At 35.9% G+C, this 144,179-nt stretch overlaps 1 protein-coding gene across 3 annotated transcripts; it reads right to left on the bottom strand.

Annotated features, from left to right (window-relative positions):
- Nucleotides 1–59,819: 59,819 nt before the first annotated feature.
- LOC132153205 (fidgetin-like) lies at nucleotides 59,820–121,964 on the bottom strand. 3 transcript variants are annotated; one of them, XM_059562546.1, is made up of 3 exons: nucleotides 121,786–121,964; nucleotides 120,961–121,113; nucleotides 59,820–63,655 (listed from the first exon to the last, which is right to left on the bottom strand). In XM_059562546.1, the coding sequence occupies exons 2-3, from the start codon at nucleotides 120,983–120,985 to the stop codon at nucleotides 61,434–61,436; spliced, it is 2,247 nt and encodes a 748-aa protein (XP_059418529.1). In that variant the 5' UTR covers nucleotides 120,986–121,113; nucleotides 121,786–121,964; the 3' UTR covers nucleotides 59,820–61,433. The 3 variants fall into 3 exon arrangements, with proteins under 3 accessions (XP_059418529.1, XP_059418530.1, XP_059418531.1); XM_059562547.1 differs by having other exon boundaries at nucleotides 120,961–121,072; XM_059562548.1 differs by lacking the exon at nucleotides 120,961–121,113.
- Nucleotides 121,965–144,179: the final 22,215 nt, after the last annotated feature.

Here is a 144,179-nt window from a genome sequence, read left to right as displayed (position 1 = left end):
ATTGTATTTATTCAAAATAAATATTACATTTATAAAATTCATTTATGACAGTAAAAACAAATTGTGTAGTCAAAATAAAATAAAAAAGGCTTTTGTTGCCATCATAATCACTTATTTTTAGATTATTTAGTAATAGATGGATGTATGGGAAAGTGGGTAGGTAGGTAGATAGCTAGCATTTGGCATGTATAAGTCTATGAGCTATATGTGTTTTTAGTAGGATATGTATTCTTGTATGTATTCTTGATATGTTCCTTATATGCATTTTCTATCAGTGAAGGTATTATGTATACATATATACATTAAGAGATGATGATGTCTATATGTAGCATAGTACACTACATTACAGTATGTTAATAATGAGAGTAGGCTAATATAAGCATGTGACATGTTAATTGTTACAGTTTGTCTGTAGTAATGCACGTCTGTAGTATGTAGACAAACTTATGTTTCCATTCCGGGTGTTCATCAGGAAGCGTTGTTCAAATGAACCGCAAACGAACGGTGTACAATGCAACAGAGAATATAGACGTGTACACAGAGAGTGACATGGTGGCAGTGCTTCATGCTATACAATTTAGTTAATGCGTTTTCTCTTGCTCGCGCATTCAAATGTGCCAGCATAATCTCTATGACAGAAGTCATTAATTATGGTCGTCAGACGATCCTTGTTTCCTCTCAACATCTCTGATTAAAATTTCACACTTTGCAATGATGTGTGAGGGAGCCACTAGCTGTGAAATTTCCCAACGCCGTCAATGAGCTTCACTCTGTATCCTTCAGAGATTCATCAAGCAGAAAAAAATAAAAAAAAAGAAATAAAAAAAGATGACTTACGGCATGCCACAGTCAAATCAAAGCCTTAAGTGCTTGAGGAAAAGCTTTATTTACATGAAAATGGTTATATATCTGGAGTTTGTGTTCATTAAAATATTGTGTAAATGAGGGAACAATAAAGCAATAACTTTTCTTCTTATTCATGGGTTCAAATTTCGTATTTGGGAAGTTTAATTAAGCAATAGATTATGTTCTGAAGGGAACGCTGGACCTAATGAATCCCACGAGACAGCCGATAAACACGGCAATAGTATCAAAGCATCCTTCTCTTTAATAGATGGGTAAATTAGGGATGTAAATGCTCTTGGGTGCTTCTTTGCATTGCTCGTGGGAATGTTTACCAGATAAAGATGACACTTACATAACCTGCATTATGCCAAGCTTCTTTATTTATTTAACTGTTTGTTTTGAGGTCGTGAATGCTATTTTTGGTATGTTAATGAAGGACAAGGACAAATGACACAGAGTTTTGCCATCTTTTCTATATGTCTTTTAATAAGAATGGATGTGGGGAAGTGGCAAAATATGTTAAAGAAACTTTCCAAAGGTGGGTTGTATCTGTCATCATTCGATAGTGGCTGTGCTTAGCACAGTGTACAGTATGTGTATATGCAACTGACTTTTTTTTTTTATTTGCCATAAAGCAAATGCATAAAAGAAGCACACTTTAGCATGCTTTTAAAAAAAGAGTCCTTATTTTGGAAATAATATATTTTAAAATAACATAAACAACAGTTACCCCCAAATTAAAAATGGCTGAAAATGTCCTCACACATTCATATTAAATACAATTAGTTGAACTTAAGATTTTTTTTACCCACATGAACAAGATTTAAGTACATCATATAAATTCTTAATTACCTCTATTGTCTTTAAAATATATTAGACTGAATACACTGACAAGTTCAAAGCATCAAAACAAGTGTCAAAATACTTCATTAAAGCACGTCAAACAATTATTATTACAATGATTTAAAAGGAATGAAGAATGTTTAATTTGACATTATTACTAAGTGCACTTTTTAAAAGTGTAATTAATTAGTTTCTTTCTTTTTAAAGTACACTTAAGTAGCCTTTTATTTAATTAATATTATATTATCAGCATGCATTTTTTTTTAAATATGGAAGTACAGTACAAGTGCACATTTAATATAATTATCCACACTTCTTTTAAACAAGGGTATGCACAGAACATACCTATGCATATTAACTTATTACAGGCAGGTAGTTTATACCATGTTTTAGAAGAACATTTTAGAAGAACCAGGCCTGAGGGTTGCAGGAATCTGGCTTTCTAGCTCCACTTTTACCAGCCGGCAGAACAATGAAGTCCACACCTCTGTTTGAATCCATCCTGCAATTTCTGAAACAGTGGAGTCAGTGAACCCTCTGCTAGACCGTGTGATGGAACTGTGCGATACGTGCCTTTGGTGTGGAGCTCTCATATGTGAGCATTGTTTATCTCTGTAAGGCCCAGTTGATTGCATGGCTCCCTGAGACTCGGCAGCCCCCGCTGCGCTCAGCGGTGTGAAGACATCTGGGCCAGTTGAGTGGTGGTCAGTAGCTGTCAATCACAATGCTAGGGATCAGGTAGTTGCCATCATTCTGAAGCCCTGTGTCAGATTTGAGGCTCTCCTCTCTCATCTGGTGTTTGAGACGGTACGGAACGGAAACTGGTCCTGATGGATTTGGCTGATGGGTTGATTTTTCACTACACTTACTCCGATGTTTGGATTGTAGTGTGTTTCCACATTCCACATGCAGTCAAATTCAAATATTTGGAATACAAGGCTCTGTTCTAACATAGAAAGTATTTTTTGTATTTTTGCCTACATGAAAATTGAAAAGTATATGTACACACACACATGTACGCGCGCATGCACACACACACACATACATGTGTGTGTGTGTGTGTAGATAGATAGATAGATTCTGTAGATAGAAGCTTTCATACTATGAACACTATTAATATATAATATATAAAACATATTTATAATAATGTATGTTTACATTGATAAATATTAAGTTTTATACGTTACTGCAAATTCCTTGCATATAATATATTATAAATATAAAGTAAAATTGTTTATATACAATTTCAAAACAATATGAAAAAAATAAATATTTTTATACTATATGGACTATAAATATATACAATTTAAATGATAATACAGATTCACTTTTATAAATATTAAATGTTTTATTCTTTATTGTAAATACTGTACAAATAAAATATGAATTATGTACAATTACATATGTTTGTAATTTTATGTAATTTAGATTTGTAGTATTTTATATATTGTAAAATTAGATAATAATATATTTACATTTAAAAATAAATACTATAAATAGAAGATGCTATAAACAAATTACATTATATATTAAACATAAAAATAATGTGTGCGTCTGTATATATATATATATATATATATATATATATATATATATATATATATATATATATATATGTATATATATGTATATGTATATGTATATGTATATATATATATATATATATATGTATATATATATATATATATATATATATATATATATATATATATATATATATATATATATATATATATATATATATGTATATATATGTATATATATGTATATGTATATATATATATGTATATATATATATATATATATATATATATATATATATATATATATATATATGCATAATTACTTAATATAATAATAATAATAATAATAATAATAATAATAATGATACAAACATTTAAGGACTTTAGTTTATTCATGAAAAAAATAACAATACATTCTAGTTAAAAATGCATATATTGTACATGTAACAGTATTTCTGTGTTCTTTGTATTTTGGTAATTATTAGAGCATCATGACATTAGCTTAGCAGGATACTAATGGCTAATATTATTGTCGAGTCAACACCAGTGATGTCAGCAAGATGGCTCACTAGGTTCAGCAATGCTGTGCAACTTTTGAGAGTCAAGTCAATAAAAGGAGGCATATGTTTGTTCGGTTGATGATGACAGGTTGTTTTTCTCTTTGTGGGTGTGTGAGGCGTCTGTGTTCCTGAAGAAGTGAGGCAATCTATTCTTTACCTGCTGTGGCCTCGCAACCGGACACAATGAGCTGGTGCAAACTCCCAAACAGGCACACATCATGGAAAAACACGCTCCCAGCCCTAATACGAACACATTGGTTATTTAATCTATATGGTGCTGGAAGCCTAAGATAGTGTTTTCTTGATATAAAGTAAACAGAGCGTCTGACAGTAGCGTCGTCCTCTGTGTTTCATTTGTGCCGTGGCCTTTCTGATGCCATTCCTGACCTCGTCCCTCATCTAATATCCCCCATCACATTCAGATCAGACGGCCAGCGGTCAGCCTGATTAGGGCCAATGTTTTAAATCACCTCTCGCATGGCTCTTCGCCGGCCTGCGCCCCATCTCTCCTGAATCATCAGCATTTAAATTTGGCTCCTGTTATTGCAGTTGCAGGTGGTAATACATTAAAGGGACTGAGGTGGTTGGCTGCGCCGGGCTGAAAGGATTTTTTCCTATTTGCGCTAAGTTTGCCTGTGCATTCTCAGGCATGTAGCCTCCTAATTAGGCCGCTAGTTTCAGTTGTTGTCATATTCAGCTGGGGCAATTTGTGCTGTGTTCTACAACTCGCTGATTCTATATCACAACAACCTATCTATAGGTATAAGATGGTGAGCTGCTAAATTATGTCACGGGCTGTGGGAATTTCAAGGAGACCCGCTGCCTTAATACCAGCAGGAATAAGGGCACAGTTCATTTTAAGCTTTACACTGAGAATTTCCATACTGATCCACATTTAATGCAGTGGTTTTTAGGATATATTTATACATTTTGAGTCTATCAAATCTTATAAACATTTTAATGTATAGTTGTTTAAATCATGTAAATGTAAATCTATATTACTAATAGTACTGTCACACAATTAATCGCATCCAAAATAAAAAAAAAAATGTTTACATAATAAATGTGTATACTGTGTATATTTATTATGTATATATAAATACAAACACATGCATGTCTCATATACTGTAGTTATATGTGAATATTTTTTTTATTAAAATATACTGTATGTGTGTATTTATATATACACATAATACATATACAAAGTACACATATGTAAACAAACATTTTGTTTTGGATGTGATTAATTGCGATTAATCGTTTGTCAGCACTAATTAATAATAATAAAATATAGAAATTAATATATAATTTACAATTTATTAATGAACTAATCTATCTATCTGAAGGCAGGTACATACCAAGCTGATTGTCAGCATTCTGCAAGCATCTGTTGGGCTCTTTTTCTTTGGTGTGTTCAACACGTCTACTATCGTAGGGCTAACTTTTCTCTCTCTATATGCTGAGAATTACTGCTCTAATATTAACATCCTAATGTCCCTGAATGGACGTGCACAAAGGTGCATTTTTCTGCAGTAACTTTAGAAAACAGTCACACGTTTTCACAAATCGACTCCCAAGTGCAGATAAAAGCCGTCTGACTGCCAGCCAAGGGAAAATCCGCTTGAAATGACACCAATCAGTGTGTGCGAGTGTCAGAATCCACAGTCTTAGAGGAAAGAGAGAGTCAATGTCCAATAGAGCTCAATCTCTCCCGTCCTCCAGAGGCTCTCGGAGGCGGGGGGAGTGGATTACGGGTTTCCCCCAGCACTCAGCCTAAGGCCCATCCAGGCCCCAATCCCTCGGCTCACAGCCCGCGGAGCAACCCACCAGGCAGCCAGAGAGCAAAGAGACACTGGGGACTCATCTAATTGTCCATGCTCTCAGCAGCGGTTGAGCAGCTCAGCACCAAACGCAGAAACCCCCCTCGTCTTCTTCCTTTCACCGTTCCCAAGGCAGCACAAGTCCTTCTTTCTTTCCCCCCACCCCTCCTTCTCTCATTGGATGGAGAGATTTAAAACGAAGAGCTTTGGTTTGAGGTTCTTAGGGACTGAGGCCCACAAGTCTACCTGGAGATTCATGAGAGACGTCCAGAAATACTTCAATCAATATGGCTGGCTGCCAGTGCCATAGCAGAATAAGAAGGTCAGACCTCTCCACACTAGAGCTGCTGTGGCTCTGTGCGCAGCCCAAAGGACAAGCGCTCTCAAGCACAGTTTGTATTCATATCTGAGTCTCAGCATTAATAGAAAAGACACCTCCCCTGATAAATACACAGGCTGAGATACAAACTAAGCTAACAAATAAACAAAATAAGCCTTAAAGTGGTAGCTCCCCTAAAAAAATTCTCAAACTATTTTTTTTCTTTATGCATTTTTCCATACTTCACATTGACCGAAAAGGAGAAAAATACGATGCACTAGGGATGCAATGATACCACTTTTTTTTCCAGAAGAACCCTATATCGATACTTTTATTTTTGGTATTAGCAGATACCAATACTTGTATTTTCACAACAATTGTAATTTAAAAAAATAAATATTGGGTACAGAAACCAAAATAATTATTTTTTAGGAAATTTTATTATCACTCTTAATTATCCCCATTAAAGTTTATTGTACATGCTTTAGTTACTTTCACTGTTAATTTTATTGCTCTATCGTATTTCATCTTTAATTTAATAGCAAAGTAGAGCTGCTCTAATGCAGAAGTAATGTAATCACAAGACGTTTTCCTGTAATAATGCAGGGAAGTCCTCATTACACCAATGTCTTGTAACTGAGGTATTTTCTGATATATAAGTCGCATTGTTTTATCTTCTGAAACGTGCTGCGACTTACACTGCATGTTATAATTACTGTTTTGAGATGACAACATGTGATGTTCTGCTTGGAGCTGTTTACAGCCTTGGACTCGGGACTATCGTACTATCATTGCCATAGCATCGATTGAATCAGAGGTAGTCAGTAGAAAATTCCAAGTTCACAAGTTGTAATTATGAGTTCTAAAAGGATGTGAACACTTTTTACAAGTCGGTATCTCATAATAATGGTAATTACAATATGGCGTAAATGCACCTTTATATAACAACTACAAACTTTCCAGTGATGTTTGTGAAAGGGATATTCGCTCGACAAGCTAGCGCATCTGTGTTGCCGCGCTCTCAATCCACTCAGCATGTTTTGCTTATCAGTTCATGTACATCGGCTTAACCTCAACGTACATGTACTTTATAGACATCCTTAATCTCTAGTAAATCCATTCTACTCTCGGTTTGTTCTGTTGTCAGTGCATCTGTGTGTGGACACAGCTCTGTTCACACACAGTGTGATTTCGACTTTTGGTATTGGAGGAGCATTTTAATGAGTACGAGTACACAAATGCAGTATAACCGCTGAATATGACATAACAGTAGTCCATCACTGGTTCTCTACTGGCATTGATGGTTCCAAGAAGAACTTTTAAGATAAAAACTTCATAATAATCCACAACTAATCCACACCAGTCCAGTAAAATCCATCAATAAGACGTTTTAACTTGAAACCATTGCTTCTGGTCAAAATATGAGTGCAAAATCCATAATGTTGCTTCTTTTAGTAATAAAGTTCACCCCCTGTTGTCCTCTCACATCAAAATCCACCTGTATATTTGTTCAGAACTGTTGATGCTTGATCTGTGCATTTATCTGTCTCGATTCAGGAGAGATTACTTTTTAATTGGATAAAGCAATATTATGGATAGAGGTTTTGTTTGAAGTATAATATAATAAGTCTTGAAGGATTTATTATAAACACACAAAATTTTTCACTTCACAAGACACTAGTTGATGGACTGGAGTGTTGTGGATTATCGTGTTGTTTTTATCAGCTGTTTGGACTCTCATTCTGACGGCACCCATTCACTGCAGAGGATCCATTGATGAGCAAGTGATGCAATGCTACATTTCTCCAAATATGATGAAGAAACAAACTCATCTACATCTTGGATGGCCTGAGGGTGAGTACATTTTCAGTAAACTTCCATTTTGGGCGAATTACGTTTCTCACAGAAACCTGACTTCAGAAGAGTTTTTTTTTTTGACTACTGTAGAGATGCTTCATTTTTGTACAATATGCACTATTAAAAGTCCTACACATCTGTTTATGATCGTCTCTGAAGAGGCTTGAAGGATCCTGAGACCAAGGTGCAGACGCCCTTGGAATAACTTCCAGGTTGTTTGTGGATACAGTAAATGTCTCAACAGCGATGTTTTCCCACATGAAATCATCCTGATTAGGGATTTTGATTGATTTTTATTGAAGCGTGAACTGAGAGGCCACCTCCCCTTAGTGAGGGCTACAATGAAGAGACATTTGTCCTGGACATATTACAAATATCACCATGTTTCCTGCTCACTTTCACACACACACACACACACACACACACACAAACACACACACAAACACACTACCTGGACCTCATGCTGACACGGCTGCAAACAGCGGCTCGGCTCAGTAGAGATTGTGTGCAATGATCTGAGACTGGAGTGTGTTGAATAGTCAGTACCAAGAGAAACAGTGCATATTGTTTCCCGGCGATGCTGCTGGTCTCCTTCCTATTTTATTTATTGTATCAGAAATAATGCCTGCCAATGAAGAGCTGGGAGGGTCAGACCAGTGTGGCCATTTCTCTGTGTGTTTGTTCACTGACGCACGTGGAGAACTGGAGAAACACTTCTGTGCTTTTTGTATGAATATGAATAACTGTGAGGCGCAATCGGCCAGAAGTATATTAAACCCAGTGAGTGAAAAGAAAGCCACGAGCGGCGTAGTTTTGCACTTAACCCTCCAACATCTTTAAAATCGAGCAGTGTTTCGGGTGTGATGTGTGCGAATATGCCAATGATGAAATAAAACAATAAAAGTCTCCTGAGTCAGTGGGTAAAACTGATTTTACTATGAGCATGAACTGTTCATGCAATACTTTTCTCCACAGGAGTTAATAAAAAATCTCTTTGTTACTGCCATTTTACAAGTTTATATGTCATATATTAAGTTTATATATTTCATAACTTGATTTCTTGTAATTGCAATTTATTTATTTTTTTTATAATTTGCTCTCTATATCTTACAGTGTGACTTCTTTTCTCATAATTGCAAGTTAGTATTACTCACTTAATTTGTCATAACTTTAAAGTTATTATCTTTGTCTCAAAATTTAATCTGAGATTAATTTATCTCAATTTAGTTTCTTATAATTGTGAATAAATTTTCCTAATTTGGACTTTATATCTTAGAAAGTGAGTTTATTTTTACAATTGTTATTGAATCAGTTGCAAATTTTAGTTCTCATAATTATGATTTAATTTCTCACAATGTCACTTAATACGTATCTCTTAATTATCACCTGATTTCTTGTAGTCTCGCCCACGTACCATTGGTTAAACGTCTGATGCATATGGGACACAAAAGTAGAAACATTTCAGGAGTGTCGAAGTCGTCATCTGATTGGTTAAATTCTACAGGATTTCAATATTAATTAGACATATTAAGACATATACATTTTTCATAATGTGACTATATTATAGACTTGATCTAAGAGTGTGAATTATGAATTGATCTAACAGATACATTTTTTTTTAAATGTTTTATCTCATAGATGATCTTAAAATGTAACTTTTTTTGTGACAGTCTCAAAATTAATTCTAAGAATGATTCATCGTAACTTAATTTCTCGTAACGACATATGGTGACTTTTACATCTGACTAAGCGATTTAATTTTTTACAGTTGTGACTGTATATCTCACAATTGCATTTCATAATTATGATTTATCATAATTATCCTGTAGTAGCAAATGTATTTTCCATAATTATGACTTCATCTTACAGTATGATTTTTTGCAATTTCATATCTCACACACTTTTTACATTATCTCATTGTTTACATTATCTCAGAATTAATCTCAATTAATCTAAATTCTCATAATTGCAACTTTTTTTTTTATAATTGACTACATTTCATAAAGTAGTGATTTTTATTCTCACAATTGCAATTATTATTATTATTATTTTTTATTTTTTTTTGTAAATCACAACTTCTGTGACTTTATTTCTTAGTTTAATCTATATTTCACAATTAGATGTTTTATTTCCAAAGGTGTTTGCTTATGCAATTAGAATTTTGTAAATAAACCATTCTTTTTCTAATGCCTAATAACTTCTCAACTTTTTTGTAAAAGACTAAAATGCTATAAATGAAAAAATTCACAAATAAATATTTTGCTTGTATTTCCCAAAGATACAAGCGCAACCACTTTTGTAATGCTTGCGAGAGGCCGAGGGTCGTCTTAAATCTGAACGCTCGTGCCGTCCCCGTTGGTCCCAAGAGATTAAACTGCACCAGAGCCTCTGATTGGCTGACACAACTCAAATTAGACAACCCACATCCTCTGGTACAGCTCATATTGTCAGACTATTGTAATAAATAATGAGAGCTAAAACATTCGAGGCTTCTGTGGCCGTCATGCCAGAGGCAGTGCAGCGAGAGGACAGCTTCACAATACACACTAACTGAGCTATGACAGGCTAATTATTGGCCCACTGTTGTAAAATCCTCTCTACGTAGGTCACTTGGACAGTGTAATTAAAAATGCATTACAGATTCTTTTTATTGAAGCAATTAAATCAAAAAAGCATAAAGTAATTAAGCGGCGAGGTAATGATAGTGTTAGTCAACAACGTTTATTTGAGAGATGAGCTGTGTTTGCTCAGCCTCTTAACGCATCACGCTGTTGTATTTATAGCCGGCGATTTGATGAATGTGTCACGCAAGCCTTCAGTAAGAGCCAATTATGTTGATAATGTCAAATTTTGAGCAAAATTACTTTTATGGCTGTATTGTCATCTAGGAGGTAATTGGAGGAGCGGGTTCTGAGCACGATTCAAATCGTGAAGTGTACTTTAGCATATTACACAATTTGAAAATACTGCTGCTCCATTTGTGCCACCAGGTTTATAATTACATTAAATTGCTCGTCTTATCAGCACTTAAAGAGCCGGGATTATCAGAGTCTGGGCTGTTCCGGCCTTGACAAATACCTCGCGGGCGTTTGCCCACAGCCCGCGGAAAGAGAAGAAGAAGAAAGAAGATAATATTCTGAGGTTAAAAAGCACAATTTCCTTTTTAAAGAAAGGCTCTGTGTGGAGGAGACATCATATTAAAGCGCACAAAGCTTTGTGAGGTAAATCAGTCTGACTTTGAGTGTGGGAGGCATTAACATCCACTTGACTTTGAATGTGGCTGGATCTTGCTGCCAACGTATACATGGAGCTAAAACATCAGAGCCCCACATCTCTGTTATTATGTCAGGTAACTGAATTCTGATGATATGGAAACGCAGAGAGGCGGGCGGATCAGAGACACTGGCCTAGTTAGCATATGGAACTGGTCCTTGTCGTCTTGGGCCGCGATTACAATTCATTGTGCGTTGCTGTACTGCACCGCAACGGAAATACTAATGTAATTGTCAAGTGTGGAAAAAGCTGTATATGCCAGCTATTAAGGTCAAATTTACATTCCTGACGAGGACAAAAAAAAAAACACCAACAATCACATTTCTCATGGTTCAAAGATGTATTCCAAAACCTATTTTTATTTTATCTTTATAGTTTCTATTTTTACTTTAATTTTAGTTCTTGTTTTAGTAATAATTATTATTACTATTTAAATATGTCTAAATAGTATTGATGAATTTTAGTTTATTTAGCTTGTGTTATATTACTACTTAAATTACATGAAAATGAGAAATCGAGCATCGCGTTAGTTCAGTCAGGCCACGTTAGTCACGCTTGCATCAGCTGACAGTCACCTGTTCCTGATGTGTACCAATCCAGTCTTGACACCTATCACCTGCGGGCTATTTAAATTCCCATTCTTCAGTGTCTCTTCCATCCCATCGCTGCTTGCAATTAACTCACTCCTCCAACCCCAACTCCACCAACTGAACGAGTAATCCAATCTAACTTTGTTCTTTCTTTACAGTCTCTTCATTGGAAGCAGTCTCTATCACTTTTTGTTTACAACTCACATAATTACAATTCACAATTTCATATGCTTATAATGGTTCTGTTCTGTTTGTCTTGCTGCTCTCCCCGCTCTGTCCAAGCATGGCTGCATGGACAGGCGTGTGGAGTGTTGCCCAGAACATAACCATACCGCCAACACTAACTGTATGCAATCATAATTGTCATAAATATACTTTAAACTTTTTTTTTTACAATTTGTTTACACTTTTTTAAACACTTTAATAATAATAATAATAAAAAAAAATATATATATATAAAAAAAACGAATAAGAAATAAAATAATGCTACAAAATTCTCCACTAAATAAAATACTCTGTCTCAAACCAATATCACATAATAAAATATAATGAAAAAATATAAATAAATATGATTACAGTGCAGCATTACCAGCTTGTAGGCCTGCTCATATTTAAAAATATATATATAACTTTTCCAAAGTGTAAAGTGCAGCAACAACAGTTTCAGTTTTTAGACCTGCTCAGATTTCGTTATTGCGCTGGACCGATCGGAATTAAGAGCAAAGGTCTGTTTAAATGCTGACGGGAGCTGCGTTTGAATTAGGTCGTATTTTTTCTAGTTGTAGTGATGTTCACACTCGCGTGATGCCTTTTGAAAACTTTAGAATCAGCTGCAGGGCTATATATATATATATATATATAGTTTTAATTTTGGTAAATGATAACAACCCAGCTACGTAGGAAGATTTTCCTTGAGAAAGGATGAGCATGTAGCCAGTTAAAGAGACACTCGGAGGCCTGAAGTATGATGTATCCTATCAGCTAACAGGGAATGTTCTTAGAACTTTGGCTAACGTTCCGGGTAACTTAAGTTATGAACAAACATTCTTATTTATCTAGTCTAACATGTTCACAAAATGTTAGCACAAAAATAAGATTTTTATGTCTGTTCATTGAATTTGTTTTCTGAAATGTTTTAGTTGGATGTTCATCGAAAAGATTTTAAACGTTACTTGCTTCATAACGTTCACAGAACATTCAAAAGTAACATATCCATAATTTGTGCAAAATGATAAAATGGAATGTCCCATTAACGTTTGTACAGGCTAACCAAGAAAAAAAAAATAGTTTTAACACATTTACAAATCTGGACAAATTCGGAGAAGACTCAGAATTAACATTTTCATAATTTAAATGCAGCATAACAAATAACTTTGCAATCAACTTTGCAAGCAAAATTGATTGCATGGATTTACATACATATATATATATATATATATATATATATATATATATATATATATATGTATATAAATCCATGCAATCAATTTTGCTCCTTTTGCATGGAGTAAAATCTTGACCATTAAAAGTCTTAATGGGGTAAGTTGTCACAATACAAACCTGCGATTATGCTTTACAGCATAAGGTTAGAATTTGCATTTATGCATTTAGTATATGCTTTTGTCTAATGTGACTTACACTACATTCAGTAATAGCTATGAAAAAAATATTTTTGCTATTCATCAAGAAAAACGCAAAAGGTAACACTAGACTTTAAAACCATGTTTTTAGTGACAGATATTAATACATTGTAAAATCACATCATTTAAAACTCATTTTACAATTTGCTCTGACCTGACATTTATTAACTAGAACCCATCATGCAAAATAATTTGCAAAATTTAATTGGGCTTTTAACTGAAATATAGATCTTGTGACAACTAGCTCCGGGCTCCCTTCTACAGGTATTTTTGCTCAAAAAGATGAATGCCGCACACAATTGAATGGAGGTGTGAGCAGACACAGATGTGCTCCTTTGTGTTTCTGGCGTGAGTGTTTGGCTCCACGCAGCTCAATGAGAGAAAACTAACTTTTCTGCTCTATTGGCATCAAACTTTGTCTTGCCATTGAGACAATCAACAGTAGAGGGCAGCTTGAATACACAAATAAATACATACTTCCGTAGGTTAACACACACACACACACTTGCACACACACTCATGCACACACACACATTCAAAGCCTCACTTGTGTATGGTTCTCCAGAAACAGCAGTGTTTACATAAAGGCACAGTGATTGACATAAACAGTCATTCTTGCTATGTGTGATTAAGACGTGACAATAACATACTGGAAACATTTTTGCAGATGGAAATCTGGTCAATGAAGTGCATTTTAAACTTCACTACTTATGTTCACTACTTATGTTCAATTTCAAAAAATGCTTGTTTTGGTTCCTGCTCAGTTTACTCAATTAAAATGAGTTAATTGAGTGAACTAAATTGAGCAAGCAACAAAAAAACAATAAAATAAAATAAATTGTAAGTGAGAATGAATAGTTTACTTAATCCACGTGTGCTGGGACTACATATAATTTTCATTTGCATTTAATTAAACTGGCCAAGGGATGTTTAAGTTCCCAGTATGCTTTGCATGAGATTAGATTGGGAGAGTAAATGCTGAAATTAAGTGTTGTCTTGAATATTAAAGGAGAAATTTGTTTAAAGCTGCTATTATATGTATTTGGAAGAATTTTAGAAGTTCGGAGCAAGATTTTGAAGAAATTAATACTTTTATTGAGCAAGAGATAAAGAGACATATATATATATATATATATATATATATATATATATATATATATATATATATATATATATATGTATATGTGCGCAGTCACAAACTGTTCTCCTCTCATGCACGGCCCCGCTGCAACTCACAAGATGAATGTGCGTGCGTGTGTTTGCGCGCTCCATCACTGTCAGGCGCCTGGCGGTGGTCCTCCTTTCCCTCCGAACCGGGTACCGACTGCTGGCCAGAATTATCCTTCACCAACAATCCCACGGCTTTAAATAAACAGAGCGCTCAGCAGCATTGAAGTGCCTCCCATCCATCTTTAAGAATGAGAGTCACTTTTTCACTCTCCATGAAGGCCGCCATTTTTAACAATCTGCCCTAATATAATATTTCGCGCTCAGAGTAAATGCGTTGGAAGATACTATAATTTTATTGTTAAGCGGCGGTAGAGTAACAATAGAACTCACTGAACATAATTCAGGTCAGTCCACCCAGGGGTTTTGCACACTTTAACTTTGACAACTTTATCTGCATGACGGTAAAATGGCATGCATTAGATAACTTTGTCCGTCTCTTCATTGCACGAATCTGAATTAACCAGCTGTTATGCTGCAAATGGGACAGCAAGTAGCAGCAGTATATCAAGTAACGTCTGAATACATTCAAAGTATATATAAATATACATAAGCCACTCTTAAAATGATACTTTACACAATTTAAGACATGTGTGTTGGTTACATTAGATCATGTGAATTTAGATGAGCCATTTTTAAAATGATCTGTTCAATTCATTTGCTTCACCTCTGTGATTTTTAATCATGCCTTTATGCATGAATGCCAACCCCTTAGAGGACATCAGATGACGACAACCCTGAACCAACATACAAAACTACCAAATTTGCTATATGTTTGATTACAACATATAATCATTGCTGTTAATTGTGTTCACCATTTGTTTGAATACATGTCATCAACTAACTGCATGATTTTACTGTACATTTCTGCCATATGAAGATCACCTTAACATAGTGTAGGGAAATGGTAAAGGATTGTTTCTGTGTAATTTGACTGATGTAATAATAATACTTTCTGGTATTGTAATACAGTAGAGAGGATTGATTGGATAGCTCCAGCAGCCTTTATTGAGGTGGGTAGTGGGGAACGATGAGGTAAAACGATGCAGCTCTCCTCATGCAGAGGCCCTCGCTGTGGGGTGGGATGATCCCTGCGAGGGGGAAGCAGGGCCAGCGATGCTACATCTGATGGCAGTTTGAAAAACTACAGGAGGGATCTGTGTTAATTAGGCATTTTTCAGCACACTTGGCTCAGCCTGCCTGTGATATTATTATCCAGGGCATTTAATATGAATGATTCTTAAACCGTTCAACATGAAATTAACACTGATCCTATGTATTTTTTAGTTAATGCATGTTGCTGATTTTATTGTGCATGATTCATCAGTAGGCCTACATGTTATTTTGTTCTTTAACCAAAATGTAATGTAACGCCCTTTTTATTAAAATCAAATTAACTCAAGTCTCATCCTACAGTGTTTCTCAATGTAAATCCTGTATTCGCTCTCAGATCATAAAAAAGTAACAAAAGTCAGTTTGTTTTCATTCATTTCCCATTATTGAAATGCATTTAAGTCAATAAAGCTATTCATATACAGTAAAAAACATCATGCCATTTAATTCACTATGGCAGCAGTCAGAAGAGATTTTATGTGCTAGACATTAATTTCCAAAATTAGAATCAAAAATCTTGTAAAAGAATTTTAAATTAGATTTAAAATTTGTCCAGTGATTTAATTACCTGTTAGTTGGATATTATACAAAGCAGCGTGCAGCAACACTGACCTAATTTCTTTTTGAATGTACGTTGCTGATTTTTGTTCGTGCCTAATTAATCAGTACACTTTATGTTATTAGGTGTAAAAAAATTTCTTTGACCAACATGTATTGACTTTCTCCATTTCTGTAAAAGCTTGCTTTCCAACTGAAGTCATGAATAACTTCTGTTTTTCGAGCCCCAATCTGGTAAGGAATGGACATTTTTTACAGTCCATTCAACGTTAAGTCTCCTTCTACAATATTTATCATTCATTATCTTGTTTTACTCTAAAATATGATATATATACTCATACTCACTGACCACATTATTAAGTACACCTTGCTAGTACCGGCTTGGACCCCCTTTTGCCTTCAGAACTGCCTTAATTCTTTGTGGCATAGATTCAACAATGTGTTGGAAACATTCCTCAGAGATTTTGGTCCATATTGACATGATAGCATCTTGCAGTTGCTGCAGATTTGTCTGCTGCACATCCATGATCCGAATCTCCCGTTCCACCACATCCCAGAGCTGCTCTATTGGATTGAGATCTAGTGACTCGAGGCCATTTGAGTAAAGTGAACTCATTGTTATGTTCAAGAAACCAGTCTGAGATGATTTGAGCTTTGTGACATGGCGCATTATCCTGCTGGAAGTAGCCATCAGAAGATGGGTACATTCAGTGGCGGACTGGGACAGTCAATCAGGCCGGGAATTTGACTCCACCCCAGGCCACCTCTGTTGCTGCAGTCACCACCACACAATTCATGTGTCCACCAGACTGCTAAACTCTTTGGCTCTTTCAGTTGTTTGAATTGGGTTATACTTAAAAAATAAATCAAAATCCTTAGATTGTGGACAGCCAAAATAATCAAATGGAGTATCAAGAAGTATCAAGGCATTCACTGTCTCTATCATCTTTCCCTTAATCCCCCTCTTTCTCTCACTCTGCACATCGAGTTTCCCTGCAAAATGAAATAAGCACTTTCAATAATCTATATTAATTATGCAGCCATCAATTGTATGTCCCAATGATCACAGTCCTACTACTGATAACCTTATAAATCATAAAAGCACATATTTTTCTAAGAGTATAGCCAGCATGTTTAGTTTTGCTTATTGCTTAAACTTTCCCTGAAGGTTCCTGCTCTGACTCAAAAGCTGAACTGTCCACCCTCTCTTGTTCAACAGCAGGAGCAGGAGCAGCACTAGTGCTACTGTTGCTTCCTTCGTCACCTTCAAAATAAATAAGCATTGTACACTAGGCTACATATTGTAGGCTAGAAATGGAAAATCTAAATTTCTGGTCAATTTTGGCACAAAAAAAAAAATACTGTATCCCATATGTAAAACAGTGTGCTAGTTTGAACTTCTATCATTATATACATTTGTAATATTATTATTTTTTGAATAGATTTTATCTATTGTAAGTCGCTTTGAATGAAAGCGTCCATCTGCCAAATGATTATGTAAATATTGGGGTGGAACAGTTCAACTTTTTCACAGTTTGGTTTGTTTCACGGTTTTAGAGTCACGGTTTCGGTAGCGTTGTACTGTATGTGCTATGTTTATGGAAAAACTACTCTTTCAAAAAATATATATATTATCATATTATTAAGAATATTCTAACTACAAGAAACAGCACAAATAAATATAATATAGTAAAGATACAAATAAAATAAACTGACTTTCAGGGTTTTTTTTAAGGTAGGTCTTGCATTAGTTTTTAGGTACAGCAATTGAATAAAGTAATCAGAATGAGCTTTATTGCCAGGTATGTTTACACATACGAGGAATTTGTTTTCGTGATAGAAGCTCCACAGTACAACAGAATGACAGCGACAGAGCATAAAACACATAACAAAAGAATAAAAAATACAAATAAGTAGGTAAGGAATGACAATTTGAAACAACATTGCATTTTGGACTATAACTTAAAGATTATTCTTTATTAAAGTTCCAAAAGCTTTTTAATCAAGAGCAGTGAGTGATTTCTTTGTTGTTACTGTTCGATTCATATAAAGACTGTCACTTTAAAATAATGCACTGATCCAGTGTTCGTATTAGTATTGAACAAGAGTGAATGATTTGCCCAGGGTAATGTTTGGGAATCCAGAATGCGCATCCATCAACAGAAACATATATTAATGTCACTTAAATCCCCTTTCTTCCCCATTCTGATGCTTGGTTTGAACTTCAGCAAGTCGTCTTCACCACATCTATGGTGCTTTTCCACTGCGTGGGTATGACTCAACACGGTTTGTGTTTCCACTGCAGTTTAGTAACCATTTAGAGTGGGTGGGATTATTCACATGCCGTTATTGTTGCACTGCCTCTACTTAGATGATTGATTCTCTCTGGCCAATCCGTGAGTTTACACGTCAGGTTTTGGTAATGATACGGTTCACTTGGAACCTCCACCGAAGTGGTACTTAAAAAAAGTATTAGGTACCAGGTACTGTACCCAGTGGAACCCACCCCCAAAAGTGAACCGTACCGTGCTGTACCATGCAGTGTAAAAGCGCCACTAGATGCCTAAATTCATAGAGATGCTGCCATGTGATTGGCAGATTAGCAATTTGTGTTACCAAGCGATTGAAGAGTTGTACCTAATAAAGTGGCCGGTGAGTGTATGTATGTGTGTGTGTGTTTATATATATATATATATATAAACACACACACACATACATACATACATATATATATATATATATATATATATATATATATAGTTTTGGAAATTCTTTGGAAGTTAATGTCAAGCATGTACAATCTCTTCTGACACTAAATTTCACATTACGTACATAAATTTTAACATTAATACTTAAAAAATGGGAAATAAATTGACTGGACATCCACAAAAAGTCAACTTGTTTTATTTGGGTAATCTGAAACCTTTTTTGAGTACAACAGAACCTTTTTAATGCTAATTCCGGATTTTATTCTGTATGATTCATCAGTACATGCTATTCTGTAAATGTCCAAAAGTAAGTTTGTTTTTAATGTTTCCCATTTCTGAAGTGTAACAAAATCAGTAAAGCAATTCCTGTGTATAACTTAAATTTAATATAAATTTAATGTACTATGGCAGCAGTCAAAATACATTGTATATGCTTCATTAATTTTCAGATTTAGAAGCAAAAATCTCAGATTTGAGTCTGTTCAGAGTGGTGCAGATGACTTTCCTTGTATTGCATGATGTGGGACATCACAGTCACCTCTGGATAAGGAGGGACAGTGTTTTAATTGCCTGTTAGTGGGATATTATGCAAAGCAGCGAGCGTCTCCTCCATGCCAAATGCCTCACGCTCGTTGGCCTTCTCTGGCTACAAAAACAAGGTTTCTTTTTCCTCCCTGACTCTGTCAATTTACCAGACTGACTTGCATGCACGTTTTGTTTAATGATTAGAGATAATGCAGCACAGGCTCTGTGATATTAAGCTAAATGAAAAGAGCATGGATTCATACCACACAGAAATTAAACCGCAATATGACAGCCATAAATCACCTTAAAAAGGAACCCACCTGGAATACCTCTTGATTAGGAGTTAAATAAAATGACCCAGAATTCTAGACCTTTAGTCAATCTCATATGAAAGTAGGCGCTCAGATCTTTTCCATCCCCCCTCCTCCCTTTCCCGCTCGAAACAATCCTCAATCCAAATACGCACTTATTAAGTTCCTTAAGTTCAATTTGAAATTAGTTTCTAATTAACAAGTAAAGCCAAAGCTTTAAAATGTCAAATTTATTGTATTGCTATATCTCTGAAATTCAGAACTGAGACAGAGTTCTATGGCGCTGTTGATAAGAGGCTTACACGGGCCGAATCTCAATGCTGATCACTCCGCTAACGACTTTGGTGGCCACTAGTTAAATTGGTTTCACCCCTTATATTTGGGCCCTTTCTGGAGAGATATGGTTTTTGAATGGTGGTAAGCAGTTTAGCTCATCTTACAGGCGGAGGCCGATGCAAATTAACTCAGTTTTGTTTAATGTCGAACATTACGTGTTTTATGAAAATCTACATTCAGCCCACCCGACACATTATATAAGCTTAGCTTAGAAACACCTATCTTCTCATACGTTTGGTCTTTAAACCCTCCTTTCATATCAAGGACAGCGGAATGCAGTATCTGATAATGCCATGCATTCATTACATTAATGAATCTAATATGAATAAGTGTGCCTCCATCAAGCCGCACTCATTAGCATAGACATTAATATTAATATCAATGCAGGTTTGGTTTTACAATGAAGGCTGCATTTGCAAAATACAAAGAACATCCTCCTATATGCTAAACTCGGCAGTAGCAAAGTGTGATTTGTGAAATATGAATCAACAGTGGAGGTCGACTGCGTTGGCTGCGTCTCAAACATGAATATTACTCATATGCAGATTAGGCTAGGGCGTGCTACGCCTCGACTGCTCGTTTGAGACTGGACAGAAGGAGGGGTGGGAAGCCTTTGACTCCAACCACAGGAGATTGAGCAACCGAGACCATTCGCTGTCTCTGCCAGACACAGTTTATTATTATACATACATTAATGAAAGATGTGGGGAGTGCACTTTGAGCTGTGAGTATGTTTGGGTTTATTTGACTATGTTTGAGTTTTATTGATTGTGAGCTTAATTGAGTTCTTAATTATGTTTCATTCAAGCATACATTTAGTCTCAAATGTGTGCATTCCCATAGTCTAAACAGAAGCACTTGGAATTGCAAGTGTCGTAGTTTTGATTCTCAAGAAATGCATAAACTCCTATATATGCAATGCAATACAAGTTACTTTGGATAAATTTTCAAATGAATTTTCAAAATATTTCTCCTGTTTCACATTATTTTAAATATATATATATATATGAAGAGTTTATTTGCAAAAACAGATAACTCTTTTATTTATTTATTTTTTCTTCAAAATCGTGTTTTTTATTATGGAATCATGTTTTTATTGTGTTAGCTGCAATTTTTTAACCTAATCAAAAGCACCCAACTAAATTTTGATTGAGATTAATTGGAATGCACAGTGAAAAAAAAAAACACCTTAATTTGTGAGATTTGTAAAAAAAAATGGAGTCATCTGTTTTTGCAAACGAACACTTCATATATTCTCCATTAAAATCCTTGAGTTTATACAGAGATCACAGGTCAAAATATCTGAAACTACTGGAGTCTCCATTATTCTCTCCCATTACTGTGTAGGAAAAACAACATAAGTTATTGAGATCTTTGTGATTTCTGTTTCGTGTGGGAGTGTGAGAGCTCATGAGTGTTTGTTTGTGTGGGTGTGTGTGTCTGTGTGCATGTGTGTGTGTGCATGTGCATGTGTGCTGCATGTTCACGTTCTGCTCTGGTTCTGCAGCTGTCAGGTGACATTTAAAAGGCCTTTCATAAGCCTCCATTATATAGCTGAGCTTCCCCATCATAACATCTTAAAAGTAATTTCACAGACATACTGTTTAGTTAAAGCAATAAACTCACACACTGTCAGAGCAGCTGCACTGAATTCATTTGAGCAATCAATATGAGTTAACCCTCATGTTCTATAGGGGTTGCGAGGCCCTTTTAATATCTCCGAAACACATTTAACATTAAAGGATCTAGTTGATACTTCATGACTTGTCTTAATCTCATGAGAACTGATTATAAACAAACGTTCAGTTCAGTGGCATGCTGCATGAATTATGTCTGTTTCTTCTTCTACCAGAATTGCTATTATTGTATTTTTCTGCACGGTTTTTCTTGAGCTTGACCCCAAACAGAACAATGTTACTGCAGTATATCGTATACAAGTTTATATGAAAAGTGCACAGTTGTTTACAACAGAGGGTTAAAGCTTCAATAATATCTATTAAATGGATTTTGAATAGGTCAGAGGAACATATTAAAGAATTTGAAGAGGTTAATTTGAAAACTACAGTTATATTTTCAGACATTAAGAGGTAGAGAAACAAAATTACATCTTGCTCTTTCCCAGCTAACAAAAATATGTTCTAAGAACATTTAGTTAACATTCCAATTAAGTTATGAAAACGTTATTTGAGTGTTCTCTGGACGTTCAAAATGACTGAATGTTTTTTTTAAGTCTCTCAATATTCTACTGACTTTATTTTAACCAAAAATATAACATTATTTGCATGTTTATTTTTAGTAATGTTACAATGTCCATTTTTCTCATTGTGATTAGAATGTTATTTAAAAGTGACTGAAACTTTGCTTAAATTTTCTACTAATTTTATTTTTATTTGAAAGATTATTTCTAAGAGTCTAAGAATTTTGAAATGTCAAGCTTTGTAGTGATTAGAATGTTATTTAAAGCTTACAAAAAGGTAACTTTTTTTTAGAATGTTCAGTGAGTAACTTTATAAGGACGTTTTGAGAAAGTTGTTCAAAGGACGTTTTCTCTCAATGTTATGAGAACGTATATCAGATATTATTAAAGTAATATTTTGTGAGAACGTTCTCTGGGGTAGAATCATATTTTGTTTTTCAAACAACATTTTTGATTTTTCTTGTGTAATCATTTGTTATGCAAGACCTGTGGAGTCTTAATCATACAAAATGACTGCAAATAGACAATTTCTACAATGGCATCAGATAACTTTACAAGCTTACAACCACTGTACCAGCCAGTAAACAATCAAAAATGACTGTCTTCATTTTTCAACAGCTGTAATCTTTGAAGGTATGAAGGGACTTGACTGTTTGTGTAGGGTTCAGAAGATCATTCTGATGCCAGACATCTTTGAAGTAGATTGCACATCATCTGATCCCTGTAGTCAATTACAGGAGGGCTGTTGGTACCATCCTGCACCACGGACCAAGGGTTCCTCTCAGCATGCTTTGGGTTTGGCAGCTGAAGAGATGTGCTTTCACATGCCAGCGGAGGTCACCCAAATTTTCCAAATTGGGCATCCTCCCTCCTTTTTTCCCCAGCTGTTTCCAATCAGCTGGCCTCTTCTTAGCTCATTTTTTCCCTCTCTCAGAATGCAGGGGATTCTAGAGCACTATACTGATCTGTTTGTTTTTTTATCATTCTAACCAGCCCAACACTGCAACATTCAATCAACCAATGGCATTTCTTTGGGGGAGGGGCTACCATTTTTATTCTGAGCTGTAGCAGAATGAGTAAGTTCTAGAAATCTATCTTATTTTTACAGTTCTCTTTAGTGTTTTACTTCTAATTGAAGTAATTTTTTAAATGTCCATTTATAGACTGAAATAGTATTTTCTTGTAAAATGTAGGCTATATATATATATATACACTTTTTTTTTGCAGTGTATACCAAAATATGAGCCAGAAATATATACTTATTCAGGAAATGCTCAGAAGGCAAAGTAACTTTCGAGACATGAGTAATCCGCTTCAGTATTCCAGTCCAAATATGAAATCATATAATTTTAACATAATAGTCTGATGTGCCCCATCACCCCCCCCCCCCCCCCCCCCCCACCCACGTGCATTCATAAAGACGTATATTAAATGTGACGGTTGGCAATATATGCTAAAGAACAGTTATACCTCAAGGATCAGAGATGATTCATCACAATGGAGAAAAAGCGAGAGATGAGGCGTGCTAAAACCGTCCAATGCAAATTAATCCGATTTACAATCGTGTATTCTTCTGCAGACCATTGCTAAATGGTCAGGCTAGCTAGTCACAGATATTAAAATAAATTATGTCTAATTTGAATTTTAGTCACGGTACATTAACTAATAGAAAGTTATTAACATTTCAAGAGAGGAGGGCAAAAAAAGCTTTTGCCTGCAGAATTAACAGTGGCTGGGCCTGACCTGTGCCGCGCGCAGTTTGATTACTGTAATGACAGCCTAATGGCATATTTACATTTAAATCTCTGCAGCTAATATGGGATTCAGAATGGGACGCTAAATCAAGGATTATTTGGTGTGGCCTGCTGGCCCCTCCGAGGGAATTTCTTCACTTCAATCCTTGGCAAAACTTCTTATTTCATGACTATTTATACCAGAAGCCTCTGCGGTCTTGCCAACCCCTCCCATGTCCTAATGTGTTCTTTGGTGCGTATCTTTTATCTGCACTCCTCTCTTCTCTCTTCCTCAGTCTTTAAAGGCAATTATCATCGCCCGCTCCTCTCCCGCGTGCTTCCAGAGCCTCGTTAGATGAATGAAGTTGCACACGGAGAGTGACGGCAGTTCGTTCGTAGCCCTCTGCCGCCCCCGTCCTCCAAATCCTCCAGCCCTGAGAGTTTTCTTGCATTTTAAATGCTCCTGCTTCCAGTTTCTATCTCTGCCCCCTCCGTTTTTTTTTTTTTTTTTTGAGCAAGCGCTGTCGCTGTCTGGATGCACGGATGAATTGATTTCTCAGCTGAGGATTTAAGGTGCTGCAATCCGAGAAAAAAAAAAGAAAAACCTTGTGATCTATACTATGATCAGCAAAATATTTAAACAACTAAGGCTTCTCAAAACAGCCTGATGCATTGGCAGCTTTCACAAGCATGTGCTGTGAACACGACCTGTAGTACTCCCGGATAGATGAGAGACATTCAGAGAATTGGTTTAAACCATACTTTGCGAGTTGATAAAATGAGAGAGGTCAATTAAAGAAGATTTTTGTGCAGACTGGAGAGCAATATGATGTGGGAAACTGACTGGCATATATAAATATATATATATATATATATATATATATATATATATATATATATATATATATATATATATATATATATATATATATATATATATATATATATAGCCTATAGGCCTATTTTTTTCTGTCAAAACGTTAAGTGTTTGAAATCTTCCTTCTGCCACAAAACCTGATCAAAAAACGTTTCTCAAGCTTAACTGTTTGACCTAAAAATATAAATTCACATTTGAATGATGAATCAAGACAGGATGATGTGTAGTGAAAGCTGAACTAACTTAAACACTTAATAGGCCTGGTTCATCTGCAGACTATCTGGCCAATTCATCTTGTTTTCCCCACGCGCTCTTTGTGGGAGGCATTTTAAAATAAATCTATTACAGGGAGCTGTGCCTCCAGCTGATGCTATCAGACTCGGACATTCTGCAGGTGGGGGATGTGACGTGTATTTAAAAATGCAAAATGACATCTAGTGTTTGCTTGCTAGCATGTTCCTCAGACCCCGAGTGTAGCCGGCCATCTGTTGATCTGGCCACATGAGCTGAGAGCTGGCACGACTCGAAACACAGTCTCTGTATACACATGAAGAGAGCAGAAGTTAGGAAAAAAGACAAGATGAAAATTAGGAGCAGGGAAACGAGGAGAAAACAGGAGAAAAGAACAACAAAGAGGAGAAAGGAAGTGGAGAAATGAGGAGAGAAAAGGAGAAATGAGCAGAGAACAAGATAAATGAGAAAAGATCAGGAGAAACAAGGACAAAAAGATATTAAAGATGTGAAAGGGAGTGGAGAAAAAAAGAGGAGAAATAGCGAGAGGTTAAGAGATGAGAAGAGGAAAAATGAGAGAATAGGAGAAATAAGGAGTAAAGAGTATCAAAGATGTGATAGTGAGTGGAGAAATTAGAGAAAATTAGAAATCAAGAAAGAAGAAACGAAAATACAAGAAACAAGGATAAATGACCAGAGAGAAATACGAGAATTTGAGAAATAAGGAGAAAAGAGCATCAACACGTGAACAGGAATGGAGGAAGAAAAGAGAAATTACAGTTTTTCCCAATTGCTAAAACACTAAACCCTATTGTCTGAACCAAATGCTCAGTTGCCTGAACCCACTGATTGAATCAATCACTCTTTTGGCAAAACCATAAGCACTTTTCACCTGTTTAGACACAACTTGCCAACACATTTTCATTGTGATGCACCCGTGCTACATAATGGTGAGCACAGGTGACAAAAGTCAAACACAAATAAAGCACAGATGTCACCATTTGAACACAACAACTCAAAATTGATCACACTTGTGGCTAATGATGTGAGGGAACATATACAGTGAACCAGTTCAGAGAGCACTGGTTTGTGAGGCCCTACAATGGATAGAAATCTGAGAGGAAGAGTTCGTGTGAGAGGAGGTCGAGGTGGTCGAGGTGGTCAGCGAAGACAAAGAACAGTAATATCTGATGAATTCAGAGCTACTGTGATTGACCATGTTCTTGTCCATGGTATGAGCATATGGGAGGCTGGACAAAGGGCACAACCAAACATCAGTAGATTCACGGTGTTCACCATAATCCGAAGATTTAGAGAACAGGTAATTACCCTTTTTTGACATTATAGAACAGTATGTAAATGTTGACAGCAATTACTGTATGACATACTATATATTGTACCACAGTATACTGTAAGTAAATATGTTTCAGTACATCACTGTACCAATATACTGTAATATTGTAATGGAGGGTTGGTCTAACTGTTTGTATGCCTAGTATTCCATGTACATTTTTTGTAACTCCATGTTCTCTTTTTGTAGAATTGAAAGACTGTCACATGGGGGTGGGAGGACAGGTGTGTTCTCCCCACACCAAGAGACCCTAATTGTTGATATGGTCCGTGAGAACAATGCCATTAAACTGAGTGAAATTCAGCAGAAGATCATTGAGCACCATGTACATTTTGAGGGTATCAACAGTGTCAGTCTCTCTGCTGTTGATCGTGTCCTCAATCGCAGCAGACTGCGCATGAAACAGCTATACAGAGTACCCTTTGCCAGGGTTTTTTTCCCCCGTTGCCTGGCCAGACAAAATGTGGCCTGTGATGTGGATGAAGTGCTGTGGCCTGACCCAGTAAGGAGACATGATGCTGTGGCTGAGTAATGCACTTGTTTGTATATTTTTGTACTTTATTTTTACATGGGGTTACTGTACACAAGTGGCAAACGCATACGATTTCTGTTTTGTCTTTTTGTACAAGTGCTAAATGCACAGGTTTTTTTTGTTTTGCAACATGCGTTTAGCCTACAGTGAACAATAAACATTCATTTCTCCAGCTTCATTTCCTGAGCATTGTGTTTTCTATTTTTCTACGTAGTGTTTAGTGACTGTTCAGTAGTGTCTTTCATTTTGATTGACTCGGGGCACGATTTGACAACATAGTTCAGTTTTGAGCACAGATTGAACTGTTTTGAGGTGAAAGTTTGGGTTTACAAGAAGAGTCTGAGGTTTTGTGAATGTAGCTTGAAAATTGGGTTTTGTGTTCACAGTTTAGAGAAAAGAAGAGCAGCTTTCAAGAAATGTGTCTTAACAATCGAGAAAAACTGTAAGAGAAAGGAGAAAAGGCAAGAGGAGAAAGGAAGAGAAAAGGACCAACAAGGAGAAAATAGCATTAAAGAGGTGAAAGTGAGTGGAGAAATGAAGAGAGAAAATTAGAAATTAAGAAAAATAGAGAAATTAGGAAACAAAAAAGAAACAATAATGAAACGGGGAAGAGAAATAAGGAGAAAACAGGAGAAAAATAAGGAGAAAAGATGATGGGTAAAAAAAATAATGGAGTGGAATGAGAGCAAAGAAAGAGAAGAGAAGAGAAGAGAAGAGAAGAGAAGAGAAGAGAAGAGAAGAGAAGAGAAGAGAAGAGAAGAGAAGAGAAGAGAAGAGAAGAGAAGAGAAGAGAAGAGAAGAGGTGATAATATGGCTGTGGAGTCTCCAAAGCGGTGAGACAATGTCACATTACTGATTAAAGCTCTTCAGAAAACACTAAAAATTAATATCATAAGCACACACAGAGTGGCCATTAGGGTGCGGTAATGTGACTCAGGAGGGACATGATGGATGTCCAGCGGCTCGAGGGCCTTATTTGCACACAGGCTGTTATTAGGCCAGCGCTGGAGGCAGAAGAAGGGAAAGATGAGTTTTTATTAGTGAAACGTCCACAGAGGTGGACACAACCCATCACTAACGACACCACGCTTCACAGCGCCGCTTCTCAACTGCTGCTTCTCCACCCAGTAATGGTTGTATGTCTGTCACAGAGAGAGACATATAAAAACAATGCTAATATAAATAATATAATGCAAATCGCAGCAATGATATCAAGCTAACCAACATGTTCTCAGGGGCCGTTCACACAGAACACATTTCTCCATTCCAGTACACTACTTTCCTATTGTTTTTCTGTGTAAAAGCACTAGATGGACGTGTATTACCATGACACTCGCTTCTCGCATCTTTTGCAGCATCTCGCACATGAGCACAGTGTTTTTAAGATGTTGTGTCAAGTTAAAAGAATTTCAACTTTTACACACACAGCGCCGCTCAAGTGTTGCTCAAGCATTGAGAGCATTTGTTTACAGAAGCAAGTTGGCATGGCAATTGTTTTATTTGACGGCAACATTGCAGAGGAGGGACTTTTTTAAAACCATGAGTGCTGCATCTCATGTTTTTAGACGCAAAGGCGCATTCTGTTTGCAGTTATGAAAATGTTATAACTAAATAACATTCACAATGTACAGTTTTTTTTTTAAATTTTGAAGAGTTGTTTTTTTTTTATAAATATAAAGAAAGAAAATAGATGTTTTTTAAGTGGTCATTGCAAATTTTAGAGAAAACAGGAAATGTTTAATTGTATAATTGTGCAAACATTATGGGACTGTTAATTTTAAAATGTTCTTTCAAAATTCTAGAAGTAATATTTAAAAATGTTGAACAAACGTTCTAATAATGTTACTGGAAGATCGTTTGTTCAGAAGCAATGTTGATGCAATTTGTGTATTGTGTTATAAACCATCATACTCTTAAAAGCTATAACCACAAATAAGTAAATGTTATAATATATTAAAACTGTTCTTATGAATATTCACGAGATGATACAACATATTATAAGGTTTTTTATAATGCATTATGCATTCATTATAATGCCTTAAGAATACCCTCATAATGTATTATAATACAGGCTTCATAGAAAGTGTTACCGAATATTTTTCCAACCCTTTATGAATTAAAAAGATTTAATTGATGTTAAAGGTTCTTCATGGAACCCACAATGGCCAATAGAACCTTTATTTTTAAGAGTGCAGATTATCATTTTGCATGTTATTCAGCTTATGGAATTTAATGTATTATTAACGTGATTAAAAAAATGATATATATATATATATATATTGTTGTGTATGAAAAATGCTTTTTTGCTCTGTTGTGACACCAGTTGAGATGCAATGTTTTAGAGTGCAGCTTTTTTCCAAAAGCCTGTCTTATCGGCACGTTACGGAGTCATATCAGACAGTCTCCTGAACTAAAGCCATTTCCCTGTAAAACGCTTTTTATGTATGGTTTTCACATCCTCAAACATAGATTTACTCCCTGGCTGTGCTCTCTCCCACTTTAACAGCACTATCGCATTCTCCTCCTTTTTATCTGCTCACATTTTAGGAGAATGAATTGCCCATCGCTGTCACTGGGCTATGGCCGAGAATTCATTTTTGTGGGTCAAGTGTTTCAGAATGTCATCTCTGACAGGAACCATCCAACACGGTGAACACAGGGACAGACCTTGGCTCGCCTCATCCTCCCATCACAGAATACACAAATACAAGGCCTCTGCCACGATGATGTCCACTCGATGGTGGGCAGCATGCAGAAAATAACCACAATAAAATACCACAAAGCAGGGAGAATTTATATGTAGAGAACGATTGTCACATTCCAACCTCGCCTTTGTGTTATATTGACCAGTTTTGAGAATAACAGTTTTTAATGAAAAATTCACTTTAATTTATTTCATTTTTGTGTTTTTTTTATTTATATATATATAGTAGCTGCAAACCAGCACTATTGATTAGGAATGTGTCATGATACAGCAACTGACAAGTCAGTGAGGATAACTAGTATAAATACATATATTGCATTATTAATTTTACAGCAGAAATCTCTCACTTTCTGTCTCTCTATGTATATATACATATATTGAATGTATATATACTTATACAGACACTTAATAATTAATAACAATTAATTTGGAAGTGCTTAACAAACTTAGTTACACACACACACACACACACACACATATATATATATATATATATATATATATATATATATATACATAAAGCAGCTCTATAAAATGAATTTATTGCAATTAATAATGGAAATCATTCTAATTGATTTAAGAAAATTTTTTGCCTTATACAATATTTTTATTTTTTATTTTATTTTTATTTTATTTTTACAATCACTCCAAAATTTTCATTTGACTTCCACTGACAAATGTTCAGGTTTCAAAATGAAACCAAAAGCGATGACATGATAATATATTTGCCTATTGAACTATGCCTATTGTCTTCTTTTTTGCACATATTTAACCATTTGTAGCCACCTTTACATTGCATAGTGATTATATTTTGATTATTGTGTGCATCTGACAGCAAACAAGATGATGCAAAGTGATGTTAATTTAAAAAAATAAAAATTAACAGAAAATAAACCCAAACTTACTTAAAACTACTTAAATCTTCCTCTAGGAAGTGCAAATGTAGTGGTGTTTTTGATGTCTCTGCTCCGCTGCTTTATCCCCTCGGCACTGGTAATGAAGCTGAGGCTATGTGACAGAATTCGGCAATTACATCGGGCATAGTTTGGCTTTAGACATAGCACAGCGTTGCTAACAGAGGACGCTCTGCTGGAACACGGTTCGCTCTGTGAGAAAGCAGACGCACAGCCAACAGGAGGCTGGGGGGCTTCTGAGGGGCTGCGTGGTCTCTAATGCGATCAGACTGTAACGGACAATCTATTTACAGGAGGCTCTTGGGAACTAATAAACAAATGTTGAGTAATTTCAGCCAGCAGTAATTACCCTTGCAGCTGACAAGGAGACTGTGATAGTTTCTCCTTCACCCTCCACCCTGAGCAGGAGGCTGAGGTCCCAGGCAGTGAAACATACACATGGATCTGAGCCAAAAGCCAGTCCTGTAAGATCACTTGACTTACCACAGCTGGGAACAGGGAACAACCAGAACCCGAATATATGGGCACTTGCTTTGTGCTGAGAATGTGAATTGTGTGAACAGCAATATTAGCTTGATATCTTGGAAATTTTAATTAATTAACTGGGCTGTTTCAGGCTTTCCCTAAAAGACTATTAATTCAGCTTAATTAAAAATTTCCTACAATAAATAACTATAAAGAAGAGCATGTAAAAAAAAAAAAACTTTTAGTTCTCTCTCTCTCTCTCTACATATACATATATATATAGTATAGACCAAAAGCTTGGACACACCTTCTCATTCAAAGAGTTTTCTTTATTTTCATGACTATGAAAATTGTAGAGTCACACTGAAGGCATCAAGGGCTATTTGAGCAAGAAGGAGAGTGATGGGGTGCTGCGCCAGATGACCTGGCCTCCACAGTCACCGGACCTGAACCCAATCGAGATGCTTTAGGGGTGAGCTGGACCGCAGACAGAAGGCAAAAGAGCCAACAAGTGCTAAGCATCTCTCGGGGAACTCCTTCAAGACTGTTGGAAGACCATTTCAGGTGACTACCTCTTGAAGCTCATCAAGAGAAAGCCAAGAGTGTGCAAAGCAGCAATCAAAGCAAAAGGTGGCTACTTTGAAGAACCTACAATATGACATATTTTCATAATTCTTATTGTATATAATTCCATATATAATTCCACATGTGTTAATTCATAGTTTTGATGCCTTCAGTGTGAATCTACAATTTTCATAGTTTTCATAAAGAAAACTGTTTGAATGAGAAGGTGTGTCCAAAATTTTGGTCTGTACTGTATATATATGCAAAATTACTATTGTCAAACAGGTTTCCCAAACACTTCCCCATCTGTAGTTGGTTGGCTGCATGAAACCGATAGTCCCTCTCCCAAACCCATGCCATTGGTTGAGGCGATGCTATTTTGCTATTTATGTTTAAGCACTCATATTTGGATCTAAATAAGTTTAATGATGCAGCCTTTAGGAAACTTAATGGTCGAATAAAAAACACGATAAAATATAAACATGAACACATTCAATATGGTCCAGCCCTAATGAGCATTAACAGAAATCATGTAAAGCGCATGATTAATTCCAGCCTGACTCTTTGTGAAGACATTGCCATTCACCTCTGTCTGCTGTGGAGGTGTTCGGCGGGCCAATGGCGTCTTCATCCCCACAGCTCCCATCTTGATCCTGGGCTGCCAAATAGATTTTTATGCAAATTCCTCTCTATCGATTGCAGCGCCTCTCACTGACTGACTGGGGGTTTGTGGAAAGCATCAGTAATTAGATTATGTGATAATGATTACAGCGTAAACACTGGTGGATAAAACCGGTTACATGTACCTGTGGGGCAATCTGGCACAAACAATAAAGCATCTGAAATCCATGGAAATGTTTTCCACACTTATCTCTCTCTCGCCGCTCGGTTTTCCCCCGACTCTTCTTCTTTTTTTTCTCCTTTGCTCTCCCTGTACTGAATAATAAGTGCTGGATGGCATGACAGGCCAATATGATCCGCTGACAGACGGGCAGAGGGGTCCGTGAACGCCTCCCTCTCTCAGACAGGCAGATGTCGTGCGTCCCCGTGCGGGGCGAGCCACGGGAGAGCGGGCGGCTGCTCAAATGAGGAGGTGGGAACTTGAGCGCTCCTCGGGGGGTTGAGTGGTCATTTGATGTCCGGCACAAGGGCAGCGTGTGATGGAGAAAGAGCCGGGCATGGAGAAAGGCAGATCTGCTGTAAAAATGGGCTGGCAGGAGGGCGAGATGGACGGGGGGGCAGAGAGCAAAACATAGACAGACTTCATTGCATGTTTGGGTTTTTTTTTTTATGTTTATTTATTTACTTTTAGTCTTTTTTTATTTTGACAGATATGCAGACGCGTGAATTCACTCTTGCAGACTGTTTAATGCTATTCCACCCCATGGGAGGAACCCCCCTCCATAAAATATGAAGCTAATTAATGCATATCACATTTATACTGTTTGGGGGAAAATGTTCAATGTCATATTATAAAGGAGATATATAATTGGCTCTTAAAGTATTGTGCTAAAGCTACAACAAATATTTAAAATATTATCTGTAATATTTTGCCAAGTTTGTAAATTAACAGAATGTTTCTTTACTTAATATTAAGTAAATTACTTTATATCAATATTAACTTAATATTAGAATATTCAGCATACGTCATCAAGAATAGGGATTTTCCACAATATATATTGATATATATTGATCGAATAAAAAGGTTTAAAATGCAGATGCAAAGAAGGAGAGATTAAGTCTTAGAAACAGATTTTTCCCACACAATATATATATATGGATTTGCATACTTGTACCATTTACATCCTTTCTAAATGCCTTTTCATATCAAAGATGATATATTAAAAAACTAAAACTATATTGTTTTAATAATAGTTCTAATTCTATTTGAACGGGGAAGTCCATCACAACTGCAGAAATGACAATGACACAAAGAATATCGATGGAATTATTTTCAGAATGTTTTTTGTGGTAACACAAATGGCTAATCAGCCAATCACATGGCAGCAACTCTATGCATTTAGGCATCTAAGTGTGGTGAAGACGACCTGCTGAAGTTCAATCTGAGCATCAGAACGGTTAAGAAAGGGGATTTAAGTCACTTTAAATATGGAATGGTTGTTGGTGCCAGAAGGGCTGGTCTGAGTATTTCAGAAACTGCTGATCTACTGGGATTTCCACGCACAACCATCCCTAGAGGTGATAGAAAGGCAACAGTAACTCAAATAACCACTCGTTACAACCAAGGTATGCAGAATACCATCTCTGAACGCACAACATGTTGAACCCAGAAGCAGATGGGCTACAGCAGCAGAAGACCACACTCGGTGTCTGCTAAGAACAGGATATGGAGGCTACAATTTGCACAAGCTCACCAAAATTGGACAATAGAAGATTGTAAAAATTCTTGCCTGGTCTGATGAGTCTTGATTTCTGCTGTGACATTCAGATGGTAGGGTCAGAATTTGGTGTAAAGAACATAAAAGCATGGATCCATTCTGCCTTGTCTCAATGGTTCAGGCTGGTGGTAGTATAATGGTGTGGGTGATATTTTCTTGGCACACTTTGTGCCCCTTAGTACCAATTGAGCATCGTTTAAACACCACGGCTTACCTGAGTATTGTTGCTGACCATGTCCATCTCTTTATGACTACGGTATACCCATCTTCTGATGGCTACTTCCAGCAGGATAATGCGCCATGTCACAAAGCTCAAATCATCTCAGACTGGTTTCTTGAACATAACAATGAGTTCACTTTACTCAAAGGGCCTCCAAAGTCACTAGATCTCAATCCAATAGAGCAGCTCTGGGATGTGGTGGAACGGGAGATTCGGATCATGGATGTGCAGCCGACAAATCTGCAGCAACTGCAAGATGCTATCATGTCAATATGGACCAAAATCTCTAAGGAATATTTCCAACACATTGTTAAATCTGTTTCATGAAGAATTGAGGCAGTTCTGAAGGTAAAAGGGGGTCTAACCCGGTACTAGCAAGGTGTACCTAATAAAGTGTCCAGTGAGTGTATATCATCTGTGGGAGGCGTTGGACCATAAAATGTTTGTTCAATCATATCCCTAAGTTCCAGAGCTAAGATAGGCTGTCCTGTTTGTTTGTCAACATATGTATTTAACCATTATGCTACTGCAGATCGAGCAATAATGTTATTATTGTAAAATTATGCACTTTGTAATGTAATGTTTTCTCACCAGTGAATTAGACATGAGCTAATTTGACAGCGTGGCATTCAATCCTCCACCAACGCCGTCTCTATTATCATGTTGCTGGTTGGCCTCTGGTCTGCCTGTACGCAGTCATGTTTTCTGGAGAAGTCGTGGCTTTGGAGTGTGATTATGCAGGAAGGGTGAGATCTTATGCTTTCAAAGCTAGCTTAATATCCTTGTTTTTAATCATTTTATAAAATGTTAATAATCGTTCTAATTCATTGAGAGTAGGAAAGGCCACACCACAACTATAACAATAAAGACACACAGGAAAAATATTGTTGGAATCACTTTTAGAATTTTTTTTTTCTTCTTTTGTTCAGCTGATGAACAAAAAAATATTGACAGCCAATCAGAATCTGACTTTAAGAAGTTTGCTCATTTAAAGGGTCAGACAACAAAACTGTATGCGATAATAAGCATAACATTATCATCCATTGGCAAGGACACTAACATATCCAGCTAACAGGTAACATTTTCTCAGAAATCTGGATAATATCAAGATTCAACAGCCATTCTTCATGTAACATTAATAGACTGTTTGTTCAAAAGTCTTGTCTTTGATAATGTTCTCAAAATATTAAACATTTTTAAAACATTGTTCATGGATCTTTTTTTATGAAACATTTTGTATACATATTACTACTTGTTTCAGAATGTTCAGAGTGCATTCAAAAGTAACATTACCTAAATGTTTGCAAAATGATCAAATGGAATGTTTCCTTAAAGTTGTAAAACATTTAAAAACTGGACATGAATGGGAACATTAGTGAAACGTTCTTAGAACAAATTCTGTAAGCTGGATAGCTATTGTTATAGTTGTATTTATAGTTTTTGTTCTTGGTGTTTTTCTGTAGGAATCAATATGTATTATGCTTAACCTATAATGTTCCTTTAATATAAAGTGAAAATAATGCATGTTATACCATCAGCTTTGGTGGATCATATGGTATCTCCAGTAACTCTTTTATGTTTGTTTAAAGAAGGAGGTAACTGAACCTTAGTGTGAATATCCACTCAAATGTTGCTGCTAAATGCCACCACTGAGTTTTCCTCCATGACTGCCAGGCAGCGGGCCGAACAGGCCGCCGTTGAGCTCTCTAGGTGACATTGTGGTCTTTGATTTCCTGTGAGGGGCTCAGATGAGCGGAAGGCAAGCCTGGAGAAAGAAGAACTCACTGCATGGCTCTCAGTCTGTAATTAATCGGCAGCGATCGGAGGTGCGGTGCTCTGGTATGAAAAGCTGCTCGTCTCCCAAGTGGCCCAGCCCACGGTCAGCAGACGTTGGGCTACATTAACTGCCTGTGCCGGTGCTATTTCAGAGAAAGAGGGCAAGGGAAGAGTAGGAGACTCATGAAGGTGCTTGATCCCTCGGAGCTTAGGTGCATGAGACGGTAGATGTGTACCTTTCATCTTAGCAGAGATTTGGAGAGGGTTCACACCACAGAGGCTCCTTAATTCTCACTAATTCATTTGCGGTCCAGATTCTCTTGGCGGCGGATAACCTGAGAATGATAATGAAGACGAGGGAGTTTGGGAAGAGTCCCCTGCCTTTGAATGTGCCTGGAATGGATCGGGGGAGTCTTTCTCTTTGAATCTTCACAAGGAGAAACAAATCTCATTAGTATCTGTTATAAGATATCCTGAAGACAGAGTATACGAGAGGTTTTAAAGGCGTAGTTCACCTAAAAATGAAAAATATGACATTACATTTACTCCAGACACTAGGTGTTTACTAGATAAAATAATAAATGCAATATAGCTAAATCTCAAGTCTCAATGTTAGTTCACCCAAAAATGAAAATTCTGTCATCATTTAATCACCATAAAGTTTCTTTCTTCTGTTAAACATAAAATAACATATTTTGTAACCAAAAATATTTGGTAACCAAACCATTAACAGTAGCCATTGACTTACATTCTATTATTTTCATACTATGGAAGTCAATGGCTACCATCAACTGTTTGGTTACCAGTATTCATCAGAATATCTTATTTTGTGTTCAACAGAAGAAAGAAACCCATACGGGTATGGAACAACTTGAAGTTAAGGAAATGATGACAGACATGTCATTTTTGGGTGAACTATCCATTTACGGCTAAACACTACAGGCAAAACCATTGTTTTTGTGTGTTTTATACTAGTAAATTTTGCTTCCATAACTTGTCTTCTTTCAGACTAGTAAAAAGAAAGCATCCAAAATACACATTTAAGTGCTAATGTTATTATACTCTACTTGCAACTGTAGATTTCAGTTACAGTACATATTTTTAAAGGTCATTTTCAGATTTCTGCTCTGAAAATGTCTTCAAATTAGTGCATATTTACTTATACGATGCACAGCTTGCATTAACATAAAATTTAAGAAAACTACCATAGCATTTTTTTGACTTGACTATTACAAGTCCTTACTAGAACTAGGTTGGAGTGAAGAACAGACCGAAATTTTTGTCTATAATCTGAAAAACTGATCTCTCATTTGCATTGGTTCACTTTTCAAAATGGTGCATGACGGCATGTTTATTATATTTAATAGGTTCCTGTATGAAAAAAAATTGCATTGTGTACTTCAGAACACTTATTGTGTTGCACAAACTACTTTTATAATATTTTTCTGTCATTTTAGGAGCTTGGTCAATGTAAACTTTTGCTGTGTGGAATATAAACTTGAATATTCTTCAAAAATTCTCCTTTTGTATTATACAGAAGAAAAAGAAAATCAGCATACGGGTGAGTGAATACTGACAGAATTTCCATTTTTGGTTGAACTACAGTACTCCTTTAAGCGTTCAAGATTTTGCATGTTCAGGTTTTTTTCAGGCCTCCCGTGTGAATTTAAAGCGGTGGGTGAGCTCGCGCGGTAGCTGTGGTCAAGCAATTACGTCCACTGATGTTGAGGCATGGAAAGCGATCAGTTCAGATGCTGATCGCCATTTCACAATCAGATTCTGCAATGAATATTTATCCCTCTGGAGCTGTAGGAATTCTCAATCAATAGATTTTACCCACTAGCAGAAAGATCTTCTCTCTTTCTGCTAACACCAACCTACACAAAAGCGGTACATTATCATCAGAGATGAGCAGCACCGTATTTACATTTATGGATTGAAATGCCACATTTTTCCCAAGCACACAGGAGTGAGTTGGTTTATTCCTTCAGTTGTGAACAGGATATAGAGTGGAAACAAATGTTTTTATCATCAACGATGTTCTTTAAGTTCACAACAGGCCATGAAAGTGCTCTCAGAACCCCTGAGCTCATGAGCCTGTATATCACTGAAATCTGACCTAAGCTTTAAGAAACTTTGTAAAAATGTCAAGGAAGCAACTGCCATAAATCGGCAACAGCAGCACATTTAACATGCAATTGAAATGTCTAGCACTAACATTTTTGTCAGTGACCTTTGTTCTTTGCAGATGTTTCTAGCAGTTGCTATTTCTTCTCTTTTTTTAAGCTAGACTTTTTACATTTGCGTCAATGCTTTTAATGCAGAAGTGTGTATTTTCTGTGCTTGCAGCATTACCCAAAGCAAAGCAACTCTAAATTGCAAAAATAATGACCTGCAATTGGTCCGATCAGCTTACTAGAAAGAGGAATTCCTGCCATTATAAAACATGACTGAGGACACGTTAGATATAGCAGGCTACTCGTACTATTTTTACAGTATTTATGCGGTTTGAGGAGAATTTGATGAGATGCAAAACATCTATAGTCAAAATTGTAGAGGAGGTAGAAGTTGGTTTCTTTAGCTATCTCAGCACTCACACTGACATGCTGGTTATGATATGTTGTTGAGTTATACACTTTAAACTAAATCCCTCAAGCTCTCACTGTTAGTCCACCAGTTTAGCAGTGCAGGGCCGCAGAACCAAGAGAAATCAATGTGGTGAAATGACTCTCCAATCTCCGTCAATACTCAATTAATGAAAAGGATGGAGAAAATATCAACATGCTGCCAGCCAGCGCTGCTCCAAAACTGTGAGTAATGATTACTCAGGAAGCACTTTACAGTCGGAGAGAATCCCAGCAGAGCTCTGGACACCGGGCTCTTGGGAGGTTTGACCATAAACAGGGAGATTCAGTGCAGATTTACGGTTTGGGGAGTTCTGAGAGCAAAGGCATTGAAAAGCTTCACTCTCTCAAATAGAAGTGAGTCTAATTTGTTGCGCTGCTGGGAGACTTTTAAAAGAGAAGTGTTCTCCCTTTACAGAAATAAATGGAACCGTGCTGAATTAGGGTCAAATCATGATGAGTCTTTTTGGGCATATGGAGTAAAACATGACAATTCGGTAATGTTAAATGTAATTTAAGATTATAATTTCTTTGTTACAAAACTAAGAACTGTAAATGTCTATCTTTAACAATGACAGTCAATAATGGTACCGACACAAAACCTACATCACTGAAAATAATAAATTGGCATGCAGTAAGTGAGTCAAACATTGATTCAGTAGCCGCTCTGATGGATTCAATACAGTGATTGATTCAAACGGGTAACTAAGTTTTTCAGCATCATGACAGTAGCATATAAATTGTTCTTATGAACATTTTGGAAATTGTTATTTATTATAATATGATTCTATGTATGTCTGTATTGTCATACAGTATCAGATTTTTATTGATTGCTACAAAAGAGGCCATGTTAAATGGTGGCCAGAAAATTTGTGACCCGAAGTGGCTTGTTCAGCGAAATGGTGGTATGTATAAACGAAAGCATAGCAGGCCTTCTTTATGACTGTATAAACATAACAGGTTGTGAATGAATCAGAGGTCATCGCCTGTCTGCTGGTTAATACATAATTTATGTCTCAGCATTGCTTCATTACAGAGCATCAAAGAAATCAATGGCCCAGCAGGGTTGCTATCACAGAGTATACAAGAGCGGACAAGTGTGCTCATATAGAGATCTCACCCATATCCCTGTCGCACCTTGAGCAGTAAAACTCTCCTGAGCGGCTCTGCCTGACAGTGAGGAAAATAAATCCCCTCCTTTATTCGGCACACAAGTGGCTGTAATCAATAAACACACAGCCGAGTGGAGTTATTTACGTGGCCCCGTGTTTCACACACAAAGTTCCCCCCACAGGCAGGCACCATAATGGAGGCCTTTCAATCTTAATGGACGGCTACGATTGTCATGGTTGTTGTAGCAGTATTCAAAAGCACCTTCCGATCAGCCTGCAGGAAAGCATGGAGCAGACAGATGATTAGGTACCGCAAACGAGCCTTATCGCCAGGGGAAATTGATGACTCAATCCAGGGGAAGATGGACGACTTCATTTGTGTGTCATATAAAGAGCTGTGTCGCTCATAACGCAGTTATGATTGAGCTTTAAGGGAAGTGTTCATAATGACATTACATCCAGATATGCCTCTCCTCTTCCTCTGGCATCCATCCATGCGTGTGTGTGAGGGCTGGTAGGAGGCCGAGACGAGAGAAAAAAAGAGAAATGAGCGGGTGATGCTCAAAACTTGGGAGACTTAATGGAGTTCTCAGCAGAAGTATCAACTTTGTCTCAGGTGTTTCTCCTAAAATAGAATCAAACTTTGACATACAGTATCAAGGTAACGAAATATATAATTTCTGAATAAAAATGAGACTGTGAGGGATATACAGTATGTACAAAGCCCTTAACTGTGCTGTTGTTTCACAACTGGTTGCCCAGTTCAGAAAAAAACAATAATAATAATAATATTTTTAAGTGGACAAAACCTCCAGTTTTGAAAGTGGTAAGTTGTTTAATTCATGAGATCTATGTTAGTTGATCCCTCACAGTGTTTTCATCCACGTTAAATTCAATAAGGCAGCTAACCTGACTAAGGCCTAGCCACCTGTTTTGTAAATTTACTGTTTCTGGTTTCCGGTGTCATCTGCTCCCAGCTATTTTTAGCTACACAAAACTCCTTTTACTGCACTTTGTTATTATTCTGAACCAGATGTCTCAGATATACACAGAAAACAGCTTACTTCCTCATTGAAAAAAAAAGTTGATAGAGCTACAACATTAATTTGGATAGCTCCTCAGATCATGCGGTTTGAGGTTGAATTTGATGAGAACTGTTTGAGCTCATATTAGGAAAGAGTTTGGGAAAGGAATTTAAGATTTCTTTATGGGACCATTTTCTTAGGAGAAGCAGAAGTCATTTATTTGCATTTAGCTTTCTTTTGATTTTTGCATTTAGTGCTGCTGTCCTCGACCCTCTGATCACCTGCGACCCCTGGTTAAAGAGAAACGACTGAGATATTGAAGAGATCTCAATTGTGATTTGTTTTTTATTTCTTATAGTAGGAAGAGAGCAAGCACAAGTGAGCCAGAGATGGAGGAAAGTGAATCGACGAGAGAATAAAGAGAAAACACTTGAGGCGATCATCCCTGGCAGAGCTGGCAGCTCCTGTGCTTTCTTTACCATTTTTTTTTTCCTGTAATTTTAAAATGTTTCCCTCCACCTCCAGCAAAGTGCAATAACAGTGTACAGATTGCTTATGTCATCACATTTTGACAAACCTTCTAATCCAATCTGACCTTCATTTTCACCCATCTGCTTCCCCTTCATTTCACCGTTCCAGCAGTCTTTTTCTTGTTATTTCTTTAGATTTCCCTTCCTGTCATTCATTCATTCCATTTTAATTCCTCCTTGTCAGTAAACCTAATTTTGTTTCCATTGCCTCTCATGTCTCATACACACATTTTCATGAAGCTAATGTTCAGTTTTCAGAGTCTTGAGATCTGTAGACATGATGGTTCAATGATTTATTCATTATTCTAAGTGTAGCTACTGGGTTGAATTGTTGGCATCCATGTTTCATGTTTGAAGACCAAAACGCTGCAATAGTTATAACTTAATGTCAACCATCACAATTTCAAGAGCTGTATGTAGTGTCTTTAGACCAAAAACCTATTTGATTGAACATTATACTTAAGATGTTGATGATATTGCTCTCAAATTAATGCTGCATTTTTAAGTACAGGTGTGATTTCTGATGGCAAACATTTCACATTACGTTTGTGCATTTGGCAGACGCTTTTATCCAATCCAACTTACAGAGCATTAAGGCAAACATTTTTTACATAACATGTGTTCCCTGGGAATCGAACCCATAACCTTTTGCACTACTAACACAATGCTCTACCACTGAGCCACAGCTGTGAATTTAGACTCTGAAGAGCTCTAGCAGACACACAAGATCTATTTTAAGACGTTCTCAAGGCAACTACAAAAGGTTAGCAGCTTATCAAATAGACTTTGCCTTGACATTGCATACATCTTTGAGGACAGAGTGATCCTTTAATGCAATTAGACATTTTACCCAGAATTGGTGCTTTATTTTTTTGAGTTTACAGAGTGCTGAAGTGATGCATTTGTAAGTTAGAATCACCCTGGTTTATTTGAGCCTTCAGAAAAACATGAAAACATAATTTTCTCCTTTGGCTTTTGGGTTATTGCAGAAAATAAGTTCTGTCACAAGCACATGTTTATGTTTCTTGAATGTTTTGTTTATCCAGATAATTTTCACAAATGGACACAACATTTATGAATTTTGAAATAGGGTTATTATGGTAAAAATAATAAAATAAACATTATAAAACATGTTTATTACTTGAATTAAATTACACGTTAACTGAAATAAATAAAATATATAAAATCTCTTAAGCTTATTTTATTTCATCTAGTTGCTTAGACATTTCTCATTTTTGTATGTTTTAAGTTGAAGAATGAAAATAAACTGAAATTGAAAACGTAATAAAACGATGTATAGAAAATACAACTTCAACTACAAAAACAAACAAAAAAAACAAAATTACTGAAAAAATATAAAAAAGAAAAAAGTAAAAATATAATTAAAAATATGAATACAAATAGAATAGTATATCAATGATACTAGAATAATACTAGGCAGAAGTAAAACGCTAAAGTTGGACAGTCAAATCATGCAACTCACGCAATCATTCAAATCATACAAATTAAAATCTATCTGGAAAGTTTAAGTTAAACTAGTTTGCAAGAGTGCGATTATATACACAAGGCTGTGAAAGTGTATAGATGAGTTTAATTTAATATCCCAGACAACCTCTGGATTGTCATTTTTGCACTTGTTAGCAACAACCTAATTTCAAGACACATAAAAGCTTAAAAAATCACGAGTTGGGTATTCTTGGTGTATTTTATGTCATACAGTAAAATGTAATGTTATTTCAATAATTAACCAAAAAAATTGATTTCAGGATGATAGACCCAGAAGTGCTAATATGCAATTAGTTTCTGGGTTGTTAAATCTACTAAAGTAAATTAAAAAACTAGTCACATATGTGGTTTAATTTCAGTAAGGATGCTCCCTTAAATAGAAGCTGCCTTTGTAGGCCATAGACAGCAAGGCAGCCCAGGTTTTAGAACTCTATATTGGCAGACCAAATGTGATATTTTTCTTCATGAATTGTCATTTCAAGTGTGTGTGGGACTGTATTAGCTCGGGTTTGGTATGAGTCAATCACTCATCTGAGGCAGCGATATCTGATTTTCATGTGTGATAAACAGAGCAGCGTGTGAAAACGAGAGGCGCTTCCCATATCAAACAGATGCCCGCCTGTTTGCGTTGTGATCGTTGTGCGAAACACTCAGCGGGGGGTGTGGGGGGGTTGGAGACTGACATTTACCTGTGATTCTTCCAGTCGGGCCTGAAATGACAGAGTGCCTAATATGTTCAGGCCCTCAAAAAATGCCACTTCAGATCTGGAATCAATTTGCATGTCCCCCGAGCCCAGATAACACAGGCCTGTCAGAGGAGGATTTCGATCCGCCATCAATAATGATGTTACGGAAGAGGTTTGCAGAGGGGAGAGGGATCAAATTGAAAGACTGATGCTATATGTTTCAAATGATTTCCCTGTGAGCCGAGTGTTTGTGTGTGTGCGGTTATTGGACACGCCAGCATAGCGCACCCTATTAGCTCCTCTTGTTCTTTGCTCCTGGTTAAGACTAGCAGGAAAAGATGCATTAGAGCTAAGAGATGAATATGGCAGCTGTAGCTTTTTAAAGCTGTGTTAGACATACACAAATATTTAAGAGTAATCTGAGAGTGTATGGAGACTCAATTACTATATTCTCACGTTTGCAGGATTTCTCTTCAATTTTGCAATTAAACAAATTTAAAACAATAACGTGTGGCTTCTAAGCAAATATCATCACTTAACATTCATGCGCTTACAGCACCAAGGTCATGTATAATATATACCTTGATTGCACTGTAAGTTACATTGAATAAAAGCGACTGCCGGATCAAATGCATAAACGTAACTTAAAATCATGGTCACAGTCGGTCTTGTTTGAAAGGATTATATTTTATCTCTAAAATCAAGTCAACTGTGAGGAAAATGAATCGAATTGTGTCTTCTGGAACCTCACTATCTTGCTTTATAGAAAAAGAAGGGAATAATTATTAATAATTAAACAGCGGGAAAACAATAACTAGAGATTTGTTTGCTCTCTTACACAAATTTCTATATTTGAAATGACCTAGAATTAATAGAAGTGCTAAGTAGTCAATTAGGGATTTCCAAATTGTAATTAAGATATTAATAAAAATCGTTGCTATCAGAGTTTGAGCCGGATAACAACTTCATTTGTTGTTGTAATTAAAATGTTACTTGGATATTCAAGTTATATATATATATATATATATATATATATATATATATATGGATAATTGCCACTGAATTAGAAAAGAAAATTGTGTCACTCTACAGATCAAGAATAAACGGCTTTATTAAGCCATAACTTTTAAATAATGGGCCACTCTTTGGTTTCTTGACATTAATGAGGATATTTATTGCGCTATGGCAGAGGAACAGGTATCAGCTGTTATCAGCAGATCATTAAGTTCTTCCAGAGCTGCCGTTCTCAACACGCTAAAGGAGAACTACATGACACTTTGGCCACTTTGTGAAAATGTGAAGCCAATGAGGGATGATGGTATGATTATATGGTATGTTCCATTTTATGCGGTGGGGGTTGTCCTTGTATAAATATATATGTGAAATGACAGGGGGAGGAAGCTGACCTCAAGCCATTGGCGTTTGGATGGATATCATTGCTGGGCTCTTATTGGTCTGAGATGGGGACGATCCGTTTTCGTTTTGGGGGTAAAATGAGTGAGAATCAGTTGAAAATATATTCCAAAATCTATCTCCAAGATATAGGTGAGTTTGTTTCTTCATGGGTACAGATTTGGAGAATCACTTGCTCACCAATGGATGCCCTGCAGTGTATGGGTGCCATCAGAATGAGAGTCCAAACAGCTGATAAAAACACTCCAGTCCATCATTTAACATTTTGTGAAGAGAAAAGCTGTGTGTTTGTAAGAAACAAATCCATCATTAAGCCATTTAAGCTCATCTATATGCTAGTGTTCACAAGATTTTTTAAATACATTTAAAATTCATACAGTTCTTTCCAGAAAACAAACCAAAAATTCTTATGATTCCTCCTGCACTGCTCAGATATTTGTCCAATCAAATGCTGTGTTGAACGAGAATGTCCCTCCCCCAGTATCAAAGTAGAAAGTAGGGTTATTAAGCCAGTTTCCGCCAGAATAAAACAATACAAATAGTAATTGTGACTTTTTATCTCACAATTTAGATTTTTTTTTTCTCACAAAATTGCTTCACAATAGCAAGTAAATATGTTCTTTTTATCTCACTTTTGTATTTTATTTTGCTCTTATGAGTTTACTTATATCACAATTTTGATATATTTTTTTATTTCACAGCATTTCTTTGCAATTAAAAGAAAAAAAGTTTTAATTGTGAGAAACAAATATGCAATTACCTTTTTTAAAAACAGTTTATTCCATGGCAGAAGCAAAAAAATAATAGTTATTATTGCAATATCAAGAAAATAATTATATATCTCACAAATTCTATAAATTCTGAGAACAAAGTCTGAATTGTGAGATAATTTTATTATATTTCTTCCATATATAGTTGTTAACTTAAACTAAAACCATAAAACAAAAACAAAAACATTTTCATTTTATGAAATAAATTAAATAAAGTGTAAATAATAAATAAAAAACCCTAAAACACATTTTACTTCAGCTAGGTAACATTCCTTATTGTCATTTAGTTTTATTTCATGTTCTAAAATAACAAACTAAATTAATAAAACTGTATTTTAAAAAATGACAAAAATAAACCATAACAAAATAACCAAAACTTTAACTAAAATTAAAAGGAAATGGAAATAAAACATATAAATATATAAATAAAATCTACAATAGTACCTCAGTGATAAAATAATACTGGCACCAAGTCAACTCGGGTACAACATGCTGTTCCTGTAGACTCAGGAAGCAGAAATTATCTCTATTTTAAACTCCTCCCCTGAATACAACCAGCAGGGATTCTGGCCGATCGGCAAGGCTAAGCGAGGTTGACGTGAAACACATTTATACACATCGCAACCGCTGCCATCTCAGCTCTCGCAAAATTCAGCAGGTTGACCTTTCGACCCTTAACCAGACACCTCTTCTCTTCCGTGATGGAGGAGTGAAGGTTTTGCGTTTTTAACTCTATGCAGCAAAGTCAAGTGCTAATTGGAGGTGGGCAGTTTGGTGGTTTGACTGGAGGCCACAGCCACCTGCTCTCGCTCTCTCTCTGCAAACACACACACACACACACACACACAAACAAACATGGATCTCTCATGTTCTGCATGCACTTACGCCTTTACTCACACAGTCAGTCCTGCCTGCAGCTACACAGCAGCCTCTGTGGTCTCACATCCCTGTTTGGACCGAGCAACTATTCCATATCGATTTTTTGGAAGCTCTTTAAATGCGTTTAGAAATGCACAAGTGTGAGAGTGTAGTCTGCTTCTCTTGGCAGTCCACAGACACTTTCGTTGTTTCTCTCTTTCTTTATGAGTGACTAACCATACACACACACACACACACACACACATATATACATATATATATATAAACAGCAGATTTAAATATCTCCTAACTTGAAATAAATGCATTTAGGTGATTATTACAAAATCTCTGGAGAACATTTACAGGTCAAAACAATCAATCAAGAATGCAAGCAGTCACTTCTCAGATTTCCAACCTTCCCAAAGCTTAGTCCTAATAAACAGATATAATTTTCTTAATTTAATAGCCTAATAATGTCTTAATGCAAAAAAGAGGAAATAAAAATGTTTTATTTAAATCGTACTGTATTTAAATAAATTAATTAAACCATTCATTTTTAAATAAATTCATAATGTGTTGAGATATTTTGAATAATGGCATTATCTTTCTAATAAGAATGGCATCATTTGTATTATTTTTGTAATTTTCATTATTAGTCTTGATTTTTATTACTGTAATACAATATTGTACTGTAATTACAGTAAGAAACTGTAAAACATTTTGTAAAATCAGCATAAAGGTATTATATACCTACTACATACAGTATACATATATACTACTACAGCAAATACTACTATCAGATATTTGCAATTAAAAAAATGTAATATATAACTTCACATTGTATTGCATTGTCATAATGCAAAGATATATATATATATATATATATATAAATATATAGATAGATAGATAGATAGATAGATAGATAGATAGATAGATAGATAGATAGATAGATAGATAATGTAACAGAAGCGATATATAACACATTACAATTCATAAATGTATTCACACTATTTAACACAGTTTGGTCCTAAAGTCCTAACACACACACACACACACACACACACACTTTTCCTCAGTTCTTGATGTGAAATGTGGACATTTTCTTGACAGGTTGACTTTCACCCAATATTTATCCTTCTTCCAGTTTTACAATTCTGTACAATTTTATGTGTAGTTTTATCCACATGCTGTGCTAATAATATGAAGCATAAACCTTATGACATTTTTCTGAATTAGCTAAATAAAACTGGCAAGTGATAGAAAAACACATGCGCGTGTTTGCAAACGTGTTGGAGAGCAAGAGAACGATTACGGGCACATTGTCAGATTTTATCAAGTAATTGCAGTAGTACTCAGATGCGGTAAGGCAAAGTACACATGAAAAGCATGCTCTTCTTTTTTATATCATGCACTTACACACTTCATACACACAAACCATTAACAAATCCTTCACTTTTTTCCCGGCACACACACACAAAGAGAGAGAGAGAGAGAGAGAGAGAGAGAGAGAGAGAGGCGTCAGGGATTTTGTGTATGGCTTGTTAGAAATGAGAAGATAAAACTTAGCATAGTGCTCCCAATTAGTGCAGCAGTGACCACGCGCTGTCTCGGACTCGGACTAACACGCGCATTCCTGACGGCACGCAGGAGACGGAGCGCGTAGACGTGCGCGGAGGGTGAGAGAGAGATAGTGGAAGAAAAGAGGGTCGTGGGGGGAGAGAGAAAGAGAAAGATGAAAACGGCTTAAGCATTCATTCTGAGTAGAGAGACAGGTCCTATTAACATTTAACAGCATTTGTGCAACTTGGTGCGGAGGTTATGATGCAAATGAAGGAGAATTAAAAGTGGCCAGGGGTTTGGCATTGATGGATTGCAGTCTGGCAGCTCTCACACTTCCCAGTGTCCATCAGAGGCGATTACTATGTAATTAAAGCTTATTTCTGGACTCTCCGGCGCATAATTACTTTGTGAATGTAACCATCATCTAAAAGCCAGAGAAAACGCTTAGCGTTTAGTTGGCCGGTCATTTCCGCCGGCTTGTGTCAGAAGTAGCCATCAGACGGTGCAAAAGAACTGTCACTTTTAATAAGAGGCAAAAAAATTAAATGAAACCGTATGCTTATTACAGAAAAATTAGGCTTTCAAGAGTCCTTTCTGCGATTTGCATAATTTATTCTTTTTCTCCCCCCTCCTCGCTCGGAGCTTTAGGCAATTTCCCTCACATTTAAATCGATTGCACATTTAAGGCTACTTAAAGAAAATTATCACTTTGCATATTTTAATTGTTATGAAGGAAGTGATTTGAGAGAGGTCTGCGCCTCATCCTCTTGAGCGGCGCGTGTGCGCGGGAGACAGAGCGAGACGCGCGGCGCGAGCACTGTGGCGTCAGATAACCCCCGAGTTCACAGACTTTCCACTCCACTTTCATCAGAATGCTAATGAGGAAGCTAACGCTAGGACAAGTGGATCTTTGATATTTACAAAATAGGCCCTAATAACTGGAGTGTAATGTCTTTCACACAACTTTAGTTTTGCCCTTCTTTCTTATCACCGTTTGTATTTTATTTCTTCTTCCTTTTTTTTGGCTCAATTGGTTTTGGCCAGAAATAAAAGAGAATATAGTTCACAGACTTTCCACTTCACTTTCATCAGAATGCTAATGATGACGCTAGCGCTAGTGGTGCTCTGATAGGCTATTTACTAGTACAATTAGGTCCTAACAACTTTATTTTCCTGTTTATTTTTCAGTCAACATTTAAAAAAATAAAAAATAAATAAAGATATAGATTTTTTTTATGTGTGTGTTGGTTTTGTCAAGAAATCTCTACAGAGTTTCTACTTACATCACAATGGTAATGAAGACACTAATGCTAATGAAAATTTACCAAATTTAGGTCCTAATAACTGAAGTCTTTATTTTCCCTTTTTTTCTCCACTTATTTTTTATTTGTGTGTGTGTGTGTGTGTGTGTGTGTGTGTGTGTTGGTTCGTTGGTTTTATCCAGTAATATCTACAGTCTTCATCAGAATGCTAATGAGGACGCTATAGTGAATCTTTGATATTTATAAAATAGGTCCTAACAACTGGAATCTAATTTGTTTTATGTAGCATTTTTTATTTATTTATACTGTGAGTTTATTCAGACTTTCCACTTCACTTTCATCAGAATGCTAATGAGGATGCTAGCTTGAGTGGATCTTTGATAATTACATTTAAATCCTAATAACTGAAGTCTAGTTTGCTTTACACTTTGCGTTACACTTATTTAACTTATTTTTCCTATTACTACTTACTGTATTTGTTATTTGTGAATATTTGTTTCATCAGTTATTGTTTTTTCCAGTATCTACAAACTTTGCACTCCATGCTCATCAGAATGCTAATGAGGAAGCTAACAACTAGGACAAGTGGACCTTTGATATTTACAAAACAGGCCCTAATAACTGGAGTGTAATTTGTTTTACATGATAGGGTTAGGGTTAGTATAGTATAGTATAGTACGGTATAGTATATTATACTATATTGTAGAATAGTATAGTAAGGCATAGTATTTTATAATATAATATAGTATAATATAGTATATTGTAGAATAGTATAGTAAGGTAGTATTTTATAGTATAATATATTATAGTATAGTATATTGTAGAATAGTATAGTATAGTATAGTATAGTAGGGTGTGGTGTAGTGTAGAATAGTATAGTATAGTATAGTATAGTATAGTATAGTATAGTATAGTATAGTATGGTATAGTATATAGTCACTAACTGGTTGTGTCCAGAAATAAAGTCTACAGACTTTCTGCTTCATTTGAATGCTAATGAAGACATTGATATTAGTAGTGGATGTTTGATATTTACAAAAAAGGTCTTAATAACTGGAGTGTAACCTGTTTTACACAACTTTATTTTATTTATCCTTTTTTAATCACCTTTTTAATAATTTTTTTATAAACTTTTTTTTATTTTATTTATTTTTCAAATGTGTGTGTATTTGGTCACTTGGTTCTGTCCAAAATATATACAGACTTTTTCTGTTTCACTTTCATCAAAATGAAGATGTTAGTATAAGTGGATTTCCAGTAATTTACAGAATAGCCTCTAGTAACTGGGTTTAATTTATTTTACACAACTTTGTTTTTCCTATTTTCTTATCACCACTTATTTCTTATGTTTTTATGTGTGTTTTGTCATTTGTTTTGCCCAGGAATAAAGTCTACAGACTTTCACACTTATTTTCATCAGAATGCTAATGAAGAATGTTTTCTTACCACTGTTTGTGTGTATGTGTGTGTAAAAGTTCAGAGACTTTATACATTAATCTTTCTAATCTGGAAGCTGATATTGATATTCACAAAACAGGCCCTAATAATTGTGTAATTTTACATAACTTCAGATTCTAGTGGACCTTTACAAACTAGACCCTAATAACAGAAGGAAAATTATGCTCAAAAACTTCCTGTTTTCTTGTCATTTATTATTTATTTTATATATATAATAAGGCAGAATATTAAGTGCACACATACATATATGCACATTATATTCTACAGGCTCACTTGCAGAAAAACACACACCAGACGATCAATATGAGGAAGGAAGAGTTTCATATCCGGCTCTGTTTGTTTGAAACTGAGAAACAAAGGAAAGTGAATATCTCATTGATCATACTAAAACTGATGACAGCAAACTGAGGCCTGGAGTCTGACTGTACAGGCTGCCAGTGCTTCATGGATTTAAAGCATGCTGTATTGTATAAAAATCATTGTGTTCTAATAATGCTGGAAAATTGAAATTATCTTATTACCTAATGAACATTGGGCAGTGTGTGTATCAATCTATCATGTTTCTTTTAATTTTGATCTCTGTTGCTTCTTATCTGATACTTTATTTGTAAAGAACTTTGGATCAAGGACGGTTGTATTAAAGTTGTGCTCTAATGTGTGTGTGTGTGTATATATATATATATATATATATATATATATATATATATATATATATATATATCAAATCAAATATGTACTTTTTCACCTCAAAATATCAGTTTAAAAACATTCTCATTGCATGGCCTCTACAAATGGCCAAGCCAGCTCTTACTGAAAAAATAAGGTGGCGAGAAACAAATGATATGTGCCATGAAACTGAATCTTACCTGCTGCAAAATTATCCATGACTTCATTCATAAGTTCCACTGTAATTACGAAAGTGATATATTCAATCCAACTGTAGGGGGCTCCAAAATCACAAAACTACATGCAGTTAGTTTAACTCTTGTACTCTGATTGAAGAGTAACTAAACCCTAAACTAGGGCTGGGCGATATACAAAAAAAAAAATGATATCTCCATATTGTCAAAATTTTTACGATATTCGATATATATCTCGATATGTTTGCATTTGCATTTAAATAATAAAAAATAAAACATGATTTTCTTTTGCCCATTAAAAAAAAACTATTTAGATTAAACAGCTAATTTAAGCAGTTAAAAAAACCTAGACCAAGAGATCACTTACAATTTTTTATTAAATAAATACATGTAGGCCTATATGTAACTGAAGCAGTGCAAATTAAGTAACAGTTACAGAAAGTGCATTCTGTCAACTTTTTAGTGCATGCAATTCACAATTTAAACTATGCAACTGGGATAAGTGTTTTATTTTAATTTTTTTAACAAGTTTTTAAGCTAAGTCTGTCAACTGTCTGTGGTTTTAAGAGAAGCTCTGTGGCATGAAACTATGTTCCTACTGACACTAAAAACCCTCTTAGATGGGGAGCTAGTTGCTGAAGCACATAGCTATTTCTTATATATAAATATATATAAATGAATACCAAAGACTTTTGCATTCTCTCTGTCTATATTATGGAAACTGGTAAACATATCAGTGAAATTCCCCAATAGTAATTCCAAATGGCCATAGCCTATGTTTCTCTATTCAAACATCAGCGGTCGAGTAAGTGTATTTATTTTGACATCCAGTTGAGATCTCACGACAGAACACAGACCGGCTGAACGACGCTTTCATTAGATCGCTCAATTCCAGCTTGTTAGTGTTTTCAGATTATCGTCGGCGGCTCTTCCGCAATGAGGAGTGAGCACGTGCGCATGGTTGCCAGATTGCTTAAAATAAGCAAACACCGGGCAGAAAATGTATCCTTGTAACAGTGGAGCTCTGATTCGGAGATTTAAACTCTTGTTATCTGGCAACCGCTATCATTAAAGCTCTCGTAGTAGAGGGGCGTAGAGCAGTCAGCAGTTACAGGTTCCTTTTTTGGACATTTGGCGCGTTCTTTTGGGAAAGTATGCTTGAATTTGAAATAGCCTATTCGATATTCCCGATATATTCTAATTTTACATCGTCGTCAAAATTATTCCGATATTATCGCTAATATTCTATATATCGCCCAGCCCTACCCTAAACCAACTTTTTTTTTTGTTAATGATCTCTAAGAATGGGGCTTTATTAGTGCTGCTCATTGATTCGAGTAACTTTTTTGACATTTGAGTATAAAGTGTTTTAATTCTACAATATATGGTGTAAAAACGTGTGAGTGCTGCCCTCTTCAGGTTGAACGGTGGCTACTGCAGTTGATTTTTCCTATTGGATGTTGTGGTGGCAAGTGACGTAAGCGGTAGCCGGTGACGTAAGCAGTTTCCAGCTCACCACGCCCCTTGGTACGAGCTACCACGCCCTTGGCAGTATAAAACCATCTTGTTACGTCAAAATTACTGTAGTAGTGAGTCAGAAGTTGGAATTGCGAGTATTGAAAAAGATCAGGATAGACTATTATAGCATCTATTTAGCATAGCATTTATATAGTTATTTAGATTATTTCGAGTAGCCTATGTAGTTAATTAGCATAGTTGTTAGTATAATGTTAGTATTGTTAGAAGCATAGTTAGTAGCATAGTATTGCATCAGTAAGGATAGCTTCAAAGTTGGCATAGATTTATCTGTATTTAGTACAGTGGTCAGGATGGTACGTATGTGTGGTGTTTCTGGTTGCGACAGCACTGCTGGACTGCATAGTTTACCAGCAGACTTTAAAATTAGGCACCAGTGCTTGCATGCACTTGGCCTGGAAGATCGTGACTTCCCGCCTAGAGCTGGAGTGTGCAAACTTTATTTTACGCGGGATTGCTTCTCCAACGCAATGGAGGTGGAAATGGGCTTCTCCACACAGCTCGCGCTGAAAAGCGACGCGGTGCGGGAGTTAAGACCGCAGTTTGAGCCAGCGGCTCGAATTGATATGGCTCAGGCCACAGACACCTCGCCATCATCCACTTTCAGTTGAAGGTGGGGGAGAAAAGTCCTCTACTTCAAATGAACACTCCGTTGCAAAGCTACTTGCGTCACTACAGTCGTACCCCCAACTCTCCATTTTAGCGACTCTGGCAGCAGCTGTCAGAGTCAGCTCTCAGCCCCGCCCTCGGTTCATCCCCTCTATCTCCGCTGTGCTCTGCCCACTTTTCGGCATTTTTCAAATATTGCCAGTGGGTGGAGTCAGGCTCTGACCAGGGGTTTAGTTACCCTTTAAATGAGTAAAGAAAGAGAAAAGAAATCACAGTTGTCATTGTCAGACTGGACATGAACGTATGTATGTATATAAAAAAATAGGTATGTAGCAGTATATTCTGTTATGCAGAGTACACATTTTAGCAAATGTATTAGGTATTTTATGCATATAGAATTTGCATATTATGCACAGTATACAGTATGGCAGTAATAGTAGTAGTATGACAATATGCTATTTAGAACAACAACAAAAAACAGTATTCATTTCAAAAGACGAAAAGTAATGTAAAATCATGTAATCTTACAGGCTACTTACCACAACAAAAATTATGCAGAGCTTTAAAAAAAAAAAAAAAAATTAAATTAGTCTGATTACAAAAAGAAGCAATAATTTTTAAATTGGCTGTAAATTTCTGCTCTGGAAAATTATGCATATTTAATTGAAGAAAAATGTAATAACAAAAAAAAAAAGTTTTACCCTGTTCACCTGTGATGCCTTGTATGTATGGACTAATTTCTATTGGAAATGTTCATTAGCCTAATCATATGAATAAATAAAATATAAAGCACTAAAATAATGCATACAGTGCTGAGCAATTTAATGTGTGATACCTGAGGTGTGACATTAAGGACGAGCTTAAGGAAATAAAAAGTGACCAGAGACATCTGATGATGCTAAAGCCTCCTGATTAGAAGCCAACATCAGTCGATGCATGACTCAGCAACACTAGCCGGTATTGGCTGCCACGCTGTGACCTGAATTGAAGTAAAGCAGACTTGCAGACACCATGCTCTCAACAGCAGAGTTGCAGAATTAATTGCATTTTAATGAACACTGAGGCAACCTTCCAGGTATTTGAAATAAAATGGAAATGTACAGTCAAAAGAGAAAGAAATTACAATGATTCTCTCATTAGTGTCCGATTAATTTATCTTCCCACGAAGAGGCCATAAACACAAACTCAATGTGACGTTCACCTTCCCTCTGTATTTAAGACATAAATTACAAATATGATCACCTCAATAAAAAATACTTCTCGTCCCCTCGTTGCGAGCGCATTCCCTGTGTTTGTGTGGAGGGCCCTGTTGAATTGCATCCATTAAGAGAGAGTATTTTAACATGTACAGCCGTGGAAATGACACACAGCTCTCTACAAATGAAACAGCCATGGGCACCAAATGCACCAACTTCCCAATGTTAATTGTACTGCAACTTCCCACGCATAGACCATCCAACTACATAATTATGCCATCAAAAAAAAAAAAAAAAAAAATATCCAGGGCATTAATGGAATGTCTTATTCGAAATGATGAATAATGAAATATCACAAACAATGGAAACTGTATTTAAGAAATGCAGCAAATGGTTTTGGAAACAGATGCTAATGGTCATCTTTCAGAAGCGTAATTACTGGGTAGCATCGGGACGACTCGTTTTAAGGCGTGCATGCTTAAACTCCAGGTACTGTGCTTTAAAAGCTTCAGTTTTGTTTAACGCAAAAGTGCGCAGCCTTGACTGAGTAGTAAAAATTGCTTATGGTTAGCAACATTGCACAGTTGAACGTTGGGATGATTTTCAAGTTTCAATTTGTCGCAAAAAATCAAGTCTTTTACTATAAATTAATTCATTTTTTTTCTCCAAAGGCTCCGTCCCAAATAGTGCACGAACAGACTTCTGAAGGAACTTAAGAATCTTTTTTTTTTTTTTTTTTTTTTTTTAAATCACATGTATACCATGAGCACATATATAAATATAAAAATTTGTATTGAATGTTGAAAACAGGATGGAAAAATAAGCAGATTAAGAACTTTTAGTTTTCTACCATCTGAGGGAGTTAATAGTTTTGTACACATAATAGATTTGATTTTATTGGCTGGCTCCTGAAAAGAAATCCATTAGCTTTTTAAATTTGCACATTCATGCATGAGAATGACATTGTGCATTTCCAAACAAACTGATAGACAAATATAAATGTAAAAATTGTCATTACTGGATGTCTATGCTGGTGCCGTTATAATTAGATTTTTTTTCTTTCTTTTTCTCTTTCTTTCTTTCTTTCTTACAAAGTCAAAAAAAAAAAAATTGCTATATTGTGCAGTGTATAGGTCTCTCTCAAATACATATTTCCATTTACCATGTAATTTAATTTCAGAAGAATTTCACAGAAAAGCAAAAACAGAGATTTGAACTTAAATTGTGGTGTATCTGGAATGCAACAGAAAGAAAAATGAAAAACGACGTTTCAAAAGCATTTGAATGATCTTTTATTGTCCTTTGTCCCTATGCATACATGAAAATACATTTACGTTGAATGTAATTATGGCAATATTGTACATACACACACACATGTATGTGGTGCGTTTTAAACTGTTATACTAATAACAAATGTACACGAAGTACACAAATGTGCAAGTGTATCTAATGTACAAATATGGGATATGAAATGTACCTACATAGGATTTTCATATATAAAAATGCACACTTACACATAATTAGTGCACACATATCCACATGCACACTACAGTTCACAAAGGGGGGAAAGTGATTTACTTCAATTGAAAAATGAAAGGAAAAAATTGCATGTAGAGACCTTGGAGAAGACCTATACAGTTCACAATATTCCAGATTGTGGGGACATAACGAATCGTCGAGTTCATGTGGTCAGTGTGCATCGTCTCTGCCTAATGTGTCTTTTCAGTTTGTGCAGCTACTCCACTGCTAAGTGTACGGACACAGTCTTTCTGAGGTAGACTGCTCAAATTAAAGAACAAGCCTTTTTTTATTGTTTTTTATACGTTTTTCTTCTTTTTTATTTATTTTATACAAATGTGTGACATTCAAAAAAAGACAGAACATAGGTACTACATGTCAATATGTAGCAATGAGGTAGAAATGGTCAAAGAAAAATGGTTGAAAAACAAACACTGGTGACCACTTGAAGGAAACAACCATCAACAATAGCGCTAAAGCAAATTAATACAGCAAATTAACAAAATCAAGTGATCTTTTTGTATTTATATCCATACAGGAGATGTGCTTTAAAACATGGTACTTTTTGGATGTTCCCACATTTCCTTTGCCATCAGTTAAAGGAATGATCCGGTTCAATACAAGTTAAGCTCTATTGACAGCATAATATTGATTACCACTGAAAATAATTTGGACTAATCCATCAGTTAAAAGAACAAACAAATCAAAATTCATAGTTACAGTAACACTTACAACGGAAGTAAACTGATCAAGAGTGCTGGAGGGTTCAAAAGCATTTTTGTTAAAGCACTTTGAATTATGCAGCACAAAGCTGTAAATGTGTTTAAATTGACCTTTCTGAAGTGGGAAAACTTTCCTAGTGGATGAATGCCTGAATATCACGATGATTCCTGTTATTTATTGGCTTTACTGTGCATTGTTATGACATTGAGGTTAAAAGATTGCATACAGCTTTAACAAAGTAAATTAGTTGAATCAAACTAGTCTTATGTTAACAAGTAAATGCAATAATATTGGCTATTATTTTGAAACAAAAATAACTGGCCTCGTGTTCTTGTAAATGAATAAATACTTTCTGTCTTAATTTATATTATGCTGTCAAGAACATTCATTTAACCAATTACAAAGAGCTTTCAAAAATAAAATTAGGAATCTGTTTTGTTCAAGGGCGTTTAGGCCACAAACATTAACAGAGCACCAGCCCTAAAAAAAACAAAAAAACAAACACCAGCGGAAACACTAAACGATCATTTTTCTTTTCAGGGTCAGTGCGGGATTTGTTCATCAGTGCTATTTGGCTTTGAAATCCAAAGTATGATCATTGTCAACAAAACTGAGAGCTATACTTTGTGGATGCCACATGGTTAATCAATGTGAAGTCCCATATACATTTCCCTAAAAGTGTGGATGAATTCAAATCGTCAGAGATACGGATCAGCTTTTGATCTTAAATAGCTTTGTTCGCTTTGGTTTTGAGGGAGGACAATTAAGTGGGATAGGGTTTAACACAAAACATAAAAAGTGCATTTGACAAATTGCGCAATAGTAACTTTTCTTCAAAACATCAAAACAAAAACAAGAAAGCAGAATGAAAATACCATTTAAGAAAAATAATGTTTCCACTTTAGACGACAAAACAAGGCTAGAAATCATAGTCCTTTGGGTGTACGCATCACTTTACGAACATTGTGAAGAAAGTGGTGTCTCACAGCTACAGAAAAGACTATCTGTCATATATATACACATGTATTGGATGAATGATGCCTCCGACTGCTAAATAAGCACCTTAAAATGGAGTCAAATTACACTACAGTGGACCAAAAAAAAAAAAAAAACTGAGTGTGGATCCTCTCCAACATTTGAGACACATGATATAAAGGCAGAGAAAAACTGACTCATGAGAAAAAGGGACGCATCGCTTCACCAACTCTAGTGCTAGACAAAAAAAGCTGACTCAAAGGATCAGAGAAAGTAAACGTAGCAAGAAACAAACAAATAATACATTCAAACAGTGTTTCCTCTTCCGCTTACCAACATCCTGTGCTACCTTGAACTAGAAACATACTGTATGCAAGTACACAAATGCAAAAGTTTAGTTAAAGTACTGCAAGAGCATGTTGTACGTACTTGCAATATTGTGGAAGTAACATGCCTCCATACTCAAAGGGGCGATAGTTTCCTTTAAATGTCTACACCAGGAAACTGGGTGTACAAACATAAAAATATAAAGAGTTTGACTAACTTGCTCAGCAATATTATCAAATTAAACTGTTACAGTATTTGTTTTGATGCTGCATCTTAATTTGCCGCCTTATACTAAACCATAAAAGTATGTACTCTTTGGGACATAAAACATCATAATTGCGTCTTTAACAGACCACTTTGCTTGGTTATGTGTATCCTATCACCATTTAACCTGCCCTGTCAATCATCTGATTACAGTTAACATTCTCCACACTGCAATTAAATTAATTTCCTACCATATTGGAGATAAATTAAGCAGCATGTTGATCTGCCAGTCTGTTTGCATAATGATGCAAGTTAATGACCAAACGCTTTACAAAAGTTCACAATGTTATGTAATAATGTGAATAACATTATATGTATATGTGACCTTGGACCACAAAGCCAGTCTTAAGTCCAGGGGTATATTTTTAGCAATAGCCCCCCCAAAAAAAACATTTTTGTATGGGTCAAAATTATAAATTTTAGTTTTATGCAAAAAATCATTAGGATATTTTTAATTAAGTAATTTTTAGGGTTAAGATATTTTGTCAATTTTCTACTGTAAATATATCAAAGCTTAATTTTAACAAATTCAAAGGTGATTTTCTCAGTATTTAGATTTTTTTTTTTTTTTTGTAATATCAGATTCCAGATTTTCAAATAGTTGAATCTGGGACAAATATTGTCTTATCCTAACAAACCATACATCAATGGAAATATCATTTATACAGCTTCAATCTCAATTTCGAAAAATTAACAATCAAGAGCTCATATATACATAGATTAGATACTGATTAATAAATCACTCAAACTTTCTATACTTAACATAGACACTTTTTACTTGTGTTTGTAATTATAATTCATGTGTTGAGTTGTGGGCAATATTAACCATTAAAGTGTGCATGGAATCATATGGGTACCTTTGGAATACTCATTTCAACATACTACGATTTTGGACACAGTAATTCTAATTTCGAACACTATTTAGGACAGATAGTATGCAAACTGGGATGCAGCATGAATGAAGAAAAAGTGTATAGCAATGCCTTACGTTCTGAATTGCAGTCTGATGCATTTTGGAAAGCAACAACACTAGCGTTCTTCTAACATGCGTTGCTATAAGCACTTGCATACTTGCGTAGAGTACATTTCTGGCTATAGGGAACATGGCCCCAGTAAGTGGCCCCAAAGAGACCCCATCAATAATGTGTGTGTTAACACAAAGGGGTGTTTACCGTCATCTGGGTACTCAAAGCAGAAGAATTGCACAGGTAGTTTGAGACAAAAGTTTGTTGTTTCTTTCTTTTTTTGGAAAAAAGGCAGCTTGTTCTTTATGGAGGCTTCAGAGCAGAGCAAACCTAAAGAGGTTGAAGACACCAAGCTCTCATCTTTCTGTTCTAGTTGCAGAGAAAATAACTGAGGTAGAACAGAATGCAGGGTACAAGTGATCCTTCAGATATATTTACACCAACACCACACAGCAGCAGGACAGAGTTCGAAACAAAAACGAACCATACGTAAATGTGTTATGAAGAATGTGAAAATATTTCCACTTTAAGAATCTTGTAGCCTCTTTGTAAAGTTGTGATTTACCCCAACTCTATTCTGCAAACACGCAAATTTTGAAGTCCACTGCATACTCTGGCACTGACCTCGTTTTGGACAAATCTAATCTACACAACAGATAGTGTCCATCTCCGACTCGAGTGTTCGTTGTAGAGTCTGAACTGTGCTATGCAGGGAGGAACAGGTGCTGTTGTCAATACTGGCACACAATTCTGCTTTAGAAACTTAAAGCAATGTCCACAAAGGAATTTAAACATAATTTAGAAGGAACAATAAGAATAAAAAAGGAACTCCCCAAATCTTTCTTCCAAACAACCCAGGAATGTTCTGGTTACATTCATAGTCATATCCTTTAATGTTTTTAATGGTCGAGGTGAATCTAGAGTTTTAGAAGAAGCAAATTAGAAACCAAACCCAATGTAGTCAGCAGTATGTAGTGCTATCTCATAATCCTTTTGAGGTACTGTACAAATCACAATCACTTTCCTGAGGTTTTGAAGAAAATCAAACAAGTGAATTTCATAAATTAGGATCCGGATTCAAAGTACATCATGGACCTTATCCTGCCCTTCCTGGGGTCTACAGGTAAGACTTGATTGAGGAATACTGTTGTTATTTTGTGTCAAAAACAAGGAAATGAATGAAAAGCAGAACATGTCTGATTTAGTTTCATGTTAAAGCTCTCTATATTAGCACATGCCACCAATGTAGATGGTGAGGCAAACAAATACAAATACAAATCAATAAAGCACCACTTCAGGCACTTCATAGCAACAAAATCTCAAAAACAGCAGAATGATATTTACACACAAAGAAGTTGGTCCTGACTTACAGAGTTCCTCGGTAAGTGGAGCTCTGTGTCTGCAGTATTGAGCCCAGAAAACAGTATTTCTCTGTCTGGATTATGTGCAAAGGGCCAGACCTTGACTTAAGTACAGCCATGCATCATTCAACTGTATCTGACAGTCCTTCAGGTTCTTCTTTAGGGGTCTACATTTGTAATAACCACACTATTTAATTGCATGTGTCACGCAAAGAATGCTGAATTGTAATCCCCTCTTAGAGCAAAGGAGGTCACCCCTAAGATTTCATTACACCCTCACTCTTTACTGACTACAACCAAACATCTTATTCCATTCAGTGTATGTATCAAGTTCTTTTTGTGATATGCTGGGCTGGATTTTGCAAAACACATTCTCAAAGTCTTGGTATGACACTGGTCTCATCTGACCTGGCATCATTCTTGAAAGGTCTGTGCTGGACATGCCGTGGAGAGGACCAACCATGGCCTCCTGGCAAAGTCGGACCACATCCAACCCGGAGAAGCCGTCTGTCCGCTGAACAAGCAATGCAACCTCTTTGTCACTGAGGCAGTAGTTGTGCTGTGAGAGCAGCTGGCTATATATCTGGTGCCGTGCGGCGGCATCCGGTAAGGGGACAAGCAACCGTTTTACAAAGTACCTTCGTAGAGACTCATCAATCTCTTCAGGTTTGCTGGTAGAACATACTACTAGAACATGTTCCTCTGGTGAGCTCAGAACTCCATCGAGCTGGAGGAGGAGTTTACTCTTGATTCGGTTCACTGGACTTTCTTCATTCAACTGGGCAGACAACAGCAGATCTATATCACTGATAAAAACCACAGAAGGCTGCCGACAACGAGCAACAAGGAATGAGGCCTGGACGATCTTCTCGCCCTCTCCAAGCCATTTTGTGACCAGAGCAGAGCCACTAAGGATGAGGAAAGCTGCGCCAAGCTGACTGGCCATACACCGGCCGAGCAGAGTTCTGCCTGTGCCCTGAGGTCCAAAGAGAAGGATGCTGCGAGGTAATGTGGCCATACTGCTGAACATGTCTGGCCTCAGAATAGGCCACAGGACTTCATCCTTGATGGTAGCTTTTGCCATCTCCAGTCCAGCAATGTCACTCCAGTCAACAGGGGGTACCTGCTGCAGAATCTCAGTGGTGACTATCTCTACCAAACTAGCATCGCTATTTTTTAACTGCTCCTCAGCGGGGGGGCTGGATGAAGTGGCCGTACCAATGGAATGAGGGTGATGCTGTCTGCTGTCATCACCGTGGTCACTCAAGTCAGGGGAACCAAACTTTCCAAATGACTGGCCGGAGCGCAGGGATCCCAAGGAACCTTTGGAGGATCCGTAAGAAGGAGGGGTTAGTGCCCTGCCAGACTGGCTGCCGAATTTCCGCTGCTGATCCTGTGGCACTGACTGCTTCGTGGGCTTAAACGCCAAAGATGATGTGTCAGCATTCCTGTCAAATCCATTCCCTCTGGTTGAGTCAACAAGACTGTTGTCTGGCATTCTGTACATGGGGCTTTGAGCAGAATGCTGCTGGTTGTAGTTGAAATTTCCATAACTGGAGTCCATTTCTCCCTGACCCGTCATGTAAAATGCTTTTCTTTTCAGTGTGTTGGCCGAGCTGCCATTCAAAGGTGTTGGTGCAATTGGTGCATGGTGGTGGGACTGGTAGGAGTAACCGGGAAGGGTGGAAGGGGGTAGGGGAGTGGGGGCAGCAATGCCTGAGGGCAAGTAAGCTGAGGGAGGGGGTGCTCCTCCTGGGCTGTAGCCTGGGGCAACAGCAGTCTGTGGGGGATAACCTGCTGGAGGGTAATTGTAACTGGAGAGATTGGGGGAACTTGCATTATAGCTGGGCACTAGGGTAGGAGGTGGCGGGGGTGGAGGCTGAAGGAGCCCAGCGCTGTGCAAAGGTGAAGGATGTGGGGACGGGAGAGCTGGTGTGCTTTGCCCACCGCTGTAAGTGGAATGCAAGTACGAGCCATTGTAACTGCTCGCGAATTCCTGAGAGGAGATCCCCGAGTGCAGTACAGTAGACACATGATTCCCGCAGTTACTACTGGAGTAGCTGGGCTCACTCAAGTTACTTGCCACCCCAGAGGAGCTGCCAACACTTGCCGTCACATCTGGAGGAGGCAGGGCGGGTGTCATGCCAGTCTTACTTACAGAAACCACATCTGCAGCACAGCTCATTGGGTAGATCCCCTCCTGCCATGCTTCACTCTCTGACTTGCGTCCATTTAAGAGTCCTGGGGCACTCTCGGAGTACGAGCACAGGAGTGCCCTCTCACTGGGACCCTCCAGGATACCAGAATACTTCTCTGCATATTTCTTCAGAAGGTTGGAGGCCGTCAGTGCTGATATATCATCATTGGCCCAGGCATACTGGTAGGTCCTCTGCAGGTGTCCACGGTATGCCTCTGCTTTATGTGCAGGAGAACGTGTTGTGGATGAGATGTCGAAATGTTGCTCGGCCCACTGCACATGCTCTGGGGTCCACTGCATCTTTAAGCCTAAACAAACAACAAACAAAAACAAGCAGGTGTGAGAAATTTGGACTAATGAATAGAGACTGATAGATCTGCCATGCTGATTCATCTGAAATGGCTGAAATTTATCTGATAACTGCGAGTAGAAAATGTAGTTTTTTTTGAACAGTTATGGCTTGCAAATGTTAATTACATAATGTTTAAATACATTTTATTCATGCATATAATTTTATAAAAATTATTTTCAAATAATTTTATAGAACTGTGGATATAAATATTGTGAAATATCAGTGTTATACAGAAATAAGTGCTTGTCATTAAAAACACATTGGTCGACCACTGGGGTTTTCAGGGTTTTCCATTTTGACATGTCAGAATCAATGATCCAATAAGCAACTGCTTTTAAAAAGAAACAACAAGAGTATAATATTATTTCCATTTTTCCCCCATCCAACTCTCAGAGAGCCCTGGCTTCATATCGCAGGCACTGCTTACAGTTGGTATCGCTGGAAAAGTGCAGATTTGGGCCTCCAACACCTGGTTAGAACAGTATAATGCACCCTGCACACAGCCGAGTGACACAGACATCGCAGGTCACTCTATAATCCAACTCTCATCTAAAGCAGTCCCAGACAGTTTCAAATCTGCTTGGAGGAGTGCAACAAAGCAATCTCCCAGGCAGCGCTCTACTGCTTTCATCACACAAACTCACAGCACGGCATGAATTACAACAGCTTTCTGTCTGCCGCCCGCCTCCTGGAGCACAGGGAACTGGAAAGGGGAAAGAAAAAAAACATGCCTGCCTCCATCTCGTTCACTGTAATGCACCCCTTTCTCTCTCTTCCTTTCACGCTGACGCGCTGGGCTCTGTCTCTCTCTTTCTCACTGTCTTTTCTCTCTGCAGGCTGTCTTTTATTGGCTCCGGGGCTCAAAAGCCACCATCAAGTTTAATCCCAAACTCCATCTGCAAACACAAGCAGTTACATACGCTGTCATCTTAGACACATCATGGGATTATCAAAGGGACATTTACTCAAGAGCCGACGGGATGACGGGGGTGGTCGCACATGCACTCTCGCCGTCTGTAGATAGACTTCTGATGACAACAGTGTTTGGCTGCAGTGTCCAGCAGGCGTGTTATTGTGCTCACGCCTCCTGCTTATCTGAGCTTACTGGGCCTAAGCACTCACAAACACTATTCACGGCACAAAGAAGAAGATGTCACAGAAAAAGACACTGTTTATAAGCGTTTAGCCATGTGTCCATTTCTAAAGCCTGTCAAATTACCTAAAGACTGCCACTGTCCCTGTATTCAATGGCAAACTCAACATACCTCTCAAAACATGATATAAACAGATGATCGCTTCTTGTAGCATGTGATCATAAATGATATATATGATCGATATACAGTACATTCAGCTAATTAATAACATTTGAAAATATGCCTATATTTTCAATAGAACATTTTAATATATGAAAAATGCAGCGCAGGACACAAAGTATTGTGAAACCAGTCTAATTACACAGTCTTTCTGTCACTTAATGAGCAAATTAAAGGTGCACTGAAATCACTGCATTACAATTTACTTCATTTTGCATCGGCAGCAAAATAACAAATATATAACATTATATCACCTAGCCCTACTCGTATTTGCAGAGTCTGTGATGTCTACTTACTACGTCTCTATAAATAAATCCCATGTTACCCCTTCAGTGTATTGTGTGTGTATCAGAGCACTTTTTCTACAATAGAAGATGGGCATGTGGTTTTCCTTCGCCTGAATCCCCCAGCAGCTTGGACAGACACCACCACACACACACACACACACACACACACACACACACACACACCTAATTAGCAGGATGATGCTGAGCTAATTGTGTTAATTTACAAGGTTTTAGTCAAAGGGATCACTGCTTTGGCTGGCAAGGCTGTCAGGCCCACAAGTTAATGACTAAGAAAGGCTGAAGACAAAGAAAGCTGGCAAGAACATGGCAGACATGCCAGCAAGCCCATTAATAAAGTCCAAATCTAGACAGATGTCAGTTCTAGTACGATTATCAACTGATAAGCAATGTAATGCCTATGCAAGACTTGCTAGCAATAAATACATTTCATTATCAGAGCCAGACTTTCAATTAATCGTTTAACAAAAGCAGGTCTCAAGAGTGAGCATTTGTAAGTGCAAAATTGCTGCATGCAAAAGTTGAAAATAAAATTATTTGATGCAATTATGCCAATGCAAGTGACATCTGACCTCAAAGTAAAAACACATTTTTTCAACAGATCCTCATGCATTTAACTGCAGATAAATTACACGTTACACACTGTGGTTAGTTGTTTTTTGTTGCTTTGCATTAAAGAAAAAGTGCAGAGTAAAACCTGATTTTTCGAATAGGTAAATAAATTAAAGATTATTAGATTTCTTTTTACAAGAAAATTCTACTTCAGTCTTTCTACTTCATTCAACATGTCGCAGTTTAATAGCAGTATCATTGAGACACTATAATAGTGTTTTTAGAAATATTTTGAATTGAGTTTTTATTTTTATATTTTACATTTTCAATTTTAGTAATTGTGGGTGTTTTAGTAGTTGTTTTTTTATATACGTCTATGATTTTTTTATTAATTTTTTTTGTTTTAGTTGTATTAGTACATACATTTAAACTGAATTAAAATGAGAAGTGTTGCATTGGCAACTTGCTGATGTTGATTTATTTATCAATTTTTTCTACATTTTTCTTCAGTTCATGATTTTCTTTTTTCAGGTTACAAAAATAATTTATTTTCTATGTATTTATTTTTTTCAAGTGTGTTTACTCCTGTATAGCACAGATGTCAGGTTAACTAAAAATATGAAACATTCACTGCCATGAATTTTGACTGTACGTATAAAATATACGATAATGCGATAATTTTTATATCAGATTATAGTATTTTTAATACAAATATCTGCTTGCTAATATTGTTCTCCTTTAATAACCTATTAAACACTGGAGGCATAATTGCCATCATCCAAGGACAAGCTTTTCATTTTTTATCGAGCAAAAAGCATGCGGCTGCTGTGCCTGCGAATATTACCTTGGGAATTCAGCGGTTCGACTATCTCCCTGCTTCTGTACATCCACTTGTTAATGCATTTATTACCCTTCTTTCATGTTCCACTTTGGTATATATATATTTATATATGGCTTCTCTCACAGGCAGGTCTTTGTGAGGAATGTGGGTGTTAACTTGCTCTACAACAAAGACAGACATTTCAAGAGGTTGAAATCCTCCGCTGCACACACAGACAGATTTCAAACAATGCTCTCTTCTCGCGGTTTGATGGGTTTTATGAAAAGTACTACGCTCAAACAAAAGAACAAATTCACTTCCCGTCACTATTACCGAGCCATTACAAAAATAAAACCTTTCTCAACAAGATTAAAGCAGTTGGAAATGAGGCATCAAGGATTTGTTTTACAGGAGAACAGGGAGTTGATCTGGACACTTTGAATTCGAGTGCTCACCTCATGGATGTTCCAGTATTTGTAAATGGCTTTTTTCTATTTTTATTCAATATGCTTATGTTGACCCTTCAATATGCTCATGTCGTCCCTATAGCTTGTTCAAACCTAAATTGGGAGCTTTGTGCAATGTCACAATTTGAGAAAGATTTGAGGATTATAACTGAACGATGGAGGAGGAAAATGAGAGGCAGAAAGAGAGAGAGAGAGAGTCTGAATTTATAATTCACTAAATCATCAGCTTCATTCCAGTCCACACGGTGCTCAAGTTTCAGTTAGCGCTGTGACAAACATAAATAACACAAAAAGCACATCCTTATCACTACTAGAGGTATAAAAGTGTCAGTCAAGCCTTTCTAATCTGTCATCGGTGAGCTTGCTAACTTCTTAGGGAACATGCCGACTAGCAATCTGATTAACAAGCTTTGAGCAAAGCTTAGTTTACCATATTATGCTCTAGTTCATAAGGCCTTAACGATCAAGTAATTAACTGGCCAGACATAAATCAAATAAAGTTAACACTTTACAACAAGGTGCTATTAGTTAAAATTATTTCATGCAACAAACAGCAACACATTTGCTACAGCATTTATTCATCTTTGTTTGTTAATAAAAATACAACTAATCATTGTTAGATCAAGTCACCTCAGGTCAACTGAATAATATTAATAGATACGATCTTAATAATCTATTAGAAAAAGTTAAAGTGAACATTAAAATTAATAAATGCTTAAGAAGTAGTTTTCATTGTTAGTTCATGTTAACTAATGTTAACAAAAGCAAAAAAAAGTGTACCAAATAATTAAATAATTTAAATAAGGTCTCATTTGTTAACATTAGATAACATGAACTAAAAATGTATGCTACTTTACTGCATTTATTAAACAATGTTGATTTCAACATTTACAAAATATATTTTTTTGTTATCTGTGTTATTTTAGTATTATTTATAATAGGGCTGCTCCGATTACTATCGGCCGATCGCTATGCGCATCTCGTCAGTAAAGCCGGTTCTCTAATCAGCGGTTAATTCCCTCAGGTGCGTGATTTCACATAGAGCAGCTGTTACTACACAGAGCCGTTGTTAACTGAGAAGATGCGCAAATCCACTTCATTTTCAGCGTTTATTTGCGCATCTTCTCAGTTAACAACAGCTCTGTGTAGTAACAGCTGCTCTATGTGAAATCACGCACCTGAGGGAATTTTCCCGCTGATTAGAGAACCGGCTTTACTGACGAGATGCGCATTAACGATCGGCCGATCGTGATCGGAGCAGCCCTAATTTATATACCGTTATAGTTTTTATTAAATCTATGAATTAGCCTTTTTTATATTTACTATTTAGGTTTAATTTTTTATTTCTTTCCTGTTAATAATTCTTAAAATTATTTAAGGTAGTTGCTAAGGCAGCATTTTTGCTTAAAAATTGTATTATGCTTAGAGTTGCCTATGTAGGGTACACCAAATCACTGACTTGTGAGTTTCCAGTTAGTTGCTATCTTAGAAGACAGCATGGCAGCTCAACAGATTTAGGCACAGTGCAAACGTCAGCCCTAAGAAGCATTATTTCTTCTCTATGTAATCTGAAAAGTCATATAATTACTTGTGTTTGCACTAAAGGGATGTCTGGAGCCAGCTCAATTCCCACTGATTGACTTCACACAAAACCCCCTTTTGTTTAATTCACCACTGTCTGCTGGTCTACTTTACGCCTGGAAAATCTTAGATTACGCTGACCAATGTCACTCATTTGGATGGCAAACAAAAGCCGACAAGACTGATTGATCGCTAGCTGGACTTCATTAGACGAGATATTCTTAAGGTGCGTTGAATGTTTAGCTCGTGGTCTAGTGGTCGCAGGTCTTTTCTGAATGTCACAGATAGCAAGTAAAAACAATGTTAAATGCATAGAATAAAATTCTAAATTAACAGTTATGAGAAGTAAATGAAATACAATTTTGTAGTGTGGAGACAACACTTCAGATATCATCTGTTGATGACAGTAGACAACATCTAACTTTTGAGAACTTTTTTCTGTTATATATATATATATATATTAGGGGTGACCCCAAATAATCGACGATTCGATGCTTCGATTTGAGGAGCCTGATTCGACTACCAATCTCACAGTCGAATATTCGAGGGCTGTTATGATTATGGCATTCTGACTGTGAATGCTCAAATGTCTGATTTCACATAGAACTTGCGGTTTTCTCCCAGTAAGTTAATATACAGCCTATTATGATAAAGTCGTGAATAAGAATCTGAAAAGAAAGAAACTTCAAATAAATATTTTAAAAGTGCGTGAATAAATCCAACCACACCTATTGATTAATGTTTCACTTTCCATAATCTGTGACTGACAGAGGAGCATCTTGGCTGCAGTGATTTAAACCTTTACCAAGACTCAAACTGACACCTTTCGAACAGGTAGGGTACAAGTGATTTCAAAACATTTCAGCCGGTTTATATATATATATATATTGTGGATATATTATTTACCTGATATAAGATGCATTTGGTTTTGAATCAAGCGCTTCATTGTAGTACTACGGTGATTATCTCTTTACCGCGCAGCACGAGCAGGACAAACAACAAAGCAGAATATTAATAACTATGACTGGACTGTCACACCCAGACCATTATAATTTGAACACCATTATAATAAAACGCCGTGAATTTTTTGAGTTTAGCTGCCATGTTTCTGCACATTGTTTAGTGAAGAACACATCCACAAAAGGAGTTCGCATTCAGCGCCGCGCAGATATGTTCATTTGCATTCAGGCTCTTTTTGCAGATAGCCTATAAGTCCTAATATTAACGTTATGTTAATATTATCGACGATATTATCGGCCGATATAAGCTAATTGCATTTAAATCGGCATCGGCATTTATAACGGCCGATGAAACATGAGTTACAGAGTCTCATGCTTCACTCATGTTATGAGTGTTGCATAGTGTGCCCACCAGAGGGAGCTCTGCAGCTCCAGGGTTAACAACAGCGCCAGAAGTCCACTACAGAAGAAAGCGATCAACTGTTTTGACGGAGAGTCTGTCGTTCGTCATGTGAAATGATTGTAGATCTAGTTCATACCCTGTATATAAAAACTGTGTGGTAGTTCTAGCTAACGGTCCTATCATTATTACTTCTAAATATTCTGTAACATCACTTACAGCCGCTAATGCATTGCTATATTATATTAGCCACAAAGCTAAACATGTTTATCAGTGGAAGAGCGCGAACGTTAATAGGAGGTCAAACTATAACGTTAGCGTTTAACTTATTCTTATTCTATTGCGGTGTGTTTCCCACATAATGACCGCGTAATTGGGCCTTTCACACAGTACGCGGTATGCACGGCGCTTGCCGCTGGGCTCAGCGTTGCCCTTCAGATACAACGCGATTTGCGCTGCGCTATGGCATAGGCAGAGTTTTAAAAACGTTTAGCGGGAGCTCTTTCATAGTCTGTTCCTCCTCCTTTCGGTCAGCAGCAAACATGTATCTGTCCCGTTGTAAGAAGCGAGCGATAGCGCTAGTCCTGCTGATGAGAATTAAGAGAGAAGCAAGGAAGAAGAGGCTACCCTCAGGTCCAGAGAACAATTTGGTGAATTCAGGCTGGTTACGTTACTCTAACGCTAATAGCTTCCTTTTTAGCAGGCCCCTTAAATGCTTGCTATTAACTTGTTTGAAGGTGGTTCTTCTCAAAATTGACAGTGGTGTGTTCATGACACTAACGTTAACCATTCAACTTCGAATTGATTCCGTAATCTTCCGGTAATAGTAGGCAAGACGATGTTTTGAATCAGACTGCACAAAGAGAAGAGGAGAAGATATACGGGTCTGTTGTGAATGTGTCTGTGAGAGCAAATATAGTGTAGTTACAGTAACTACAGTAGGTGCGTCAGAAATGATTAAACCAGAGGGGACATGTAAATAAATGTGAGCTGAACAAGCGCTTTTTTTTTTTTACATATTGTTTCAAAGCAGCTTTACAGACATAACAGGAAAATGTTGAAATAATATTGTTAAATATAAGTAGGTAATACCTATTGCTTGACAAATAAAAATATATATATATATATTTCTCATTTTTGCCTATGTAGGAGATCCCAGTTTATTATTATTATAATTCTAATGATGACATGAGTAATGATACATGGTGATATTATTAATACACATGCTTATTCTTTCTCCGTCTCTCTTTCTGCCTACAGATGGCTGAAAAAGGTGAATGCTGTAGCAGCAAAGTGTGGGACTACTTCTGCAAATACTTTAACTTTAGTATTATAATTTATTTACAGTAAACACATAGACTGTTAAAACCAGCTTCAACTGGAAGAAAGTAAAAGTGTTAAATGTTTAAAACCAGACTGTTTTTTGATCATTAAAAAATATATACTTTTGATGTGCAATTGTTTAGTCATTGAGACTGTAATCTAAGGCTTTTTTTTTTAACATAGTCCATTCTGGAAAATAGTTTATACAGCCCACATACATAGAACAGGCAGATATTTTGCTATTGAATGTTGTGTAAATGCAGTTTATAGGAAATGGGTCTAATATCCAGATTATTTTTAAAATCAAAATATCGGCTTATAAATCGGCTCTTTTCGAGTTGATATCGGCATCGGCCCCCAAAAATCCATATCGGTCGGGCTCTATCGAAGCATATTCTACATGAAATTATGAGTTTAATCCCACTGATCTTCATCGCGCGCAGCTCAAAACAGAAATGCAGAACATTAATAACTTCTGTCTTATAGGCTAACTGTCACACACCTGGACTCATTTTGTGTGTTTTTGCCCCTGTGACCCAGTTTCTGTCTCTATGTGGTTTGATTAGTTCCCAGGTGTGTCTTGTCATTTCCGCATGTGTTCCATGTCCCTGTTAATTTAGTCATGCCATCCACCTGTGTTTTCCCAATTATCCCTTGTACAAAAGCCTTGTCCTTTCAGTTCTGTTTTGTCGGGTCTACTCGTCTACTTGTTTCTTGTCAACTTGTCTACTTGTCAACTTGTTACCTGTTACTTGCCACCTGTTATTTGCCACTTACCTTGCCTATGTTTGAGTTAATAAATCCTTGTTTCGTTTATCCCTCGGCTCAGTGTTCCTTCCAGCAGCGTAAGCCGTGACAGAAGACCCGACCAAAAAGTTAAAAAAACTGCGTGTTTTCCCTCCGTTTTGTTTTCCGTCTTTTTCTTTCCGTAGTGTGTCATGGATCCCCTCTATCGCCCCGAATACCTCCTCCTCCTGCTGGAGCAGGAGGGACGTTCTCTCGAGGACCATACTAGACGGTTTCTCTTCCTAGCTAATGCCACCAGCTACCCGGACCACGCGCTCTGCACCTTTTATCACGCCAGCCTGAACTCCAGGTGCAGAGCGTTGTCGCCCGAAGATGGTCCTCGGGAGGATTTCGCCGCATTCATAGAGTGGAATCTGGTGAGAAATGGGTCACCTCTCACGGTCGGCCCAATGGAGGATCTCGCCAGGTCCACTCTGGACCCAGAGCCCAGCCTACAATCTCCCCACGGTACGAGGCATAAGCCCGAGCCCACCGATGACGGAGAGCCAGAGAGCAACCCGTCAGACCGGGTGCGAGAGCCGGCGACACTGCCCACCACGAGGGAGCAAAATGTGGAGCGCCAAATGGGTCAAAATGAGGGGGTTTCCAATTCACCTATGCCAGATCCTCTGTTAAGCCCAGGAAGGGCTCCTGATCTTCCGTTAAGCCCAGGACGGGCTCCTGTTCCCCCGTTAAGCCCAGGAAGGGCTCCTGATTCCCCGTTAAGCCCAGGACGGGCTCCTGTTCCCCCGTTAAGCCCAGGAAGGGTTCCTGATTCCCCGTTAAGCCCAGGACGGGCTCCTGTTCCCCCGTTAAGCCCAGGACGGGCTCCTGATCCTCCTGTAAGCCCAGGACGGGCTCCTGATCCTCCGTTAAGCCCAGGAAGGGCTCCAGCCCCAGAGCTTACTCCAGTGCCTGCTCCTCCAAAATTCCCACCCTCCCACCCACTCCTGCCTCCTCCTCCGCTGTCGTCTGGCTGCCCCTCTGCTCGCCCTCAGCCTACCATCATTGTGGTGCGAGCTCAGCGGGACCGCCATCCTCCAGCTACGCCTTGGTCGGCGTCTCCCTCACCTCCGCCTCCAGCCTCTGAGGCCTGGACTCCGCCTCGGCCCGTTGACCCGTCGGCTCCACCATGGCTCCTAGCTCCTTCCTCTCCGCCGTGGCCCGGCAGTCCGCAGGCTCTGCCTGGCTCCCTCGTCCCTCCGGCTCCGCCTTGGTCTGGCGTCGTCCTTCCTATGCCTCGGGACTCCACTCCTCCGGCTTCGCCTCATCCCTCCGTCCCTCCGGCTCCGTCAGGCTCCTTCATCCCCTCGGCTACACCTCAGTCCTCGGTCACTCTGGCCTCACCGCGGCCTTCCGGATCCACATCGCCGCGTCAGTCACCAGAGCCATCAGTTCCGCCTAGGACCTCCGGCTCCTCCCCGTCACCCTGGCTCTTCGGCTCTCCGTCTCCACCTCGGGCTCCTCCTCCACTTGCTCCGTTGCCGTGGGTCGAGTCCCTGGAGTCGGTGACCATTCCTCCTCCCTGGCTCCTTCCTCTGTGGTCCCTGTCTGCTGGCCCCCTCCTGGGAGGCTGTCCTCCACCGGAACCTCCTCCCAAGTTCCTACCCACGCCTCCCTTTGTTGTTTCTACGGTGCGAGGACGCACCTACCGGGAGGGGGGAGTACTGTCACACATCTGGACTCATTTTGTGTGTTTTTGCCCCTGTGACCCAGTTTCTGTCTCTATGTGGTTTGATTAGTTCCCAGGTGTGTCTTGTCATTTCCGCATGTGTTCCATGTCCCTGTTAATTTAGTCATGCCATCCACCTGTGTTTTCCCAATTATCCCTTGTACAAAAGCCTTGTCCTTTCAGTTCTGTTTTGTCGGGTCTACTCGTCTACTTGTTTCTTGTCAACTTGTCTACTTGTCAACTTGTTACCTGTTACTTGCCACTTGCCTCTTGCCACCTGTTATTTGCCACTTACCTTGCCTATGTTTGAGTTAATAAATCCTTGTTTCGTTTATCCCTCGGCTCCGTGTTCCTTCCAGCAGCGTAAGCCGTGACACTAACTTTATAATGAGAGCACTATTGTAAAAATTGTGAATTGTTAGGGTTTCGCTGACGTTTAATGTTAACTATCTTTTAATCAAAACATTATTTACCCCATTTGTATCTGCGAGGCATTTGTTACACATTTCCCCTTTGTGTTAACATCAGTAATTATGGCTGTCGAATGTCTGACTTGACTCAATGTATTTTGCCCCGCCCCCAAACATATGATTCGACTATCAATTGAATATCAGAAAGATTCGATCTTGAAAATATTTTTTGACATAAAATGTTATAACAGTATCTTGCTGTTAATAAAATAGCACTGGCACTCAGCAGAAGCTTGTCAAACACAGACATCCTCAAAATGATTACACTAAGTCAAAGAAAATATGACCCAAAATACAATAAATATAGGTTAATTTAAAGTAAAACTAAATACATTTTGTGGAGTGCAATGAATTAATGGCCATTCAGACATATTACAGCCATTCAATACAAAACTTACTTTTATTCTACTTTGTTTGTGTCAAGTTTTTTGTCTATGTTTGATTTGAAAGAAATTTTTAAAATAGTGACTTTTTGGATCATTTTGTACAAATTCCATTATAACACAAACAGCTCCAAAATAAAAAAAAAAACGAGCTAAGTTTCAAAAAGATGGTAGTCAACTTTCTCTTCTGAACATCCAACCATTAGTTGATCTGAATGATTAAAGATCTGCATACTTCTTCACCTATTACAAGCTGAAACCTGACAGTAATTACTGATTACTCTGTTAGTCCTGCGACTGATCAGCACACTGAGTTTGGATGGCGAGGGGGGAGTGAACGCACAGCGATACACTGCAGTGTGTAATTTCAGACACTGTGATCTGCCAATGAGACAGAGAAGCTGACCTTTTTCGGATCTATTAATCTGGCTAGCCTCGGCTGATTTTAAGCAAACAGCGGCGAGCTTGTGCTCTGTCGGTCCAATTTCCCAGCACGTAAATTGGACAGCCGCTCACACCATTCTCAATTCATTACTGTGCTGCTGAAAGGAAGCTATGAGGTGATGGAGGTGTGTGTGTGTGTGTGTGTGTGTGTGTGTGTGTGTTTGTGTGTGTGTGCATTGACTAGAGTTGTGCAGTTTGGTCATCCAGACGAGCACCTCCGTTCCTTCTGAACTGTATTTAAATAGTTAATTCCTGCACATACCCATCAGACAGACGATATCTGTCAGTTGTTTTTGTCTTGTTTTCATGTATAAAATATCTAAATATTCATAAAACAACAAAATCAATTGAACACAACATTATTTAAATAAACATACATTGTGATTTATTTTTCTGGTATTAGATTGGCAAATAGATTTATAGTAGGCTTAATACACACACACACACACACACACACACACAACTGGACAATGGGCTAGTAAAAATAAACATTGTTTGATACAATTCTGTAAGACATGACATTCTAGAAGCAAATAAATCTTGTTTTAGGGGTGTTTAGATATTTGTACTGCATGGAAAACAAGACAAAACTACAGAGAATTCAAATGTCAAAAATTAATTAGACATGATGCAACAGCCAGAGAAAACCTTTTTTTTTTGCAGTGTGATACTTGTTGATATGCATCAGATTGCATGATGTCTTGCTCTAAAATAATAATAAAAAAATAAATTTTGCAGGGAATTTTTCAGGGATGTAATGATGCACCTTGAGCCGGCTGAAAATCGATACAAATATGTGATGATTCAGATCAGCTGAGACGTTGCAGTTGGAGGGCACTGACTGTCTTTAGAAAAAATTTGCCAGTATTTTCCTCATCTTGCCTCTGTAAATGCATATTAATGTAGAGTTCTGGTTTGTTTACAGCGTAACCAAGGAAACAGTATTTCTGCTGTTCCATAAGCGCCACCTGCTGTCAGAGAGGGAATTTGCGTCTCATTCAGTCCATCTGCTGTTTGTTTTGTCCAGATGTTTTATGTAGTATAGTTTCAAAAAACTAGTCAGATTATTCTGTTTTGCTTCAAATTTCAAAATCACACTGTAATTAGTTTAATTTAGATTGCACTTTATATAAAAAATTTTTTAATATTGTTATAAAAAATGTTATATAGACAAGATTGCATGATGCCTTGCTGTTTTTTTTTTCAGCATCTTAAAAAAAACTGTTAATTTATCCTTAATTAAATGTTTTATTGATTTTAAAAACAATCAGACTGCAAGGCACTGCCCAAAATGTCACTATAACCAACCACAATTTTCATTAAACTTTTGCAAATAAACCAATAATGAATAAATAAACCACTACAAAGTCACTAAATGCATATATTCAAGCACTTTCTAAGCATCGACATGCAATCGTTTCCTGCAGAATTCTGTTACATTAAAGGCCTGTTTTGGCTAGTGTTTGGTGCTGGGTGGATGGATGTGGTTGCCCTAGGAGGAAGCTGTCATAATTGAAATGTGGCCTAATCAGACTCATTACCATTTTGGGCAATTTGCACCACCAAAGATGCTTATTAGGTAACTGTGTTTAATAAAGCGCTCTTTAGAAAGCTAACAGTAATGAGCTCTTTAAAGTCAGCTCGGAGTGTGATTATGCCAGTGGAAGTGTTTAGCCTGCCGTACACAGACTGCTACATTTAGTCTTGTGCAATGTCATAATTAAGCCATGCAGCCTGCTTTCACTGCCTCACAATGGATGCGGCTGAGGCCTGTAAAACCCGGGAAAATATTTATAATTACTGATCATTACAGCCCAGGGATTTTTATCTGTGGATGTAAACACAATTATGAGAGCCTCTTGCTTTCATGTGCCTCAAACAGAGGAATCGATATGACAAGCGTGCAAATAGTGTGGACACACATTAATTACATTTATAAATAAAAACAAGCTCGTGTTTTTGTTTCAGCTCTCTACTGATCTCTCTCGCGTGCACGCCTTTTCCCTTTCTCTTCTTTTGGAGCGAGTCTGGGATGAGCTTCTAATTCAATCACTACAAGAAATCATTATGGCAATTCATCTTACATATCAACTTAAAAGGTAATTTAAAAATCCATGTCGTCCCCGTTCAAACGCTGCCGGAGAACAGAGGTCAACGTTTAGCCCTTAATTTACTCAAGAAATTTAGTCAAGGCCCTATAACTGCCGTGAAGCACATGATTTTTCTGACCACGATGGAGAAGTACACTGACGGAAGTAAAATATTATATATATATATATATATATATATATATTTTTTTTTTTTTTTTTTTTATATATATTTTTTTTTTTATGGTTGCATTTCCAGTTCGGCTGGATGACATAATGAGCATTTATTTATGATATTCTTAACTTAATTAAGCAACATTGTGAGTAGTAATTAAAGTTTCTTTGATTAATCAAACAGTCAGACAGACAGACAGACAGACAGACAGACAGATAGATAGATGTTCAATATATAATGATAGAATAATTAAAATTAAGGATATAGATAAAATGACAGACAGAGGGAAGGGTGGAGAGACGGACAGATAAATAGACACCCTGTCTTACTTTCCACACACAGTCTTTGCTAATCAGTTAATGAGGAACATCATCTAATGAAGTAACACCTGCAGACTCACACTACCTTCTGGGTGCTCTAATTTAATCAAGCCGTCTAAACACAATTAATCAATTAATTATTCTTAAATGCATGTCAGACACTGAAGTCCATCATTTAGTGATTTGGTTAATTGTAGGAGTGAGAGCAGAGACATGACAGGAAAATAACTGGGTCAATGACAAACAGCCATGTCTGAGACAATGACAACCAGAAGAAAAAAATGCATTTTGCATTCATGTCAATTAAAAGCATTTATACCAAATACTTGACATAATTAAAAAAATGTCAGGTGGCATATCCATCAAGTAATACAAATATTTTCCTAAGACCTTCAATACATATCACAATTACTTTCAAAAACATTTTATATATATATATATATATATATATATATATATATATATATATATATATATATATATATATATATATATATATATATATATAGTATATATTTTATATATATATATATATATATATATATATTTTTTTTTTTTTTTTTTTTTTTTTTTTACAAATATCCCCAAGCTTTCTTGAGTTATATCCCTAGAAAATATAAAATAATAATTAAAAAAAATGTCAGGTGGCATATCCATCAAGTAATACAAATATTTTCCTAAGACCTTCAATACATATCACAATTACTTTCAAAAACATTTTATATATATATATATATATATATATATATATATATATATTTTTTTTTTTTTTTTTTTTTTTTTTTTTTTTTTACAAATATCCCCAAGCTTTCTTGAGTTATATCCCTAGAAAACTATAAAATGTACTTTTAAATAAAATACTTGTCATGTGACAAAAAAAAATGCTTCCCACATTGTGGCTATACCATATAAAATCTAAATTTCTTTCTTTCTTTCTTTCTTACAATATCCAGAATAATTAACAAATAGGTTCACTGGAGTTATTTGTTTTGAAAACATGACATTTACCTTGCTTTGCCACGAAGGTAAATAAATAAATAAATAAATAAATAAATGTTTAAAAAAAAAATAAACGCCACATGACACCAAAAAGACTTCCTGCATTTTGTTTATATTAAATAAACTACATAAAAATATAAAACAATATATTACAAATAAAAAAATAAATAATATAATTGTAATTAAATAAAAAAATCTGCATTGTTGAATTTTTGAACGAATTAACAGATTTGAGAGGGTAATATCACATCACACTGACTGCTGTATTGTAGTGTTCACTGTGCAGGCGTCTCTTCTATGAAAGCCAGACTGCTGACAACTAAGTGTGTGTTAATGCTGAAAGCATTTCACCTCAATCAAGCGGCTTCAGAGAGGACATTGTCACGCTGAGCCGTGTGCTGTGACTGAATAGCTAAAGCAAAAAACTCTTTTTTCACTTTCGGCAGTGCAGCTAAATTCTCATTCCCACTGACACTCAGGCCTTCAGGCTTTTTCCAGCATGTCTGTTTAAATTTTCAGACTGACCTCTCTTCTGCAGATCTCCGCAGATTTGTGTATCTAACTCCAAACTCCTAGAGCTGAAAACGGCAATAGACCTTTTACTCAACGACACCAGAAAAATGAGCACAAATGTCAGTATGATCACCTGTAAACATTCAACATCAACAGCATCTGAAATCTGAAAATCTGATCTATTCGGTGAGTATTAATGTTATGCACTCATTTCAAAAGATGCACGTTTTCAGACTGAAATATCCACTAAACATTAAATTCTCTAAATGTCAATTACTGTAGATGTCAATACTATCACCAGAATCACTAATTGGAAATGCAAAAATACAATTTGTACAAACTGTCCTCCCCGTCTGCCATTGGTCGGCCAAACACAAAGCCCCCAAATCAGGCTACTGGTTTGAGCAAGTGTTCAGGATTCTCCAAAAACAGAACTGAAATGCTTAAGCTTAATTCATGGGGAATCAAGTATGGGGGGACATTTATTAATTTATTTAGAATGCATACACGCAAAATAAACATATTAAACAATGGCAATTAAAACAAAAGAAAAATAAATATATATGAGATACTATTATTGTTATTTAAATAAAATATTCTCTAACAAAAAATACAACATTACTATAATTATTCATTATTGTTATTATTATTATTATTATTATTTAGATCAAATATATACTCTTATTTATACAAGTAATAATAAGAAGAACAATAATTAATTATAGTAATGTTGTGTTTTTTTTTTTTTTTTGGAGAATATTTTATTTAAATAATGATAGTAGTTTTACCTTATTTATTATTATTATTAATATTTATATAAATAAAATATATACTTGCACATAAAATACACTTTAAATACTGGCAAAGGAGACTTACAAATTAATAATTTGAATAAGCTGAACAAAGAAATTATGTTTCGGTAACACATGGCAAAGTGGACATGAATACTTGTAAATATATTTATATGTGTGAAATATAATAAATTTTTAATATTAATAAAACAATCTCTTTATATATAAATAATGGACTATATATATATATATATATATATATATATATATATATATATATATATATATATATATATATATATATCACACACACATTAACTCAGATACACTAAATACAGCAGATTTTATTTAAAAATTGAAATCACTTGACTACAGAATCTGTTCAGGTAACGAATCTGCCAAATGAACAGTCATTGAACGATGCGATAACCTAAATCTGCCCGAAAATCAGCCGATATATCGGCCTATCACACTCCCAACACAACTCTGCCTTTCCGTAACCTTCTCCGAATGAGTCTTTCACACAGGAACAGTTGGTGCGCTTGACCACAGTAACACACCAACAACCTGAAGTGGTCAATCCGTCAATATGTTTGCGAGTCTTGCATATGTGCGGCGGGAGGCGAAGCCCTACTGAGGAAACTGGAGGCGGATAATGTGATAATTTCTCTCTAATGTACCATCTGCTATTGTATCAATGTCAGCGTTAGCATGAAGCAGCTTAACTTTCCGTCTGTAGCCTGATGCTCTCAGAGGCTTTCAGCGACGTCTGCCAAACACTTACAACAGCCACCGAACAACACCGCCTTACAGAAAAACTGCTGGCACACCAAAGACCCAAATCCAAGCCTACCTGCCAGAGCTGTGAGCAATGTACAATGTGTACTTATCTTTAATGTAGTTGGCCTGTCAGTCAAGCAGTCAATTTCCACAGACAAGGCCACTCTTTGTAAATCAGTGTAATATTCACGCTTCTATTCTGAGAGAAGACGAAGCGCAGACGGTGTGGACTCACTGTGACAGAGCTGTAATCATTTCAATCTGGTAAACAGCGATTATGCCTCTCAAAGCGTCTGGCTGTTCAACTGATACGGTAGACTCGTCTCTTCTCTCGCATGCTCTGGGAAACGAGACACGCGGCCTGGGTTTCAGCGCAGATGCCGCACGCCATTTCAATCAATCTGGCAACTTCCACGACGTTCATCAGGTGGGAAATTCATCTTGCAAGGTTTCTGATACAATATACAGGTGAGAATTAGTGAATGAATTCACAAATATGAAGTCGAAACAATCATTTTATCATTCAAAGGCTCCAGGCTGCGACTGAAACTACATGCAAATATTTAAATAATGCAACGCATTATCAAAATGTATTTATAATATTGTGCTTCTGTGAGAGCAATACTGTAAATAAATTAAATTAATAAAATAGTAAATGAATCCATCAATATGAAGTCAAATCAATAATTGTATCTTTCAAGGGCTCCAAGGCTGTGACTAAAACTACAGTTGCATGCCTATTTTATGCAAATCTTCAAATAATGCAATGTATATGATCTAAATTGATCAATAAAACTGTGCTTCAGTTAGAGTGACGCTGTAAATTAAATATTTAATCTACGGCAAGGAGCTTCAGGCCAAACCCTGAGAAGAAGAATAAATAAATACTCAATAAACCTGCTTTTAGAGTTATACTGTAAATAAAAATAAATCAATAAAACAATCAAACAAAAGTTAATCAACAAAGATAGTGGTCAGATAATCAATATTTTTAAGGACTCCAGAATGCAATTAAATTTCAGGCAAATCATCAAATAATGCAATGCAATCTCAAAATTCATAAAAAAATATGAACTTTAAGGGTGATACTGTAAATAAAATACAAATAATAAAAAGATTACATACAATCAAAAAAGATCTTTTTGGATTCATTTGCTCCACTTCACTCCACTTCACTTCACTTACTTTTTTTCTGCAACAAAAACAAGTTTAATGCTTACTTTTCAAGCAAATCTTCAAATAATGCAATGCATTATCAAAATGCAACCATAAAACTCTGCTTCTGTTAGTGATAGTGTAAATAAAACAAAAGTTCTGTGTAAGTATGGACTTACACATCCTTCTCTAAAACCCTTATTGCCAAAGTCATGCTAACCAATCTTAAGTAAATGATGCTTAAGACTGAAAATGATTGACAGTCAGAGAGTGCTTCTGATCAAATTCTCACCAGCTGTAGTGTATGATATAAACATTTTCAGCTCGGTTTTCCTGTTCTTAATCTGACATCAAGGGCAGCAGAATCATCTGATTTGCTTGGGTCTCATCCAGTGAGCTAATTATTTAGCCCATGCCATAACCCAGATGCGATGCACATAACATCGGCTGAAAGATAAATCATTACACAGTCTTTCTGATATTAAGTGGCTTGTAAGTACAGTGGATGCATCATATTTCAAGAGCAGACAATATACACAGACGTGACGGCAGCCAGAGTAATGACCAGCCATTATCTTATATTGCTTGCAATAATAATTTTCAAGAGACTCGTTTGGTGAAAGGTGGTCCATCAGATGTTTGGGACAAAGACTTTCCTACGTAATCCAAAAATCGCTTTTTAAAGGTCATTAAATGAAGACATGGATAAAACCCTGGGGAGGTTATTTTTACATCTAAAACACGATTGATGACAGCACGTCATGTGCAGTTTATAAATATATCACCATCTTTAATAAGATTACAAAAACAAAATGATAACTGCTGTATCTATTGGAGGAATAGACAAAAAAGAAAATATAATTCTATTTTTCTGGCTAAACATTAAGGGGAAAAAAACTGGAAAACATGCACTGATTATTTAAAAGTAAATTAAACTAATATTTACTAAAGCAAACAAGAAATAATCTTTTATAAATTGCTTTAGTATAATCTTTTATACACTTCTGACAATATAATTCATAAACTAGTAACTGTAGTATATGTTTCAGAAATAGATGAAAAGGACAAAATCATATATTCAAAGTAAATATGGAAAACATGCGATGACTTAAAAATAAGATATTTGCTAAATAAATAAATATATATATATATAAAAAAAAAAAATAAAAAAAAAAAAAAAATATATATATATATATATATATATATATATATATATATATATATATATATATATATATATATATATATATATATATATATATATGAAAACTATGCTATTTACAATTTTTTTTTATATAATATTATTAAAACAAATGATAAAAGCTATGTCTGTAGCAGGAATTGACTACAAGTATTTTCAGGTAAAACATTTATTGTAAAAAAGCCCCCTGGAAATTGATTATTTATAAAATACACTAAAATACACATACTAAAAAACTATTTAATAAATATGTATATTAAACATGATCAAACGGCTGATTTTTTATTATTATTATTATTGCAGCTATATAGCTCTAATTATATAAATATATGCATAATTCTGACATTGTCCCAAGGTCATAAACACATAAGCACTGATAATAGCATTCATTTGTTCATCACTACATTAACTAAACTATAACAGACACTTGTAGAGACAGCAAGCTTAAAAACCTTAAATCCAAAAACGAGCTTTGCTGAATGGTTCAGGTCGGATGAAGAGTCTTGTGAAGGGTGTCATGCCCTTGCAAAAGCTTCATCACAAAGTGTCTTTTTGTAACTTCAGAAAAAACTAAATTAAATGGATAAAGACTTTTTTTCAGTAATATGAAATGTTTGGCGGCGAATAGGGCAACACTGTTCAGAAGAAGGGGATGTTAATACTTGGACTATTTGGAGTGGTGGTATAGAATCAAATTCAATAAAAAAATATTTCAATAAAAATGGCATATGAATAACAACCTTCTACAATAAAAATGACTGATTAATCAAAAAATACCTTCATTTAGTTCAGAAATGCAAATCTAATTAGTGTGAAGATGTTTTAGATGTTGATTTATCCTTCATAAATCTCTAAACCATTTAAACAATCCACTTGTTTAAATGTGAAAACTAAAATGTCGAGAACAAAATCAATAACTAACTCATTTACTGGTCATGATTGCCTTAAAGCAACAACTAAAAACACACTTGTGACATTATGTATTACTTGTGTCAGTATTACTGATTCCATATTTTATATATATATATATATATATATATATATATGCACTGTATATAAGCAACATGTGCACTATATTTTATTTGTCATCAAGTTATTAAAATACATAAAACTGATGCACTATTCCTTTAAATATTGTTTAATTCACTTTCCTATTAACTATAAAGTATAAACTAATTAAAAGCTTATAAGAGAGCAACTGCTGTAGGAAGTCACATTTGAAATAATAAAATAAAATAAATAAAAAAATAAAAAGACAAACTATACTAAAGTAAGAAAAAATTAAATAAGATAAAGCAAGACCATTCAAACATTAGTATAGCTTCAGGCCAAACGCAGAAAGAAATATTAGACACACTGCAAAAATAAAATAATAAAATAAAATTGATCAGAATAAAATAAAATAAGCAAGGCAAATCAGAGAGATATTTAACTATAATACTCTGTAGTCAAACTCTATTCTCTATTTCCAAGTATAGGTATATGTCCAGAGAGTAGGTGTCTGCATTAGTCTTTAGTTCTGAGTTTGACAGCCATGAATAACCTCTGTAGAAACACCTCTGCTGAACCATTGATGCATTACAGAAATCATCCACATTATACAGATAACCATCGCATTACGCCACTCATCCTTCAGCACCACACTACAGAAGAGCTGCACTCGCTTAGTCGAAAACTTTCCTTTCATGAAATCTAAAACAGTATTAGTTCAGAGAAATATTAAAAGTCATCTATAAAGAGTTTGTTTCTTAATGGGAACAGATTTGGAGAAATGTAGCATTGCATCACCATTGCTCACCAATGGATCCTCTGCAGTGAATGGGTGCCGTCAGAATGAGAGTCCAAACAGATGATAAAAACAACACAATCCACAAGTAATCCACAGCACTCCAGTTCATCAGTTAATGTCTTGAGAAGCCAAAAGCTGCATTTTTGTAAGAAACAAATCCATCATTAAGAAATGTTTTACTTCAAACCGTCGCTTCTGACTAAAATATGAGTCCTCAATCCATTATAAAGCTTTCTTCCAATCGCCAGCTTCAACTGGTTCACTGAATTTAACACAAAAGTCTGGGTCATGTCTAATATATCCACCCCATGTTATCTGTAATTCATTTTCCAATGGTAATTTGTTACTAGCAGTTCCTTTGTAATTACTTTTGAAATCAGCAAGCGATTTCTGAGTGAAAATCATTTCAAAGTAAACCCTACACTTTGTCATTCAGTGCGTATTAGCTGGGTGTGTTTGTAAGTCTTGCTGGAGCTGAACCTGTCGTGGCTAGCAAGGCGTTTCGGTAGCCACCTGGATGTCTGTCCTCAGATCATGTTCGGCTGCTGAATGTGGAGGTAAGCTGGCCCGGACTCAAACTCTGAGCAGTCCACGTGTTGAATAATGCATCCCGCATGTCAGAAGAGGCCCTCTGCAGCTATTTCTAAGCCAAATTTAAATGTTCACACTCAATTGAGTCCAGCTATGATATATAGACTCGCTTCAACACACACACACATCATCATCTACGTCCCACCTGAACACGGTTTTATGATACTCTCACTGGGATTTAATATAGATCAGAAACAAACACAGATGTAAGACAAGTTAAACAAAGAAGACTTACAACACCCGAGGGCTGTTTTTCACAGGATGTTCGCATTTGGTATGTGATTACTGTCTACAGCCAATAAATAAATAAAAAATAAAACATTTATGATCATAGTCTTTGCAGATGCTTTCTTGCCAAATATTACAACGCTTACAAGTCTTGAGACAATAAAACTAAAAACGCACTCCACACACAATTGAACACCTCCTTGACTGGTGAAAAAACAAATGTTGGCAGCTTAACAATGCTTTCCTGACAGAAGAAGAAAAATGTCTCATGTGCAGAGTGATAAAATGGTTTGCCTTCTTTTTAATTGCATGTATGATAGCTTTGCTCTACAGCAAACAGTAGGGCTGCACAAGTAATCGGAAAGTCGCGATATGGCTTGATTTTGATATGGCTTGATATTGTGCGTTTACCAAATTTAAATATATATGCTGCGTGTATCTGTATCAGAGGAGCTTTTTTTTTTTCCACGAAAATACAAGACTGATGGTTTAATATTTGAAAGTTAAGAAATTAAGACAGGCTTAAGTAACAGTAATCTTATAGTTGTACTGTAAATATATTTTTTTTACAGTCAGATATTATAATATAAATATTTCTTAATTTTAATGAGTAATTTTTATATTTAATAATAATATTTTATAAACATATTGATATATAAATCCCAAAAAGCTGAATTATCAAAAAAAAAATATTCTCAAATATAATTTGTTTTACAGTCCAATATTATATATTTTCATAGTGGTGATTATTATTTTCCTCTCCTCTGCTTGCTACTTAATCTAGATGTCTAGAAAAACCTGGAAATTATATACTATGAATATTGATGAGTGCTCTTTGACAGGTTATTTTTTGTTCTCTTTTGAACTCTTTTGTCACTTCGGATACAATCCTGTTAAATGCATGAATGTAAATGTAAAATGCTTTAATATTTCAATAACCAGGCAGCGTTTAGGCCTTGCAGTCATACAGAAGTGCTATTTATCTTGAATTAAACCAACACACATGTACCATTTTATCTCAAATCGGAGCTAAACAATTAGCTCACACTGGGAAAAACATTCAAATGGTTCACTAAACACGAACCGCAAACAGATCCACGAGAGAAAACCCCTCAGGCGAGGTGTTAAGTGAGAAAGCGAAACAATCCATAACACATCTCTGGCGAAATTCATCATGGCATGCTTAAAACGTACTCGCACGTCATCATTCAAATGCAAATTTAAATGCTCCAACCTTTCCACATAATCACAGATGATTTTATAGCTGACGAGTTGTGTGCTGTTGACGGCGCATATGCGCGGCCTAATAGCTCATGATGGCGTTCTGCCTGACTAGCGATTTGCCATGAAAAGAGACAACGGTTTCACATTTGGCATTTTCTTATGCAAAGCAATAATTGACAGGGTCCTGCACATATGTGGGGCGTCGCTATTCTGTCCAAGTAACGCTCATTAAGACACGCCACCGGAGGTCAAAAGAGCTGAACCCATCACTTTACTCCAAAGAACACGTGAGCAGTGGGCCAGAGATGTTTCAACGCAATGGAGAGATTTCAGCCAAATACTGTCATCTGCAAAACACATCAGAGCATCACATCAGTGCAGCCTACAGGAAAAGTTGCAGAACTCACCGGGAGAAATGATCAACTAAGACTGCGTGCTATGATCATATGTGCTGTGCAAATATAAAAAGTCAGTACAGATTTTCCTCCGCAGTTTATGCCAAAAAAAAACATTGCATTATGGGACCCAAACTATGCAAGATGAGGAAGAACTGAAATTAATTCTCCCAAAAATGAACATTTTTGTCATTTACTCACCCTGAAGTTGTTCCAAACCTGTAGAAATTTCTTGCTTATGTTCAACACAATGAACATAAGCAATGTTCGTAATTCCTTTACGTTCCACACAAGAAAAAACTCACACAATTTTAGGATTGAGTAAATGAGGACAGAATGTTAATTTTGGGGTGAACTACCCCTTTAAGACGTTTCAGGGTTTAGTTGTGTACAATTGCAGAATGTTGCAAAGTTGTTGAATTAAAGCAAAACTGATGTAAAAAAAAAAAAAAAAAAAACCTTTTAATATGCTTTCCAACATATTAAATTCATTCATGAATTGATTCATTCTTGTTATTTTATTATTACTAAACTTATTAAAATTTCATTTCATTTCATTATGTTAAAATGCATAATTCTATGATTTCCAAAAAAAATGTTTAAGAAATATTTCAATTATAAAGTGAATATTTGGATTTTATTATTACTTTTATTGAAAAGGCATTTTAATAAAAACATAAATTAAAAACTAATATATATATATATATTATTAAAAATAATACATTATTTTTATATAAAATTATGCGTGCGTGTGTGTGTGAAAAAACATTTTACATTTTTTTTGTAGATATTACCAATTTTTATATTATAGATTTTATGGGAAGTTCAGTCTTGTTTTCGGGAATACAAAATATTTTTCATATTTACTTTCAGTAAACTTAAATCCAGGACCAATGAAACAATTTGAATCTGACTGTACATTGTGCTATCAACACAACTGATATTGATATAGCTATTAACAGCAATGCAACAAAACTGAAATCTATATTTTATCCTGAAGGCACTGCAGGAGAACACTGGCGTGTTCGATGTGATGCAGCTGTGAAGATATAAAGCAGATAGACTGTCTTAGAGGTCTGGCTCAGTTGTCTCTCTCCAGAGATTACTTGCACACTTCAAAAACGAGCTTCTCAAGCCTGTGACCTTGCTACACGAAGCCCCCTTGACCAAAATCTACTTCCTCCAAACATGCACATCCTCAGAGCTCGCCGTAATCTCCACGAGGATGTTCACATGCAGCTGCCAGCACAAAAAGCAGGAAGCCAGACAGGAAGGAAGAGCAGATCTCGTGTTCTAGCTGCTGTTTAGATGCTTAGCGCTTCTCTTCTGCAAATTTAATAGCAGCAGTGGGCCATTATTGGAATTAGAAACCAATAGGCCCGGCCCGCTGCAAATGAACAGATTACCTTGTTCAGTGGTCCGACGCAAGATTGTGATTACCTCACACTCTCCCCTCATTACACACACAGGAATAAAAAGCCACAGCAAACGGAAAAAAGTTTGATCGGAATAATCGGATTGCTGTTAACACGCCGCTGATGAAATTAATAAACCTCTGTGTCTGCCGATGTTCACTCAGCTTCTGTTAACAGCAGCTCAGTGCATTTACAACTAAATATAAGACACCGCAGGAAAAATATCTGGAATGATAAATGCTGCCGTTTCCCCTAAATACACCAGTTACTTCGGTTTTTGTTAAAGCTTTGGGTACAGTTATATGATTTTAAGTAATTTTATGAAGTAATACTGGACTGAAAAGTATAAATATGTCTTTTTAAGGTCTATGATGACAGTTGTGGCTAATAACAAATTTTTACGTTCTATTGTAATAGTAACTGTTGAAACTATGATTTTGGTGTAAACTATTAACTGGAAAATAGTGACATAAAACAATCAAGAATTAATTAAATATAATTATATATTTTATTTATGCATGCATAAATGTGTATGTATGTATGTACGTATATACGTATATATATATATATATATATATATATATATATATATATATATATATATATATATATATATATATATATATATAAAGTGGAAAATAAAATCTTGAATATGAGTGTGATTGGTCTACTGTTTTTTATCTATCATATTAAAAACATACTTTTTAAATATTTTATTATTATTGGTAAAGTACAGTATTGTTATCATTATTATTATTATTGAATGATAGCAATTATAATATTAATCAATAACTGCCTTACTTTCATAAAATGTTATAATTTGTTTTTATAATAATTTTTTTTTACATTAAATAGATCTATACATACATTTTATTATTATTATTATTATTATAACACCACACCATTAGAAATATGATTTCTATAAGTTATGTTAAATGTTAAAATATTATTATTATTAATAGTGACAAAACAATAGCAAAATATTAAAATAACATTTAAAGATTCTTTAAGTATTTTTTTATTAATAATAACATTTTACAATGTTTTTTATGCAAGTGAGAATGTACAGTCATTCATTTTTAAATATATACTTAAATTCCTATATGGTAAAAATAAATGCAGTACAGTACACCAAACACACAAATCTTCAAGAGGAGATGATTCTGCTTTGCTACAATGACTGGTTGGTTGAAATGATGGTTCCTTTTGTCAAAACACTGAGCCATTTCTGAGCAAATACATATATCAAGATATATACAGACTATTGTCAAAAGGCTGCAAAAAGCATCTGCAATACAGTAGAAGTAGTAGTGTGTGTTTCAGTGTTGAGTTGCAGGTTCCACGATCATCTCACACGCAGGAGTGAAACTCAATCATCTCTCTCTCTCTCTCTCTCTCCCTCTTCAACACCCTCCTCTGAAACACTACACTTCTCTGTCTCACGCTCTGTGTCCTGGGCCACTGAAGGAGATCTTAATGCCAGTCTAAATTTAGCCGAGAGAAACCCTCTGTTCTGAGCAGGGCAGGTAAACGGGACAGTCTCTACAGCACCACATGAAGACTGGATTACCTGCTCATGCAACAAAGAATAAAGTCCAGACATCGAGCAGAACAAACATTATTAACATTAATAAAAACAATTATGAATGCAAAAAGAAGTAGCAAAACTGACATTTGTTTACCAAAAATTATATATATTATATTATATATTATTTTTAATTGCGATTAATCACATTATTGTCTATGATTAATCACAATTAATTGCATTGTTACGCACAAAACTAATAATGCATTCAAAAGTAGTGCATTGGTCCCCTTTTTTCCATTTAAAAGTACTGCTATATGATCAAAAGTGCAAGAACATTTGGTGTGCAAACACTTTAAACAAATAAGAGCTTTTACAGCAGTGTTCCTTTTACATCGTAGCAGTTAAAGTAATTGTAGCCTAAATCTCAATTTATAACATTAATATAATTAAATTAAATATAAAACAAGCCATTGGTCACTGCCAGGACATTAACGTTTTTATAGAAAAAAATAAAATAAAAAAATTATATATATATATAAATAGTATAATATCAATATTTTCTATAAAAACGTTATTAATAATGACTATAATTACATTATTTTTTCCAAAGGTGCAAACATAGAAACATAAACACACACACACACACACACACACACACATATTGCATATTTAATTAAAAAGAATTAGATTTTTATAACCATAATAAGCCTGATCGGCTCCATAAATCCCTGTCTGTCTGAGACATGCCTCGTCATTCATAAATATGTATTTCTATAAAGCCTCTCCACAGTCCTTCTGTTTGATTGCTTAACATTTGGTTTCTTGCTCTTAGAGACTAATAAAAACTAGAGCTGAAACAACGAATCGATTTAATCGATTAAAATCGATTATTAAAATAGTTGTCAACTAATTTAGTCATCGATTCGTTGCTAAATAACTTTTATTTGCCGTAAGCGGCTCATTTCGTGCATATTTCAAATCTGCGGTGACCAAAGTGTGGCAGTAATGAGCCACCGGAGGTTTTACTCAGCCAGTACAACAGGAGAAGTAGCGAATAGCCAATAGCTGGCCTCGTTTTGTCACGTGCTTCCCGAACAGCGTCTCTGCAGCATTCAGCAGGATGTGGGAGTATTACTTTGAGCCTTCAAAAAAGAAGAGTAACCTGTAAACTCTGCACTACTGAACTGTTTAAGGGGACGTTCACATATCGCGTCTTTTGCGCGCTCAAGTTCGTTATTTCCAACACCGCATCGAGTTAAAACATTTCAACTTTTCAGAATGCAGCAAGCGCACCGCGGGTCATGTGACAAGAACTAACCAATCAGCTTCATCCTTTCCCGTAACAACGTTAAAAGCTCAGTCAAGATGAAAGGAACAGCTGATCATAGTTGTATATGGATTTCCATTTCGAAATAAATTTAGTAGCAGAGCTACTGCAAGCGATTTTTTGAGCTGCAAATCCATTTATCCTTTGCTGAAATTTCCGCGTCTTCAAGGAGAGAGCACGTCATGGTTGCTTATCAAAGGCAGACGCCTCAGGGGCGCAACTGCACGAGCGCTTTGGAAAGGAGGAGAAAGTGGCGCGCCTAGCGTTTTCCACGCGTTTTTAGGCACGATATGTGAACGGCCCCTAAGACTTTTATTTGTGCAGATTCTCCAGTACAACGTTGTTTGCAAATGTTTAGTCGTAAAAGCTGATAACATTGCTTTTTAACAGTTAACATTTAAAGCTTTACAAACATGTTCTGTGATCAGTTTGTCGTTTACCAGTTCAAAATTCAGTCGTGCAGCCTAATTATGACTGAATGAGAGGGATAAATGTTTAAAGATATTTGAAATACACTTTTTTTCTAAGTATTCACTGCTCTTTTTCACACAGCAGGTTTTTTGTGTGTGTCCAATTTTTTTTTCTGGACAACCTTCTGATGGATTTTACTTTAAATTGTGAGTTCCATTCAGGTTTCATGCCATTAGCACTTTATTCGAAGGATTGTTTACAATTTCACAGCAAAAGCTATAAAGCTGTTTCCCAGTAAATAATAAAATACAATGCACTGCAATTTTATTCTGTTTTATCCTTATTCTTCGTGAAAATATGATCTGAAAGATTCCTTAATAAGCTTTGTCCGGGATGTTAAACTACTTTAAGAGCTCTAAGGACTGCCATGGTGAAAACATTTGATATCTCCTTGTGAAATTTGCTAGAGTATGGGTCAGTGTTTTGATTGCAGAAGAGTTCGACAAAGGATTACTAACACAATAAAACAACTCCAGGTATATTTTTAATGAGGATATGACAATGCAAAATGGTTAAAATCTCTTAAATCTATGCTGAAGGATAAAGACCATTTATTAATAATTTACTTGGGGAAAAAATGGAAAAAACTAAAATATAAGCACATAAACCGATTAATCAAATAATCGTAAAAATAATCGACAGATTAATCGATTATCGAAATAATTGTTAGTTGCAGCCCTAATAAAAACTGAAGCATGTTGTGGCTAAACAGTCTCTGGCTTATGAAATATGTACAGCCAAGTGGCTATTGGATATCTGAATGGAATAGAAATGGCCTCAGCACCACAGCGGAGCTCCAAAACATCACTCGGCCCTTAGGCAGTGGAGATCGATAGACCTTAAACCCGCCTGCGAGAAGGACGAGACACAGACTATCAGTCTGGATGAAATTCAGTTTTAAAATCCTTCCTGCATTTCAGATGACACACCTCATGCTGCCAAATCAAACTTACACTACTGCCATATACTGTAGGTATCCATATTTTGCTTTATGATTTGAGTTTTTAATGATAGAGATCTTGAATGACTGATATAATACTAATGTTTAGGCTACACTAATCACAAATCACACACTCACATCTGCTCATTACTTATTATTACTTTTCATATTTTAGATTAATAATAGCATCAAATCAAAAGATTAATTGGTAGCAATTTACACTAAGATTATATTTGTTAACATTGGTTAACAAGAGCTAAAAAAAAGTACTAAAGCATTTATTAATGTCAATTGATTTTAACATTTACTGACATAATATCTACAACTTTGATTTTAATATTTAATTCATACAAACTAACAATAAACCGTTAACAGATTATTAAATACTATAGCAAATGTATTGCTTGTTGTCAGTGCAATAACATTTAATAACAGGACTTTGTAAAGTACTTATATCTATATATATATATATATGTATATATAAATCTTTAGAAATTAATGTGAAAGGCACATTGTATATTTGTACAAAACCAGTATCAATAAGGTTTTGGATTTAACCAGATCACAAGCGTATCTAAAAAACACAAAAATCACAGAGATGAAAATGTCATGAAACCTTAAAACTTTTTTTTTTTTTTTATGTTAACATATATTTATAAAGTGATCCAAAAAACATTATTTCCATTATTCATGATTCGGGATCACCCTCCAATTAATTTTCATCAAATTGCAGTGCAGTCTGAAACAGGAGCACATAAATCGATCAGAAAGATAAAAGTACACAATCAAACTTATTTTACACAATATTTACTCTAAAAAAGAAAAAAAGAAAAGAAGAAACAATCGGACGTCATTTCATTTCACTGCATAGAGCTGAAATGACAATAAAGCTACCTTAACTCTAAATAGATATTAAAATACCATGTAAAAAATTATTCAATTGAAACTACCAATTGTATTAATCAGCCAAACTGCATCATTTAAATAAAAATGACTAAATATTTATATTTGTTGACTAAATATTAATCTTTTTATTAATTAAAAATATTAATTAAAACATTTTACATTTTTCAACAAGAAAAAATGTTTTTTTTCTGCTTCAAATTTTTGTTTCAATCAATTTTTGTAATAGTGAATTTTACTAGCAATTTAAGAAAAAAAATTCTACTCCTTTTTGTCAATTATTTTTCAGGGCAGTTAAAGCTGAGCAATCAGTCTATTGCTAATAGTAACTATTAATGGCTTAATATAAGAATAGAACAACTCTTCTAGCATTTTACAGTATTCCTGCGTACAGTAGAAAAACAATCAGAGCATGTCTGCTACAAAACATCCATTGAGTGACCCGCGGGTCTCCGGCATCGAGGCGAACGTGATGTTGAAGTAGCAGACTTCTTTAAAAAAGAATTCATGTAGGTCAGACAGAGTGAAGCGAGACTCAAGAAAGAAAAGAAACAGAGCGTGGCTTAAAAGAAAAGAAAGAAACACAAAAATCAAAGGCGTCTCTATCATTGCAGACCAAATTAACAGCAATTAAGAATTTCAATAATGCTTTAATTAAAAAAAGAGCCATGGAGGAAGAGAAACAAAGCCCCGATGTTTGCGGTCCCTGCTGTAAATGGGGCCCGCAGCACTCGCAGTCACTATTGACTGCAGCCACTAAGAAAGGTCAGCCGCAGAATACAGGCTGAACGAAAGGTTGAATGAGGCAACTGAAGCAATCTTTGGTGAGTATGAAATAGAAATCTCAGGGCTATACTGTGTTACAAAGTTACTGAAGTGAGGTAGCCTTGCTGTACAGCAAACTTTTACAAATGAAAGGAGTCTTCTGGAGCAATTGTGCCTCACTCATCCAGATATCTATAAAACACAACACCATCAGCACTCATTACGGTTCATGCATCAGCCATCCAGATTTAATATCGGAGACTTTGCAAGGCAGCATTCTGCTTAGGATTTATAACACTAAATATTAAAAGCAATCATTTTCCATAATTGGACATTCAATTCATTTTGTTAACTTGTTACATTCATTCAATTCTCTCTTCACCCGGAATAACAATGCATACAACAAAACAAATAAATAGTTTATTTTAGAATATACAATATTTATTTAATATTGCATATTAATAAATTATTTGAGTTTAATTTACAGTACAAAATTCAAATTATCATACTAGTTATAGTAACCAAAGATACTGTAGTGCTGGGCGGTTTGAGCAAAAATCATAGGATTCTGGCAGTTGCGCAGTTTATGGCGGTTTTTCCCTAACTGTGTCTTTACATGAATCATATTGCATGAAGCAGTTGCAGGACCACTGCATTTTAAATCACAATCCAAACAAACATGCTACATATGAGCAGTGTTGGATGTAAATTAGAATGCATAATTATAAAACAAAGCAAAGCACAAAAGAGTGGTCTGACCGTAGCTTTGTAAAATAATGCTACTTAAAACATATCTGTACGAAACAGAAACAGCAGACGGGCTGAATGAGACTAAGTTCACTTTCGGACAGCAGCAATATGGCTTTACATTGGTTATCGCTGTAAACTAAGCTGCACTATGCTTATAAATACTACATTAATATGCAGTATATTGAGGTAAGATGAAAAAAAAAACAAAAAAACATCTAAACTTTTCTGAAAACCGTCAGTTAGGATTTTCTTCCAATATTTTGTGCATCGTGAACCGTGAGTTTGCTCTGCCTGCTACAGTATTTTCTACTCTTTGCTTTCATCTCTTCTGTTAATGGTCATTAACAGTTGGTTTATTTACCCAGTTAAATAATAAGTTATGTGTTATTAATAGTTCTCTAACCATTAGTCAGAAGTGCATGCAGTTCACAGGGATTTCCTCTCAATTCATGACGCAGTCTACTTTGTTGCTTTGCCACTTTATGCCATTTATAAAAACTCCTTTGACTTTATTATAATTTATATAAATGTTTTAAATATTATTTGAAGTTTTTGATCTCTCTCTCTCTCCCCCTCTCCCTCTCTCATATATATATATATATAACTCAATTTACACAATATATAACCATATGAATTTCGGCTATATGGTTAAACATTCCTTGGATTATATATAAATATAAAGTAAACCTCTGTGTCAAAATATGCTATGATTATACCAAAGTACTACACTACTAGTGTATTTTACACATTTAGGAATAATATTAAATTATAAAAACTGATTGATGCGGTGACCAAAACGGGACAAAAATCTAAACTCAGACAAGTCTCTGTCATTTATCTTAATGAGATGCATTCTGGGAACATGCACTTGATGACCATGTTTATGGAAACTTCGATATCAAACAGTTTTAGCATTACAAGAAACATCGGTTCAATTCAGAACATCCAAACTTTCGACTGCTAGCTTGTATATTTATAGTAATATCAGAGTAACAGATTTTGACAAGGAAGTCTGCTACGCTTGTGAGCGGTCTGGATTTTTCTGCCCACATATCATGTTGATTCTGAGTCTTGATTTGTCCTGCGAGGTCTTGGACTAGACTGCAGTTCTGACAGAACAAAGTGAGAGGAGATGCACTCTGTACACTTTTTGGCAGGTTAAACAAAACCAAATCACCCCGTCTCCATCAGTATAGAGTTTCCCACCTCGCGCTGTGTTCTCAGCAGCCTCGGCGCTCTGCCGGGGCCCTGACACAGACAGATCTGTCTCACTCTGTGAGAGCGATACCTCACGGCTGGGCTTCTCTTGTCATCCACGTATTGATTTGACAAGAGAGACAAAAGGTATAACTCAGAGCTAATGCAATTGTGAAGACAAATGCTCAGCTGAGCAAAAAAAAAAAAAAAGAGAGAGAAAGAAGAAAGAAAGAGGGAGAGGAGATGGTATGAGGAGGGTTGCCAACCGACAAACTCCGATAAACAACGGGAGGGAGCCCCGACGGCTCTGGTTCGGGTCAGAAAAGATCACATGAATTTTTCCACTGTATCACAGTCAGGGTGTCGAAAAACGCATGTATGCTGTGTTTTAACACTTTCAGGTTTTCATATGTGTTTTCATGACACAAACATCCAGCCACAGTAATCAGATGATAATTCAAACTCATTTAAGTAAACTAATTTTTTTAACTAAAGTAAACTAAAAAAAAAAAAAAAAAAAAATCTAAAAAGGACCTAGTCCACTGTGAAGGCATTTATGCATGAAAACTTGTAAATAAAGAAAATAAAATTATAAAAAATACAAGCTGATCACAAGCCGACTACACTTTTGAAACTGTTCATTTAAATGCATAATTTTGCTTTTTAAATAAACGATTTCTTGAAAAACAAAAAACTTTTTTTTAATCTACTGATGTTTTTGTTTCATATGCGCTACAAATGTAATAAACTAATCAAAGCGCATTCAATTCGCTGTTAAATCCAAACAAAAGTGTCACATATGCATGAAAGACTGCATTTGATCTGTTTTTAGGCTCACTGGAAACTATGCAACATGCTCAAATGTCTATTTACTTTCGTGCACTGCAAATAAAACACTAAGATGCAAATCAATCATCAGATCTAGTGCTATATACACATTAAGAAAAGGATTCAGAAAACGTATTTTTAAGTTGAGGTTTCATTTTTTTCTTGTGCTCTATGTAATGAGTCCACTGTTAAGTCAAAGCAAAAGTGGCATATATGCATTAAAAGCTGGGCTTTTTAGGTAACAAGCAATGTATCACATACCTAAAAGTTTGTTTCATGCATCGCAAATAAAACACTTAGTTGCAAATAAGAGAATAAGCTGATCGTCAGCAATTCTAGAAATTTATTTCACTTCTAAAAGTCTTACAGAATGTTACTTTTAAAAAAATAGTTTAACTAGATAACTTTAACTAGAAAAAAAAATTAATAAAAAAAAAACTAAATTAAATCTAAAATGAGTCATTCCACTGTAAAGGCAATACAAAAGTGGAACCACGACTGTTTCACTTCAACTGGTAGTTGCCATTAAAATATAACCAATTCTGAATAAAAATGCTCAGGCCATCTTTAAAAATATTCTTGTTTGCCATAACTCGACCGACCCTGTAAATTTAGGACTGACTCAAATTTTTATTTATTTTTTTGCTTTTAGTCCGACCGACTTGCCGGTTGTACATTTGCGTTAAGACAGACCAATTTTTTTTTTACTCTTCAAACAACTAATACAAAAGCAATAAAATAATATTAATTCTATTTTAGTAAGTACTGTAAATATATAAATTGTCTAGGCCTACATACAAATGAAGGCTACATTCTTTCTTTAAAAAACCCCGTGACATCATCTATGTTTACACGGATGTCACACTGTGGCCTGTGCGTTCGCTTCGTCTCCTCTCATTCTCTGTCAGAGTCAACGGTTCGCGCTTGGTAATGTTGGCTGCGGCTGCAGTCATTCGGGTTCGGGCACCATAATACATCTAAAACATTCATCAAAACAGCTCGACACCGCTTTAACTTGGCACGAAGTTCTGGAAAAACTGTGCCCAGATCTTTTCCCATCCCTTCTCCCGTCTAGTCTAAAACCGTGACCGTGTCGACTGTCACTTTAGGTTCGAAAATCTATTGCACGAATCAACCAACACAAGTTTCGAAAACGGAAATAGGAAATTGATTTTAACGACCTTTTCGCAGAGTGCGTCCAGTTTTTTTTTTTTTTTTTTTTTTTGGAGCACGCATCACACAGCAGCTGCAGCTTCGAACACACACGCATAGCAGCAAATAACACTTACGCACAGTGTTTCTCTTTTTACAACAGAAATGCGAATTCTGCCGGTATTCAGACAGTCTCATGCATACAGTTACAGATTTGGTCTTTACCAATATATTGAATCTTTACATTCGTCCTGTCTGTTGTCCGTGGATTTACCTATATTTGGGGTTATTTGCTGTATAAAATGCATCTAGACACACGAAATCGATTTTACAATCGATTCAATGAACACTTGTTACTCAAATCAAACAGGATTTTTATTTTTTTTTTTCACAAAAGTGACAACCCAAGAAAGCAAAGTAAACGGTCTCTCATTTGTAGGTTGCATTGAAACCTAGTGGTGGATACAAGTAAAACAGTATAACAGTACCTCATTTTTTTCTTCTCATCTGAAATTCATGCAGTAAACATGTTTTTGACAAAGATTTCAATTTTTTGTGGTCTATATAGCCTGCATGAAACTTAAAAAAAAATATAGACCTACCTACCGACCCTTTTTTTTTTAAATTTTACTGTTACTGCAAACCAAAATATTTTTAGGGATGGCTTCAAGATGTGCTGAATGTGCATCAAACGTGGAAACTGGATTTTGTGCAACATCCATGGAAGTTCCCTGACTTTTCAGTTCCACGGGCCGATGTGACAGGACAAGAATCGATGCCTGTAACCCTCTAATGTCATGGATGTGAAGACCATCAACACACGATTAATCAAACCGCCGAATGCAACACATTGAGAGGCTGCTTTTAACCTTATGCATCAGTGTTAATAAATATTAATAGCTTTCATTTGCACACCACTTTTACCTTTATTTAAAAGCTATAAAGGCAGCGTCAGTGCGCACTGCATTCAGATCATGGCTGCCTGCTGTAAAAGCCGTTTGACAGAAATACTGAGGATCTAAGTGCCGTAATATTGAATTGACATTTACAGAAAGCCTCTGATCAACCACAGTTTTCCTTTACAAGTCTGCGAAGGATTGCAAATACAAAGCCTCATTATAGTTGTTCTTTCCATCTAAATAACCACAGCCATGCCGATTAACAAGAGATGGCTCGTCATCTCAATGATAGTAAATTTAAAAGCAGATCTGCAGGACAGGAGGGGATACATGAGGAAGATATGTTGATAATATGCACTCAGAGAACAAGATTTCCAGTGCTACATTTTAAATCACTTCACAGGCTATTAATATTCCCAAATGTTGTTCAAGCTACACTGAAAAAAATATTTTAACTACGGAAATGCTGGTAAATTTCATAAACAATTACACCTGAAAATGGCAAGTAACATATTTAACTAAATGTACAAAAAAAAAAATATATATATATATATATATATATATTAATAGAAACATAAAACATACTCCAATAATCTGTTTTTCACTCAAAAATTGCTAGTGAAATTAATTTAAAAATTATATATATATAAACTCAATTTACACAATATATAACCATATGAATTTCGGCCATATGGTTAAACATTCCTTGGATTATATATAAATATATATATATAATCTGTTTTTCACTCAGAAATTGCTAGTGAAATTAATTTAAAAAGGCAAGCCCCACATTGAATGAAACATGAAATTCTGAAGAACTGAAAACATGTTTTTTTTTTTTCAAATGTACTCCAATAATCTGTTGTATTTAACAACAACAACTACATGCATATACATACATAAATATACATTATATATATATATATATATATATATATATATATAGTATATTATATATAAGTAGGGCTGTACACGTAATCAAATATGGACTGGTGTGTAATTATCAAAGTGCAAAAAGACTTCTATTGAAATATGAAGTCTGCATGCTATTTGTCTCTCTGTGTGAATGCGGTTTCAAAGTTTTGTTACTGAGGCTTGTGTGATGCTTGTAGTGATTTCAGTGTCTCTCGTCTCACTATACAGTATGAGAAGATGAACTTCATCTCCAGAGCTGCTCTAAGAGTCACTTCACCAGCATTTCACTATTTCATTTGAAAAAAAAACTACCATAAAATACATGCAAAAACTCTATTAACTTCTATACAACCTGTCAAAATAAAAGTCTGGTTTAACTTGAAGAAATAATGACAGAAATATACTATTGTACAGTAGTATGTACTAAATAATAAGAAAAAATAATTATCAAGCTTATTAAATACAGTTCAAGGAATGTTACACAATTTTTCTTTAATTTAAACAGAAATGCTCTGTTGTGCAGCACTTCGTTCGCCAAAAAATGAAATTTGAATTGTTATAATTGTATTCGATTAAATTTTAAAAGACTAATCAAATAGTTAAAGTTTTAGACATTAATTTGATTACCACTGTTTTTGATAAAACATTTAAATCATAAAACACAGAATACAGAAGAACTAACATACTGTATGTGTATGTAACATTGCCTTTTCAGCTAGGATTATATGACTTTTTTCCCTCATTGTGTTCATTGCTGTATTTTTCAATATTGCAAGATGAATTCAATACTTGTCCTTGAACAGCGTTCAGCATTTTCTTTCCCACAACACCTCTCTGCAGTAAAACAACACGTTTGTTATTAATCTGGTGTTGCTGTGCCATTCTCAGACACCGCAGCCTGAGAAAGTGCCATTCGGGGAGAAAATGTGAAAATGCTTTATAAACAACTCGAAAGACGAACAATTTATCTCAAAACTACTTCCAGCATGTGGGCGCTGATCTAAAATATGGCTACACCGTTTCTGGCTGCGAATTGTTAAGAGTAACAAAATGCTTCGGGTCAGTGTGCTATTACAAAAAGAGAAAGAAAACTCCCGCTTTCTTTCCAAATGGTATCTTTAATCAGTCGACGAGTGGTAGCTGCAGTCGAGAGCTGGTTGACAGCACAGCCTCTTCTCTCTGTTTTGAGCAGATGTGACTGTGAGCTTCCTTTATGAATGTTAAAGAGGAAATTGAAGCATTCCAAAATGATACGATCGTGTGATATCACAAAACAGCTGGCTCTTTCAGACACCTCTTTGCACAAGTACAATACTATCGCCTCAAGAGTCTCTTTCCCCATCTGTGAAAGGCATGAAATTACGACAGCTGAGTGCATTCCCGGCTTTCCTAAACGCTCAGGTTAAAGACTTGAGCTGAAGATTACGGCTGGAATCCATCGGCTCATGACGCTGCAGGTTCGATTTCCATAGAGACGGGGTTGCAGTGAGGCTGCAGTGTGTAACACTGACCTGAGTGACCTCTGACCTAGTAAAGCTGCCCAAGGCTCCTGGCCGGCAAATCCTCATTCGTCTGCAATTACCGCCTGTGCCCTTTCCTGACGAGTGCACTACCTAAACCTTCAACAGCGGGGACAGGATGGAAAATGTTTGGAATTTAACGATTCCAGTTGCTTTTAATGAATCCATTAATGAGAGCACCGCCCCCCAAAAAGCCCAACTGCATTCACTTCCTATTTATTTTTTTTAAATAAATAAATATTTTGTGTGTGTGTGTGAGTGTGTTTTAAACTTGACACTGTAGTACTGCATTTATTGTTGCCTTTTTTTGGATTCTTTAGACAAAATCATGAAAAAAAGACATAAATAAATAAATAAATAAATAATGAAGAAAACGTGTATGTATTATACGTTTTGGCTCGCATCAGGCTTGTATAGCTTATATATATTATGATGATTTAAAAAAAAAAAAAATGAAAAGCTTAATTTTCTTCAAATGCCCAAACTGATCAAACATGCAATTTGGTGCAGATGCTGATATTTATATGGCCAAAAAGTGAGTTGAAATTCTGATTCTGACATCTTTATAACAGTTTAGCAGATGCATACATAAAATGCATATAAATATCAGTCTCCACTCCATACCTCCCAAAAATTTGTCTTAGTGAGATTTTTAAATGCTTAGTTTTATGATCAAATCAAAACAAAGATAATTATTGCAATATAATTTTCTGCGATAAAACGATAGCAAAGGTTCGATAATATGTTCAATATAATGTTTATTTGAACTGCACCACAGAGCATTTATTATATTCTTATTATATTCATGATTTGTCTTAAATTATATATGGATAAGTACATAAACCTAAGTAGTTTTAGTCCAGTAAGTGTGAAATATTAATAAAAATCTCAAAGTTAATGCCTTCATTTTAAACAGATCAGTAATGTATCACAAGAAAAAAAAGACAAGTGAACCACAACCTGAGGGGGGATGTTTTTGCAATTAAACTAAAATGCCTTTTGCTTGTTAAAATGTTCATTTTATTAATATAGAGGGCTTAGAAATTTGTTAATCAAATGAGATAAAGTAGACTTTGTAGGTTTAAACCATGTAGGTTTAAAAGAAATGGTACCAAATAAATACTGTTAACAAAATCTAACGCCATGTTTTTTTTTTTATTTAAAACAAAAATGGATAGCTTCCCATTCTAGCGTTAGCAACATTTAGCTCTAAAAAAAACTTGCAAAATAAACAAAACGTCTTTTACTAGGGTGTCACGCTGTAGACAAACATAAGGGTGTCTCACAAATGCAAAGGCTCTGTTGTTTTGTTTTATTCATCTCTGTCTGAGCTGTGAAGGAGAGATGAAAGGAAAATCAGTTTCTCTCTCTCCATCTCTGGACTGGTCTCTCCAGTCTGCATGTCTCCAGTCATCTGTCACTGGTTTACATGCATACAGTGACACCTCCAGTCTCCATGGGAAGGCAGTGTCATCGCGCACCCCAGCTAAAGGCTGTCTGGGTGGGTACTGCTCTCCTCCAGGTACCCCTCGGTAGAGACATTAGGCCTTGGTGACAGCATGACAGGCCCACACACACACACACACACACAAATTTTTCTCTGTTTCTCTCCTTTCACAACACACACACACACACACACACAAAGCCTGGGTTGCTCAGGCCTCCTCCACAACCCCAGTTGCATAAAGCATAGTTTTTGCATAAAGCGCTGACTTAACTCCACATAAATTTTGTCAGACCCAAAATTATTTTTCAGCCCCCCTCCCGGCCTCCAAATGCAGAATTTGTTGGAATGAATAATGGAAACAAAGAGGCGAAAGGCTTTGGGGAGCATTAAAATGTGGAAGAAATTTCGTCAGGGTATGGAATAAAAAAAATTAAAAAACAATGCTTGTACGAGCCAAACAGACTGGAAAAAACTGAAAAAAAAGACTAACAAAATGTTAAATAGAACTTGAGGCATTTCTCTAGATATTGGTGTGAAATATAATTTGTACAATAGATATAAATATTGCATCACTAAAAAAAGCTAAAGATGTAATTATCTCAAAAGAGCTACACAGAGCTTGTACTTGAGTGGACGTGACCACTAGGGACAACTCAAATATTTGACATAAATCAACAGATTGCACAGCTTTATATGTAAGAGATTTACATTAATAGATATACATTCAAATTAACAATCAAGTAATCATTAACATAAGTACATACAGACAGACCCTTTAAATTCGTAATTCATTTTTCACTGCAGTATAAATATATATTTTACATAATTTTACAAAAGCACAATATACTTTTGACTTTGCACTTTAAATTTAAAATTAGTATTCAGTTTTTTTGTTCAAAGAGATTAACATGTTAACATGATGCAGGGTCTGTCTGGTTTGCTGTCTGTTGAATGCTACTAATTAAGGATGTAACAATTCACTCAACTCATGATTCGATTCCATTGATGATTTTGATTACACGATTCGATTTTAAGGTTAAATAACTTTTTTTCTTATAACAAAAATAACTAAACATTTAAAACAATAAATCAATACAGAAAAATATATAAAAGTTAAATGTTTTACACATTAAAGTGCAAAAGAACGATAAAAACCAATAGGTATCACTTTACAATAAGACCTCATTAGTTAACCTTAGTTAATGCATTAACATTCAAGGCAAGTTTATTTATATAGCACATTTCGTACACAATGGTAATTCAAAGTGCTTTACATAAAAGTTAGAAAAAAGTCATGAAGAAAAATAATCACAAAAATAAAACAAGCAATTTAAGAAATTTAAAATGAAAATGATTTAAAAACTGACTTAAAATTAAAGACAGTTTAAAAATAGAAAATGATTTTACATAAAATACAGTGCAATACATAAAATAGTGTAATCAGTTCAGACATCGCATAGTGCTCATTCAATAAATGCACAGCTAAACAATGAGCAATAGCTAGGGCTGCTCCGATCACGATCGGCCGATCGTTAATGCGCATCTCGTCAGTAAAGCCGGTTCTCTAATCAGCGGTTAATTCCATCAGGTGCGTGATTTCACATAGAGCAGCTGTTACTACACAGAGCCGTTGTTAACTGAGAAGATGCGCCAATAAACGCTGAAAATGAAGTGGATTTGCGCATCTTCTCAGTTAACAACGGCTCTGTGTAGTAAATATTGGAATACATAAGATTAATGAATGTTCAGAATAATTTTTTCATTGGCAGTTTATGTTAACTAATGAAGCCATAATGTAAAGTGTGAATGAACAATAAAAGATCAAAACACTTTCAAAACAATATCTAGGGCATTTGTAGTCCAGCTAAAAAAAAATAAATAAATAAATAAATGTTTGAAGATGAATAGCCAATTTAGTCAAAATATTTCAGTAGTTGGCTCTGTAATAAACACCATAGGGAAAACACAAACCTGAACGGTTATTTAAAATTATTTAAATATGGTTTAGAAAGTAACAGCTGCTTTATTTACTGTGTTTACAGGGTAAGGGCTGCATTTTAGCGCCATCTGCTGTCAGAGAGTGAATGTGCTTACATTCAGCGCGTCTCTCATGTGTTCCTCCATGTGCTTCTCATGCGTGCTTGTTTACATCAGAGCGCATGCGCTCTTTCAAGCAGCATACAGCGATGTTGTGCATTTTAAGCAGCTGATGGGAATACTATTCTTAAAATCCATTTCAAATTCTGAATAATTTGTAATGTATATTTATTCACGGTATTTAGAAGTGCCCACGATAACAATATCGTGCATATTAATCACCACAATATATCGCATTACCGAATACCGGCACAAGTCTACTTCTACTACTAATCATTATAAGGATGCAAAACACAGTTAGGCACAGTTCAATGCATACCTCTTTTAACCAAGGTTTTCAGGTTTGGTTCTAATATCTTGGCACATCAGTGTTTTTTGCCATTTAAAATGTGATTTTTAAAACAAATTAACAACAAAAACTTCCTGTTAACATCTGTACAATGGAGAAAGACGTGGATTATTATATGTCCACTTTAAATTGATTTTGTATTTTGTATTATTTTTCCTATTTTTACCCAAAATAGGATGGATTGGCCATTATGAAGCGCCATAAACATGTAATGTCCATTCCATTTCATACTCCTAGCCAGAGGGCACACTCATGCAGAAAATCCACAGATGCATCACAGAAGTAATAGAACTGATGACGTTCCAGGAAATCCCTAATATGGACAACGGCTATTGCTGTGACTGAATAAAAAGATTCTCATCTAAGACAATAGTTTTTCTGTGTTTTTCAAGCCATCTCGGCTATTTTCATAATGATTAAGTATATTTGTAATCCATTGCTAATTGCCTTTTTTTACAGTACAGAATATATTTTATGCCAAATTCTGTGAAAAGAAGCCACATCAGATGGCAAAAGAAAGTGATTTCAAACAATCGACTGAAGTCATTACAGTAGAGGATGTTTGGCCTGTGTTGCTTTTTCAAATGCACGTTATGGGTGGGCATTTCCTCATTTCATCACATGGACTCACAGGCACACACAAACAGAGGCAATTCTGAGAGAAAGAAAACATACAGAAAATATTTCAACGAAAAACTGAGAAACTGCAATTCACAAGCGCTTATTGAACTGTGGATGCTGCACCGAAAGTTTGATATTATATTAAGAATGGTGACACCCCTAAATCATAACCATAAAACAAATCAAGCAATGCAATCAATGATTTCATAATCGATCACCGCTGCTTTTTCCAAGTACCTGAGTACTTGTGCGAAGCCGAGTGACCAGCGCTCAAACCACTGATATTTCCTCAGTACAGCACAGTGCCACTGTCTATGGTCTCACACGAGAGTGTTACACAGCACATTAGCAGCTATTCTGGATGGTGAAAAGTAAAAGTCAAAATTCCTCCCTGAGGTGATTTCACGATAATGAACACAAAAGAGGTGCCAGCCCTCATAAAGCTCACGGATGATGCTGAACTCTATATGAGCTCTTTCTCTTTTAAATTAACACAATTCCATGTGGACATTTAAAGGGATCGTCAAATAGGCCAGATCCTAAACATGCTTTACGTAGCAACTGCTCTCTTAAAGGGGAAAGCTCACCTAGATTTGGCATCTTTGTTCATATAAAAATAAAATCTCTGAATAATTAATAAATAATTTTCGAATGCAGTGATGACTTAAATGGCTTTGCAGAGATGCATAATGAAATTAAAGTAACAAAAAAAAAAACTCTTAAATTAACAATATCAGCTAGTTTTTGCAAAAATTGTACACAAATAATTATAAAAATACACATACACAGACACACAGTGTGTACTGTTCATATTTATTAAGTAGGCTATATATAAATACAAACACATGCATGCATATATTTAAAAACATGTTTATATATTAAATATATTTATATATCATATAACATATTACAATATAAATGCATATACATGTAAATATTTTCCAAATATATACTGTATGTGTGTAAGTTTATAAATACATAATAAATATACACAGTACACACACACACACATATATTCTATAAACAAAAACTTTTATTTTGGAAGTGATTAAGCCCTAATTTTTGACAACACTAATATATATATATATATATATATATAGAATGATCTTTGAGTGCCGAGTTACTGCTACCAATCTTACCTATTGTAAATGCTTTGATGTATGATTTTACATGATAAATCTAAATCATGTAAAAGTCAAAGTTTTAAATTTCATTGTAAACTTGTCACCAAATTTACTAAAGGCAAAAACATATACACAAAATATACAAAAGTATGGAACTGTTTAACATCAATCTTTTCTACTGCACATAAAAAACTCCCATGTCTAATGGCTTTACGTCCTAAAGCACAATTAAGATGGGAAATTCCATGCGAGTAATTTTAAAACAATGGGAAAAAAACAATATAGACTTACAAGACTGAACGTCATATTGATCATCAGTCAAAATAATTAATGTGTGTAGATCAATCAATACCCTAGCATAAATCAAACAAAATTATGACAAGTAGATAAAAAGCACATAAGATGACGAATCTGTAAAATACACAACCAAACTTAAAATGAACGTCTCCAAAAAAAAACCTCAAGAAGGGAGCTGTGAACGTCAGCTTTTCACAAACAAATGCCATAGAGATGATCTGCAAAACTCTCTGTGGAAATGTGGCGGTTCATATGGGAATCTCATTAAGAGAAACCTTCAGGCTCATTCAGAACCAAATTGGTTCTACTTAGGAGTGAGGAAACAGGGTCACCCTTAACGCCTGCTGAACGGGGTGAAAAAGGGAGGATGGGGGGGGGTTTATTCAGACTTCCTAAAAAATAAAACCGAGCTTGAGCCCAAGGGAATGATCATTATAATCCACTCCTGCTAGGCCTCTAAACACTAAACGTTCCACATATTAATCAACTAAAGCAAAAAAAAAGGGAAGTCTTTTGTTTAGTAGCAATTACACCACTGAAAATACAATTAAAGGCAGGGTAGGTAATACATGTATAAACAACTTTCTTCCAAATTTGTTTAAACTTTCTATATATATCAATGCATAATTAAAATGTAAGTACTCTGATAAAAAAAAAAAAAAGAGTATAAAAATCGAGTGACTCTAGACCGTTTAATCTGTATTAAACACAGCTCATTATTTCCATTTCGGGACGAAACATAGGATTGGCTTAGGCAACTGTCACTCTCTCGCAACCATGGCAACCACCCTTTTGCCACACATGACCTGCCCACTTGCGTGTGCACGTTTGATTTGAGGAATTCAACAGGCACGGATCCTAGGAATACCAAAACAATGGCAGAGAAACAGCAAGCAAATTTCGCAGTACCGGCCTATTTTTTCATGAAGCATGTGTCATTAGCACACGTAGCTGCGTAATATAGCTAACATAACATTACTTAGCGAGCCGTAGTAGAGGCTTTGGAAGGAGCCCAGAAGGGAGGGGTTGGAGTGAATGGAAATAATGAGCTGTCTTTAAAACAGTCGTGAGAGGTCTACAGTCACTCGATTTTTATACTTTCCTTTTCAGAGTACTTACATTTTAATTATGTATTGATATATAAATAAAGTTTAAACAAATTTGGAAAAAAAGTTTTTTATACATTTTTTTACCTACCCTGCCTTTAAAAACATCTACAGTTTGATCTTGTTCTGCTTATAATAGGCTTGATTTGATCTTCACGCTCATGTTGAGAGTGCTCACTTAAAAACTTGGATTCTTTAACGTGCGTGTCTTAGCTCAGTATTAACATACACATTAGCTTACAATACAATTTCTACAATTAAATTTATGAAACTTAAATCTATTCCCCAATTATCTATGTTGAAGGGCATGAATGAAGGGCACTTCACACAATCCATACCACCAGCAGATTCAGTGATGTCCTTTTATGCTAATTTGCGGTTTAATAATTTATGGGTGTTTAAGCAGATGACCAGTAATTTTGTGGTTAATGTGTACGTAATATTACAAAATGACTGAAATTATCAATAAACATCAATACTTTGAGAAAGTTGTGATTGATAGCATAACAATCAAATATATATATATATATATATATATATATATATATATATATATATATATATATGATTACATTTGCATTTATGCATTTTGCAGAGGCTTTTATCAATTGCATTCAAGGTACACATTTTCAGCTCCATATTCCCAAAGTATCTATGTTTTGATGATAAAAAAAAGATATTTAAAGACTACACAGTATAAAATAAAACAGTATAAATGAACTACAGCATGTTATATAAAAGTGTAGGATACTACAAGAGGCCTTTTCTTGAAAGTCAACATCGAGCACTGTGCTCGATCCATTTTGGTTTTGTAACATCAAACATTTCAGAGTGAAAACTGGATATTCAATTAGAATAAAGCACCAATGTATGACATTGATAAAATATAACAAAGAATATTATTTGGAGCATGTGAGCCGATGAATCATGCAGGCAGGTCCAATAAGAAAGTAAATAGTTCAATTTGGATCTCTCGTTGACTAACAAGAAAATGGTTCACAGGTTTTGGAGCCAAAAATCAACAAATGGCGAGGCTGTCAGCCCTTCAGGGCACTAAATGCAGGGTAATGGCTATGAGAGAGAGGTAGGCCGTGAAAGGCTGGGGTGAGTCGGGGTCAGTGGTGAGCGCGACAGCTGAAAAGCGCAGCTCTGCAGACTGCTAGGATGAGCTAATTACATTAGCACCCATCATTAGCACAGCCAGCCTGCCACCTCAGCAGCCAGCACTCGTACAGCCGCCCATTCTGGTGGCTTTACTACCTGAAACCCACTCCTAATGGAGATCCCGGACATGATGGACCTCTCCAGGCAGCTGTCCAGTTTGTTTAACCGATCCAAGATTATGCCATAGAAATAAACAACTCATTAAGTCGGTTTGTATGCAATTGTTTTGTGAATTGCTGCTAGCTTTCCTAACCTACAAACACCTAACTTGGTCACACTTTAGTTAAGGACAAATCCTCATTATTAACCAACTATTAACTACAACTTTTGCCTCAAACTCATAATTTGCTGCTTATTAATAGTTAGTGAGGTAACGGTTAAGTTTAGGTATTGAGTAGGGTAAAAGGATCCAGAATAAGGCATTAATATGTGCTTCATAAGCACAAATAAACCAATATATTAGTTATTTGCATGTAAATAAGCAACTACTTAATAGTTAGAATTGGTTCCTAAACAGAATCTTATTCTTGTTATGTACGATTTTAAGATTCTGTAACTGATTACAATCTGTAGTATTCCAGTTTCATATATCTAAATGTAAGTGGCAGAAATGTGTACACCAACAGAGATTTTGCAATACATTTTGCGCAGTAATATATATATAATTTAAGGTTCAATGACACAACCTGCAGAATGTATGTATAATTCAGTTAACATACAACGTAACTTTGGAATCAACACAATGAACCAAATCGAAATTTAGAGTGAAAACATTATATTTCATACTGTTGTTTTTATATATTTCTATGTATTTTTTCACACATTTTGTGTCAAATGTTAAGCTTTCACACACACACAAAAGAGAAAGAAAAAAAAGATTACACCTATCTGAAAGAAGTCAAGTTATGGACGCAATATAACTTAAAATCACAAAATTGACCAATGCATAAAAGAAATGGTTTTGCTTGTAATGTCTTACCATATGTACACACTTTACACTAAAAAACTGATTAAACACATATATACATACATACACAACATTCAGTATCAAATAATAAACAATCTAATGAAAGAAATTTACTTTTTATTTGTAAAGCACTGGATTATCCTAAAACAGGCATTCATTTATAAATAATTTGTGTTTCATTCCTGCAAAAACTGTACCTAGGACATATAAATGACTGCTAGCATCATATCAGATTTAGTTCATACCGCCCACCCTAAATCTTAGCCGTCAAGAATCGGTACAGCTGCAATGCAAAATCTAGTGTCCTTCCTAAGGCTTGACGCCTCAAACCTCCACAGCACTTTTCCCATCTGCGTCCGCTCCTTCCGGCAGGCCTCACACGGCTCCGCTCCGCCACACTCAAGGTTCCTGCTATCAATCCTTGGCACACCGCCAACCTGTCAGCCAGCCGCGCTCCGCAGAGGACAAATAGAGCGGCAGGAAGATGCGTGGAGAGCGCAGCTTCAGCACCAAAGCTCACGTCTCCCCATGATCATCAGCCTAATTAAGATCTGACTGCTTTTATGTGATCTTTAGTAGTACATCAAAATATCAATTTGAGACAATTAGCTGCTGAACGTGATAACTCAATTCATCATTCCTGAAGGATTTTTTTCATGCTAAAATATTGGCTCTCACATTCAAACCGCTGATTGTTTTCTGCCATGCATATCAATGGACATGTTCTTTTTTTTCTTTTTCTTTTTCTTTTCTCTCATAGATTAATTTCAAGACATTAATTACAATTTTATGTTCTCATTAGATGATATAATTCCCTCTCCAAGTCGAGCTTCAACTGACTGTGATCTCCACTCACCATGTTTTCCCCAGCTTAGGGTAATTCACATGAATTTAAATGTCAGGAAGCATCAAATACATGAATTAAAGAAAGAGAATTCAGCACCCTACAATAAAAGAAAGTGATGCTTATGAGAATGAACCCGGGTGGCTTTTCCATCAAGGCTGTAATAGTAGGAACGAACCACTTTGTGCTTTAAATCAGTTAAAAACCTCTGAAATTTTAGAGCAAGCAAACTCCGGGATAGTATACATTACTTTTACAAAAGACACTAAAAAAGGTGATCCAATGTGGGTTGGCTAAAGCCTTGGATTCTGAACATGCAGTCAACAGTGAACTTGTTGAATATGCAGCGTTAAACAGAAAAAATAAAACCTTTGTCCTATACTTTACAAGAGCTTCTTTTTGTTTCAATTCAATGACAGTTTCTTAGTCACATTCAATTCTCTAATGTTTCCATTCTTTATGCATTTACAGACACTTCACCTCTCTGAACACACAGCTTTTATTGCCAAAGCATCTCTTGGGACTGAATCCCCCAACCAGCCGCCAATTCAGACCAGACAAGATGTCGCAGGTACATGCAACTCACAACACTTGTGATTATGGGTATAACAGTACGCAAAAATCACGGTTCGGTACGTACCTCGGTTTTAAAGTCATGGTCCGGTTCATTTTCGGTACAGTAAGGGAAAGAAATGCAAACATTAAACTGCAGGTTGTTTATTACTATAAACTTTTTTTAACAATTTGTTTACACTTTAAATACTTTTTAATAAAATAAATAATAAAATATAATTTATAATAAAATAAAAAAAGAATAAGAAACAAAATACTGCTGCAAAGTTCTCCACTAAATAAAATACTCTCAGTCTCAAACCAATATCATATAATAAAATATAATGAAAAATATAAATAAATAACTATGATTACAGTGCAGCATTACCAATCCCAGCTTGTAGGCCTGCTCATATTTAAAATATATATATAATTTTTCCAAAGTGTAAATTGCAGCATCAACAGTTTCAGTTTTTAGACCTGCTCAGATTTCGTTATTGCGTTGGACCGATCGGAATTAAGAGCAAAGGTCTGTTTAAATGCCGACGGGAACTGCGTTTGAATTACAATCGTTTTTTTTCCTAGTTGTGGTGATGTTCACACTCGCGTGATGCCTTTTGAAAACATTAGGCCGGTGACACACTGGCATATTGCACCTGTCAAACAGTCTATTTTGCCGTCAATACTGTTGACGGTGTCCTTTATCAGTAGGCTTTATATTGATGCTCAACATGAAGTATAGATATTGTTGTCGTGAAGACAAGATCCTGGTCTGTCGGCGGCCTCCTTCTATGTCACCTACAGCAGCAGCGCGCCAGCGCCGCGTCAGGAACGATTCTGGTGTGTAAAGACACAGAAAACGCGAAGCAGCCGTCACGCAACTGACACGCAGCAGAAACGCCACGCTCACGCCACGCAGCCAGTGTGTCACCGGCCTTAGAATCAGCTGCAGGGCGGGATTTGCGCTGAACGTGGAGACTTCCGCCACTTAATATGTTCGTTTCGAAACGGTCCGGTACGAATACACGTACCGTTACACCCCTACTTGTGATGCATTAAAAGTAGGCTGCGCTTCAAAACCAGACAGTTTTGCATCAAAGGTCAAAGCAGAAATAATTATTGTGGCACGTTAAATATTCTGAAAAGTGCAGATTGTCTTTCATGGCGAGGTGCAAGGTTCGCTCTCAGCATGTCTCCAACTAAAGAAGAGAACGTTTCTTTTTCTGCAAAGCCCATTAAAAATCAAAAAGTTTAGTATGTCTAATTAAAATGTAAACAGAGTAATGAAGACATCAGTGATTTAAGGCAATGTCTCTCTCCTTGTCACTGGGGGTATGATAATTACTCAAGCAAATGTGGGAACGCAGGAGAATCTGCGCGCTGCCTAGATGAACAGTTCTGCTGCTAAAACTGTTTTTTCCCACCAGGGGATTGAGTGTTCGCAACCAATCCCCAGCAGGCAGTGCGCTGCCACTTCACTTTATGTATCCAGACAGCTTTAGTGACCAGGGACAGTGAAAACAAAAGCTCAGACTCATTGTTTGAAATGGCAGAAAAAAAGAAAGGATAAGAGTGTTGCTTATGTTCCATTCTAATAATTCACATCGTTTGTTTGAAACGTGGGTGCTGCATTAAAAGAGCTTTTGCTTTTTCCTAAGTGCTGTGGTGGATTAAACAAAAAACAGAGCTCATTTGCATGTTGTTGTTTTTTTCTTAAATATATCTGAATGATGTGAATTAATATCTAGTGATTTTAATATCGTTTAATTGTTTTAAACCGCATTAGAGCTGGTTTGTTTGCTTCAGTTCAGTGAATCAGTCTGTCTAATCAAACTGTCTGATTCAGTGAACTATTCAAACTAATTCAACAATTAGCCTAACTATAATCTTTCATAGTGTTCATTCAGTAAAAACAGTAAGGAAAACGCTGGTTATTTTTAACTAGATCTTTACTGTATTTTACCTCTGGCATAAATCATTTTAAATAATTTCAGTGAATCCATTCAAACCGTCACTTTCAATGAACTGATTCAAAGTCGGATTCAACAATTTACTTGCAATGTCACATTGTTTACAGAAGTGTTTTTAATGCATTAAAATATTTAGTAAAAAAAAAAAAAGTTTAAATAAATGATAAAAATAATTAAACTACAGTTTCTGATTACGGAATGATATGAGTGCATATAAATGAAAATAACTATCATCCTTTGTAGTGTTCATTCAGTAAACATTAAGGAAAACTCTGATTATTTTTACTAGATCTTATCTTAAATTTCACTTCAGACATAAAACATTTTGAATCATTTCACTGAATCAGTTCGAACTGTCCGTTTCAAAGAACTGATTCAAAATCTGATTCAACAATTTATTTGTGACAATGCTTAATGTTTACAGAAGTCTTGTGGCATTTTTTATATATTAAAATGTTTTATTAGATTTTCTGTGGAAAATCTTGATGACCTAGATCTTTATTAGATCTAAATCTAAATATTGAAAAAATGGCCTTTAAAGTTGTCCAAATGAAGTTATTAGAAATGCATATTACTAGTCAAAAATAAAGTTGACATATTTACGGTATGAAATTTACAAAATATATTCATGTAACATGATCTTTACTTAATATCCTAATGACTTTTGGCATTTAAAAGAAAAATCAATAAGTTTGACCAATACCATGTATTTTTTGTTATTGCTACAAATATACCCCAGAGACGTAAGCCCGGTTTTGTGGTCCAGGTTCAAAAAAGGGTAATATTTTCAGATATTTTTGTCTAACTCTACAAACAGAGAAATCACTCATGCAATCATGCATTTCTCCCCCAATCAATTTCAATGATGTTCTATCATGTTCTAACAAAACACTATTGTGAGTTATCATCCATCCTTATAGAATGAAACCTTTTAACACCGAGTTAACTGTCCACGTAACGGGATTTTGTTTGGTTTTGGTTGTTATTATGCCGAGCGAAAGAGAAAGAGTGTGTGTGTGTGTGCGTGCGCGATGACTCCTGATGTATCATAATAAACAAGAGTCCGCTGGCGTCCTCACTGCTGACTGTCAATCACAGTTACGCAGCGGCGCTCCATTGATCAGATCACATCGCCAGCTAAGTACAGATCAAACCGTCCTGACAAATGTTAAAAACACCAAATTTACATGGAGCCAGTCAGCGTGACCCTGGCGAAAGAGGAAAGACATTGAGACAAACACCTTTCAGTGTCTTTTCTTACATGATTATTGACTAAAAAGAACCCACTGCGAGCTAAATGAATCAAATCAAGCAATCTGCAAGTCAATACGTGTGGCGCGTTCAAGTCCTCATTTGTAGATTCACCTCATGGAGAGGCCGATAAACTCGTGAGAGATGAGGGCACTTCACCTCCATTCAGGTTTATGATGAACCGCCACATCTTTTACATCATCTGACAGTCTTTTTGTCCAGTATCTCAACATTTACGGGCTTGAAATTTTTGATTTACGCTACAGTACTGGCGGATAATCTCAGAGCGAATTCGCTGTGCATTTAAAAAAAAACATACATCCCGTATGCTGTCAGTCATTGCCAGGGAAGTAGAGAGAGGCCGACAGACAGAAAGTGTCTAAATGAGCTGATGGAGAAGAGCGGGAGGGGGATGTCAAGGATTCATGGTCCTTCATCTTTGCAGTAGAGCAACCACATCTCTCAGTATAGCAACAGACAGCTGCAAATGCACTCTAACTCAGATCAATGAAAGAATTGTCAGTGCACAGCGAATCATACGAAGATAACACAGCCAGCTGCCACGAGAGAGATCGGGGGAGAGATAGATCCCTGCGTGGAAATGAAATTTGTTGCGTTTTGCACGCGTCCGTCTCCCTCGGGGTCCTCCTCTGCGTTCGGATGAAAAGCTTGCAAGACGACGCTTAACATATTTGCTTAAAGATGACAAGCCGCTACTGATTTCATTTGAGCTGGGCTTTTGTCTGAAATGGAGACGGGGGGGTACTGAATAAGATTTAATACACAGACTGACAAATGTATCCGTCTGTACGGATGAGTGTTTCATCAATTTGAAACAGCCCCCGAGATTCCCCAAGGTGCTCATCCGCCAGCGAGCCGAGTTAGTCTGAAGGTTCCCTTTAATTGTCACCATTAGATTGAGATAAAACCTGTCATTCTCATTTATACAAACAATCCCAGGAGGCCCAGGCCACTTACATGTGTAACGCACCGACGGCATCACTTTCTGGGCTTCGAAATCTCATGATAGACTTTGCTATATTGTAGTGTATATATGGACTACTGTACATTAGTTACATGAAGAAAAATTGCAATGTGAAAATATACATTAAGCGCTTTCCCATTTACTGATGCGTGCCACAGGTTTGTTTACGTTATAAAAAGTGAGTTTTCAAAGCCAAAACAAAGCTTCTTGAAGTACATTTTACAAAAATATACAAGTTCTGACTTTTTACTTCATTTTACAATTCAATGGCTTTTCTATGGAATTAAGTTTGAAAGTTATTAGCAATTCCTATAAATCCTACTCTATCTTTTATGCATTTTATTATAATGTGGCTCATCCAATTAGAACTTAGAGTCTGAAATATTTTAGTTTCACATTTTTTGTTCCTCTGTTTTTAACTCAAGTGTGACATGCGTTTTTGCACTACAGCCAAATGTACAGACATTATATTTTGTGTCCATGAACTTCCAAATAAAAAGTTATGTTTATAGATTATCCAAGCATTTGCATTAACACATGGCTATTTCATATATTTTTTTTAGCATTTCAAGCTAAAATATCTATAGTGTGATATATACAGTTACTGTGATCTAAAATTGCTCATACAGTATAATAATTTAAGTTTTTGTCCATATACCACCCAACATTAAACTGTACATAACTTGCTAAAGATTCAAATACAGGTTAAAATGTCTTTCTTGCACTTTTCACATGCTATAACTAGGGTTTTGAAGAACATTTTATGATGAGCACAAGATTCTCTATATCATGCAATGATGAGTAATAGTTCACAATCCTAGTCTGATGCATTGGTTTCAAAAACCTCAGCATGTCAAATATGGATCAATAGAACAACTCGATGTGAATACATGCAACTCACTCATTTGCTTTATTTAAAAATTCATTTTGCTAGACTAACCAGCTCGATTTAGGCTTATTAAATAATATAGAGTAATTGACCTGAATAAATCCAGATCAAATGCTTTAGCTTATTTGTCAAATCCTTTTCACAGTGTACATGACTGATGGTCTGTTTAAAAACTACAGTGCATTTCACACAAACCCTCCAAACGTTAATGGCCACACATGAATATGTAAAAGAGCCCCATCTGAACAGAGGGAAATTTAAATCTGCATATTGAAAAATATTATATTTACAACAGATACTACTGGTCATGTCAGATTTGAGAATTCAACCACTGTTTACTGTTGCCAATATTAATACATCAGACCAACAAGCAAGTCTTAAAAAAACCTTCTGACTTGTTCCAACTGAATGCAAGTTTGATGAATGTGTATTAAAGCTACTGTATATTACAAAACATATGTTTTTGGTCGCATATTTTATATGCAGTTAATGCAGCAAAATATTTGACTCCACTAGAACAAATTAATTTTAGAGTACAAAAATAATGAGATGATTAAAAAAATCATAAAAAATAATCACTGAAAAATTTTAGATCCATTTTCATTGCATGCCACTTAATGCACAATAAACTATTTTTTTTTTCTAATAAAAAGCTGTGTAATTTGATATATCTGTCTATCTAGTGTGTACATTTACATGTATTTACATCTTAGATGATGCAGTGTAGAATGCTGCAAAATATTTGCCTTTACTAATGCAAAATTTTTTTTTTCAAAATACAAAAACTCAAATAATGAGATTATTTAATAATGCATGTAAAATAATCACAGAAAATTTGGACAAAAAAGTTTGATTGACATGATTTTGGATGCATTTTCACTGCATGACACTGTTGAAAATGTACAGTATACTTATTTTTCTAACAGAAAAGCTGTCTAATTAAAAATATGTTTATACAACATGCAGCACGTTTGTGCAAAAATTGCCAAAACATTATGTGTTCAGGCCAATTAACTGCATGATGCACACAACTAAATACAAATAACATTTCATTCAAATGTTAAAGAATACAAATGTTTGCATCTTGTCAAAATATTGCCCAAACGTAAGCCTTAATCTAATTGCACGCACACATGTGCTAATTGCCGCATCAGCCGCGCGATTCTAAGCATCTTCAATAGGTCTATGTATACAGCGATCCGCCTGTAGCCCTGTGCTAGAATGTCAACACCAGATACATCAAGCAAAGAGGGTGCTGAAACGGGGAGGGGTCAGCATCTGTCATCACGCACACCACAAAACTCAACATGAGGTTTCATGTCAACCCTGCGGACTCACACTCGCAGTTACACATACACACGCGGGCTCACACCAACTGACGTACCATGCAATCAGGAGTGTGTGAAGCTGTGGTGTCGTTTAACATGCACATAAAGCCTAGCCTGGGGTTAAATCAGGACCAAGTTAACAAGAACAGCACTTTCACACATAAACTGCTTGCTGCACCCACAAGGAATCACTCCGAGCACATCACTTTGTCAAAACAGTATCATATTAAAAGCTTAAAGTAATACTTATTAATAACATTAACAACTCAAACTCATATCTGAAAAGCTAACTCAGGTCACCGATGCCTCTTTTGTTAATATACTTCTGCTAACTGTAGTGAGTTACACATCTAATGGTTTATTAAACCTCAAAAACACATGCTCAATGTCCACTTTGATAAAAAAAAAAAAAACACTACAGCAATGAAATCACTCAACATGTAGTGCATCTTTCTATTGATAGAGTTGAAGAGGCTTGGAAAACACACTTCAGTCTTCACCAGGCAATTTTGATTGTGTTTTGAATAACAAAATGCAAGGGGTTTTCTGAAAATAACATTATAAATGAAAAATGTATGAGAGATGGGGGTGTTTGTGTTTTGTTTTAGTTAGTTGGTCGAGAATGAGAACCAAATGTTTGAATATGAAAATGCAATACATTTCAAACAAATCAACATGTAACTGCCTTAAGAGGTTATTAAAAAAAAAAAAATAAGCACTACAAATTGGAAATGATGGTGGCATAACCTTCAACAAAATTCCTGACCTCAAGTTTCAAGTCTGACAACATCCACAGAACTGGAGTCAGTACTAAAGGTGGACAGAAAAATCCACAAGTATGCAGACAAGAAAAAAACGTGTATAGAAAAATAGCAAAATGTGCATAATGCTGGGCACATATCAAAAATGCATGCAAATATGTGCTGAAGAACTACATAAAATGTAGTAATATACAACCCCAAATGATGGATGAAGTTCAATATTAAGGCTGAAAAATGTATGCGGCCACAAAGTCATTCCTTCTGGTAACGTCTTTATGCCCGCTTAGTATTTGATACTAAAAAGTGAATATGTCCAGGGAGCTAATCTTGCCCTTAAAATGACTTTAAACAGTGTATTTAGATTGATTTAGTCTATTAAAAAACATAATTGACTCGAAAAAAAAGCAGGTTTTGTATAAGTTACTACATAAAGTAAATCACACAAAAAGATTTTGGGTGTATTGAAAACAGAGATTTTGAATAATGTGAATGTAAATTACTGCAGACTGAAGTAATGTAAATACAATTATGCAAATACAACTCCATAATCTGCTAATAAACTCAAATCTAAAGGATTTTTAATATGAATATAATTACGTTTAGATACAAATGCAAGCCAAATCAATTATAGCCTAGGAAAATAAATTAAAAAGGCGCTATCTACAAATATAAAACTTTAATTTTGGTCAGAAAAGGGGCTCGTATATGTCATAAGACGATATATTCAAATACTATAGTAAACATTAAATGAGACTTTTTATCTTTAAAAACATTAATTATAATAAATCTTTAACGTCCTCGCGTTTTATTGAAAAGTAAGTTCACTTTGAGTCGCTAGTCATCATTTTGACATTGTGTCATCTTAGTTCTGACGGACATCGGCGACTGAGGTAAACACATCGGACACTTATAATTACCTTGTCAACATGCCAATTTACGGAACATTTCTTCAAAAACGCATCAGATAAATCAAGATATATGCATTAGGAGTGCTTTATGAGAGTGAAACTGCATAATAATAAATTATTATTAACATAGGCTACAATCGAACAACAGGCTATATTGCCCCTGTTCAAAGTCTAGTGTGCATCGCATGACTAAAACAAAGCACACCATGCACGGACAAGCACACTTTGTAAACGTGTATGGCAAAATATAAACAATAAATCAACGTACCATGTACACTGGAGCTAGTGATCATCTTCTCAAAGGCGAAATCAGGAGAATGGAAAACGTGAATTCCAAAGGTTGCTTACAGCCACTTTTTCCTCTCAGCTATCGAATTACGCTGTGAAAACCAGGGGCCTTTTCGTCAGGTACTCGTTTAACCTACATGCATACAATTAGGAAGGCAAAACCAACAAAAGCTCTTGGACAACATGGGAGAGGAAGAGAGAGAGGAGGAGAGAAAGGGAGCGATGGGAAGGAGGGAAAAACACATGACCACGACAACGAGCTCATGTCACTTTTCCTCCAAGGCTGAGATAAAACTCCCTGGGTTTCAAAGAAACGAGATTCTCCACATGGAGACATGCATCGCATGCCTATTGACTCCAAAACACATTTCCAATGCTGAAGAGTCAATGATTAAAAAAAAATGCATGACACGCGAAAACGAAAAGTCGCAAAAAAAAAAAACTTTTCCAGACGATAATCGTGTAGCCTATAATGCGGTGCCTGTGCTGCAGAAAGTTACTTTGTAAGAATTTCAACCCCACCCACTCTCACTTTCAAATGCAAAATCTAACACTGACACAATTAATCATATTCAACTATTACTGACCAACTTCAACATCCGCCCGAGCTTTTAACATCCCGCTGCACGCGCGATCACATCCCGCATTAAACTCAGTCTGTGTATTTAGATACAGACAGCGCGAGCGCTTCATTTCAACCCGGTGATGCATGGACTGGACATGCGTTGAGATAAAGGCAGGCGCTCCTCTCCTGTAGTCCAGTTGAATTCCTAACCTCGGTGGAAATAGCCGGGTTGACTCTTACCTGTTAGTATGACAGGATAACCTCTCGGGTTAGAACGGCATCGATCCGACGGGCTCGCTGATGAATGCTTGTGCGGGTTAAGCGACTTGAAACCATTCCAAGTTAGTGTGGGGAAGACTGACCACTGCCTCTGCCATGTTGGAATTTCAAACCCCAAACAGCTGCTCTAAAGAAGCACAGCGTGCCGCGATTGCGCATGCGCGCTGTTGGAGAGCCAAATTCAAAGCAGCGCAGCGCACTGGATTTGCTTAAACACAGGGTGTCTTGTCACTTACACCGCTGACAGGAATTGTTCATTTATGGGATGTTTGTTCCTCTATACAATATTTCCAAATAACTAAAATACTAAAATACACGATATAGTAGTAGCTAAGCGAGAAAAACTGTTCAGTATGCACAGCAGCCGTACAGCGGTAATTATTTTTAACTGAATTTCAATAAAGTAGGGCTACAGTGCATTCAGAACTACATTAATATAAATAAACGAAAACAAAAATAATCACAGAAATAAATGTAAATATTTGCATATCGCGATTGTACTGATGGCTATTTTGATTTTGTCGCATGCACGAAAATCATTTCTAATAAACTGCAATATTAAATATTAATTTTCATGTTATGATGACCTTGTCATCTGTCTGTAGTTTCCTTTTAGATAAACATAATTGTTCTTCAACATAAGTAACACATATTGTACCACGTTACAATCCATCTCGCTCCCTAATGTCACAAAACGCTGGACTTTTGGTAGTTCCTAGGATAGCAAAGTCCACTAAAGGAGGTCGAGCTTTTTCACATTTGGCTCCCAAACTCTGGAATAGCCTTCCTGATAATGTTTGGGGTTCAGACACACTCTCTCTGTTTACACACGCATCTCTTTCGCCAAGCATTCGAATAATGTATCTTAAATTGTGAGTGTAGTTGCATCTGATCAAATGTGCATTCTTATTCTTTAGCTTGGGTTAAACTAATTCATTTTACTTTGTTGGAACAGCAGCTATGCTAATGATGTCTCTATTTGTTTCTGTTTTGCCACGTGATTTACATCCCGTGATAACTAGGATTTACACAAGCTCCAGTCTGGATCCAGAACACCTGAGAAGAGATGATGCTGACTCTCAGAGAACCTCAGATGATGCTAACCCTGAATCAACAAACAGAACTAACAAATATTGCTACAAGTGTGACTGTATCATATAATAATTATTAATAATATTCATCGTCTGGCTGACTATGTCTTGTATTGATTTTTCTAAAAATCCTGTCATACGTGCACAAACTGACAGTCACCACTTATAAGCTACTACTAAATATTGTAGAAACATAATTCTCTGTAAAGTTGCTTTGTAACGATTTGTATTGTAAAAAGCGCTATACAAATAAACTTGAATTGAATTGATTTGAATATTGTAAATCTCAGTGTGTGCTTTAAAGATGTATGAGCTTACAAGGACGCTCACGCATTTCATGTTTCTAGCTAAAAAAAAATTGTTGTAATCATATATATATATATATATATATATATATATATATATATATATATAATGCAAATAGATCTGTGTATAGATAATTGTAAATACTGAATATAGCACAGCCTCTTATACCTCATTGCCTAATTATATAATAAAATAAAGAAATTAGGAATTAAGCGATGTTATTACTCATCCTTAAGATTATGGATTTTGCAAAACCACAGTTACACCCACAAATCACTGTGGCTTTGTCTCTTGCACAAGCAATCACGAGTCACAGTTTCTTCAGAAAATATAAAAAATGCTCTTTACTGGACAATTTCAGTTTGAATTTTCCTTTATTGAAGTAAAAGCAATATAGCATGTATTAATACTTAAAGGGTTAGTTCACCCAAAAATCTAAATTATGTCATTAATGACTCACCCTCATGTCGTTCCAAACCCGTAAGACCCGTTGGTGTTCATCTTCAGTTCTCTCTTCACATCAGTTCAGTCAGTGTACTGTTTGAGTAAATGAATTACTCCGGGATATTGGTTTGTTTGAACTCAGAGGGAGTGTCAGCCACATTAAAAAAGTTAACAGCTTAAGTCATTTGTGGATTAATGTTTATTGGAGACGTGAACCGTTTCAAACGATTCAGTTCAATTTGGTGAACTAGTTCAAAAAGATCCGGTTACATCGAATGATTCGTTCGTGAACCGGATATCACAAACTGCTTTGTTTTGAACTCTCTCACAACAGACACGGAAGAGAAGACAATGATGAATAAAGTCATAGTTTTTGATATTTTTGGACCAAAATGTATTTTCGATGCTTCAAAAAATTCTAACTGACCCTCTGATGTCACATGGACTACTTTAATGATGTTTTTCTTACCTTTCTGGACATGGACAGTATACCGTACACACAGTTTCAATGGAGGGACTGAGAGCTCTCGGACTAAATCTAAAATATCTTAAACTGTGTTCCGAAGATGAACAGAAGTCTCACGGTTTTGGAACGACATGAGGGTGAGTCATTAATGACATAATTTTGATTTTTTTTTGGTGAACTAACCCTTTAAATGCTACCATTATGATTATGATGTATAGATAGATTAGATAGATGATGAGTAAGCTGTGTAGTTTAATTGTGAATAAACCATTAATACAATTAAATTATAGTTTTATCTTATTTATCTTTATCTTATTAGCTGGAATAACTGATGTTGATATTATACCTTTATTGTGTGGGTCTATTTTAACCTGTCTGGGTTTTTATAAAAATGAAGGGCAAATCTTGATGTGTCTTCTTAGCGGAATCACATCTGACTTTGATATCCTGTCGTATATCACACCATGACAAAACCACTCCACACCTCTTGCCTGTCATGTCCCAGCGCTCTTTTGACAATCCGGAGGGACCTGGCTGAGGACCTGGAGTTTAGACACATGATGTGTACTGTGGAGCCCAGAGTCCCAGCATGGCCTCTCGGATTGGTGCGCTGGGGCCTTGGGTTGATGCATCGATCTGGCCCTGAGCATTCCCTGATGAGTTTGCAGGCCATTTCCAGTACAGTCCCAAAGCCTTTGGAGGATTTCTGCCCGTTGGCAGTCTGCGCCACTCCATTCAGCCTTTCTAACAAACAACTGCTTGCCGCACTCCAAGGTAATAATTACTGTACTACTTCAGACTCTGATCGGTGGAGACCAATTCAGTCTCTCTTTCTTTTTTGTTGCGTCTCAGATTTTGATTTGATTGAGTCCCACCACACCTTGCAGCCCTCATTATGTCTGAACAATATGTATGTGATGAGGGTAGAGGAAGCGTGCAGTTTTGGAGGTGTGGGGGGTGCATCTGATTAAATAATGCAGACGTAAACGGTAAACTGGACCAGACAAGAAAGAACAAAGAAAGAGAGAGAAATAAAATGGCTCTGTTTCATAACCTTTTGCTTACATAGGCAGCTTCCTTCTAAGACAGCATTCTAACTGTGATAGAACCTCATAAGTGATTGATTTAGAACAAGTTTCTCTGTAAGCATGTAAACTCACATTCATAATACTTTTTGCAACTTGTAAGCTCATGCATCTTTAAAGCACACATTGAGATTTACATTATGTGTTACTTATGTTGAAGAACAATTATGTTTATCTAAAAAGGAAACTACAGACAGAGATGATAAGGTCATGAAATTTTTTATTTAATATTGCAGTGTAAATTAGAAATGATTTTCGTGCATGTGACAAAATCAAGTCCTATCGTACATGTTTTTTTTTTATTCAAGAAGCCATTTCACTTGGGTCTACATCACAATAAGGAACAAAATATAATTTTTTTTTCACAATTTCAAACAAGAAGACCTCTCATGCCCACTTTAAAATGTTGCTGAGCCAAACAAATATTGGATAAAAGGGAAAATTTTTATGTATGATATTTTTTTATACTTATTTATAAATGTTTTATACTTCAATATTAAATGGTATGCATGTATACTCGTTGTGCATTTTTGGTGCTGTGTGTGGTGCATTGCATTTAGGGCCTCTTTATTTACTATAATGCTTCCTTCTTTCAGACAAGTCTTCACATCGGAAGTGCACTTGCGCTGCTCTGAATTGCTGCCTACTATCTAGGCAGCTCACTAGGGGTTGTAACAGAGTGTTTGAGTGAGAGAGTGAGAGACAGTAACCTCTGTCAATACTGTAGAGGCAATCAGAACGGTTATTATCTCCAGGTTGACAGTGTAAGAAACAGCATAAGGAAAGCCGCCCATTAGTATTGGTGTTTCTCTACCTGCGCGCTGCACGGGCACGATGCAGGAGTAATGCAGGAGAACCTGGCTGTCTACTGCCTTCCACCATCACTCTGAGGACGAGAGGTCAGAGAGAAAACAACCGCTGTGTAGACTCCAGCCGGAGCGGCCGCCATTGTCTCCTAGCCGCATATGAGAAAGTTCTCTCTGCGCCTTTTGTCCTTGTGTCAGCAGGCAGGACATTCTAAATTATTTTGCTCAGCTGCCTCCCTGAACTCTTGCTACGGCACGTCAACACACACATCATCCAGACACACACATACACACACAAATCGGAGACTTGAGTGTGTGCCTGTACTGCCCTAACATCCAGCACAAACCCTCAAAAACACTCATACACACACACACATAACACACTAGCATAACATTGGTTAAGGATGGAGCACGGCTCCAGTTACTTGTTAGTGTATTGATTAGTCGTTTAATTGGTCATTACTGTTCAAGTGCACACCATTCCCTTGTTGTAGGGACATTTTGATAACATATTTAGTAATTTGAGCTTGTTAAATGAAAATATTCTGATGAGATACAACAATGCATATTGACATAATTGGCTGTACATTGTTAAACCAACAAGCCACTCACAGTGATTTTACAAAGGGATGTTTTTAAAACCCTTAAAGTGATAAAATACTCAGAGGTTGCTATTTAAATGCATTATCCATTTTTATCAGGTGGTGGATTTTTATCTGTGCTCTGATTGGTTGTTTTCACATTGCATGACTACTTATTTGCAAATAGTATAGTTGAACTTGCCAACTTTCAATGAAAATGAATGACATCCGGTATGTTTCTACAGACTGCTGTAAGTGTGAACAACCCTGTTGTAAACTCAATTGCTGTATTGCTTTTACAAACAGCGGCGACATCAATATGCTAAACAACAGGATAAAAGAGCTGCACAATTTATTGTTAAAAGACTATGAACTCAAATCAAACACCCATGCGATTTAATTCCTAAATAACAACTCTGCTATGTCTAATCAAATTTATGAAAAATAAATATTTTATAATAATATAAAATAAATGTTTATGCAAATTTACTTTCATATTTTCTATTTACATAAGTATTTAATTTTCTACTTTTTGTTTATTGTATATATATATATATATATATAGAGAGAGAGAGAGACAGAGAGAGAGAGAGAGAGACAGAGAGAGAGAGAGAGACACTGAAGGAAGAACATTTTTGTTTAGTACAATATTCAGGATTGGTAAATCCCTGAAATAAACATTTTCCATCAAAATAGTGAGAGTATCATGATCACTATTCTAAGCAAGCAAGAAATCATCATTTTGTCAGCCTATCAATATTGTGCCCATAATTGCATTGAATTGCATTTTATTCTGCTTGTCTTAAACATGCACGTTCAATCATAAACATGCAAATCAGCGTGAGCTATATAAGTACTCATTAAAGATGGTGATGAAATAGTCCTTAAACGCATGACATTACACCTTAAATGTGTTTTCCTCACTTCAGTCACTCATCCCTGCTGTGGTTAACAACAGCCATTTATCTAAATGGATTTCAACTGATTAACCATTTAAGTAATAATGATCAGGGCAGTGTAGACTCTGCATTAGCCGCTAATTTGAAAGCAATGTGTTTCTAGGGTTGTTTACTTAGACACGCATGAAGAGTGAGATTGTCTGGTTCCTCAGGACTGGGGTTAGGGCTTTGTCCAGTCACGTGACGTGCTGTTTTTTAACCTTCTGCCTGCAGACTTCGCTGTCAGCTTCCATCATTTCAACTGAGCTTGGCAGAGATTTCATGAGATTTTTTTTTCTTACATTCATTTTTCCTCTATGGAAAAAACGTGTTTTGGAGAAAAAGCAAACTGACTCTGAATGCACAGTTCATGAAGTAATGTGTTTAATATAATACACTTAATGTAGTCTGTAATGCTTTAAATCACAGCAACCTCACTGAAAATATTTTCTAGTTGTACTTTCTTCCTGAACCTAATACCAGTACATAGATGAACCATGCAGAAACAAATAATTAGAATATACAGTATAAAAAGCAGTTTTCCTCTTTTTCTTTTGGTTTAACTGTGGAGCAACTCTTTGCAAATCTAACTGGCTACACATGAGTACATCTCATTTTCATCTATTGTTTTTGTTATTATGTTCTCTTGATTTAATTGTTGTTGTGCATGTGAAGATGAGGGCTTCCCACATTACTAATCTCAGACATCAAATATAATCTATATCATGAGAACTTAATTTTATGTCTTTGTAGCAATAATTGTATTTTTACAACATGGATTTAATCCTCCTGTATCCAAGAATACAGCAATACTGTATCTTATACATATTAGCAAACAGCCAGAATCAGGGGCGTCATGCATTCATGATTTTTGAGGGGGGCGGGGGGGGGGGGGGGGGGTCGGAAGTTGCTGTGTAAGTCATTCTACGAAAGCACTGTATAACTGATATAGGCTTATTTTTTTATTATTTTTTTTCCTTTTTATTCAAAACAATTCCAAACATGCTTAATATATCAGGAAATATCTCGTTTCTCAAATATGTGTAAACACGTTTTGCACCTTTATAGATTGTTATTTGATCAATATATGGAAATGTAGTGTAATCTATTTACTACACATAAAAACCTGACTTTTTACTTAAGTGTCATATCATGCCATAAAATATTTTTAATACGACTGAATTTGCATTTAATGTAAATTTTAATAACAATATTGTAAGATACTTATTTTAACACTTTCATTTTACAGAGAGTAAAGAACATTTACATTATCAAAAAACATTTTCATTCAGTCTAGCCAGAGTTCAGGCACTCTCAAAAACTCCCATTAAAATCACTGAAGCACTTTACATTATGAAACGAATATCTTACTTACATTCGTACGCACATCTGCACTTTTTGTTGTTTCTGATGAGAGAATTCGCTAAATAATTCAGTCAGCGAGCAAGTGAACAAAACACCGCGTTTCAGTGATGACTCTTCTGGACGTCTCTCATTGGCCATTGCATCCATAAGCGCAACAGAATAGTTTCTGATTGGTTATCATGAAGCGTTGTACGAACGCGTCTGTCTCTGGCTCAGCGCCAGCCAGCGAACGCAGATTTGAATTTAGCAGCTGATGCTGTGCACTGAACGATCTAATCACACCGCTGTGATTGTATCAAATATATAAAAAATATTATTCTGCAATTTTTTTTTTTTTTCGTTTGGAAGCTGCATTTAAAATCCACTTGGCTCAGAAATCTGAGGGGGCTCAGGGCCTCACTTTGAATGGGCACGACGCCTCTGGCCAGAATCCTTTGATTAAAGGAATAGTTCACACACAAAAAAATAATTATTTAGTCCATTGCTGTTATTTTCAATAACTCATGTGAGGAAAAATAATTTAAGATGCCTTCCATGTCAACTTTAGCCTAAAAATCAAATTTTTACATTTTACTAAATAGCCTAAATTTCAGTTCGCTTCAAGCTGGATTATTATAGATAACTAAAATTAAAGCCACTTATAAAAATGTATTAATTAAAATAAAATGAATATTTATTACAGAAAATTTAAATTATTTCAGCTAGTTGCCAAGGCAACATTTATCATTTTCATTTATTTTAACTTAATAATAATAATAATAATAATAATAATAATAATAATTTTTAATTGATTAAATAATTAAAAATGACAAAAACACAAAACAAAATTACTTAAAATTTGAACTAAAATTAAATTGAAAATGGAAAATATAACAATAAAATCTAATTCAAAATATTAATAATAATAATAATAATTTATTTTGCTTTAAAAAAAAAAATATTTTTAGGAGCAGTCACTGTCTTTATGAAGGAATAAAATTAAGGTGAGTAAATAATAACAAAACATTTTTTTTTTTTTTCAAATTAACTCTTCCTATAATAGAAAATGACAACAAGACTCCAAGAGTCTCTAACCAGTCAGAGGTTGTGATTTCTGCAGAACGGGCTTAAAGAGGGAATAAGACAAGAGTGGCCGAACGAAAGCGAGAGAAGTGAAAGGTTTGATTTCACATTATATGATGATGTGTAGCCAAGTCCCTTTATGGTCTCGGGCTAACGTCCTAATGGGGGACAAGCTCGCAGTGGATGAAGCCCACAGAGGATAAGATACTAAATCTCGCAATAAAAACAAATGTGATTTACAGTAAATTCCAGCAGGCTGACAGCGCCACAGCTGAGGGCATAAACACGCTCCTTTCAGCAGAGCTCCTTCTCTCGCTGAGAAGTACAATTGCGCAGCCAGGCGTTCTGGCTCACCAGCAATGACTTTGATAAATAACCAGGAAGTCCCACTGTTGGCTTAAAACTAGAAGTTGTTCAGTTGCAATTCTGCATTTGTCCTCCTTTAATAGGTATGGAAGTGGCTTTAGCCATAATCTGGCATTGATTGATTAGGTCTCAGTACGGCTCCCACCCCACCTCCTCTCTGGAAATAGTCAGCCGGCCGCAGCTGTGCGGGCCCTTACCGAGCGATGGCTGTATTAGGGCCCTACACGCTTTATTTACCTGCAACACAAACACAGTTAATTCCACTTGGGTGGACGGACGGAGGGTGGACTCCAGGAAAACAACAAACGAGATGTGACATGTTTTCGTTAGCACTCGAGATATCTAGTGAAGAGGAAAACAACCATGGATTCATAGAGCTGCAGCTGGCAGCCGCTAAAGAGACAGAATGGATGCGGTTTACTGCAAATGCAATGAAGTTTCTCAAGTCTATTAAAGCAGTAGCCACCGGTGAGGGCTGTTTCTTGTCACTAACACAGCATAAAAGATACCAATGTTCAATAAAAAACATTAATTAAAAATAATAATAATAATTATATATATATATATATATATATATATATATATATATATATATATATAAAATACCAAGCATAGTCTGACATGCAGCATAGCTAGTAGGCACATTAAAATAAAATACATGTCACAGATATATATTAATTTATTATATATATATATATATATATATATATATATATATATATATATATATATATATATATATATATATATATATATATATTTTTTTTTTTTTTTTTTTTTTACACCATGATTTTACTATGGTAATTTTTTTCCATAATCATAAGCATGACGCTAAGCTACATATATACAATATAAATACAATATTGAATAAATGGTAATATTTGTTCATCAGAATAAACTATTCATACGCCTTGTAATATAGTTTAGTAGTTAAACTTTACACCATTTTACAATTGCATATGTATATAAAATCTACAAAACATTTATTTATTTGAATATTTTACAACAATTATGAATTTCAATAAAATGTATGTTTCTTTCCAATCACAATCATCTGTTATATAAACTGCAAAACATATTTTACCATGATTTTACCACAGGTAGGGCTGTTCATAATTGTAAGGATGAAGCAAAGCTAAATACACACAATATAGATGCAATATTTAGTTTAGTTTTTTACAGTTTCTTAGCTAACTTTAGGCTTCTTTACAGTTGCAGCTTTGCACATTAATATAAAAATATGCATCATTTGTTTATTTGAATATTTTACAACGGTTATGTATTCCAATCAAAATCAACTGTTATGTAAGAACACAATATATTTTACCATGATTTTACCACAGGTAGGGCTGTTCGTAATTGTAATCATGAACTAGAAACAATATAGATGCAAGATTTAATAAAAAGGTTGTTAGCTAAGCTTTAGGCTGTTTTACAGTTGCATCTTTGCTATTCTTTTTCTTTTTTTTTAGCATTTTACAGCAACTTTGAGTGCGGCAGAATTCAGATTTTAATCAGAAACAATCAATTTTATTATAGTCATCAGTGTTTCAGCTGTAGTTTTTATACTGAGCAGCAGTTTAGTTAATGCAGACCAACATGCAACAGGCATCCAAGTTCAAAATTAATCTATCTATCTATACAATAATAGTCTCAAGTGTTTATTGAGTGAATCCGATATATACATGACTAAAAATCAAGTATTGAACTAAAACAGCACCAATAACTGACCATGAACAAACAGCGTTTGTGGACGATGTTCGGCATAATGAAAAGCAATGTTTGTTTTGAATGAGGCATGGGACATTTAAAATGTAATTTTGACAGAGAGCCAGATATTGATTGTGTTTTACCAGCAGCAGATCCATTTGAATTAAATATTAAATACGAATGCAGGACACAAGGGCTACAAGTTGTTTTCAGCTGATCATTGAGCATCTTCTAAGAAATCACAATCTGTGCCAACGGCCCTATTCTTTAATCAAGTATTTAAATCAGGGCTGGGCTGAAACGCAATTCATTTCACATTCAAAGAATACTTTAGTTATTTTTAACAGGAGGTCTTCATGTATGAATTTTAATGGAGACACTTAAATGGTAATTATTCTACTCAGAGTCTAACGCAGGTAACAAATGGAATTCAATCAGTGGCTATGCATAATGACCATCATTAGGAGACAGAAAATAATAATGACATCCTCTCCACATTAGAGACACACGCTCGGCGAACTAAACCCATAGCCATTATTGATTGCCATGGAGATAAGCAATTGTCACTTTCCCGCAGCATTGTGTGTGAATGTTAAAAACAGTGGAACGATCTTCACCCCCCCACACACCTTTTGTCTGTTGCTTTTTTTACTTCCATTTAACAGAGTGACAGAATGCGCTTTGTGTAAAATATTAATGTGTGTCCGGCGTAAACTGCACTTTTGGTTATTGTGCAAAGGTCACGTGACCCTCTTCATGCCGCTTTTGTGCTAATGTGAAAGGTGCGCTGACATCACTTTAAACGGGATACAGAAAATGCAAATGACACTACTGTAAGTAGTTATGCACCATCAGTAACACAGGTGCACAACAGCATATATTTTATGAGTGCTGTACTCATTCAGTGGATGATTAAGTCAGTGCTTGCAAAGAGTGATGTTTGCTGACATAGTTAAGTTGAGCAATAAGCATGACTATTTTCAGAAAAGTGCATAATATGAGATAATTTGGTAACCTAGAGACAGCACCAATATGGATTGTATCAGATTTTAACTGTTTTCACACCTACATGTTTAAAACAATGAGGGGCCAAAGAGGAAATATACATGAAATCCCATAAATAGATATTTATAGATAGACAGACAGACAGACAGACAAATGTTTCTATCTTTCAATATTGTGAATATATAAATAAAAAATCTAAAAGGTTTTCCTGAGCCTTCAAAATGGTCTCTCAGTTTGGTTCACTAGGCTCCACAATCATGGAGAAGACTGCTGATCTCACAGTTGTCCAGAAGACAATCATTGACACCCTTCACAAGGAGGGTAAGCCACAAACATTCATTGCCAAAGAAGCTGGATGTTCACAGAGTGCTGTATCCAAGCATGTTAACAGGAAGTTGAGTGAAAGGAAAAAGTGTGGAAGAAAAAGATGAACAACCAACTGAGAGAACCACAGTCTTATGAGGATTGTCATGCAAAATTGATTCAATAATTTGAGTAAACTTCACAAGGAATGGACTGAGGCTGGGGTCAAGGCATCAACAGCCACCACACACAGACATGTCAAGAAATTTGCTGAACCACAGACAAAGTCAGAGGCGTCTTACCTGAGCTAAGGAGAAGAAGAACTGGACGGTTGCCCAGTGGTCCAAAGTCCTCTTTTCAGATGTGAGCAAGTTTTGTATTTAATTTGGAAACCAAGCTCCTAGAGTCTGGAGGAAGGGTGGAGAAGCTCAAGTTGCTTGAAGTTCAGTGTTAAGTTTCCTCAGTCTGTGATGATTTGGGGTGTAATGTCATCTGCTTGTTTTGGTCCATTGTGTTTTTTGAAAACCAAAGTCACTGCAACCGTTTACCAAGAAATTTTGGAGCACTTAACGATTCCTTCTGCTGATCAGCTTTTTGAAGATGCTGATTTAATTTTCCAGCAGGATTTGGAACCTGCCCACACTGCCAAAAGCACCAAAAGTTGGTTAAATGACCATGGTGTTAGTGTGCTTGACTGGCCAGCAAACTCACCAGACCTGAACCAGAGAGTATCTATGGGCTATTGTCAAGAGGAAGATGAGAAACAAGAGACCAAACAATGCAGATGAGCTGAAGGCCACTGTCAAAGAAACCTGGGCTTCCAGACCACCTCAGAAGTGCCACAAACTGATCACCTCCATGCCACACTGAATTGAGGCAGTAACTAAAGCAAAAGGAGTCCCTACCAAGTATTGAGTACATGTACAGTAAATGAACATACTTTCCAGAAGGCCAAGAGTTCACTAAAAATATTTTTGTGGGTCTTATGAAGTATTCTAATTTGTTGAGAGTGAATTAGTGGGTTTTTGTTAAACGTGAGCCAAAATCATCACAATTAAAAGAACCAAAGACTTATACTTCTTCAGTCTGTGTGCATTGAATTTATTTAATACACAAGTTACACAAGAAATAAATGAACTTTTCCACTTCTTCAGAAGAACACACACACACACACACACACATATATATATATATATACATATAATTTTTTTTATTTTTTTGTAATTTCACAGCTGTAATGCCATAACATGTTACTGAAGTTATAAAGTGCCGCTCTTCTATCGCAAATGTGCTGAATCTGCTGATGTAATTACAACTGCTAACGTTAAGTGATAGAGAAGGGGAGGGGGAGGCTGATGGAGAGTTGAACTCTAGTGCCTCCATTGAAAAAAAAATAAATTACAAAAATTAGCCAATCAGCATTGAGTGTTCACTTTCAGCGCTGAGGAGTGTTGAGAAAAGAAAACTCTTAAGGGAAGCTAGCCTTCCTTCTGGTATATCAACCAATCATCATAGAGATGTAAATTACGTGACATTGGTTTGAATGTCTCCTGCTGTGCTGATTATGTACCATGTACTTATTGTGAGAAGTGATATCGAATATTTGATCGCCGAAAGATTTACCAAACTATCGTTCAAACAGTATATATACAAAATAAAAATAAAGGAGAACATGCCTAAGCTGGATATAGGCTACAGCAGTCAGCTTAATTAAATAGCACAACAGACAGCTCTCCTTTAACACAGACTTTTAAGAAGGGATCGATGCTTCAAGTGAGTGTTCCTGTGGCTCAAGTGGTAGAGCATTGCTTAGCAGCGCAAGGTTATGTAAAGTAAATGTAAGGTAAAAAATGTTAGCTTGAATGCACTGTTAGTCGCTTTGGATAACATTTTTTGCTAAATGCATAAATTAAATTATGTGATAGGCCAGGTAAGTGAAATTATATTATCTTGCTATATGTCTGCATTTTCTTTACATTTTCTGACTTAAAGCCACCAAAAAGTCATTTTAAAGTGGTTAAGCAAATAATAATAATAATAATCACCCCGATTACTAATATCATTTATTTGATTAAACATTTTGAATTTTGATTCAAATCCTTCTTAAAAAAAATATTTGACAGCTGCAAATTGTCAGTACTGACGTTCAGGCCAAATATCTGTTGATTAATATGCCTGGCCAATATATCAGTCTATTAGTACCTAGAATAGAACTTTATGAAATACATGATCAAATGTAAGAATTCAGTGTCGACACTGAATGCAAGAAGAAAGTGAAGAGTGTGAAGTTAGTTATGGGTAAATACAGAAGCGTGTAAGAGACTGGTTATGAGTGAAGATTGAAGAGTGTAAAGTTATTGTAATTGCGTGTCAGGCGGATGCTGTGGAAGGTGAAGGACAATGGGGTTCATTCTGGCTCTGAGCCAGTGGGCAGCATGCGCTCTCTCTCTCTCACTCCATCCGTCCGTCCTGCAGCTTTTTTCTCTCTCGCCATCTCTGTCTTTCTGTTACACATGCACATATTCACAGGTCATTTTCCCTTACACACCTAAATGCTGTCTCTCTCTTTCTCTCTCGATCCGTTGGCGGCACGCGGTGCACTTCGTTGCGGTGCCGGGGTCTGAGCCCACCCCAGGTGAGACAAGCTCAGCTGCTTTGATGGATCTGCCATTTCAGCGCTGCTCTGTCCGACAGCAGGAGCCCAGGCCTTCACCCTCTCCCTCTTTCCCCCGCCCGCTCATCTCTTAATCTGAGAGAGAAAATATATATCCTATATCTCACAGATACATCCCCCTGAGCTGGCTGGAACAGCACTCATCTGGAATACAGACCAACATGCTATTATTTATTTAATGCCCTGACAGAGAGAATGAGAAAGAAACAAATGGCAGAATGCAGAAATGAGATGTAGCCAGTGAGTGAAATGCATGAGAGTTTGAGGCAATTAGTCAAAACAGTCAAGAAGCTGTAGACGTTTAACTTGGATTCATTCATACATTGAAAAGACTAGTGCAAAAACAGTTTTCATTCAGAAATTGCTAGCCAAATCCATACATAATGACAAATAATGAAACTTAACATGACATTTTGAAGTAGAAAGACTGAAATAACATTTTCTTGTAAAACATACTCCAATAATCTTTTTTTTTTTTTTTTTTTTTACAATGTAAATTTGCATATATCTAATTCAATCTGGAAGTAATTTTTTTAACACAATATTCAAAGTAAAATCGACTTACCTAATTTAGGTAAATTTAGCATACCCAGTTAGGTTTTGATGAGTCATTTAATTTCTACCTAATTATTTTGTAAAACATGCAATACTCAAGCACATTTCCCTCAAATACAGTTTATACAATTTACTCAAACAATGTAGAACTAGAAAGCAACCATGCTATTAAAGCATGTGTTTCACTTGCAAACATGTAAGTGAACAAGTAGACTGCCTGTTACCCTTTGAAGATAATATGTCCACTTAATATAATTGTTACTCAAATGAACACAGAGACCTCAATTCTTGTTACACCATACACAATGATGGTGACAATCAGTGGATAGTGTTTGAGTATGAATGGGTAGAAAATTAACATTAGATATCACAAAACAGTAAGTTAATAAACCTAATGACAAAATCGACCATAAAACACTATAAATACTAGAAATTAGTGAAAATTTTAAACTTTTTAATTATGCATGCCCCAGTGCATGATGGGAAAAACGGGATCATAACTTTGATATTTACTTAAACATACCCGACAATTCCAAGTAAAATATGCTTATAATTTCAAACTTCTACAAGCTTAAATTGAGTAGTAATATAGAATTTACTTTTTTTTTTATTCTTGCCTGAACTAGATTATTTAATGTAAAAATTACATTTCTTTTTATGTAGTATTTTTATCAGTGTGCAGAATTGGGCTACTTTAACACTGTTTTCATGTCCGCGGGTTAAAGCGACCACAATAACGTGATATTTAACCCCTGGAATGTGAATTTTACCAGGGGAACCTAGCAATTGGGTGGGTTTGGTTTTGAAATCCTGGCAACCCTATACTTTATTTTATCATTTGAAATTAAATTGATTGTGGAAAATGGATGTTATGTAACAGAATGTATTGTGATGGTTGATTGCAAAGAATAAAACAAACAAAACAAACAAAAAAACAAGTGGGTGTTCACAAATACATGATTTTCTTACAGGTTGACAAGTTGTTTTTGTTGTTGTTAGCATTTCTACTGCTGGATGCCATGCTAATGTTAATGTTTTGCACAATTAGACGCAGCTAATGTGTCAGTCTGATCAGAAATGACAAACATTATGAGTAGTCGTAAAAAAAAATTAAAATAAAATAAAAACCCTGAAAAAAAAATGATACACAAATGAAAAAGAAAAAAAAAATGCATTTACACAGTAGGGTAAATTTGCTTGTTAAATCCAGTAAAAATATTAGATATGCAAACACTCAAGAGGTCGATGGTGTACAATTTCGTAAATGTCTTGCTAATTTACTGTACAAACACATCACAAACAGACTAAACAATTGCCCTTTTGAGGCTTGTGAAGAGGAAAATGTTTTGGATAATGGATATCAACCGGCAGATGTGTTTTTGTCTCCCTGAAGGACTGTCGTTGTGTAAATTAAACTTATTGTGTCATGTCTCACTCAGTATATGCCTTATAACCATGTTTCTTTGCTACATTCACATATGATGATCACTGGGGCCTATTATATTTAAAAGCCTCATTGAGGTTTCCTGAAGAAGGTCACAACTGTTAACCATAAAAAGTCATTTTCAGCAACAATGGTCAGTGTTCAGGGAGACATGGTCAAAGCACATGGTTTTAAAATACCAACTAAAACACAATTTTTCCTTCCTCTCGCTGCATTTGATATTGAAGTGGAACTCCTGAAAAACCCACCCATGCCAAGGTCGTTCAATTAATGCCTCTCCCTTTCATGACCACATGGAGTGTGATTGAGAGAGAGAGAGAGAGAGAGAGAGAGAGAGAGAGAGAGAGAGAGAGAGAGAGAGAGAGAGAGAGAGAGAGAGAGAGAGAGAGAGAGAGAGTCAGTTTCTCTGTCTATCGCGCTAAAGCGCTGCTTCTGTAGTCGCGGTGACCCAACATCCTTTTCACAGCTGGAATATTCCGGGAAATGCCTGATATGCTGTGAAAGGGTCTGACAATCGGTATGAGTGAATAGCAGGGCTTGAAATGTATCAAAATTAATAACTCAGAATGCACGTAGAGATTCTAGTTCAAATATTTAGAGATTTCTTACTTTATCTGTAGCAAGGTCATTCTTATTCTTAAATTCACTCCCAAAAAACTTGTGAAAATTTAATAATTATGACAATCAAACTGTTGTCATTCTCCTGGACTCATTATGTTATTTTTTTTCCTTCACATGTGTCCCATGTCCCTGTTAATTAGTTATTTCATGTCTTTATAAGCCCTAGTCCTTTCAGTTTGTGTTTGTCGGTTCTTGAACTTCTTTCATGTGCTCTATATCCCCCATTCGGATTATTAAAGACTCTTGTTTCGTGAATTCCTCGCCCCGGACGGAGTGCCCATGCGGTCAGACCAGGTATGAGAGCAGGCTACAGAGGCCATCACGAGGGAGAAAGCCACTGACAATGTGAGCGTGGATAGGTGCCTGCTCCTAAATTGTGCTCTCCAGTGCCTGCTCTTCAAAAAAAAAAAAAAAAAAAACACCCTCCCACCCACTTCAGCCTCCTCCATGCTGTTGTCTGGCAGCCCCTCTGCTCGCCCTCAGCCCACCATCATTGCAGTGCGAGCCCCATGGGACTGCCATCCTCCAGCGTCACCCTGTTCGGAGTCCTCCAGCGTCACCCTGTTCGGAGTCTCCCTCACCTCTGTCTCCAGCCTCTGAGGTCCAGACTCCACCTCGGCCAGTAGACCCAGCGGCTCCACCTCGGCTTCTAGCTCCTAACAAAAAAGAGGGATCACATTACTCCAATTTTAGCCTCTTTACATTGACTCCCTGTAAAGTTTAGAATTGAATTTAAAATAGCTGTCTTTCTGTACAAGGCTTTATCTGGTCTTGCACCAAAATATATCAGTGACCTTCTGATTTCTTTTTCTCCTCAAAGAGCACTTAGGTCTAGTAATCAGCTTCTCTTAACTGTCCCAAGTTGTTGCTGTAAAACAAAGGGTGGTCAGGCTTTTTCAGCTGCAGCCCCTAAACTTTGGAATAGTTTGCCTGTAAATGTGCGACTTGGTCCTTCACTAGCCAGTTTTAAGTCTGTTCTCAAATCTTATTTGTTTTCTCTGGCATTTGATTAATTTCAGTTTAAGGTTTTGATGTCAGTTTGCTCTGAATGTATTGTAAGTTTTTTTTTTTTTTTTTGGTATAATGCATGTGTGTGTGTGTGTTTGTGTGTGTGTGTATACTACAGACCAAAAGTTTGGACACACCTCATTCAAAGAGTTTTCTTTATTTTCATGACTATGAAAATTGTAGAGTCACACTGAAGGCATCAAGGGCTATTTGAGCAAGAAGGAGAGTGATGGGGTGCTGCGCCAGATGACCTGGCCTCCACAGTCACCGGACCTGAACCCAATCGAGATGCTTTAGGGGTGAGCTGGACCGCAGACAGAAGGCAAAAGGGCCAACAAGTGCTAAGCATCTCTCGGGGAACTCCTTCAAGACTGTTGGAAGACCATTTCAGGTGACTACCTCTTGAAGCTCATCAAGAGAATGCCAAGAGTGTGCAAAGCAGTCATCAAAGCAAAAGGTGGCTACTTTGAAGAACCTACAATATGACATATTTTCAGTTGTTTCACACTTTTTTGTTATGTATATAATTCCATTTATAATTCCACATGTGTTAATTCATAGTTTTGATGCCTTCAGTGTGAATCTACAATTTTCATAGTCATGAAAATAAAGAAAACTCTTTGAATGAGAAGGTGTGTCCAAACTTTTGGTCTGTACTGCATATATATATATATATATAATATAAAATATTATTAAATATTAAATATATAATATTATAAAATATTAATATGTATATATATAAATTGTGTTTTGTTGTACAGCACTTTGGCATAACTCTGTTGATTTTAAATGTGCTATAGAAATACATTTTAAAGCACACTAATTTACATAAAATGAAACAATGAAAAATATTTTCCAAAACAAATAAAACTTTTTACATTAACCATATGCAGGGCCGTCGCTAGTGGGGTGAAAGGTGGTGACGATTATAGGGGCCCTCGGTTGAGGGGGGGCCCTGGTGATCTCAACCGGCTGGCTGAGGACAGCCTAAAAAGACGGTCACGACAGTTGACAGGCCACAGCTGCGTGTCGTCACGAAAGCTTATCATTTTCACGTGTTTTTAAGCCTTGCCACTTGCCAATTTAAACATTCAAAAGAGTTTAAAGCATTCAAACACAAGATGCGGAAAATCTCAACTGAGTGGCTGGTTACTCACGCGCTGTGTTCGGTGTGCGCGGCTGCGCGCAGAGAGCCGTGTCTCAAAGACAGCAACACTGAACCGAGCTCTCCTTTGCAAAGTTCTCCTCGAAGTTCCTCCTGCACCTGAACGAACAAATACCAATCGCAGTTGTTTAAACAAACAGAAAAGGATGTGAAAGAGCCCAATTCAGCACCCGCAGTGTTCTGGTGTTCAGGGCTCACACAGAGAGAGGCGTCTCAAAACACCAAATTTGCCTCTTTTTGCTCTTTTACCGACAAATACATATAAAATATGTCAAAATACCAGTAGCTACTAGCTGCTGAAATGTTAATCCAAGAAAATGAAAGAAAGAAAAAATCACTCACTGCTCTTGACTGAATTACTTTGTAGTTTTAAACAAGAATTAATGAACAATCAAACCAACAATTATTCAGACAGCAGATATAATTGTTGATATATATATTTTTTACTAGTAGGTGCAGGACACTATAATTCATGCAAGTGAGTATAACAAAATAAAGTGAACTGTGATATATTATACCCCAAAATTCATACAGTCGACCACTAGTGAAATTGATTAAAAATAATAATATTAATAAATTATTCTGACAATTTGATCTCACCATGTTTTGTCCAGAATTGCTAATGTGACCTTTTATACCACAGACTGAACAAAATTAAGCATTGCTTGGTAATTGGTCAACAAAGTATAGTTGTGTAAATACTTTCATACTAACAGTTGTCTGAATCTTTGGTTGATTGTAATCCATTACATACCTTTCAATCAATGTTATCTGACATTATTAATATTAATTTGTTCTGATAGTTTAACTCTGAGTTATTGTCATATTTTATTACCATTTTCTAAACTATAGCAAATAAACTGTGATAATGTGAGAAATGTTGAAGATGTCTGAATAAATTTTGGTTTGATTGTATATTTAATTTTTACAGTGAAGACTATGCAGTGCTATTTTGCATTTGATGATTCACTTTCTGGACACCTACAAACTTGAAAAACATTAAACATTGTGTAAATAGCACAAATAAATAAATAGAAGGGATATACAAATTAAACAATTTCAAACAGGGCCCACTGGTATACCTGCACGAGGCCCCGCTAACCCTAATGTATGAACTAATTCACTAAAATAAATATGAATTCCCCAATGTTAGATGAGAGCATAAGCCAATTGTTTACTGCATTGATTACAACTAATACACACTAATTTATATATAAAACAAAGAAATGAACAGAAGCATTTAATAAAATATTTACCAACAAAGACATTGGGACTTCTATGCTGTGACTCAAAATATTCAGTGAGTTGTTATTTATGCCAGTTCATTTAGATGAAACACCTTAATGTACTGATCCACTGACAAGGAAGAAGTGTTACATATGAAAGAGTAAACACATTTTACTTGTCATTTTATTTTGATAATTTGCCACCGCTTTAACTTTATTTTGCCCATAAATCACATTAAATAAAAAATAAGAAGTTGTTTTTTTTAATTTATCAGTGAAGCTATGCGTGTGATGTAGCATTTTATCACCCTACAACTGGAAAAAAATAACTTGATTCTAGACAAGCTACACTGTATAGAAACCAGCTAAGCAACTGTTATGCTACTGATAAATGTAGTTAAGTTAGTCATTACTTTTAGTTAGTTAGTGCCCAAGACTGAATGTCTTTTAGTGTCACTATGTAAATCTTTGTCAATTTGTCATTTGGTTTCTGTGTCTAATTAAATAACTTAATTCCCAGCATAAAGATTAGTCACTGGTCCGTCAATTAAAACAATTAGCATATGCCAATAGAAACGTTTGATACTGGCTGAATGATGTCAGAGCTTCACTTCACCTCTGATTTTATCTAAAAGGACTCCAACCTTATGAAGAGACAGGAGGGGAAAGAGAGTGAGAAATTTATAAAGAAACTTCTCATTATATAGTAGCAAAATTAAGTATTAATATGTAAACAAACAACGCTACATTTGATAAAAGAATCACTGTTATCACAAAAAGAGATTCAATTTAAATAGGAATATATATTTTTAATTATTAAAATGGTCTTTATATTAAACCGATACCAGAGTTAACCAATGCATTTGACATCTCAACCCATTTCCCATTGTAAAAATAGGATAATGCCACTCATGGCTTATTGCTTTAACAAAACAGCAGCAACAGTGCTATGATAACAGACACCAGACACTCTTTAGTTGTGTATTTTTTTTCAATCACCAGTAAATGTGTCCTATTATACTGCAGTTGGAACCAGCGGAGAATCTTAAATGTGTTTCTTTCTTCCCTCCGTTTCTTAGTATTTACCATGCCACTGATTAGTGTAAATATTAATTTAAATAAACAGCTATAGATAGAGGCTACATCTCACCTACAGCCTCTACTAATACCTCTATTACACATATATACTCTTGCTCAATATATCGGCTACAGCTGTGAGGGCAAGCTGATAGAAAATGCATGTTTTCAATGTCAAAACAACAAGCAGGCCAGACTTCTGATGCAGATATTTTGCATTATAGATCTGAACAGCCTAGAGAAAGATTTGGAAGCATGTGCAAGGCTTACAAATCTCCTGCTTATTATGAAAAATAAAGGAAAGTAGCAAGGCAGAACAAGAATAGTGATAAAGTTTCATGCAACTTTGCATTAGTTTAATATTTCACTTGCAAGTGGAATGCAGTTTTTTTAAAGTCTATCTGCGATGTTTTTCTTTCCTTTATAAATGTGTTCTATATGGATTTCTTCTATCATTTCATTTGATTCTTGTTTGTTTTGGGCTTGAAAAACATTTAATACATCTCTAAAGAAATCTTTATTCTGCTCAGGTGTTGCTCTTTACCATTTGGTCTGGAGAGTCTCAAATCAGTATAGAAGTGCATAAGTGGTTACATTAAATAAATAATTCACCCCAAAATTGAAATTTGCTGACTTTTTACTCAATCTTAGGCCAACCAAGATGTGTTTGAGTTTGTTTCTTCATCAGAGCAGATATGGAGAAATGTAACATTGCATCATTTATTCACCAATGGATCCTCTGCAGTGAATTGGTGCCGTCAGAATGAGAGTCCAAAAAGCTGATAAACATATTTAGTTTTTATTAAGGTTTGGTTTATAGATTTAGCTTATTTAAACTTCATGTTGTTTTCTGATAATTTTGACTTTTTTTTTTCCTGAAATTGATAGTTAATTGTGTATACATTTGGGCGGCATTATGCAGATATTTCCACTTACAGTAATGGCATAGATGTACATGTAAGGGAGAATCTGATCGAGGCTTTTCGGTAGGTCTCAGTCAGCTTTCTCTTTAAAAAAAATCATTTTGTGGTTGACTTTGAGCTTTGTAACTTTGCAG

This window comes from Carassius carassius, chromosome 11 (genome assembly GCF_963082965.1).
Source record: "Carassius carassius chromosome 11, fCarCar2.1, whole genome shotgun sequence".
Lineage (NCBI taxonomy): Eukaryota > Metazoa > Chordata > Actinopteri > Cypriniformes > Cyprinidae > Carassius > Carassius carassius.
The sequence above is the reverse complement of the archived record's forward strand: the minus strand, read 5'-3'. Positions and strand labels throughout refer to the sequence as shown.

Coding starts and splice junctions, on each gene's coding strand:
- LOC132153205 (XM_059562546.1), bottom strand. CDS start 120,985: ATGATCACTAGCTCCAGTGTACATG. Junction 63,656..120,960: donor CACTAGCTCCAGTGTACATG/GTACGTTGATTT, acceptor TTGTTTGTTTAG/GCTTAAAGATGCAGTGGACC.